Source organism: Meriones unguiculatus, chromosome 1 (assembly GCF_030254825.1).
Source record: "Meriones unguiculatus strain TT.TT164.6M chromosome 1, Bangor_MerUng_6.1, whole genome shotgun sequence".
Lineage (NCBI taxonomy): Eukaryota > Metazoa > Chordata > Mammalia > Rodentia > Muridae > Meriones > Meriones unguiculatus.
In genome coordinates, this window is record NC_083349.1 from 109,818,767 (window position 1) to 109,928,968 (window position 110,202).

Genomic DNA, 110,202 nt, shown 5'->3' on the forward strand with positions numbered 1-110,202 from the left:
AAGTTCAGCCAGGCATGGTGACACAAGCCTGTGATTTCAGCACTAGGGGAGGCAGAGGCAGGCAGCTCTCTGTGAGTTTGAGGTCAGCCTGGTCTATAAATCGAGTCCAGGGCAGCCAAGATTACACACGTAAAAACAGTCTTAAAAAAAACAAAAAAAAAAAAAAAAAAAAAAAAAGGTCAGGTCTACTATTTAGGTCCAGACTGTATCTCCCCTCTATGTAAAAATCTATAAGTATTTATTTGGCGGTAGAAATATAGTTCAGTTTAGAGTATTTACCTAGTATGAGCAAGGCCCTCCAACAAATTAACATAAACAGCATAAATAAATAAATTTGAGAAATGTAACTGGCCTCTGAGTATTGTGATTATGAAGAGCATTTAAGACAACTTGAGAGTGAACAGTCAGATTTCTCAGGGGTGGTGGGCTGCGAGATGCTGAGGACATCTGGCTAGACAAAGGCCATGCTAACTAAGGAGTCACACAGCTGGCCTGTTCCCAGATACCTCTGGCTGGCCTCCAGTTCCTCTGCCTTCCTTCCTGTTTCCTCTTGGCCCACAGCATTTAGCCACCTGCAAGCCAGTCTGTTTGAAGTCATTGCTCCAGTTTCTTAGCATGCTCCTCAGACTAGTTCATCCTTATATATAGGCAATCAATAAAAAAACACGTGTGGTAGTGAGACCTTGTCAGCACAACCAAAATCAACAATAGCAACAATGAGAGCAGACAAAAAAAAAAAAAAAGATCTGTTTCCAGCGGGACAGCTCAGCAGGTGAAGGTGCTTGTTGCTGATGACTTGAGTTTGATCTCTGGGACCCACATGACAAAAGAGCTACCCCCTTAAAGATGTCCTCTGACTGCCATTGGTGCTGTTGCATGCAAGCATACACGTACAGAACAAATAAAAATGGAATAAAGGATGTAACTAAAGCCAAACCATTTCTTTACATGGCGCTGCAAATGTAGTAATGAACATGCAGACATGTCCCTGTTCCCTTCCAGTGTCAGCATTTAATCCACAGTTGAGAATAACTCTAAAACTTGTTATGTAGCCCAGGCTATCTAGAAGTTAACCATCCTCCTGCCTCAGCTTCCTGTTGCGTCAAGGTTGTATTTCAACAGACCATCTATCTTCTTTGCTCTAAGCTCCTGCTGGTCACAGCCCTTCAGAAGCTAAATCTTGTTGCACTTAGGAGTGAAGAGGTAAAAGCAACAGAAGGGAAAAAGAGTAGGGATTTTGCCCTATTTGACAATAAGGTATAAACAAATACAATAGTTCACATTCATTGATGTGCCAGATACTTTTATGTGTTCTTTTAACCAGAAACCCCTCTTCCACTCTCACTCCCACCCAACCCAGTCACATGCCCTAGCAGAGAAAACTCAGCTTTGAAAAGGTGAAGTAGCATGTCCAAGTTCCCACATGTAATACACTCAGATGGGAATGCTGGCCAAGACCGTCTAGTTTGCCCCAAACAGCCACTTGCTATAGAGTATATTCCTTCCAATTGCAATATTCCCTCCAAATTGAAACATTTGCTCCAGGAGGGAAAAGGAAGCTCAGGAGAAGGTCACATGCCCAAAGAGGAAAAACAAAACAAAACAAAAAAACTGAAGCACCCCCTCTCCCCGTTGGCCCCAACTCAAACCAAACCAAACCAAACAAACAAACAAAAAACAAAAACAAAAAACCCAACAAAAAACAAACCTTGAAAGATCCTTGAGGGTGCCTACTAATAGTATAAATGGGGTTAAGACTCTGTTTAGGGGCTGGGCCCAGTTGCACAGTCTGTAATACTAACACTCAGGGAGGCAGACACAGAGGCAGGTGGATTTCTGTGAGTTCAAGGCCAGCCTGGTCTACAAAGTGAGTCCAAGACAACCAAGGATACATAAAGAAACCCTGTCTTGAAAAAAAAATCAACAAACAAACAAACAAAAAATAATGGGGGCTGGAGAGATGGCTCAGAGGTTAAGAGCACTGGCTGTTCCAAAGGTCCTGAGTTCAATTCCCAGCAACTACACGGTGGCTCATAACCATCTATAATAAGATCTGATGCCCTCTTCTGGTGTGCAGGCACACATGCAGGCAAAAATACTGTATAAGTAATAAATCTTTAAAAAATAAAAAAGACTGATTAGGGAAACCACTGAAAAAGAAAGAGATCTGTCAAGCTAGAAAGAGAGCTCCAGGGATGTAGTTTTTCAAGCTGGCACCCATGTTGGGGTGGGCTTTCTGGTGAACAGCTCCTTTTGTCAGTTCTCCATGTTCCTTGTAAGTAGCCACTCATCCACACTTGTTGGTAGCCCCGACACAAAACTCATTGGTTCATCAAATTGGACATTGGTGCGGTCCTTACTGTGGTCTGTTACAGGCTCTCTTCCTCGAGTGAGGAGTATGTTATGTCTGTGTCTCCCCAGGAAAATTCTGTCATGCAACACCACTGCTATTGCTCCACACAGGGTCAGAGGCACGGACTTTGCGCAGGACCAGTCTATAGCCTGTTCCAGATCGCACCCTGACTTTAGGCAAGTTTGGGATGGCAAACTGGTCAAGCCGGTGGTAGGGCCTCAAGCTCTTAGCAATCTTCTTGCTTCAGCTTGAGTTGGGCTCCTTGAACTGTCTAAAGATACAGGCTTTGTACTGAGGTGCTGTGCACCATGAACCTTATCTATAGTGCTGTGAGTTATTAAAGGAACTGCTGAAAACATGTATCAGTATCAATTGCCAGAGCCCTGTGATCCGCAGCTGATGGTCTCTCAAACTTACTAACGTTTTTTCTTTTTGGCTAACACCTGTTTTGAACTGAGGGATAAAGACATAAGCTCAGTGGTTGAGCACTTGCCTATATGCTGAAGTCCTGGATTCCTAGTACAAATAAATACATGTAAACATGGAGGAAAGCTCAGCAATCTTTTTCTCGGTGGGGTGGGAAGAGTCCACTTGAAGGCTGGGTGTGGCGACACGTTTTAAATTCCAACATTCAGAAGGCAGAGGCAGGTGATCTCTGTGAGTTCAAGTCCAGTCTTAGTCTACATACAAAGTTCCAAGACAGCCAGGGCTACAAAATTTTCAAAAGGAAATCCACATTGATCTCACACAGCAAGTTCAAAGTCTGCCTAAGCTACAGAATGAATTCAAGAACAGTCTGGATAACTTAGAGAGACTCTGTCTCAAAGTGAAAAAAAAAAAAAATCCTAAATGGCTGGGAGTACAGCTGGATAGGAGGTTTTTTCTAGGATGCAGGTTCAATCCCCGTACCCATTCCAAGGCAGGGAATTTTTCTTTTTTGCATTGAGCTACATCCCTATCCCCTATGCATTCATTCTACGTTGTTTACAAGAAAAGGTAACCTAAGGTAAAATGCTCTGTTCTGGATTTTTCGGGAGGGAGTTACTGACATGAATAGTGAACAGTTCTTGACTAGACATAGCTGAATCATCCAACAAATATTTAACTGCTGCCTGATACATACAAAGCACTGTGCCATGGCTTGAATTCACTGAGATAAAACACATTTCTTTGATGACAACAATCTCGTGTTAAAAACGCAAATGTGGTTTCTAATGGCCTGAAGAAAGTCTCTCTAGTTTCAGAGGCAAACAACCTGGTTTTTGGTCTCTTCACGTTCTATATTCGAGTTTGGTAAATCAATCTAATCTATTTCATCTATTAAACTGAGATTAATAATAGATGAGAACTGCTTGCTGCACGTCTTCAAAAAGATAAGCTTTGTGAAAATGAACTTAAAGGCATGGTGGTGCATGCCTGTAACGCCTAGTAACAGGGAAACAAAGGATTCGGAGTTTAAGGCCTGCCTTACCTACACAAGCCACCACAAAATAAAACATGAAGTTCATGGGAATGGTAGCTGGCATGCTTACTCGAGCTTCGGGCTCTTTAAGTCCCCGAAGTCGATCCTCGCACACACGCGGCCAGCCGCCGCTCAATCAGTCTTCCCCGGAAGACGCTGAGTCCGTTTCCGCCGGCAGGTCTTCGCGGTAGGTGTGACCACCAGCCGTCCGACCCACACACTGTGGGCCGTCCTCCGCCAGGCGCATGCGCCGGAGGCGACCGGGGACCGGAAGTCCGGGGGCGTTGCGAACGGCCCCAGACAGCCGGCTCTCGCGCTGAGGCTGGGGGCGCGCGCAAGTGCGCGCTCGTCCCCGCGGCCGGCTGCGTACAGTAGTGACGGCCGCGCGGGAGCGGTCACATGACCACAGCGGCTGCCTGTACAGTAAGAACCCAATATGGCAGCGGCGGCAGCAGTGGCAACGGCAGCAGGACTGGCCGCCCTGTAGACCCCCCCGCGCTGCGCGCCTCCGCGGCCGCCTCCTCGCCGAGTTGCTGCTCCGGTCCGACTTCTCCTTTCTCCCCACCTTCCCCGGCACCGCGGGAAAAGCAGTGCAGGGCGCAGCAGGCAAGGGAACGCAGCCGGAGCCGGGGCACGGAAGCCTCCCCGTCAGTTCAAGACCCGACATGAGGGAAAAGGGCCGGAGGAAGAAGGGCAGGACCTGGGCGGAGGCCGCCAAGACGGTGAGGAGGAGGGAGCAGAGGGGAAGGCCGGCGGGAGTTGGTTTTCTCGCCGGCTGCCCGGCGCGGGGAAAGGGAGGTCACTCGGCCCCGCGGCCGGGTTGAGGGGCACGAAAGCGCGCGCGGAGGGCGGCGGTTAGGGTCGCGCCGGCGAGCCCCGAGGAGCGCGAGGCGTCGGCGCGGGGGGTCGGCCGCGCGGCCGCCGCGTCTCGCGGGGGGCTGCGGCCGGACCCCTCGGCGTTGTGCGGCTGCCCGTCGGGCTGCTGTCGCGGTCGCCCCCACGCTGCTCGCCCTCGTCTCGGCGGCAGCGCGTGTGGTGGCTGCCCAGTAACCGGTTCTTCTCCCCTGTGCGCCGCGGAGAGCCCCGATTGGATGCAGGCAGGAGGAGGCTCGGGTGTGCGGCCAGCCCCGGAAAGGAGAGGGGAGCGCTGGAGCTCCGTGGCGTTCTCCCGCCGAGGCAGAAGTGCCGCCAGACTCGGGGGCCCCCCTTGGCTTAGCTGGCTCTGGGAGCCAGCGTGAGGTCACGAGGCTTTTGTGTTTGCCGTCGGAGCTGAAAGTGCAGGAGGTGTTTAGAAACGAAGTAACAGGTGGGACTTGGAGAATTTTTTTTTTTTTCTGTTTCCGTAGAGACCTACTCTGAATAAGGCAGCAATGCATGGTGGGACGTGTAGTTTACCCGGCTTTCAATGTTTTTTTTTTTTTTAAGCCAGAGTGAAGGTGGACCGAGGAAATTATGACAAGTGCCCCCCCCCTCCGTTTTGGTATACGAATTTAGAAGTCATTTAAGAATGAGTAACCTTGTTTTGAAAAGTTTTAAAACGCGTTACTTATGAAGAAACGGAACCTTAAGGAGAAATTGAAGTTCCATTGTTGAATGAGTAACAAAAATAACGTTAAGCATTAGTAGCATTTCAACCTCTGTAATAGTGGACAACATAGTGTTTCCTAATAAGTGGACCCTTATAGGTTTTAAGATTTATTTTCTTCTTAAGGGATGACTGCGTGCATGTGTTCGTATGTATGTATGTATGCATGTATGTATTAGGGGTGGGCTGTGTATGTGGACATGGAGCACACCTAAGGGGTGATAGGAAACTTGTAGGAGTTGGTGTAGGTTCTCAGGATAGAACTCAGATTATCATCAGGCTTGGTAGTCAGCACTTTTACCCACCTGAGTAATCTTTCTGGTCCTGGATTGTTTATTAATTTATTTTCTGGTTTTCTGAGATCAGGTTTCTCTTTGTAGCCTTGACTGTCCTCGAACTCACTGTGTAGACCAGGCTGGCTTTGAACTCAGAGATCCCTCTGCCTCTGCCTCCCAAGCCCTGGGATTAAAGATGCGCACCACCACTACCAGGTTCTGATTTATTTTTTTAAATGAGACTTTAAAAAAAATCAAAAGTAATGTTCATCATGGGGAAATTTAGAAAGTATGTAGAAAATAAAATAACCCCATCAATTCACACTTCTATTGTCTAGTCTTGTTTCTCCAGATCTGAATTATATTGTTTATTCATTCTGTATTTTGTTTTTATAAGTCATGTACATTTGTTTGTTGAACGTTTTCCCCATATCCATTTATTTATTTTGAGGATAGCATCTCACCTAAATGAGTGCCTAAAATTTGCAGCAACCCTCCTGCCTTTGCCCTTTGAGTGCTGGGAAGCACCGCTGTGTCCAGTTGTATGGGATAGAACTGAGGGCAGTGTGAGTTCTAGGCAGATGCTTTACCACTTGAGTCAAACCCACAGTCCACTTAGAGTCTGTCTTTGTGACTAGACTGATAGTTTCCTCTAAAAGACAACTCTAGAAATAATTCTTTTGGTGGTGAGGAGTTTTTCTTCTGCAGAAGTTTACTTTCTACTCAGTACTGCTTTCTGTTAATAAAAGAGAAGGTGTCATTTTAGTTAAGTATACAAACCCCAAAATCAATTATGTGAATTAATTTTAAGTGTCTGTGACGTATTTATTTACATATTTCTTAGGCTTTATATCTTTGAGACCAGGTTTCACTTTATAGTCCAGGCAGGCCTTAGCATTCAAAGTGGTAAGATTATAGGCATCTCAACAGTCTCTATACCTTTGTTTTTGAGATGGACTCTTTGAGCCTGTTGTATAGTCCAGGCTGGCCTTAAACCAGAGAGCTGGGATCATAGGCATATACTACCATGCCCGATTCAGTCTCTGCAGTACCTTGTGAATTAGGATCTTTCTAGGTTGAGTAGTTTAGTGATTAGGAGATTGTGATATATAGGAAGAATAATTTTGCACCTGTTTGGTTTCTTGCAATAATAAATTAGAACATTTGCTCATTTTATGTTCCAGCTATTTATGTGAAAAATAATTAAAAGAAAGTAGGTTGGGGAGATGGCTCAGTGGTTAAGAGCACTTATACACAAAGGCACCTTTACACAGCTATCTCACCAAACCCTTTTTTCCTCATTTAAAAAAAAATTGTTTTCTGCTTCTTTTTGTAGGAAGGTACGTCTATGTGTGTATCTGGATGTGTATTTGGAGCTAGAGGATGACATCGGGTGCTTTTTTCAGTTGCTCTCCATTTTAGTTACCGAGGCAAGGTCTCGGAAACTTGCCAGATGGTCTGCATGTGTAGCTGGCCAGCTCACCCTCGTCTCCACTTTCCAAGCGCTGGTGCTATGAGATGGGGCCTCCATGTACACCTGGGTGTAGCATTTTAAAAGGCTGTGTTATGTGTATGGGTATTCTGTCAGCATGCGTGTCTTTGTACCACCTCGTACCGGAGGTCAGAAGAGGGCACCTGTTCCCCTGGAATTGCAGGTAAACATGCTTGTGAGCTGAGTTGTGGTCTTCTGGAAGAGTGCTAATCTTTGTAACCCCCACACCCTGAATTTTTTCTCTCTTCTGAGAACTGAACTTTGGGCGTTAAAGCTTGTTCTGTAAATGCTTTATCAACACTGAGCCATCTTCCCACTCTTCTGTCCTGTCTTTATATTTCTGTCCTGAAAGCCCACGTACCTCCTTTCTTGTTGAAAGCAAAAGAGAAAATAAAATAGGGGAGGCAGAGGCAGGCATATCTCTGAGGTCAAGACCAGCCTGGTCTACAGAGTGAATTTCAGGATGGCCATGGCTACGCAGAGAAACCTTGGGTGGGGGTATGTATTTCGGATATTTGAGTTAGAAATTTCTAGAGAGCTGTGCTGGGGCAGGGTTCTAAGCCAATGTCTTGTGGGCAGAGTCAGGAATATCTTGATATCAAGACCAGTTTGCTCTAGGAGCCAGGCCCTCTTTCCAAAAAAAAAAAAAATATTAAGAAAATACTGTTTGCTATAAAAGGACCTACTGCTGTTATCTCTTGGATTATGAAAAATTGAGAAAATAATCTCAAATTTGTTTCTCTTGCAGAGGACCCAGGTTCATTTCCTACCACCGAGAGGTGGTTTACACAACCACTATAGTTCCAGGGGATTTGATGTCCTCTGCTGACCTTGGGTACTGGCCACACAGGAGATATACATGCACATATACACTCAGGCAAAACCCTCCTACATATAAAATACAATAAAATAATTTTTAAAAATTCTACTTAAGATAGCTATGATTGACATTTTGCTAAATAAACAAGCAGGTGGAGGTATATTACATAAAGTTCTATAATTTGCTTTCTTTATGAATATCATGGATGTCTTTTCATGTCAATAAATAAATCGGTGTCCCTTCCCCTGTTTTGAGACAGTGTTTCATGGTGGCAGGGAAGACTGTAAGTGCTAGAAGCCAGTGCGCAGGCGCAAAGAAACAAACGGGGACAGGTATATGTGCCCTCTCTGAAGACTTCCTTTTTTGTTGTTTAGTTTTTCTTTTGAGACAGGCTTTCTCTGAGTAGCTCTGGCTGTCCTGAAACTTGCCTTGTAGACCAAGCTGGCCTCCTCAGAGATCCACTTTCCTCTACCTCTTTGGTGCTGGGATTAAAGGCATGTGGGCCACCGAAGACTGCCTAGCACATATTCTTACAACCAGGTCCTACTTAAACATTTCTACTACCTTACAATAAAGCTGTCAGACTGCAGATCCGTCAATGACTTCATCCTTTAAGTCTTAGCTCCATGATCCATTCACTTTCCTGAATCCCCCTGTCTCATTAGGAACAAATCTTTCGACACTTGAACCTTTCAGGGAGATACTTACGTCAGAATATGATGATATCTGTGTTGTTATGTGCTGAAAATATACACCACATAGCCATTGAGCACCAGAAATGGCTAGTGTGATTAAGATATGCAATTTATTTAATCTTAACTACTTGTAAAGAGCGGTATATGGCTAGTGGCTATTATTGGACAATACAGCTCTTCCTCCTCACCCCTAAAGTTTTTCAAGACAGGGTTTCTCTGTGTAACAGAGCCCTGGTTGTCCTGGACTCAGTTTATAGACCAGGCTGGCCTCAAACTCACAAAGGTTAACCTGCCTCTGCCTTCCAATTGCTGGCATTAAAGGCTTGCACCACCACCCCTGGCTCTATTGGACAATATAGAGCTAAAGTAATTTCCCAGGTATATTGACTATTGCTGTTGGGATCAGATGAGGACCTTATGTTTGCTAAGCAAGTGCTACATCCATGTGCATTTATAATGTCCTGTCCCCCCCATCCCATTTTAATTTTTGAGACAGTCTCACTAAGTTGTCCACGCTTGACTTGAACTTACTGTGTAGCCAGGCTGGCCTCCCATCAGTGTACTGAGTAGCTGGGGTTGCAGATGTACACCAACATTCCTGGCTACTTGTATTTGTTGCTAGTAAACTTGGCTATTCAGATCCTATCCTTTGTCTTTTTTTTATTTTTCTACCTTATTTCCTGGTCTTTTAATTTTTAAGTTTTATTTATATGTTTGTGTTTGTCTCTGTGTGTATGCAATGTGAGTGTGCAGGTACCTGCAGAGTCTAGAAGATACCCTGGAGCTGGAATTAGAGCAGTTGTGAGCTGCCTGACATGGGTGCTGGGAACTGAACTTGGGTCCTGGAAGAACAAAACATTCTTAACCACCAATCTTAATCTCTTCAGCCCCCATTTCCTGTTTATTTGGCCTGTCGGTTTGTCTCTTTTTAAGACATTTACCTTCCCAGTGTTGGAATTTCCTTCAAGTCAATTTCTAAGTGTTTTATATATAATGGTAATTAGCCCTTTGTTATGGTACAGATCTGTTTCTCTATTTTGTCTTTTAAATGGGTTCATAGAGATTTTTTTCCTTCCAGTACAAATATTTTTAATTTGTGTTTGGTGTGTGTATGCTGTGACTTGCATATGAAGGTCAGAGGACAACTTTTTCCCCCCCCAGAGGACAACTTTTATGAGTTGGTTCTCTCCTCGTGGGTTCTGTAGCTCAAACTCAGGCTATCAGGCTTATTCGGCAAAGACATTTGTCTGCACTTACCCATCTTTCTGGCCTCTGTCCTGTGCATGTGCTGAAGTGTGCACCTCAATATATATTTATATATATATATTTATTATTAAGATTTACTATTCGTGTGTGTGTGTGTGTGTATTTGTGTGTGTGTCTATTAGTGTATATTGTGTGTGCAGATGTCCACAGAGGCCAGAAGAGGGCATTTGACCCCATGTTTTGTAGTTACAGGTGGTTGTGAACCTGTGACTTTGGGTGCTGGGAACTGAACTTGGTTCCTCTGCAAGTACTCTTAACTGCTGAGCCATCTATCTACCCCCCTGTACATAGATATTTAATGTTAATGTGGATAAAGTTGATCAGTCTTTACCTTTTCTTCTCTGTAAGTTTTGGGGTCTTATGAAATATTTTTTTACATTAAGAGATTATAAATTGTGGTCTGGGATATAGCTCAGACTGAAGAGTGCTTGCCTAACATGAATGACTTGGTTCTGTCCCCAGCATATCAATACATACCAGAACATATAGACTCCTGGCACAAACTGGGTTTTTTGGCATACTCTTGTAATCAAAGGATTTAAGAGGTGGAGATAGGAGAATCAAGGGTTCAAAGTTATTCTCGTCTGGGCTTGAGTCTGGGGAGGAGGTGTGTGTAAGGGCTGGAGGATTAAGTGATTTATTTATTTAGATTTTGAGAAAGGATCTCATGTAGCCTCCACTGCCCTGAAACTTGCTATATGAGGATAACCTTGAACTCTTGACCCCCCCGAGTGCTGGGATTTCAGGTGGGTGCCACAGTGACGGGGTTTATAATAGTGCTGGGATACATGCAGTGCTGAGAATGAAATCCAGGCTTTGTGCATGCCAGGCAAGCAATGTACCAGCTGAACCACATCCCCAAACCTCCATCTGGAGTCTTAACTCATTGATATTTGAATTATTCAATAGCTGGTTTACTGATACTCAATTTCAAATAAATTGTTCCTTGGATGGTGTTAGTGTTTTTCCTTCCCTCTCTTCTTAATTTTGTTTTTGTTTTGAGATAAGTTCTTTGCAACCAGGTTTTATTGTATATTCCAGGTTGGTCTCCAATCCAAGAGTGAGTATGAACCACCAACCTGACTCAAATGAAATATATTAATATGCTATCAAGTTTTCTTTATTGTATGTATTTTGTATCTTTATGTAAAAAGAGACTGGTAAAATAGAGAAAAAGTTTTTACCTTAGTGGGTGTGGGGTTAAAACTAGATAAGAGGAGGCGGGTGTGCCCGGAGTTTGGGGCCAACAACATGTACATAGTAGGTTTTGGCCGGACGGTGAAACCTTGAGACCTTGTCTGTGAGACCTTGTCTCAAAAACCAAACAACAGAAGAAGCAAAATGGCCGTGTTGTGAGCTGTGCATGAAAGAGGACAGGTTGCAAGGAATGACAGGCAGCCTTTAGGAGTTGAGGATTAGCTAAGTGTTAACAGAGACTAGACCGTGACTGTGGAATGAGGACCACAACGCTCAGAAGAGTTTGTACTCTCAAGTGCACTTTGGTTTTCACAGCTTGGTCCAATTTGGTTTTTCAAGACAGGGATTCTTTGTGTAGCCCGGACTGTCCTGGAACTCACTCTGTAGACCAGACTGGCCTCAAACTCAGAGATCCACCTGCCTTTGCCTCCCAAGTGCTGGGATTAAAGGCCCCTTGGTCTGATTTTAAGAGGACCAGTTAATCTGCTCGGAATCCTGACACACAGAAATTGTGAGATAACTGTATATTGTTATATATACAGTGTGAACAGTAAACGTATATGACTTTAACCTGAATTTGATAATAAAATGTATAGTTATGAATAAGAATAAATACGTTGTTGAAGCTGTGTAGTGTTAAATTAATAAAATTTGAGTTTTCAAGGAACAAGGTCAAATAGACCTCAGTGTTTAAAAATGATGGGAAAGAGTTGGAGAGATGGCTCAATGGCTAAGAACATGAAATGCTCTCGTGGAGGATCCAGATTTAATTCCCAGCACATGTAAGTTTAGTTACAGGGGGATCCAACTCCCTGAGACATCTGCATGCACATACACATAACATACACATAATGCATGCACACCTACACGTAAAAATAAAGTAAAAATCTTAAAGATGAGGGGTAAAAGGCTTAAAGGTGAGTAATATATGTAAGATTGTTGCAAACAAGGCACAAGCTGAGAAGAAAGACCAAAAAAAAGCTTTTTTGGTTTATTTTATTTTTTGTTTTTTCAAGACAGGGTTTCTCTGTGTACCCTTGGCTGTCCTAAACTTGTTTTGTAGATCAGGCTGGCCTTGAACTCACAGAGGTTCACCCTCTATGCCTCCTTGAGTGCTGGGATTACAGGCATGCGCCACCATGCCTGGCCAAAAAAAAGTTAGATATTGCTACTTTACCTTTTAGTATTGTGAAATATACTTAAAGAAAAAGGCTGAAAAGGTGGAGGGTTGAAGAAATTGATCTGATACATGTTTTTATTCCAGGAACTGTTAATTTTTATGCAGGAGGTAATAATCTGTTTTAGGTCGGTTGGGTCACGTGTGGGATTTATTATAGAAGTCTAGAAAGTCCAGTGTGACTGGCTGTTTCTTTCTGTGGCCTACACATTGTTTCCACCTTATAGTTTTATCTATGTGTATTACACAACAAGGTCTCAAGTTCTTATGGTCTCCTGAAGCATAAGGAGGCTTAGTGAAGCTCTTTCATGCAATGAAATTGTTCCATTTCTTTATTACTATTATTTGGTTTTATTTGTTTGGTGAGGTGGAGTCATTCAAGATAGCCATTCTGGCCTGGCAATTATGAAGTAGTTCAGGTTGGCCTTGAGTGCTGGGTTTTTAGTTGTATGCCACCATGCTTGGCTTTTATTTATACATAGTAACTATACATATAATGGGTTTCATTACAGTATTTTCATACATGTACATAATGAATTTTTATCATTTAAAAATAATTTATTAAATTTTTTTTTGGTTTGTTTTTATGTGCATTGGTGTTTTGCCTACATGTATGTCTGTGTGAGGGTATTAGATCTTGGAGTTATAGACAGTTGTGAACCTCCATGCAGGTGCTGGTTGAACCCAGGTCCTTTGGAAGAGCAGTCAAAGGATCACTGAGCCACCTCCCCAGTCCCCAATTTTTATCATTTTTATCCTTCATTATCTTGTCTTGTCCCTTTTATTCCTGATGATCACCTTCCTCTTCCCAGCTAGTTCCCCTTTTACTTTCTTTGTTAACAGTTTGGTGGCCCTGTGAATTGAACGCAGGTCCTTTGGAAGAGCAGACAGTGCTCTTAAACACTGAGCCATCTCTCCAGCCCCACACTTTCTTCTTACGTTGTTTCACTGTGTTTGTTGTCCTCCCCATTACTCTAGAGAAAACAGTATATACCTACTTCTTCTTATGAGTATATTTAGAATCACTATTTTACTTATCAGTATATAGTTAGTTGCCTTTACTATGAGTAAATTGTCATTGTCTTACGACACTACAAATTGGAAAGCCCATGAAATTATAATTTTAGCATTTCATCGTGGAAAATAATTTTAAAGTACATAAGAATAGCCTATTATGTTATGCTGCTTACCATATATTTGCTCTTTATTATTTTTAAAATTTATTATTTTATGTGTATGTTTTGCCTTTATGTATGCTTGTGTACACTGTGCATGTCTGGTGTCCTTGGAGGTCAAAGAGGGCATTGAACTCCCTGTAACTGGAGTTACAGGCAGTTGTGAGCTGCTGTGTGGGTGCTGGGCATTGAACCAGAGTCTTCTGGAAGAGCTGCCAGTGCTCTTAACCTCTGAGACATCTTTTCTGCCCCCCCCCTTTATGTTATTTTCATAATTTTTTTGTTTTGTTTTTCGAGAAGGGTTTCTCTTTGTAGCCCTGGCTGTCTTGGACTCACTTTGTAGACCAGGCAGAGATCCGTCTGCTTCCCTGAGTGCTGGGATTACAGGCATACGTCACTGTGTATGCCCCCCCTCTCTATATATACGTACACATTTATATACACATATATATACATATATACACATATAAATAAATATCTACGTATATATCTGCATGTATGTATGCATGTACATTTATTTATTCATCCATTTATTTATTCATTCATTCATTCATTTATTTATTTATGGAGGCAGGCTCTCATGTAGCCCATATTGGCCTGGAATTCGCTATGCAGTCAAGGATGACTTTGAACTTGTGATCGTCCTGCCTCTGCCTTTTAAGTGCTGGAGTGGGTCACTGTGCCTGGCTTGTGCTTTCATTATTTATTGTTCAGATTGTTTCTGATAGTACTTCTTTTCTGTCTTGAAAACTTTCACCCATTCTTTTTGAGCATTGTCTCTTAGCAACAAGACTCTTAATGCCTTTTTGTGGGAGAGATCCTGATAGCTACCTCCAGGTTTGGTGAGTCTGTAAAACACATGGGGCTCAGCTTTTAGTCATACTAATACTGTCATTTATTATGGCAAAAAATTCAGTTAAAAATTGAGTATGGTAGAAGCAAGACATGGTACATGGGTTTATAATCTCAATACTTGGGGGATATGGAAGCAGGATTTCAAGTTTAAGGCACTTTAGGCTACGCGAGACTTTGTTTCAAAAACAAAGCAAAACAAAATAAATCTGTGAAGATTTTTCAGTTGGTCAAGTGCTTACTACTCAGGTAAAAGGACCTGAGTTTGGACCCTCACACAGCCAGCCCAACCTAACTGGTGAACCCCAGGCCCAAGTCAGAGAGTGTCTCAAAAAGGAAGGTGGAGGGCTGCTAAAGGAAATATATTTGAGGTTGACCTCTAACCTCCACCCACAGGCACACAAATATGAATGTGTATGTACACACAAAAAATTAAAATGAAGTGAGCAAATGGGAAAGATGCTAGAGGTGAAATTTCGAAGGTTTCAAGAGTTTTCTGAGTAATATCACACTGTACTTAGTTCCTCCAGGAATGAATTATGATAGGGAGGAAAATGTCAAGAAACAAAAAGTTTTTATTGAGAACAGGTTAGCATTTACCTTGATTCCCAACTTGCGGAAGGAAAGCAGATGTTTATATAAACCACATGGTTTATACAGGAACATTTCTCTTCAAATCCAAGTTCCCATATACCAGTCAATGGCCAGTTCTTGGAGGTAGTACAAAATAAGGATAATAGTTACACATTTGCTCTGTTCTTTTCCTTTTTGCATATTCCGTATAAGAATAACTATTGCTAGGTGGTGGTAGCAGCGCATGACTTTTATCCGAGCACTAGGGAGACAGAGGCAGGCAGATTGAGGCCAGCCTGGTTTGCAGAGTGAGTTCCAGGACAGCCAGGGCTATACAAAGAAATCCTGTCTTGATTCCCCCCGGCCCAAGGAAAAAAATAATAACTTCCTTCCTTCATTTATTATTCATTGGTTTTTCAAGATAGGGTTTCTCTGTGTACTTCTAGCTTTCCTGGAACTTGTTCTGTGGACCACTCTGTAGAGGTCCATCTGCCTCCTAAGTGCTAGGAAAAAAGGCGTGTACCACCACTTCTTGCATGTGTGAGGTCAGAGACATTGTTTCCCCCTGGAGCTAGAGTTATGGGCAATTGTCTGACACGGGTACTGGAAAATGAACTTGGTCCTTCATTTCCACAAGAAGTGCAGGAGCAGTTTGTGCTTCTTGTACTGAGGCATTTACCAGTCCTGGAGAAAAACTTCATCTTTCCTTCATTCTGGAAGGATGTTTTGGATACGGTCTAACCCAAACTGGCTTTTCTTGCCTCAGTCTCTTCAGTGCTGGAATTCTAGACATGTGCTACCATACCTGGTTGGATATTTTTGTTGGGTACAAATTTGAAGGTTGGGGACTGGAGAGATGGCTTGGTGGTTTAGAGCACTGGCTGCTCTTAGAGGACCCAGGTTCAATTCCCAGAACCCACATGGCAGCTCACAACTGTCTTAACTGCAGGCTTAGGAGCTCTGTCACTTTCACATAGACATGTGTGCAGGCAGAACACCAATGCACATAAAATAAAAAATAAAAATAAAAAACTTGAAGGATGGTAGTGTACATAGCGAGCTCTAGGACAACCAGATTACATAGAGAAGACCTTGTCTCAAAACGACAACAACAAAATGCTATTTGTATCTAACCTAGCATTGGAATTTAGCCTTACTCTCTGGGAATGATTTGAATTGCATCTACTTATAATTTTCTTCTTTAAAAGATTTTTTAGATATGTTTACTTTGTGCATATGAGTTCTTTTTCTTATGTAAGTGTGTGCACCATCCTGGTACCTGAGGATGTTGGCATTAAATTTCTAGAGTTAGAAGTAGTAAATCACCATGTGTGTGTTGGGAATTGAATGAAGGAGCTGTGTAATGGAAGTTTTGATTTCTTTGTAAACAGTTATGTAAATATGTTTTTGTTTTAATCCCAACTGTGGGATTTTAGTTGGGCTATCGTTTGTCCGCACCTTTTAATTGTCTTGAGCGGGGCGTGGCTTTTGCCAGCTGGTAATGGCCTTCCATGTGCTTGTGGCATGGAGAGGGGTGTTCTCTAGGACGCTGAGGTTATAAATATAGGAGCTGGGAGAGTATGGCATGTGGCATGTAGCAATTTGGAGATACAGGAGCAGACAGACAGACTCATCGGGGCACATCGTCTTGAAGGAGACTGCTGTCTGTTTTTTGTTAAGGGAGATTGGTATAGCCCTAAAAGAACCCTTTGACCCTAAACAGCCAGGAGAAGTAAGGCGGCCTTGTCTCTCCACTAATCTCTCTCCTACTAGGATTGGGAAGTTGCAAGGGAGGTTGAGGCCTAAACACCCCAAATAGTTTTAAAAACAAGTATTACAGCGCTGCCAGTGCCTTAACTGCTGAGCTACTATGCAGCTGTTGATGTGCTTCTTGGATACATTGCTGTAGTTAAGGCTTTCACCAGTTGTAACTACTGGCAGTGCATGAAATCACAGCTTTTGCCATAGACACTTTGTCAGGCTAATAGTGCAAATTAAAAAAAAATTATTTAGAAGATATGGGAGCTTTGATGTTCAGTTATGATTAAATATTACCATACATAGTTAGAAAAGTTTACACTATAAACATCGAAGTGTTTCTTATGAAATTCTAATTATTTTGTGTTTCTAATTGTGTTTGATTTATTAACACTTCTTCCTTTTATTAGTTTTCTTCTAAATATTAGGGGTGTGTTGCTTGTTTTTGAAATACTCTTTGCCAAATAGTGCAGGCTGGCCTGGAACTCAAGACTCTTCTACCCCAACATGCAATCCTGAGTCCATTCTTTTTTCCAGTGCTTTAGTTTTTCTAGACACTGTATCTCTTTGTGATTCTGGCTGCCCTGGATTCACTTTCTAGACCAGGCTGGACTCTAACTCACAGAGATCTGCCTGCCTCTGCCTCCTGAGTGCTGGGATCAAGTATTTTAATAAGTATTTCTCATTGATTTTTTTCTTAGGCAATTTTGTGTATGATAATATTTTTCAGTTTTCCTCCTGGCTCTTTTTTAGACTATGTTTTTTAATTCGTGCATCTTACTTCACATAGTATCAGCTTTATCACTTTTATGTCGTATTTGCAAATACTGTATTTCATATGTCCTTTGGAAAATAGACTTAAAAAAGGTGGAATTCATCAAAGGGAATATTTGCTAACATAAAGCAGAAAGTTCTAGGTTAAAGTAAAACTTGTACATAATAGGAAACACAGAAAGGACAGTCAAGGAGAAAACCTTTTAATCTTCCCACTCAAGGTAATGTAGCATAACCTTGTTTTGTTTGTGACATCATGCCTATGTAATATAGTCACTGACCTTGAAGAAATAATACTGGCTACTTTGGAGGAATTAGTGCTACTTACGTTTTAGGGGTGAAATCTAGCATAGTTCCCTAGATCCAGGAAGGGTGTGGCTTGTTCAAGATAGGGTTTCTCTGTATAGAACTCACTTTCCTGGATTGTATACCAGGTTGGCCTTGAACACAGATCCTATTGCCTTTGCCTCCTGGGAGCTGGGAGCTGGAAGCTGGGGTTAAAGGCATGGGCCACCACACCTGACTGAAATTTGACTTTCTGAGGGCATAAAAATGTTCTTGTTTTTCTTCCAGTTTCACTAGCCAACTGTTAGTCTGTTTGATAGTTTCTTCTTCACTGCTTTTTCGGTTTCTTGTGTAGCACAGACTCTCTAACTCGTCTCACTTTGCGTGTGTCTTAGGTGATCTCAATGGCCACAGAAGTATTAGTTAACACTATTTAAGGCTTTTGGGCTAATAAATACTTTTTGGTTTTGTTTTTCAAGGTAGAGTTCCTTTGTGTAACAGACCTGGCTGGCTGGAACTCACTTTGTAGACCAGGCTGGCCTTGAACTCAAAGAGATCCCACTCCTCTAAGTGCTGGGATTAAAGTTGTATGTTACTAACATTTAAATGTAAAATGAAATAATGTAGGTTATTCAAAATTCAGACTCTTCATCTTTGCACTTCTGGAATAAGTGTATGATAATTTGATTATGTAATAATAATTTGGTATAATAATTATGATAATTTAAATACTGCTTTTTGCTTTGTTTTGTTTTGTTTGAAGACAGTGTTTTATTGTGTAGCCCTAGCCTACTTGGCTCTTGCTATGTAGACCAGGCTGGCCTGTAACTCACAGAGATCCAGTGCCTGCCTCTGCCTTTTGAGTGAGATCTAAAGCCTACACTGCTACTTCTGGTTAAGGAGTAGATTAGTAAGTACTTTAAGAACCTTGTCTATTGCCCTTGATTCCTTTATACTGTTGATTTTCAACTTTTTTTCTGTTTAATCATATTGTCATAAGAATAGTATGTAAGCCAGGTGGTGGTGGTGGTGGTGGTGGTGGTGGTGGCACACACCTTTGATCTCACACTCAGGAGGCAGAGGCAGGTAGATCTCTGAGTTTGAGGCCAGCCTGGTCTACAGAGTGAGTTCCAGGACAACCAAGGCTACCTAGAGAAACCTGTTTCAGGAAAAGTTAAAAAAAAAAAAAAAGTGTTTTGTTTAAACAGTTTCAGTAGAATTTTTTTTTGTGAGACAAACACTGCCCTCCTGTGGCTAGAGTAAGGTAACTGTTCACATTAAACTTGTGGTAAAAGAATATAATATGCCTACCTTGGGATCTTTCCCACATTCAAGCGTTTTCCTTTCTTTCCTTTACTTGCTTTATTTTTTAAAAATGTAATAGTTTAATGTACTATTTTTGCTCAAGAAATATTTTGAGATTTTTTTTCTTCTCTAGATTTCTCTAGTGTATGCATATTTTTCTCATGCTTCTGTATATTTTTTAGGGGAATTAAGATAATTAAATATAAACAGAAATTAAGTTATTGAAAGGAGAAATTGTCCCTTTTTGTTATTACTATTTATTTGTGAGTGCATGTGCACATAGCTCAGAAAACATCTTGCAAGAGCCACTTTTCTCCTTGCCCACGTGGGTCTTGCAGATTGAACTCAAGAAGTGGTGTCACACTCCTTTAATCCTAGCATTCTGGGAGGCAGAGGTAAGCAGATCTCTGAGTTTGAGGCTAGCCTGTCTATATGGCTCCAGGACAGTGAGGACTACACAGAGAAACCTTGTTAGACCCCCAAAAATTAAAAATAAAAATAAATGAGAAGAAAGAACAGGACCTGGGACAGTGGGATGGATCCACAGGTAATGGCACTTGGCACCAAGCCTGATAGCCTGAGTTATTAGTCTGTAACCCGAGTCCTAGCACTGGGGAGGTGGCAACAGGAGGATCAGAAATTCAAGGGTGTTCTTGGCTATGTAGGGAGTTGTGGGCCTGGGCTGGAGAATTTGTCCTCAAACCAAACAAAAACAAACTATCAAATGCTTGTTTAAATCCTATGGGGAAATTTGTTTTTGAGACAGGGTCTACTATGTAGCCTTAACTGACCTTGAACTAACAGAGATCTGTCACCTCTACCTCCACTGCCGGGATTAAAGGAATGTGCCACCATGTGTGGCATCAGTTCTAGCACCAATGGTTCTGCCAATTTTTTATGTACTAAAATTCAGAAGGTCTTAAGTTTTAGAACTTTTGCAGCTATCTGCATCTGTTTTACATTTATATCAGCTAGTGGCTAGTTTCAAAGTGTGACACTGGTCTACAGCTACTGCCATGTTGCCTGGGTAGGTGTAGAAAGAGAGGAACAGGAAGGCAACATACCACAAAGCCTAAAAACAACTTGGGAGAATTCCCTTTTTCTGTGACATTAATTAGGAAGGGTTCCCTTTACTTCAGACAAAAATGACAAGATTCTTCTCGGAACACTTTCTGTCTCTGTCAGTGTGCTCTTTGGTTTCAGGTCGCTGTTGAGTCTGAGCCAGGAGGTTATAGAGAAAACAAAACCAGGAAACCCACTTCTGACTATACAGTGTTTTTTCTAATTGTGGTTTTCATCTTTGAAGTCCTCAAACAACTGTTTCATCCATTCTGCCCAGACTTTTACGTTTAATAGGGAAGACAGAACAAACTACACTTAACTATCTTTATTGTATCCAAAACACTGTTGTTTTTTTTTTAAAGAAGCATGGATTTAATTTAACTAACAGTTGATTATAGTAGAGAACACTTAAAGAGAGGTGTGAGGTCTTCTTATATTTGCAGTCTGAAAGCAGAGAGAGGTAAGTGAGGCCTGGGGAGATGGCTCAGCAGATAAGAGCACTGGCCGCTCTTCCAGAGGTCCTGAGTTCAATTCCCAGCAACCACATGGTGGCTCACAACCATCTGTAATGGGATCTGATGCTCTGTTCTGTCACACACATGTACATGCAACTAAAGCTCTCATATACATAAATAAATAAAAAAGAGAGAGTAAGTGTTCCATAGATACAATTTTAATAGTTATAGACGTATGTTCATTTATTTTATTTTATGTTCCTGTAGTAGTAGTTTTTGATAGAAATAACTGTAAGTACAGGTGATCTCCTCCCCACAACACACACCTCTAGACAGCGTTTCTCTTCGCTTTCTAGACCACCCTGGCCTCAGACTCACAGAGATCCACCTGCCTCTGCCTCCCAAGTGCTGGGATTACAGGCATGTGCCACTGTGCCTGGCTCAGTCTTTTTTTTTTTTTTTTTCTTTTTCTTGTGAGACAGGATTTCTCTGTGTCACCCACTCTGTAGACCAGGCTAGCCTTGAATTCAGGGATCCACTGGTCTCTGCCTCCTGAGTCCTGGGATTAAAGGTTTGTGCCATCACATGCCGTTAAAATAGATAATCTTAAAATGTGTACAATGGTAGACCACAGGTAGGGATATGATATAGGAATGGAGACTAAAAGTAAACAGTGTTATATTCATTAATATGAGTAATTCAGGTGTTAATTTTAGCCTTTTTGATACATTTGTACTTTAGAATTTGACTGTGATTGAGAGAAAAGATCTGAAGTCTCTAGATATTTATGTTTTAGATCTCATTATTGACATAGGTTTTTTAAAATTTTTTTATTATTATTAATTATACTTTATTCATTTTGTATCCCCCCATAAGCCCCTCCCTCCTCCCCTCCCGATCCCACCCTTCCTACCCTTTCTGACATAGTTTTAATAATAGACAATTATAAGAGTGAGAACTTAAAATAAGAATTAATTTATTGTTATTTCCTTGTTTCTCAGGTCTTAGAAAAGTATCCCAATACACCCATGAGTCATAAAGAAATTCTACAAGTTATCCAGAGGGAAGGACTAAAAGAAATCAGGCGAGTTATTCAAATATTCTAGTAATAATTGTGTTTGGTTAGAGTATTTGGTAATACTTAGTGTATATTGGTATTCTTTGTCCTTAACATGATTGGTTAGTGTGATATACTTTATGAACCTTGGATTTATTCGTCTGTCAGTCTTTGGAGTTTTAAAGTCATAGTATTTATAAAATTAAAAATAAGTAAAGCAATTTTTTAAAAAAATTATTTAATTTTATTTTATGTGCATTACTGTGAAGGTGTCAGATCCCTTGGAATTGGGGTTACAGACAATTGTGAGTTGCCATGTGGGTGCTGGGAATTGAACCTGGGTCCTTTGGAAGAGCAGACAGTGCTCTTAACCGCTGAGCTATCTCTCCAGCCCAAGTAAATTTTTTATGAGCGGGTAAGTAGCTATCTTTCAAAAGCTCATGTGCTTTAATTCTTCAGAAGGTCTAGAGTCATCTTTAAGCCTTCACCTATCCCTTTGTACTTTTGATATACTGAGCTTGGTAATTATTGGATAAAAATTACTGTATGTCAACTTTAGAAGTAGGCAGTGTGAAAAGAAATAAGATTTGTTAAAAAGAATGAAATGTAAATGTTTAATCTTCAGATGCAGTGGGATGTGTTAATATGGTCAAATATACATTTCAATTTCTTACTGTCTTGTTGTATTAGTATATAATGATCATTGCATAATTAAGACTTTGTCATTAAGAAATGTTAAAATTATGTTATTCATTCTGTATATTGAAACAAATTTGGCTATTTTTATTTTTATTGGGGATATTTCATAAAGATAAGAAATTTGAACCAAAAAATGTTAGGTATGGTGAAGCATATTTTTAGCTTCAGTGTTCAGGAAGCTGAGACAAGTGCTATAAGTTTGAGGTCAACTTCAGTTACATATTAAATACCAGGCTGACAGGACTACTCAGCAAAACCCTGTGTATTATTTGCTTTTCCTGTTGCTGGGATAAAAGTTCATGACTGAGGCAACTTGTTTTTAATTGTGCTTACAGTTACAGAGGGTGCTAGAATAGCACTTGAGCTTACATCTTGAGTCACAAGTGTGAGCTAACTGGGAATTAGGTGGGTTTTTAAAACCTCAGCTCACTCTCAGTGATACCCTCTTCCTAGAAGACCATACCTCCTAATCCTTCCCAAATGGTTCCAACAGTGGGAAACAAGCATTCAAGTATATGAGGCTATGAGGACCATTCTCATTTAAATTACCACACCCTGTTTCACAAAGACCAAATCAAAATAAAGATATAATATCTGTGGTGCTTTTATGGAAATAAGAGTTTATTGTCATTACTTTATGGCAGGAATCATTATCTCTGCAAAGTAGAGTTTTTTTTTTTAAACCTATTTACCAAGCTAAATTGCCCCAAAGTAAAATGACTCACAGGTAAAAGCTTTTGTTCATTATACATACCTAAGTTTAACCTCTGAGTTGCATAGTGGAAAGAGTGGAAGGGGAGAATCAACTCCCAAAAGTCACAGTCCCCCCCTTTTTTTTTTTTAAATTAAGTTAGTATGTTTTTCTGAGCTTCCGTTTTTGTGGTTAAGCCTCTCTTCTTATCTACCAGTTGTAGTCTGTTGTCAAGCCTGCAGACTTGGTAGGATTGTTAAGAAGAAGAATTTATAAACCCTTAGGTATTGATAGAAAAGTTTTTGTTTTCTTCTTTTTTCCTCTTTTTTTGTGGGGTAGGGGATGGGGGAATCAAGAGGTAGGTAGGATCTAATAATACCCAGGATGGCCTGGATGTTGTACCTGTTAAATAGTAAGATTACAGGTGCTTACCGCCTTTCCCAGCTTGCTGTTTTGTTGTTTTTGTCTTGAGCCAGGATTTACTAAATAGCCTATGTTGGCCTCTCATAAATCTGAGAGTACAAGCTTCTGCCTCTACACCCAGCAGCAGCAACAATATAATCTTATCTGTTGTTTAAATTAGTATCAAATTCCACTTAGATCAAAGAGAAGCAGATAACCCTCATCAACCCATAGTTGATGGCTTTGTGATGACTCCTTGTAGTGAAAATGCATGGGAAAAGAATGCTATTACAAAATTCACACTAAGCTGCTCTAATAGTTAACACTTTTTCATAGAATTCAGGTATTTTACTTTTTTCTAAAGTAGCTTAGACTGTAGCTGAATTTATTTAAATGTGCAGTTTTAGACATTGATATTTTGAACTAATTTGTGCATTTAAAAAATTTAATGTTTTATGTAGCAAAATGGGAGTTGTTACTAATTTGAAGTTTGTTAGTATTGCTGGAAAATGAAGGTATAAATTATTTGGGGGAGCTTATTACTTGTAAAGAAAAATTAAAATCTTTTTTTTTCCCTCCTCTTGTTTTCTTGGGGTGCATTCCAACTCCAGAAGGTAAGATGTATTACTTTATTCTAAAGGAGTATTAAACAGTTATAAAAAACTTACAGGTTTTATCGAAGGTGACTTTGTGTACATGGTTGGCTTACATGTAAAGTAAGAGTAATAATATATAAATGTTATTTAGTACTACATGTTCTTTTTCTGTTGTTTATTTTTTTTATAGTTTGTAACCATTACATGGCCATAATTTTAGAAGTTGTTGACATTAAGGGTTATCAAAATTGTCATTTGTCTTATACTACTGAAGTACAATTTAGCATGCTAATGAAAATACAAGATAGAGATGTGCCTGTTGCCTATGAGACTGAAAATATATTTGCTTGGCTGATACAGAGAAAATATTGGTAAATTGTTCACCCAAATGATACTTACTTTAAACCAGGCAGAACAGATTAAAATTCATAGTTTGAATTCTTTATTGAATTTTTTTGTCTGTATTTGCATGTCGCTGTAAATAACCTTTGGCTATGGGAATTCCCTTGTCTATAGTATAGTTTTTTTGTTTTTGTCAGCTATGTGACTTTTCAAGTAAAGCTTGAGAACAGGGAACTATATCCGTGTTTTTATGTCATGGACAAACCATGTTTGCTTATAGCTTGAAATTAATCTGTCCAGTTAGTACTCTGTTAAGTTCATTTGTCTTACCCATTTTTAAGGAACATCATGAATGAAGCTTGAATAAGAGTTAAATTTTTAAATTATTTTTTGTGTGCATGGTTTGTGAGTGTGGTTCCGTGTGCATTGTGATGGTCTGTGGCAGGATATTTGATTTGGTCTGTTGGATACTTTGTAGGTGGTTGTGGCAGTCTTTGAGGACAGAATGAGTTAGGCTGGGCTGCTTATTTTTGGTCTGATTTTGCTTTTGTTTTGAGCAGGATCTTCCTAAAAACTGTCTATAAAATGCTGGGCTTAGAAATGTGTGCCACCATGCCCAACGTTCTTGTGGTTTTACCCCACATGCCTGATACCACCTAATAATTCCCTCCTATTTTAATATTTGTTTTTTTTTAACAACCATTTTTTTTAAGATTTATTTTTTTATGTATATGAATGCTCTGTTTTCACACACACCAGAAGAGAAAATCAGATTCCATTACAGATGGTCATGAGCCACCATGTGGTTGCTGGGAATTGAACTCAGGACCTCTAGAAGATCAGTCAGTGCTCTTAACTGCTGAGCCATCTCTCCAGCCCCTTAATATTTGTTTTTTGAGGCTTGAAGTCAAAGCTATTTAGTATAGTCTAAGATTTACCATAACTCTAAGTTACTTCTCTGAGAAAGAATTCCTGATAGAAAATATTAGATATTCTTTAAATGGTTGTGTCAGACAACGGCTTAAAAACTCAGAATTTCAGCATCTACTTCCATATTTGACATAGCTCTGACACAAAAGTAGAAAGCAAAGCCAGGCTGGAGATAAAGCTCAGCAGTTTAAGAGTACTTGCTACTTTTCCAGAGGACCCAGTTCATTTTCCATAAAGTATTTTTTTTAAAGAAGCAGAAAACAATTATAGTAGTACTAGCTATTAAGATACAACAATACATTGCTAAACAAACAGTAACTGTGCAATAGGACATTGACATATAAAATTTTATCTTATGGAGCTGGAGAGCTAGCTAAGTGGTTCAGAGTACTGAGTGCTCTTCCACAGGTCCTAAGTTCAATTCCTAGCACCCGCATGGTGGCTCACAGCCATCTATAATGAGATCTAATTCCCTCTTCTGGGTATGTATGAAGACAGATCACTCATGCATAAAAATAAATAAGTCTATATTTTTTTATTTCTGTGTTCTCATTGTCTCTAGCTCAGTTCTTATATAATTATATCCACAATTCATTTTCTTCACAAAGATTCTGAGTTTCAATTTCTGTCTTCACATTGACACTCCTTTTACCTGGAATCATAAGATCTCATATGTAACCTTTTGTACCTCTTATTTTTGAGGCAAGCACTGAGTTTGAAACTAGGTCCCAACTGTTAAGAATTTTAAGCATGCCGTCTAGGATGGTCAAGGTGGCGGTAGCACACCCCTTTGATCCCAGCACTTTGGAGGTAGAAGCAGGTGGATCTCTACCAGCCTGGTTTACAGAATGAGTTTCAGGACAACCAGGGATACACAGAGAAAATCTGCCTCAAAACAAAAGCAAAACAACAACAAAAAGCTCTAAGCATCCTAATCGTCTCTAGGTAGGTAGTATCCTTATTACAGGAATGGAGAAGCATTCTTTTCTCAAAGCTACCTTTTATTTTTAAAGATTTATTTATTATTTATATCACTGTTCTGCCTGCTTAATATGCCTGTAGGCCAGAAGAAGGCACCAGATCTCACTATAGATGGTTATGAGCTACCATGTGGTTGCTGGGAATTGAACTCAGGACCTTTGGAAGAATAGCCAAGGTTAAGAACTCTTAACCTCTGAGCCATCTCTCGTTATTTTTATTACCTGTTTATCATAAGATTAAAAAATTACATGTGTAGTGAACCTAATGAATTAGTATTTAAAATGACCTTGGCTAAGATGGGAGTTAGGTATTTCATGTGTATTATGTTTATATAAACTCTTAGACATGTTTGTCTCATAAAGACGTTGAAACAGGAAAGAATTGTATAGCTAGTTAGCACTTAAACCTTTGTTGTCTCACTTTTGTATAAAAGGTGGGTGATTATCTGGGCAAGGATCTTACTTGGCCTCCGTGGTAATGGGGGTTGAACCCAAGACCCTCACACGGCATGGTAGTTAAGTGTTCTGCCAACCCTTGGAGAAGGAGGTGTTTTGTGTGTGTGTGTGTGGTTTTTGTTGTTGCTTTGGTTTGTTTGTTTTTTGTTTTTGTTTTGCCTGTTTTATTTTTTAACAGTTTCAGGCGGGCTTCTTGGTACATGCCTTTAATCCTAGCATTGTTTGTGTTGTGGCCTTCTCCCTGGGTTTTGATATACCACATTATCATAGTTCAGAAAAAGAATGGCCATATCCGCATTAGAGACACCCAAGATATTTCACAGACTTTTTGTTTATTGTATGTGATTTATTTTATTTTATTAATTCTTTGGTTGTGGTAGTATGTACATATTTTATGTGGGTGCAAGATGTGGGTGTGGTGGTCACAGGTAGACAGCAAGTGTTTTCTGTCTTCCACCTCCCTCCTAACTTTTATGTTCAGCTAGGCTGGCTGGCCAGTGAGCTCCAGTGATCTGCCTTCTTGGATTGTTTTTTTTAAAACAGGGTTTTTTGTGTAACAGTCCTGGACTCACTCTGTACACTAGGCTGTCCTCAAACTCTCAAGAGATTCACCTACCTCTGCCTCCCAAGTGCTGAGATTAAAGATGTGCATGCTACCACATCTGGCTAAAATAATTCATTTATTTTTTATACTTTGGTGTTTGGTCTGTATATGTAGGGGAGTCAGATGCCCTGGAACAGCAATCAGACAGTTGTGAGCTACCATGTGGGTGGTGGGAATTGAACCAAGGTCCTCTGGCAGAGCAGTCAGTTCTCTTACCCACTGGGCATCTCTCCAGCCCCTTGTGATCTGATCTGCCTTTCTTAATGTCAGTTCCTCCAGTTCTGTCCCTGTTCCTATGACCTCTCAAAGACTTGTTTTGAGTTTTTTGAGTGGCACTATCAGAAAGCTGAGAAGGTGATGAGAATGTGTATTTAGTTTTGTCTATCAGTAATTGTAAGAAACTAAAAAAAAAAAACCAAAACAAAAAACTAAACAAAACAAGAACAGCAAAAACTGTTTAAGGAGTCAGATTCCAGACCATTCCCTGATTCTGTATGCTTTTTTTTTTTCCATATGAATTTTCTTTCTTGCTTTTTTTTTTTTTTTTTTTTTCCCCCCCAGACAGGATTTCTTTGTGTACCCCTGGCTGTCCTGGAACCAGCTTTGTAGACCAGCTGGCCTGGGATTAAAGGCATGTGCCACAACTGCCTGGCTTCCATACAAACTTTCAATGTGTTTTCTCACTATATCTGCTTTCCTAAGATATGTGAATATATTGTTTAAGTATTGCAGCACCAAAAGCCAGGCATGTTATTTCATACCTGTAATTCTAGTGCTCGAGAGACCAAAGTAGGAAGATTGCCTTGAGTTTGAGGCCAGCCTGGGCTACATCTAGAGTTCCAAGCAAATTCATAACCTGTGCTACAAAATGAATTCTGTCTCAAAACACAAAAACAAAAAACTTACCAGTCAGGGCTGGAGAGATGGCTCAGAGGTTAAGAGCACTGGATGTTCTTCTCTACGAAGGTCCTGAGTTCAATTCCCAGCAACCACATGGTGGCTTGTAACCATCTATAATGATAATTGTTGCCCTCTTCTGGCCTGTAGGCACATACACAGGCAGAATACTGTAAAAATAATAAATAAATAAATCTCGAAAAAATGTTAAAAAAAACAAAACAAAAAAAACTTACCAGTCATACAAAAGATTATTAGTGTATTTTCTTTATTACTTAGATTTGATTTTTTAGTAATATTTCTACCACATTTTATTTTCTGTATTTTAATATTCTTAATTTGAATTTTTTATTTTAATCTATTTGTTGGTCTTTTCCTGTTGCATAAAGTCTATAGGCCTAATCATCTTACATAAATTTTATTCATTTTTGGTAGTCTATAATTTGGTTTTCAAAAGGTTTAAAAAATTTTTAAAGTTTTTAAAAAGTTTTATTTATTTACTTAGTGTTATGAGTGCTCTATCTGCATGTACACCTGCATGCTAGAAGAGGGCATCATCTAGATGTAGCCCAGGCTGGCCTCAAACTCAGAGATACACCATTATAGATGGCTATAAGCAACCCATGTGGCCGCTGGGAATTGAACTTAGGACCTCTGAAAGAGCAGACATGCTCTTAACCTCTAAGCTATCTCTCCAGCCCAATTTAGAAAAGAATTTATGTTTATGGGTTTGTTTGTATCTTTTTTGTTGTTTGTTTTTGAGGCAGGGTTTCACATTGTAGCCCTGGTTGGCCTGGTATTCATTATGTAGACTGGGTCGGCCTCAAACTCAGAGATACACCTGCCTTTCCCTCTGAGTGCTGAGATTAAACGCATAGGTTGCCTTGCCTGTATCAGTATTTGGCTTGTGTGTATGGGGGTTGTATATGTGTACCCAGGCCTTTTGTTTGCAGAGGTTAGAAGGAGGCATTGGATCCCCTGGAACAGGAGTTATAGATGGCTGTGAGCCACCATGTGGGTGATGGGAATTCAACTTAGGCCCTCTGTACAAGTAGTAGGTGTTCTGAGCCATCTTTCTAGCCTCTACAACTTGATATTTTATAACGTCTTTTGTTTTGTTTTTCCTTTTTTTTTTCTTTTTGGCAGGTCTTTACTCTGTAGCCCAGGCTAACATAGAACATTCTTATCTTTCTGCCTCAACCTCTAGAGCCATGGTTCTGAAACTGTGGGTTGAAAAACCCTTGACAGGGTTCTGGGGGACAGTTCAAACAATCCTTTGTCAGGGGGCCCTAAGACTATAGGAAAACACAGATATTTACATTATGGTTCATAATAACAGCAAATTTTCAGGTATGAAGTAGCAATGAAATACTTTTATGGTTGGGGTCATCATGGTATGAGGCTATTAAAGGGTTGCATCATTAAGAATGTTGAGAACCACTGCTTTAGAGGCTTGAATATTTTTTTTTATGTGAGTCACCATGCCTAGGGATCCTCTTTAATGCATGTGGGTTTATGTTTAAAAGTGCATTGCTTATCTCCCTCCCTCCCTCCCTCCCTCCCTCCCTCCCTCCCTCCCTCCCTTCCTTCCTTCCTTCCTTCCTCCCTTTTTTTTCCCTTTTTGGTTTTTGAGACAAGGTTTCTCTGTCTGTCCTGAAACTTGCTGTATAAACCAGGCTGGCTTTATACTCAGAGATCTGCCTATATTTGTCTTCCAAGTGTAGGGATTAAAAGCATGCACCACTGCACCTAGCCTTCCTATTTATTTTTGAGACAGGGTTTCTCTTTGTAGACTTGGTTGTCCTGGGCTCATTGTGTAGACCAAGCTGGTCTCGAACTCAAAGAGATCCAATTGCCTCTGCCTCCCCGAGAAGCCTTGTTTCTTCTCTTTCTTTCTGTCTTTCTAATTTTTTTAGGTTTGTTTGTTTAATATATATGAGTGCTCTACTGCATGTACACCTGCATGCCAGAAGAGAGCATCAGATTACATTATAGATGGTTGTAAGCCACCATGTAGTTGCTGGGAATTGAATTTAGGACCTTTGGAAGAACAGACTGTGCTCTTAACTGCTGAGCCATCTCTCCAGCTCCTGCCTTCTTGTTTCTTAATATATAAGTACTTAAGAAGCCAGCATTAGACTTACGGTAAAACATTAGTCTCATTTTCTTTTTTTTTTTTTTTTTCTTTATTGTTTTTGTTTTTTAAGATAGGATTTCTCTTGTAGTCCTGGCTGACCTGGACTCGCTTTGTAGACCAGGCTGACCTTGAACTCACAGAGATCCGCCTGCCTCTGCCTCCCAAGTGCTGGATTAAAGACATGCAAGACCACATTCATCTTTAGTTCCCCCCCCCTTTTTTTTTTAATGCAATGACAATCAAGATAAAGGATGCTTGTTAGTGAATTTTATTGACTTTTCTTTTTTTTTTTAGAACTGCAGTATGGTCTATTGACAGTTGGAAATTATTTTTCCCCCATAGATGTTTGCTTTATAGTAGAGGGTGGCATTGAACTTGTGATCTTTTTGCCTCAGTGTCCTAAATTGTGGAATTATAGTTGTGTGCTATCATGCCCCACCCAGAAAATATTTTTTGCTTACTACTTAATAAATTATTATGTAGTTAAAATTTTAGAAAATGGGAAAGAAAGTTACTACCTGCAATATAAGAAGTCTACTAAATACCATTTTTTCCCTCAAATTTAATTCACTTTATTTTTCTTGTATAAAAACCCTTAGGTGAAAACAAACAAAAAAACCCTTAGGTGGTAGCCACAGCTGGAGTGTGGGTCCTCTGAACAGAGACTCTGATGTGGGTTTTCACAAGATGATCAGTGAATTCCTGATAAGGAGACTTGGTGAACACAGTCTCTTTCCAGAGGTCATCAGGGGTCAGGTACCTGTAGGTCTTAGAGATGGCATTAAAGGTGGCCTTGGCAAAGTTGCCCAGGGTGGCAGTGCAGCCTCTGGCTGATGTGTAGCAGTCATCAATACTGGCCATCAGCAGTAGCTTCTTGGGCATAGGAGCAGAGACAATGCCAGTGCCTCTGAGGGCAGGGATGAGATGCACCAAAACAGAGCCACAGTGGCCTGTCACCTTTTGCAGAATGGTGTGGGGTTTGCCAGTCTTGTTGCCCCAATAGCCTCTTTGCACAGGGACGATGGAAAGCTTGGCCAAGATGATGGCTCTTTGGATGGCAGTGGCTACCTCCTTGGAACACTTAACACCAAGACCAACGTGACCATTGTAGCCCCCAATAGCGACAAAAGCCTTGAACCTGATCCACTGGCCATCTGTGACTGCTTCTGCACCGGCATGATTTTTAGAACCTCATCCTTAGGGATGCACCCAGGGAAAAGTCGATAATCTCAGATTCCTTAATGGGCAGGGAAAACAGGTAAATTTCATCCAAGGACTTTATCTTCATGTCCTTAACCAGGTGGCCCAGCTTGGTGACAGGGATCCACTCCTTAGGCTTTACCTCCAGGAGCCCCACTGCCTTGGCCACGCCCACCCCCGCCAATCCTCGTTGTGGAAGTCGGCCTCCTAACCCCCTACACCAGCATCATCCGCCATTTGGTGTATTCCCAAAGAAGAAGAGAAAGAATACCTTTTTTTTTTTGGTTACAGTTTTTTTTACTTTGTACCCCTTCGTCATTCCCTCCCAATCCTACCCTCCCTCATCTCCTCCCTGCCCCTCTCTAAGTCCACTGATAGGGGCTTATCAGGTCTCTTCAGGACTGGCTGCAATGTCCTCCTCTGTGGCTAAATGCCTTTTAAAGTGATCTTCAGATAGGTTTAAATACAAGAAACCATAGCAGTTTAGTTTTATAGATCAGATTTAGTTTAGTGTAGCAGCATACAAAAGGATAAGGTTTTTAATTTTAATTTTATTTAAGACAGTGTTTCTCTGTGTATCCTTGGCTGTCCTGGACTCATTTTGTGTAGGTGTGTGCCTGGTGATAAATCTTGAATCTGTGCGTGTATGTGTGCGCACCCATGGGCGCTCAATCCATGTGTGCATGCTTTCTACCTTTATGTACACTTGTAAAGTTTCGTGTATAAATTGATTTGCAACATAAATTTGATATTGCTATATGTGGATTTTTTTATTTTGCTTCTGCATAAGTTTTAGGTTAAGAATTTTTCCCCTTTAAATACTCAAGGATGAATTTTCCATTCATTTTCTTCATGGAAATCTCTTTCTATATTGATATACTTTATAGTTAGTAGAAAAGTAAAGAAAGGAATATTTATCAATTAAAATTTTGAGTTAGATTACAAAGACGATTCAGAGATAAGCTGATCACTATGTTCTCCGCCTTCTTTGCTTTGTAGTGGGACATCTCCTCTTGCATGCTTAAATGCAATGCTGCACACAAACTCCCGAGGTGAAGAGGGCATCTTCTATAAAGTCCCAGGTAGAATGGGAGTGTATACTTTGAAGGTAAGTTGTTGGGGAGACAACAAATAGTAAGTGACAACATATCATAATTGAGTCATAGAGACAGAATTCTGCGCTTGAGGAACTTATTTCTAGGAAATAATTATTTCCAGTCCTAAAGTAAGTAAATAAGTTTTGGGGAGAAGAAGATCTTCTGGGAGTTGAACTCAGGATCATATGAACATTAATAAGGCACCCTTTGTATATATTCTTACTTAAAATGTTTTTTTGAGATTTATTTTATGTGTGTGTGTGTTTTGCCTGCCTGTATGTGCAGCACATACATTCAGTACTCATGGATGCCAGAAGGAAGGTATTAGATCCTCTGGAACTAGAGTTTCAGTTGGTTGTTGGCTTCTTTTTAGGTATTGAGAATTGAACCTGGGTCCTCTGGAGGAAGGAGCAGCAGTCAGTGCTCTTAACTGCTGAGCTCCTTCTCCAGCCCTACTTTTTTTCCCCAAGAAATTTATTTATTTATTATTTATGCACTATTCTGCTTACATGCCAGAAGAGGGAACCAGATCTCATTTTAGATGGTTATGAGCCACCACATGGGTGCTGGGAATTGAACTCAGGGCCTTTGAAAGAACATCCAATGCTGTTAACCTCTGAGCCATCTCTCCAGCATCTAGCCCTTACCTTATTTTAAAGAACCTCAAAATATTTAAATTACAAATTGGGTATAACTTTGAAACATACTGCCTACAGCCATATATGCTTTGCTTTACTCATGGACTTCCCCACTAAAACTTACAGTTTTGGTTATTAGTCCTATTTTTATAATGGAGAAAACTGAAATTTAAAAGATGTGATTTCTTTACCTGTGTTGGCTATATGGTATCAGAATAAGAATAGGAACTCTGATAAGACTTAATGCCCATATTTCTTCCATAGCAAGCTGGCTAATGTCTAGTTTGTACATGAAAATGGTGGTCTTTTCTTAACAATATCCTTTCACTTACAAGTAGGAAAGCAAACCTAAGTGAGCTTAGTAAGAAGGCTAGGGAGTTTATTAACTCATGCAGCTAAACATTCCTGGGAAATCCAGGCTGGATCCCGCTGATCAAAAAGATGTCATTTGGTCGTGGTCTCTCTTCTTTCTTTTAGCTTTATTCTCAGTCAGCCTCTTCTCATCGTATATGAATTCATTCTGCATCTCCATTCTGCAAACTGTAAGTCTAGAGAGACAAGACTCCAGTAACTAGAGCAAGAGACTCTCACCTCATTCAGATTTAACTTTCTTAGTTTGGCCCAGCCCATGTGACACTGTACATGAATTATGGCTATTGTCAAATGTGTAGAATCGCTATCACCCTGATGTAAGGTTGAGATTAAGCTTGTGACAGCCTGATAATTAAGGAGAGTAGTTGTTTCTCAAAGGAAGTTTATCAGCAAGCCAGAATGAATGTTGGGCAAAGTTACACCCAAAGTGACATATCCATAGGTACCTCTGACCCGTTATGTCTTATCTCTGAGCTACTCATCGCAATGCTCAGTGGTAGTGTGCCATCCACTAATGTTAAAAACATCTCACCTGGGGTCCTGAGGTGGATCGGCATGTAAAGGCACCAACAACCTGTTTTTGATATCCTGGGTACATATATATGAATGTAAGAACCAATTTCCACAAGTTGTTCTCTAACTTCCATATGGTGCCTGTGCTTACACATTAGTGTAAAACAAACAAAACAAATGAACATCTTCCAGGTGTGGTGGCCATGCGTGCCTTTAATCCCAGTACTCAGGAGGCAGATGTAGGTATCCATGAGTTTTAGCCAGGCAAACCTGTGATGGACTGTGGGATCTTGTCTCAGACAAAACACAAGAGGAGCACAACCCCACTTCTAGCATCTGAAAGTGGTGGTTTATGCTTATCAATCATAGAACTCAGGAGACCAAGGCAAAAGGATCATGTCCAGTTCTGGACCACCCTGAGCTTTTAATGAGTTCGGTGCCAATCTGCACAATATATAAAATCCCGTCTTGCTTTTCAATCTTAATTTTCTTTGACTCTGTTTGCAGTGTTTAGCATTTGTGAGTTATGAGACTTGAATTCCAAATAAGCTTTCACTCTTTTGGTATTTTAGCTATTCTAAGATCTTCTTTGATTTTAATTGCATTCATTAAGTGCTTACTGGGTTGTAGAGACAGGAGGGAACCCCTCAAAATGTATTTTCTATTCCTAATACCACGTAGGACAGTTCTCTGATACCAGGTGTTTGTGGGTTTCTCCTATACATCAAGTAATTCTCCCACTGAAATCAGGTAGGTACCCTTTAATTTAACTCAGTTTTTACACTGTCGGGCTAAGGGCCCCATACCACTGATTACCCTTCAGTTTTAAGTCTTTGGTTATGACCTCTAACCCCTGATAAACCAGCTCTACTTGAAGTTTCCATGTCATTCTTGTGTTTGATTAACTTTCTAGGACTCTTTGCAGAAGATGCCAGAGAAAAACTTTGTTTTCTAGTAATTTCAATTGAGATAGAAGGCATTCATAAAGTGAGGTGTGGTCATTGAGTAGGAAGCTGTCATGGCACATCAGCCTCCAAGTGCAAACATGATCTTAGCCATATGCAAGCTCATCCAAAGCCCTATTATGGAAAATGTGTGATATGAACATGATTCTGTCAGTTGGCCATCAACCGAGTCTTCATCCTCTAGAGCTAGGCTAAAGGTTCCAACTTTCTAATCACACAATTTTATCTCTTAGTAGTCTGCCCCACTCTGATGCAGGCCATTCAGGAGCCCACAAAGAGTCATCAAAACAGATGGTCCATTCCGGAGGTGCTAAGGCATGTAGGTTCCTATTTCAGGAACTAGAGTCAAAGACCAAATAACAGAACAATAGATTCTCCTAATCCTGCCATTGATCAGAAAAGTACAGGATTCTTAGTACTCTGCATCAAGAGTTCAGCTTTTAAAGCTGGAGAGAAGGCTCAGCAGTTAAAGAGTATTTGCTGATATTGCAGAGGAGTGGGGTTCACTTTCTAGCCTGATGCCCTCTTCTGGCTTCCACTAGCACTGCACACACACGGTACACATATGCACGCATGCAAAACAATATACAATAAATATACAATAACTCTTTAAAGAAAAAAGAATTTAGAGTTTAAATAATGTACGTTTTGTAACTCATTGTCAAGTCTATGCCAGAGTAAAAGAGACTAAGATGGATGAACTACAGTTATTGTTCTCTCTAGTGCTCACATTTTTGGTATTAAAATGTTTCATATTTGGAGCAAAATACTTATTTTGAATAAAAGTATCTAGAAAGTTTGTGCTATTTACTGGTAAGATTTAAGCTGAACTTGAACATAAACATATAAGAGGAGTGAAGGCCTTCGGGGATATGAGCAGCCTAAATGAAGGGACAGGTGAAATTCTGAATGGATTTGAAAATAGAAAAAAATAGATTAAGTGATAATCATTCGATAAACATTAGTTAACAATTAAGTTTGACCCTGACTGAGTTCTGTGTGTTTGGGTGGGGTGTTTAGTAAGTAGATGGCAGAGGTTTTCAGGGACAACCATGTGATCAAGTCTGTTTTTTAAGAAGATTTTCATGTAAAGGTGATTACACTTTGAAGGAAGTACTCAAGAGTAGTAAAACAGGTAGACCCAAGAGACATTAGAGAAATAGAACACATTGCATTTGGGATGCGTAAGACAGTGGGTGAGAAAAGATTCTAAGATTTGGGGCATGAGCCGTTGATCCCAGAGGGATCACAAGTTTTTTGCAAAAAGAAGATAATTATATTTGTATTTCAGATACTTGTTGAACCTACAGGTCAAGATGTCTGGCTGGCAACTAACTCTATAAAAGCTGTCCTGCATTTTGAAGGAAGGAATATAAAAATATGGGGTCTGTATTTTAAGAAAGTGTGTAACATAAAAGATGGATTAGAGAGAAATTTAAGTGGAAAATAACTGTTCTTACTCAGTTGGACTTAGTGATCTTGGGAATATGTCATGTGGTACCAGTTAGATGTAGGATCATTTTTTTTGTGTCAGTTCATTTTTTAATGTGAATACAAAAAATATGTGGGACTATACAGTGTACTGATGGAGAGAAAATCCATAAGAGAAATAACATTCACTAATTCATTTATTTGTATGTTTTTGTACTATGTAAATACATAGTAACTAATAATGAGTTCCTGTAAAGGCACTATTCTAAACATCTAATATTAACTAGCTCATTTAATTTCTATGTGACCTTTTAAGGTAGGTACTGTTACCCCACCTTAGAGACTAAAATTAAGGCATTAGAGATTAATTTAGACTAAGGCTGTGTAGTTGGGAGAAGATAAAGGCAGAAAGCCATTCTTCCCTAGCCTTTCATATGCAACTAAATGAGCCTAGTTATTCTTTCTATTTAACATTCTCATTATTCAGAGTTGACACTAAAGAGATTGATGTGATTCTTAAAACAACAACAAAAACAAATAGTGCTCCTTTTTCTTTGCTGCTACTCATTAACTTATATGATGAACCAGTTAGATGAAAATAATATGATGATCTTTTTTTCCTGACTTTAATTTAATTCAGAATACATAGGGTACTACCCTATACTCACAAAAATATGTCTAACAATATTATTATTAGCGTTTAAACTTTTTACCTGAATTTATATCTACCAGTTTTGGTGTAATTTAAACATATGTTATGCCTGCATATGAATGTTGTATATAATTTTTATCTTTAGGTATAGATGGAAAATTAAGTTATTTGTCCCCAAAAAGGGAAGTATCAGGACTTCAGCAAATATTGGTGGTTTTACTATTCTATAATACTAAAAATTAATCAGTTAATTATTTATTGCATTACATATTAGAAATTTAGTTTCAATATGCTAAAATGGTAACAATCCTAACAGGATGCCTACATTTTCAGAAAGATGTGCCAGATGGAGTGAAAGAGCTGTCAGAAGGTTCAGAAGAAAGCAGTGATGGTCAGTCAGATTCTCAGAGCTCTGAGAACAGCAGCAGCAGTGATGGTGGCAGCAACAAAGAGGGGAGAAAGAGCAGGTGGAAAAGGAAAGGTAATCTCCGACTGCTGCAGGCAGCGCCTTCCCACTCTTCTCAGGCCATCAGCTTCTTCCTTCCCTGATAGGCTAGTGCTCTGCAGTAGTTCCTGAGGGGTTCTAGCATTTGTATTGAACCTGTCAGACATAGGGCAGCAGCTACTAGTCTCGTGGATCTCTCTGACCCTGTGACTGAGGAATTTTTTAAAATATACTTTTCTGTTAGGGACTGGGAGATTGCTGTGTAAGCATAAAGATTTAGGTTTGGATCCCAGCACCTATGTATATATATCAACAGTAATGGGGATGGGGGGGGCATGCATTTCTTGGTTTACTGACCATGCAGCCTAGCCAACACTGTGAACTCCAGGGGCGATGAGAGACCCTTTCTCATTGTGTGTGTGTGTGTGTGTGTGTGTGTGTGTGTGTGTGTGTGTGTGTTTGTATGCGGGCCTGCGCATACACGCATGCATGAGTGAGAGTTGGGGGGAGGGAAAGGAGAGAGGATTTTGGATTATGAAAAGCAAAGCCAAAAATCATGACGTTCAAAGAGGGTTATATTGTGGGGTGTATGAGGGGAGCTGTAATAGAGTTTCAGCATAAGGACCACAGTTCAGATCCCCAGAATGTAAAAGTTGGGCGGGCCTTGACAGTTGCCTATAATCTCAGCCGTCACTTAAGTAAAGACAGGGTTACTGGTTAGCTAGACTAGCTCAACTGTGACAAGCTTGGGGTTCAGCAAGAGATCAACCTCTGCACACATAACAAGCACACTGCACATACATCCGCAAAGGAAAAAAAAAAACCCATGGAGAATATCAGGGAAGACCCTCAGTGTGAACTCTGGTCTCTTTACCTGCACACGTGAGCATAGCCTGCACACAATGCACACTCAAATACACCCACCAACATATAAAATGTCCTTTTGGTCCTTTTCTTTTAGGTTCAGATTGAGTGGAAAGTACAGTATTTCCATTTGCTTTCTACTCTAACATGCACAGACTTGCTGACATTGGGTTTTGTTTGTGCTTTTTTGTGTACATATTTTTCTTGGCTTTTTGGGACAAGGTCTCGCCATGTAGCACTGGTTTACACTAGATATATATAGACCAGGATGGCATTCAATTGGCTAATCATCCTGCCTCTTGAGTGCTCAAATTACATGTTTTGGTACTTGTTGTATTTTAGCAGTCATGATTGTCCCATGTCCCTTCTTTCTTTCATTTGTTCTACATTTGTTAGTTGTACTTTGGTAATATATACTGGCATATTTTTGTCATGCAGATTTTTGTTGTTCACATTGGAATTTGTTCTTGGTAGTGTACCTTCTTAGATTTGGGACAGCTGCATAATTTAGAAAGACATGTATACATATGAGTCTTATTCAGAATAGCCTTACTGCCCCAAGTATCCCCTCTGACCTGTCTTCTGATCTTTTCTATTGTCTTCATAGCTTCGCCTTTTTAAGACTGTTGTAAAGTTGGTATCTTTTCAGATGGGCATTGTTTTTTAAAATTATATTAAGTTTGTTTTTGTTTTTGTTTTTTTTTTTCCTCCTGTGGCTGGTTGGTGGTGTGCACACCTTTATCCCAGGATTTGGTATACAGAGGCAGGTGGATCTCTGTGAGCTTGAGGCCAGCTTGGTCTGCCGAGCTGCAGTTTTATAGGACAGCCAAGGCTACACAGTAAAATTTTGTCTCGAAAAACTTTTAAAAATTGTGTGTGTGCACACACATATATATGCACACTGGTCCATGTGCATGTACACACCTGTACTCACATGTGTAATAGTACCATGACATTTATATAGGGGTCAAAGGACAACTTAGAGGAATTGATTTTCTCCTGCCTGTGTGGGTCCTGGCCTTCCAACTCATGTGGTCAAGCTTGATGGTAGGGTCTTTACCCAACAAACCACCTTACTGGCTCCCGAATGGCAGTTTTCATTTAGTGCTATGTATTAGAGATTTCTCCATGTGTTTTCATGGTGTATGGTACATTTTCCTGTAAAGCCAAATAGTATTCCATATTTGCAAATAGCCATTCACCAACTAAAAGATGTTTTTGTTACTTCATGTTTTGGCAATTGTAAGTGAAAACTATTATGACCTTTGTGTGGAAGTTTTTCTGTGGGCATATGTTGTCTCTATAAATTCACAGAAGTGTGGCTGCTGCATTATGAGGAGAATATGTTAAATTTTGTAAGAAGCTGACACACTGCTGCAGTGACTGCTACTCTGTTTCCGCCAGCAGAGAATAGTGGCTCTGTTGCTTTATATCCTTACCAGCATTGTGTGTTATCTATAGTCTTCTGGATTTTGGCCGTTCTAATAGGGGCATATCAGTATGTCATTGTTGTATTTTCATGATTGTCTGTGATATAGAAGTCTTTCTGCATCTTATTTTTCATTTGAATATGTTCTTTGTTCAGAAGTGTGCCCAGGTCTTTGGCCCATTTTTGTTAAGGTTAGGATGTTAATTTTTATTGTTGGCTTTGATGAGCTTCTTGTTCATTTTGAATAGCAGTCCTTTTATTTTTTTAATTTATTTTTATTTTATGTGTAAGTTTTGCCTGCATGTATGTCTGTATCATGTGCGTACCTGGTGCCCACAGATGCCAGAAGAGGGCATTGGAATCCCTGGGACTGGAGTTATGGATGGTTATGAGCCCCCATGTGGGTGCTGGGAATTGAATCTGGGTCCTCTGCAGGAGTAGCCAGTTCTCTTAACTGCTGAGCCAGCTCTCTAGCCTTGGATTATAGTCTTTTATTCGAGCCAGCTCTCTAGCCTTGGATTATAGTCTTTTATTCGGTAAGTTTTTTTCTATGTATTTTCTCCAAAACTATAGGTGTGGGTTTTTTGGGGTGTGTATGTGTGTATATGTGTGCTTGTTTGTTTGCCTAGTTTTGTTTTGTTTTTAATTCTTGTGGCAGTTTTTCCCCGCCAAATGTGTGTTTGTATATATAAATATATATGAATATGCGTACAGACTCACATGTTGCATCCGTAGTGTGGGTTGGTTCAGGGGTTGGTTCTCGCCACTTATACCTTGTTTTGAGTCAGACTCTGATTTCTGCCACTAGTCTTAAGCTTCTGGGCAGATTCTCCCATTTGGCCTTAGAAAAACTGGGATTGCAGATACTTGCTTCCGGATCTGACTTTTTATGAGTTTCAGAGATCTTAGCTCACATTGTCAGGTTTTTGTCAAGGGCTTGTACCCACTGAGCCATCTCTTCAGTCCTGGCTCTGGCAGTTTCTTTTTACAAAGCACAAGTTTTAAAATTGAATGTAGTCCAGTTTATCAGTTCTTTGTTTTGTGGATTTGAGCCTTTGGTATTGCATCTAAAAGTCATGACCAAATCAAAGCTCACCTTTAATCTTAAGTTTTGTGTTTAAGTCAGTGATTAGTTTTAATTGTGTGTGTGTGTGTGTGTGTGTGTTGAGGGGGACACAGACAGACACTGGCTGGTATGGGGACTATACCATGGTGTACATGTGTAGGTCATTGGACAGCTTTGTGCAGTTTCCACCTTTATGTAGGGAGGCAGATGCAGACAGATAGGAATTCAAGACCAGTCAGGACTACATAAGGAGATCTTACCTCAAAAAAGAAAAAAGTGTGCAATTTTTTTTGTTTATTTGTTTTGTTTTTTTTTTTTTTTTTTTAATTTAGTGAAATGTGTTGGACAACATTCTAAATTATACCTTGGTTTATTCTCAACTATTTATATCATAGAAGATGCTTACAGTTACTTATTTGCAACTCTTCTAATTTTCTCTTCCAAACTTGGAGCACTTACTGTTCTCAGCTCTCTCTGTACTAGGAATAGAATGCTCATTACTACTAGCAAACACCAGATGCAGACTGCTTGTCTTTGCTCTTATACCTTTTTTTTTTTTAATATGCTCTCATGCCTTTTGATAACCTGTTTTATAGCTAATGCAAGACGCTTAAGGAATAATGGATACATTGCAGCCCTTTCCCTGGAAGGGATTTTCCTATTATGGATAACATTTTGTCATCTGTTTGTACTAGTTATTCTGTAACTTTTTTTTGTTAGCTTCTATTTGAAGAGGGAAATTTATTTTTTTAAGTCCTCATATTTAAATAAGCTATATGTGGCGATAGAAATTTGGGGCTACTGAGTACCTTACGGAGGTATTGATGTTCCTGGATAAAGTAGACAAAGTTTTCTCCAGCTTGAATATCTTCTAAATTTGAGTGGTAGTAAACTACCTTAGACCTTAAGATATGCTTCCCATAATAAAAGACTTGTTAGTTTTTACTGCCTTGGGAACCGTTGATGTATTGTATCAGAAAAAAATAGCTTTTCTTTTTCCCCCATCGCCAGTGGTAATGATTGTGCTACTCTTTGGGAGCATAGAGCAAATTCATCAATGCATTTATGTTTTCTGGTATAGCTACTACCCATACAGTTCAAGAAAACTAATCAGACAATCTTAGTGGTAAGTTTACAAGCTCATTGGAGAGGCACACAAACTTCAGTTTTCAGATACAAATGGGATGAAAACAAAATGAAGTAGGACTTTCTGTTGCAAATCCTTGATGAATGATTACAGAATAATCCCTGATAATGATGAATAGCAGCTGTGACCCAGGGTCTTCTATTCTGCAGACTTTTTAAAGCAGCTGGTTTGGGAAGGATAAAGTGAAAGGGGCTTTGTCTTTTTTTCCCCCCACTCTCTCCAGCTTAGATTTTTTTGTTTTTGTTTTTTCTGTAGGTTTGAAAATTGTAGATCTTAGTTTAGGATCAAAGTCAAGGCATCAAGCAAAGAAAGGCAGCAAGATTCATGTTTTCTACAAGGCATCCTAAGCGAAGAGGTCAACATTAAATGTGGCCAGACTAAACTGAACAAAAATCAATCTCTTGGAATATATTGGAGCATTTTTCTTTGGGGGATGAAATGCTCACAGGATCTCATGTAGTCTGGAGCTGACTGGCTCTACCCTCCAAGTCCTGAAGTAACAAGCATGTTACCACATCTGTCTTTGTTTTTGGAGACTGGGGCTCATTGTGTATCCTGGGCTGGCCTGGAACCTCACACATAGAAACCCACATGCCTCATCTCCACCATTCGAGAGCCACCCATGTTGGGGCTAAGGAGATGGCTCAGCATTTAAGAACACTTGTTCTTGCAGAGGATCCAGGTTTCTTTTCCGGCATCCATATAGCAACTCATAACCATCTGTAAGTTCAGTAGGGAATCCATCCTCTTTTCTGGCCTTTGTGGGTACTAGATAGCACACATTATGCATGTGTACATGTCATAAAATAAAGATGTGGGGTTTGTTTGTTTTTAGTTAAAAAAAAAAAAGAAAAAAAGCTACATATGCTACAGCAGCCTTTCCAGTAGTAGCTAGTGCCAGTGCTTGATTGCTGGTGCTTTTTTGCTCAGAAATAATGTTAGTAGTCATGTCAAAGAATTTTGAGTAAATGCATTGTGATACAGAAATATCTTAAGTAATAATTGTAAAATTCCTTGTCCATAGCTCTATTGGTAAGTTTGAATAGTATAACCTTGCTCTATATTGCACATAATAATAGAAGACTTGAACAACTAGGTTAGGGGGCTGGAGAGATGGCTCAGAGGTTAAGAGCACTGTCTGCTCTTCCAGAGGTCCTGAGTTCAACTCCCAGCAACCACATGGTGGCTCACAACCATCTATACTGGGATCTGACGTCATCTTCTGGCATGCAGGTGTACATGTAGATAGAGCACTCATATGCGTATAAATAAATAAAAAAACAAGCCTTAAAAAAAAACCAACTAGGTAATAACATTCAACATTGCTTTTGATCTGTCTTTAATTGATTTCTCTTGTAGAAATAGTACAGTATCAGCTATTTTCTCCTTGAATAATACCATGGTAAGATATTCTGAAGTAATTGTAGATAGCCTATAAATCTGGGAGGAGAATAGTTTGGACAGTGGAGTGGGAGGGGTACATGCAGCTCACGTATGCTTGAGCAGCTCTGATATTTTTAAGACAAGACAAACGATGGATAATTACTGAGCCAGCAGTAATAAAGAATAACTTAGTCTGTCTTATAATTTAAAATTAATATTTTTGAATCATTCCTGGTATAGTATCCTATCAAATGTTAGATATGGATTATGTATTTATGAATTTTTATATTCCTGTGGAAATAAATGTGGCAAGCCTGTAGCCAAATAGGAATAGCTGCTTCATTTAACAAGGCATTTTTTACTTTGGTTGAGGCAGAGAGAAAGAGTTGTAATCCATCCCAGGCTACTATATATAACCCTGTCTCAAGGAAGAAAAGAAAAGAAACAAAAACAAAAACAAAGGGATTGGAGAAATGGCTTAGCAGTGCACTGAGGCTAAGCCTCATGACCTGAGCCGGAACCTTGGAACCTACATGGTGGAAAGAGAGTGCTGACTCCTGACAGCTGGCCTCTGACTTCCATATACATGCTTCTATACAACAGAATTTTTAAGCTCATTGGGTTGGCGTACATCTAAAATTCTAGCATTTGGCAAAGTGGAAACAGGAACACTGCAAAATCAGTCTGGTATACAAAGTGAGTTCTAGGCCAGCCAGGGCTACACAGTTAAGACACTGAAGAGATTTCAACAAGCAAAACACTAAAAAGACAGTTCTAATTACCAATACAGCAAACTAATTGTGACTGTTCATTTTTCTTATTTAGGGCTTTACTCTTAGTTTGACATCACTATTTCGGATAAGACAGGAAGAACAATGAGATAGTATCAAAACCCACTTCCTTTTTATGTGCAAAAATAAAGAGCTCTGACAGCAAAACTGATACTTTTAGTTGAAATTTGATAGAAACTCTTGATATATGTATAACCTTTCAGCGAAGTAGGAACAGACTAGAATTCAGAAACTCATTACAATGTTGCGTTTAGCTTATTGATTTCTTTGTAAAGTAGAGAAAATTATTAGTTTGTAGTTTTGGTTCTTAGCTTTCAGACAGGAAGTATGTTCAAAGAAGAGCTTTATGGAATTTCAAGTCAAGGTAAGGTGGAATAATGTCAGAAAAACTTATTAGTAAAATCAGTTATCTCGTATTGTTTTGTGGTCATAACTAAGGGAAGTCTCTGTCTTTTCCCCAAAATATGTTGTAAATAATATGACAGCTGCATGGATACTCCTACTCCCCTCCCCCCCAAAACAGGACCTCTTTAGTGTTGGCTGTTCTGGAACTCATTATGTAGACCAGGCTGGCTTTGAACTCACAGAGATCCTCTTGACTGTGCCGTCCAAGTGCTGTGATTAAAGACGTTGCATAGATGGTGTTTTATTTTGTTGTAAAGAAAAGTTGTGAGATTTCATTGTTTTTTGTTGTTAAGAAAAACATGAGTTATGTGAAATACTCCTGTTAATTGTTAAGGGATCCCTGTCTCCCGTAGCACATTACTATTAACACGTGCTCAGATTATTTTTATCGGGAGTTTGGTATTTGAATTACCTCTGGAATTAGAAAGTACTGTAAATCCACCAGCCCTAAGTTACTATACTGTGTATATTCTCTCTTATTTTTGTGTCAAATAGCTACCTAGCAGCACATAGTTTATTTATTTTGAAGCTTCATGGTCTTAGCCAGTGAATACCAATTTGCTATAAATGTTTTCAGGTCAAGTATTAAAAAAGAAGAAATTAGGCAACATGCATTCTTCAGGACTCATCAGTAGGTTGTTCCTCTCTCAAACTTGAATTTCCTTGCTCTTACATGAGATGTCTGAATCAACAATGTCCATCTTTCTCCTTACCTACCATAAAAGGTATTTATTGGACTTGGAGAAGACATGGTTTTGGTTCCCAGCATGCACATTAGGCAGCTCACAGTGCCTGTAACTTCCACACCAGAAGGTCTGACGCTGTCCTTTAGCCCTGTGGGCACTGCCCTCAGATGTATGCGTACATACACACACATTAAGTGGAGCTGGATCGATGGCTCAATAGAGTACTGGCTGCTCTTCCAGGGACCCAGATTTGACTCCCAAAACCTCATGGCACCTCACAACTCTCTGTATCCTCATTCCAGGGGATGTCACAACCTCTTCTGGTCTCTATGTTCACCAGGAATTGCAAATGATACACAGACATGCAAAACACCAACATGTATAAAGTAAAAATGAAATTTAAAATGTACTTATATATAGTGTTAAACTTTATAGAACATAAAGGCAGGCCCACCATGACCTCTGTGTAGTTAATCTCAGGCTCTATATGACAGAGAATAATGAAGTCAGTGTTGGTTGTTTCCAGCAAAGAAATCTACAGAAATCTCTGTTGAACTTAAAAGCCTAAAAAATGTCCATGAGGGAGGGTTAAAACAGTGGTAGAATTTTGAAGTGGAGATGGCCTTATTATTATTTTTTTTTTAATTAAACTTACTCATGACTTTCTACCATGTTGTGTTGTCATTGTCCACCTTCAAGTTTACCTTAGGAACACAGATACTACACAGATCCTTAGGACCTTATTCTAAGTTCTAATTTGGTAATGTGGGTTTATACCTGACTTCCTGCTTGCTTAATCACTTCTAATATATTAAACAATGAGAAGTAATATATACTAATACTCGCCCCTTCCCCGTCCTATCATCCTACACTAGAACTTTCTGAGGAAATAAACTGAAAAGGGAGACTGTTTGCAGTACAACTCCAAAAAGAAGATCCTTCCCTAAAGTGTTTGGTCACAGTTCTTAACAGGTAGCAGCATATGACCTGGGGAAGGAATGGTGCTTGATATCAACTCTGATAACATAATTTTTCCTTGTCAATTTTTCCCTAGTATCATCTAGACTGTCGCAGCCATCCTCTCCCCAGTCAGGCTGCCCATCACCCACCATTCCAGCAAGTAAAGTAATTTCTCCATCACAGAAGCATAGCAAAAAGGCATTAAAGCAGGTAAGCATTGAGTCTGTGTTTATCAGAAGAATAATCTCTCCAATTAAAAATAATTATGAGAGCCTCCTGTTTCATGCTTTTAGTTCTTTTGTGTAATGGACAATAAAATTTTAAGACCCTATTTCAATAAAACACTGCATCAATTCTTCTTTTACTGAAATTTCTTGAAAGCTTTTTGATTTGTGTCTTTACAAGGTAAATGTCAGCAGCCTGCTAATTTGCCACTAGTAATTTGTGTGCAGTGTGTAGAACACTCATTGTAGGGTTTTGGTAAATCCTTTTTAACATGTTTTTGAAAACCCAGTTGTTTTGCTAGTTTGCTGAGGTGTCCGTGCATGTGCTGAATTATGAATTGGTGTTTAAATTTTCAAGGCATTTTTATGCTTCTCACACTGAGCCACATTCCCAATCCTCAGACTTGTTTTCTTTGTAACTTATTGTAATAATCAGGTAGGTTTTTTTTTTGTTTGTTTTGCCTTTTTTTTTTTTTAACTCTATTGTATAGACTCACATTCATAGATTTTCTAATATTACACTAAATCTAAGTGTGGAATAGTCCCCATATGCTCATTCTTTACATACTTTGTACAATTTTTTTTAATTATAGTTTTTATCCAGTTATTATAGCACATACTTGTAATCCTATCACTTCGAAAGCTGAGGTAAGGAGAGAAGACTTTGAAGCCAGCTGGACCTATACATTAGCACCCTGTCTGTTATTTTATTTTTAGTTCAGATCTTGCAGTGTTCTATTTGGTGCAGTTTTGAAATGAAGAAATTTCTGCCATTATAACATTAACTGTGTAGTTGTTTATTTTATTCTATATTTGGTAAGAAAATTGTAGAAATTATCTTTACTATCTAGGTTGAAAAAATAGTACTTAAAAATAATTTTTCTTGTATTATATTGTTCTTTGCTAGTATAATAGTCCGTTGATTTTTCTCCTTTTGAATCAGTTTTGGAGATTTTTCCTAGAAATCTTCACTGGTTCATTTCTGGACCAGTGAGATTGCTTAGCAGATAAAGGTACTTCCTGTCAAACCTGAAAACCTGTATTGATTCCTGGAACCCACACAGTAGGAAAGAAAACTGGAGTTGTTCCTGACCTCCACATTCATGCCTCCTCAACTCTGTAATCTATACAAAAAAATGAATAAATGTTTAAAAAGAAGTAAACTGTTCCTTTAACTTAATTATTGTATTTGCTGCTGTAAAGTTATACAGTGTTCTCTTGTTTGTCTTTTACTCGTGTTCATTTATTTGTTTGGATTGGCTCAGTATATATTCAGGCTGTTTTTTTTGTTGTTTTTTTTTTTTTGGTTTGGTTTAGTCTTCCCCCTTTTATTCTTTCTTTCTTGAAATACTTTGGTTTCACAGTCATATAATCCAAGTACTAAGGAGGCTGAGGCAGGACCATCCGAATTTCAAGGCAGCCTGGGTTATGTAGAAAGACATTGTCTAGGAACCCTCTCGAAGAAAAAGCAAATGATCAGTAAATACAAACTGACAAGTGTAGGGCTGGAGAGATGGCTCAGTGGTTAAGTGTACTGATTGTGCTTCCAAAGAACCCAGACTTAATTTCCAGCATCCACATGGCAGCTCACAATTGTTTGTAACACCAGTTCCAGAGGATCCAACACTCTTACACAGATAAAACACCACCATACATAAAATTAAGAACAAATAATTATTTTTAAAACTGACAATTAATTAGAAAAACATTGGATAGCATCATTTGTATCATTTGTATTCTCATAGCTTGTTATAAACTAGAAGTTTTATTGTATCAAGAATTAACAAGTAGGGTGAAGTTGATTATTGATATACTGACACAGTGTAATAAAAACCTCTTAATCATTTTAAGTACAAATGATTGAACATAGGATCCCTGTACATTGCCATTGAACTATATCCCCAGCCACTATAGCTTTCCTGGAGAGAAATTTTATATTACCTATTAAATTTTAAATATACATGCATCATGAGCATGGAAATAAACATTTAGCACTTATGTTCAAGATAGATGCATAGAAAAATATTTGTACAAAAGTTTGTTAGCAGTAAGAAGTCGCCAATGGCCTTACATATAAAAAAATTTATCATATATTATTTGTGTATGTTGGACATATATATTATTAATATGTGCCTAAGATAAATCAAGACATGATATAAACATTCATATTTATAAGATGGACAGTTATATAGAAGATTAGAAGTTTATGCTGTAAAAGTTTGTGCTAAGTAGTTTAGATATGGAAAAATCACCAAAAAGATGTTGCTCTCACAAAAAACTCAATTGCAGTTCCCAGCCCCCACATTGGGCTAACAATTGCTTGTAACGTTAGCTCCAGGGAATTCATCACTCTCTTTTGATCTTCACAGCTGCTGTGGTCACATGTGCAAACACATATATTACCTCTAACTAAAAATAAAAATAAAGGGATAGAGCTACAGCTCATGATGAAGAGTGCTGTCTCCTTTTACAGAAGACCTGGGTTTGGTTTCCAGCACCTCTATCAGAACACTCAGTTTAGCTCCAGTGCCAGAGCTCTGATACCCTTCTGCTTCTGCAGACACCTGTACACACATTGTACACATACGGAATTAAATAACTAAGACTTAAGATCATTGAGGGTCTAGAGAGATGGCCCAGGGGTTAAGAGCATGGGGTTAAGATCTTCTCATTTATAAAAATAATGGTATCTCACAATGGTCTGTAACTTCAGTCCCAGGGGATTCAGTGCCTTCTGCTGGCACCCTTGGGCACTGCATGCACATGGTACACAGACATGCAGACAAAACACATACACATAAAAATAAATAGATAAGTCAGTAAGTAAATAAAGAAATAAAATCTTTTAAAAGAAGGACTCTTGGTAGAAGCTTCACAGTTGGCCCAGTAGGTCAGGTACTTTATGTAAGCAAGCATGAAGGCCTGAGTTTGGATCACAGGACTCATGCTAAGAGTCAGACATGCCATATTATATTATAGCTGTAATCACAGGGTTGGGGGTAGAGAATTGGTGATAGCCTTGTGACTTGCAGGTCAGCTGTTCTAAATGGATAATGAGCTCTAGGTTTAATGAGAGAACATACCTAAAAAAAGGTAGGAGTCTTATTCAGAAGATACTGATGTCAGTGTCTGTTCTCCATAAGGAAAAATAAACCATACAAACAGAAAAGGCCCCTGCTGCAGAGTTGACATGTTGGCCCCAGATTTTCTTTAAACCATACTACCATAGTATCTAGAAACTATACATGGAAGCCTAGCCAGAAAAATACTTTGACACTATAGGGAAGAACTTTGAGTCAGAAACCTGTTCACTGTTGACCAACATGGAATGATACCTAATTCGAGCCAACTCTTCAGGGAGCACAGCCACAAGACTCTTAAAAGTGGATTGTCCAGAGGCAGAGCCAACATTTGCAGCCAGGCTTCTGAACGGTTTCCCCAGAGGTGTAACCAAGTTTGTGACCCAGCCTGTGGAAGACCACTTACTCACTAGACAGGCATGTGTGACCAATCCTCACAAATACTGGTGCAAATATCTGGGATCCCAAGAAAAAAATGTTGTAAGACAGACCAGAATGTACATAGACTTTATATTTCATCCAGCTCTGTTCTTTACAGTTACTCCTCTTCAAGACCCATTGTCAGTTTCGCATCTCAGTTCTGTCTTGCTTTGTTTTCTTGTCTTACTTCTTACCCGCTTGTTTATTCTCCTCTTTACCTTTTGGCAGGCTTTTCCAAGCACAGCCAAAACTGAATTGTATAGGACAGTGGTCCTAAAGTGGGATCTCAGGGCCAGCAACCCTGTGTGTGTCTGAGATTGTCCACAGTGTACACTTTTGGGGGCTTGAGAGATGGTTTGCCAGTTAACAGCACTTGTTGCTCTTTCTGAGGACCCCTTGATTTCTAGCACCCATGTCAGATACCATCCAATTGTGTGTTCAGCTTTGGGATACCTGACCTTCTAGCCTCCAACTGTACCTGTACAAAGTGGCATATTCCCATATGGGGACATACGCATATAGAAATAAATCTTTAAAACAAAATTCTGGAGAAGTAAAACAGGACACAAACAAACCCTTGGATGAATACCAAGAGAACATAAACTGAATGAAATTAGTTAATATAGGTATCAGTGAAACTCAAAAGAAATACTGAAAGAATTTTTAAAAGCCAAATAAAATTCTGGAAATGAAAAATTAAATATTGGGTCTGGAGAGACCACTCAGCAGTTAAGAGCACTAACTGTTCTTCCAGGGGACCAGGGTTCAATTCTCAGTGCCCAAATTATGGCTCATAGCCATCTATATAACTTTACAGGCATCTGATGTCCTTTTCTCTGTGGGCAACAAGCATCATGTGGTGTATAGACAGACGTAAAGACAAAATAGCCATACACATAAAATAATGTTTATGGATGTTTATATATATATGTCTGTGTCACATGTGTGCCTGGTACAGAAGCCAGAAAAGGGTGTGGTCCTTTAGAACTTAAGCTACAGGTGGTTATGAACCATAATGTGGATGTTGGGAATTGAACCCAGGTTTTTTGGAAGAACAGATAGTGCTCTTGACCACTGATTTATCTCTCCAGCCTCCATAAAATAATTTTTAAGAAATTCTTAATTTTCATTAAGAAATGAAAACCTCGATGTCAAATAAAAGCTCTATTGAAAGCCAATAGAATGTATCAAAGGTGGGGCCAGAATATTGAGACTTGAACATAGAGTCAGGCAATTAGAAAATTCAGGCACTGGCCAGAATAAAGTAATAAGAAACTACAGATCAGTGAACCATGTGCACAGAAGAATTTCATGATAAAGGCATAAAAATTATCTCCAGGAAAATCATAATAAAAGTAATCTGGAAAGAGATGTCACTCAGATACAGGCAGCATTTAGAACGATAAAGAACTTGCCATGTCATATCAACTGTCAAATCATTAGACATATAGAACAAAGAAAGGCTATTGAAAGTTGCAGGGAAAAACGCCAGTTTGCATGTACAGATCCATCATTGCTTGAGTACTATAAACAGACACAGAAAGACCACACACGGGTACACAGAGAAGGATGTGAAGGGGCGATATACTAGTCTTGCTGATGAGCGTATGCAGACATTCACAATAAAATACCTGCAAGCTGTATTTGAACACAGCAAGGGCTGTAGATGTAACTCAGCAGAGTGCTTACCTAATACGTTTGCACTCCAGTATAGAAATGAAGCAGTCACCTCAATGTTTGTAGAAAGGACTTCTGAGAAAATTTCAAGTATTTCCACTAAAATCAGATACGAGTATGTTTACCATCTCTACTTTTATTTCGTATAGTACTTAAACTGCTAAAACAGCAACAAAATGTAAAACTTATACATTGAAAAATTTTAAACATGTAAGAAAGAAATCTAAGAAATCTGCATTTAAAAGGAGGGTTAAAGATGCTAGAAAATGAATAGATATCTGTTGTGAAAATGACTATACTACCAACTATACTACCAAGTGAAGTATATAAGTTCAATATAATCTTCATTAAAATTTCTTATGTATTCTTTACAGAACTAAAAAAAAAACAACCTTGAATTTTACGTGGAAACATAAGTCCTTGTGGAATTGCTAAAGCAGTTCTAGGCAGTAAGAATGTTGGGATTGCAGCTGGGCGTGGTGGTTCATACCTGTAATTCCAGCACTCAGGAGGCAGAGACAGGCAGATCTCTGTAAGTTCCAGGCCTGCCTGGTCTACACAGTAAGTTCCAGGACAGGCAGGGCTGTTACACAGAGCAACCCTGTCTGAAAAGACAAAACAAAACTAGGAGCATTACTGTCTTGATTTCAAGTTATATCACAGTACCATAAGAAAAAAAAATGTACTGATATACAAGATCAGTGAGACTGAATAGAGGACATACAGTATAAACCCACACAGCTGTAACTCTCTGACTTTTGAGAAAGCATTTTGACAAAAATATATGTGGAAGAAAAGCTGGTTCTAAGAAAATGAGGTATCCATGTATAGGAGAATGAAACTGGATCCCTTTCAGAAATGCTAGCTCCTGAAGATGGACAGACCTGAAACATTCAGAGAAAGTAAGAGAAACAGGCAGAACTTTGTGAAATGAGTAGAGGGGCTAGAGAGAAGACTCAGCAGCTAAGAACATTGGCTACTCTTGCAGAGTCCTGAGATTTGATTCCTAGCACCCACACCGGCTGACAGCCACCTGTCACTTCAGTTCTAGAGGGATCTGATGCATTCTCTGGCGTCCATTTGTACATGGTTCATAGACACACATACAGACAAAACACCATACACACAGAATAAAAATAAATATTAAAAGGAAAAGTAAAAATAGATTTATCATATAACCTACCTAAGACGTTTGGTATTATCTCTCTACTTGCTGTGGTGGCACACAATCCCAGCACTGGGCAGCAGTGGCAGGCGGATCTCTGAGTTTGAGGTCATCTTGGTTATCCAGGACAGCCAGGGCTGTTATACACACAGAAACACTGTCTCAGGCAGTGGGGGATATGGAGGAGTTATCGAAAACATCTCAAGTAAGGAAGAGTTTATTTTGGTTCACATTTTACAAGTGGTGCATCTGGCTTGATGCCAAAGACATGATAGTTTCTACTACTTACATTTGTGGTGGGTCTTCTTACATTAGTGAACCCACATCTAGAGATTCTCACAGACTTGTCCAAGGTTTGTCTCCTGAAGGAATCTAGATCTTTTCAACCTGACAATAACAATCATCACAAACCCTGGAGTATTTAGCCCCGGGACTCCAGGTTTGATACAGAAATACCTGCACATCAGTGTTCATTGCCACAGCACTCACAGTTACGGACTAAGTTACGGAATCAGCCCAGCCATGGAGTACCAGATAAACAATGTGAGAATACGGTGTAAGTTTTCCCCAACTGTATAAAGAACAAAGTTAGACCATTTGCAGGGAAAAAAAAAAAAAAAGAATGCATCTGGAATAAAAAGTATTTGAAGTTAGTCCTTGAAAAGAAAATACTATCTTTTCTCATTTTTGATTCCTAGGCTGTATCATAGACATAAAACCAAGGTCGTAGATATAATATGTAAACAGACAAAAAAGTTTCCAAGGAGTTAGCAGTCAGGAGGCAAATGGAGTGAAATAGTTTTTCCACAGTCCATGTATGAAAATGTCCTTATGTAACATACTTTTGTGTATAATGAATACACAAATGATTCTTAAATCCTAAGGGCCAATGAGATGACTCGCTGGATAACAGTCACTTAGTGCCACCCAGCGACCTGAGTCCTGTCTTTGGGACCCATGTGATAAGTAGGGCACCAGCTTCAGTAAGTTAACTTACCTCTGACCTTGTATAGTACTTAACCTTGTACATGAATACTCAATAAGTTTCACCACACTATGTAGGTTGCTGTTTACAAAATGTACAGTAGTTTTAATATAATTAGTAGAAATGTGAATGTGTAAAAATGAATTAGAAAGTTTAATAAGAAAAGTAAATTGACCATAGTTTTCCTTGAGGATTGTATCACCAAAACTTGAGTAATGTTAAAAAAAAAGTTCAATTAAATTGAGTTCAATTTAATTTTTAAAATGTATGTTTTGTTTTTGCTTATAATTAGAACCCATAATTTTAATTTTTTGAAGCTGGGTCTTAACTATGTGGTACTGGCTGGCCTGAAACTTAGAGATCCTCTCAGTTCTGCTTTCTGAAAACCATGGTAAAAGGTGTGTGTCACTGCTCCTGACCTAGAGCCCATAAACATTTTAAATTGTGTGAGTTTTAAAGTATTTAAACTAGAAGTTGTTTATAGGACCAGGCATGGTGGTCTCTCTCTCTCTCTCTCTCTCTCTCTCACACACACATAGTTGTGAGCTTCTGTGGGGGTGTTGGGAGTTAAACCTTTGTCTTCTTAACTGCTGAACCATCTCCCAAGCCCCTTTTTGTTTGTGCATGAGTGTATGCGTGTGTTTGTCTATGTAGGTATGTTTGTGTATGCATGCAGTAATGCTTTCATGTCTGTGGGCACACAAAGTGAGTACATGTTCATGTCTCCACACTTTATATCCTGAAAATCTGATAATTTAATCAAAGCCATAAATTTCTAAGCTTGAGATTAGGAGAGGGGATTTTTTTTTTTTTTATTGAACTCTTTGATTTTGTGTGCGTGTGTGTGTGTGTGTAATTGCACACACATGGAGGTTAGAGAACAACTTTTGGGAGTCATTTCTCTTCCGCTGTGTGGGTTCTAGGGATCAAACTCTGGTATCTACATTTGAAGGTGAGTGCCTTTACTCACTGAGCCATCTCACAGGCCTTTAAAAAAAAATGTATTCTAAGTAATATCAAGATATCTCTATTAACTAAGAACCTTTTAGAAATAAAAATGACCTAAAATATTTACAAGGAACTAACTGCTGTTATTAGAACCTACATTGCATAATGTCCCTTCCTTTCTCTTTACTGAATTGCTATAAGTTATTGGGACTTGATTATTTGGACACATCTCAGTGCTCTTACCCATGGTAATTTAGCCTCTGAAGCATAATACAAATAGTTGCCTTTTTTTCATACAATCAATGCAAATTGAGATCTTACTGGTTTATGGCTTAGAATTCTAGTTTTAGAAATGACAAAAGTGTGTGTGTAGTTCTCCAATTAGAAGACTGTAAATTCAGGGCTGGAGAGAGGGCTTAGAGGTTAAGAGCACTGGCCACTCTTCCAAAGGTATTGAGTTCAATTCTCAGCAACCACATGGTGGCTCATAACCACTGATAATGAGATCTGGTGCCTTCTTCTGGCATGCAGGCAGAATAATGTAAACATAATAAATAAATCTTAAAGAAAAAGAATTGTAAATTCCTTGCTGTACTGCTGATCTTTAATTTCTGGAAAAAAAAATTGTTTTTGTTTGTTTTGAGACAGGGTTTGTCCATGTAACAGAGCCCTGGCTGCCTGTCCTGGACTTTCTAGACCAGGCTAGCTTCGAACTTGCAGAGATCCGCCTGCCTTCCGAGTGCTGGGATTAAAGGGATGCCACCATGCCTGGCCTTCTGACGAAATTCCATTGATTTTAAGCTTTTATTTACATTGAGTAGATTACAGAGTAATTACCATTTAAATTATGTCACTTAGTTGCTGAAAACCAGTTTGCTTGTTTCTTACTGTCAGTTGTTTTTGTTTTGTTTTGTTATTTTCGTTTTAGGCCCTGAAGCAGCAACAACAGAAGAAGCAGCAGCAGCAGCAGCAATGCAGGCCAAGCATGTCCATCTCCAATCAACACCTCTCTCTCAAGACTGTCAAAGGCAGTGACTCAGCACCAACCAAACCTGGTAGGTTGTCTGACCATTTTCCCTTTCCAGTGGAATTTTCTTTTTCTCAGCATATTTATCCTTTTGGTAGTATAAATTTTTATGCTGAGTAAAATATTTATTTTTAAATTACCATGTTTATTTGTATAATCTCTCTGCTGCCACGGGTATAAATCCTAGGATTTATATTAGGTTTTTTTTTTGTTTTGGTTTTGTTTTGTTTTTTGTTTGTTTGGTTTTGGTTTTTGGTTTTTCGAGACAGGGTTTCTCTGTGAAGCCTTGGCTGTCCTGGACTCACTTTGTAGGCCAGGCTGCCCTCAGACTCATGGAGATCCACCTGCCTCTGCCTCTGCCTCTCTAAGTGCTGGGATTACAGGTGTGCACCACCACTCCCAGCTATAGAAAATATTTTAATATAAAATTATCACATAATTAAAAGTACCATAGTGAAATTTGTATGTAAGAAGGAAATGAACAAGAAATCTTTTGTATATCAGCCCTAGTAACATTTGGAAGCTTAAATTCATTAACCTTATTAAATCTGTTGTATTCAAGGTCCAAGTGAACTCTTCTTCTAGATGTAGGCGGGTGTAGGTAGTGTGTATGTGCAGACTGAGGTCAGAGAACATTCCCCTGTACCATTTATCTTCTGGTAGTTTTGTTTTTTTTGTATTATTTGATGGGGTCTCTCACTGGCTTGGAACTTGTGGTTTAGGCCAAACTGGCTGACTAGTGAACCTCAGGAATCCTCCTGTCTCCTCTTCACAGTACTAGGATTACAAGTGTTCAGTACTATGACTCTTATGTGGTTTCTGAGGATCAAACCTAGAACCTTATGCAACAAGCACTTGTTGGACTTAGCCATCTGTGCAGCTCCAAAGTGACCTCTTTATCAACACTCTCATTCAATATAGGAAGATGGGGCTGGAGAAATAGCTCAGTCATTAAGAATATGAACTGTTGCTTCAGGCCTGGTGTTGCATGACTTCAATCCCAGCAGAGGCGGGAGGTTCTCTGTGAGTTCGAGACCAGCCTGGTTTACAGAGCCAGTTCTAGGACAGCCAGGGTTACACAGAGAAACCTTGTCTCAGGGAAGAAAAAAACAAAAAGTCAAAAAAACCAAACAAACAAAAAGAATATGTACTGTTTTTGCAGAGGACTTGACTTCGGTGCTCAGTACCCATATAATGGCTCACAACTACCTGTAACTCTAGTTCCAGGGGATCTGATTTTGTCTTCTTATATCTGTGGACACTGGGCTTACAGGTGGGGCAATAATATACATGCAGACAAAATGCTCATACATATAAAATCAAAATAAATTAAAAATTGTAAAGTGAAAATTTAGCTATGTAGGCTTTTGAAAAATATCTACCTTTACTTTCCATTGTTTTCAAAGTCCTTGTGTTTTATGGACTTTGAGTGTTTATTGCTTGATTTGTTTTTAACTTTAATTGTTTTGCGATACATAGACTTTGTTTAGCATTATGTAATTTAATTGAACTCATAAGCTGACTCTATGAACTGCCATAAAAATCAAAGGTCTGAGTCTTAAAAAACTTTTCATTTTTGTTAGAAGAGATACTTAGAGATGCAGGTAAATCATGTGAGAAGATGTAAGGGGTTTATTTTACAAATCATTCAAGAGGCCTACATTTCTTCATTCATGATTCCTGTAGTTACCATGGAATATAGTGGTGTGACTGATTTTTCTGTTTTAATTGTTAGATTTATGGAGGTCTGGGGAGCAAATGCATGTAGAAGTGTGAGGCTGACTCATGAGAGTCCTGCTCTCCTTGTACCATGGGGGCCCAGAGATAACTCAGGTTGTCGGGGTTGGTAGCAGCTGTCTTCCTGGCCCCTTGGTGGGCTTTGTGTATGAACCTCAGTGTCAGCAGTCTTCACATATTCTTTTCCCTAGCCCTGTGGGAAGGAAAGCAGTCTGATGGACAGTCAAGCAGTCCGCAGAACTCAAACTCCAGCTTTTCTTCTTCAGTGAAAGTGGAAAGTTCTCTGCTAGGCTTGGGGAAGAAATCTTTCCAGAGATCTGACAGACTCCACACAAGTAAGTTAGTTTACAGACTTGTTTTCAGTACAACAATGTTTCTGCAGTGTGTTTGAAATCATCAGCCACTGGCTTGAGTTTAATGTGTAATTTGAATTTTATTTTAAAATGTCAGACATGATTTTGGTTTTGTTTTTTTTTTTCTTGTCTTTTTTTGCATTTGTTAGTTTGTTTGTTTCAAAACAGGGTCTCACTGTATAGCCCTGGCTGTCCTGGAACTCACTCTGTAGACCAGGCTGGCTTTGCCTCCTTAAAATGTGTGCTGCTATACCTGGCTACACTTTTTTTTGACATTTTTGACACTTGGGTCTTTTATAAAAATGTTTTTGATACAAAATTACCTTGGGTTTTTATTTTGTTTTGTTGGTTTGCTTCATACTGAGCATTAATAACTCACAATATTGAGTGTGTTAGGGAATTGCTTCACCCCTGAGTTACAAATCTTTAATCCCTAGTTTATCATATTATTTGTTGTCCCCTTTTTTAAATTTCAAAGATAGTATCTCACTAATATAGTCTAATTAAGATATCCTGGAACTGGTCTTTAACCTGTAATCTCCCTGCTTCAGCCTCAAAATTGATGGTATTATAGAAAACAGCATCACTTTCAGATTTGACAATTGCTTTTTAAATTTTTTTATTTTTTAATATATATTTTTTAATTTAATTTTATTTATTACAGTGTATTCACTTTGTATCCCTACTGAAGTCCCTTCCTGTGTCTCCTCCCAGTCCACCCACGCTCCCTCTTCTCCCCCTATGCCCTTTCCCTGGTCCCCTTATAGGGGAGGACCTCCTCCCCTTCTTTATGACCTTAGCTTGTCAGGTCTCATCAAGGCTGGCTGCATCATCTTCCTCTGTGGCCTGGCAAGGCTTCACCCCTGAGGGGAAGGTGATCAAAGAGCCTGCCACTGGGTTCATGTTCGAGACAGCCCTTGTACCCCTTACTAGGGAACCCACTTAGAAACTAAACAGCCAATGGGCTTCGTTTAGACAGGGGTTCTAGGTCTTCTCCATGCATGGTCCTTGGTTGGAGTATCGGCCTCTAAAGGGCCCAGGTATTTTGGCTCTGTTGTTCTCCTTGTAGAGTTCCTGTTCCCTCCAGGTCTTTCTATCCCCCCTCTTCTTCCATAAAGATTCCGGCACTCTGCTCAAAGTTTGGCTATGAATCTCAGTATCTCCTTCGATACCCTAGTGGGTAGAGACTATGTTTATCCTATAATATATGGCTAATTTCTACTTATAAGTGAATATATGGCATTTGTGTCTTTCTGCTTCTGGGATACCTCACTCAGGATGATCTTTTTTAGTTCCCACCATTTGCCTGCAAATTTCATGATATCTTTGTTTTTAATTGCTGAGTAGTATTCTATCCTGTAAATGTACCACAATTTCTGTATCCATTCCTCCAATGAGGGACGTTAAGTTGTTTCCAGATTCTGGCTATTACGAATAGAGCTGCTACGAATATGGTTGAGCAAATGTCCCTATTGTATGGTAGGACATCTTTTGGGTATATGCCTAGGAGTGGTATAGGTGGTACTATTCCTAATTTTCTGAGGAAGCGCCAGATTGATTTCCAAAGTGGTTGTACAAGGTTACATTACCACGAGCAATGGAGGAGTGGTCCCCTTTCTCACATCCTCTTTAGCATGCATCATCCCTTGAGTTTTTGATCTTAGCCATTCTGATGGGTGTAAGGTAGAATCTCAGGGTTGTTTTGATATGCATTTCCCTAATGACTAAAGTATTTCTTTTAAGTGTTTCCCTGGCATTGGATATTCCTCTGTTGAGAATTCTCTATTTAGCTCTGTACCCCATTTTTTAATTGGATTACTTCTTTTGTTGCTTTTTAATTACTTCAGTTTTTTCTGTATTTTGGATATTAGCCTACAATTGCTTTTAAAAGATGGGTAGACTTGATTTAATTGCTTTTAAGAGATGGGTAGAATTGACTTAATGCCCTTTACCTTTATTCATTTCATCTTTTTATCTTTGAACTCTTAATTGCCTTTATATTCTTCTATTCATCCCTCATCAGACTGTTTCACAGAGAGATCTGTTATCAGTCATTTTGTGGTTTATTTCTCTTTGTACCAATAAGTTCTACATCATTTTTCACTTCTATAGATAAAAAGATAAAAGGGCTTATAATTAAATATTATAAACTGAACTCCCTTGGAAATCTCACTAAAATGAGAATATGGACAAAATGATTTAATCAGTGTGAGTGAAGGAAACAGCCTAATGGGCAGGTGTCAGCAAAGATTGAAAAGTGGAAATTGGATGAAGGTGAAAAGGAATTGTCATTAATAAAGTCAACTATGGCTACAGACCATGAAAAGGGCTCAAGAACTGGAAAGATGGATGACAGAACAGAAAGGTGAGGCATAGGGTTGAAAAAAAGAACCTTGTTTAAAAATGAAGGAGAAGCATTTTGGTGCTTAACTCTAAGTAGAAGACAGTTTATTATGTGGTGAAATTGAATGCAACTCCATCAAATTTAGGAATATCACATGAGAACTGCAGGCCAGTGATGAGGCACTGTGTAGTTTGTTGCAGTAACAAAATACACGACAGGAGCAACCTCAGGATGTTGGGAGGTTTATTTTGGTTCCTAGTCTGGAGGGAACAAGTAGAAAAAGCATAACAGTAGTACCAGTTCTTTTATGTGACAGGAGGAGCAGATGGTCGCTTGCTTATGGTCAAGGAAGGCAGATATCTCAAAGGACCGTCCCAGTAACCCACCTCTGCCTGCCCTGCCTCCTCCCCCAAAACGCCACTAGCAGTGGACCAGGGTGTCAGGAGCTTGTCGGGTTCACATTCATACCTTCCCAGGGACTATTCTGGAATTTCGGGAATTAAGTCAAATACAAATAAGTCTCTTGCTTGTCTTCCAGAATGCGTAATGGAGCATATTTCAACCACCACTACATCCTTCTCCTTCTGCTGTGTCCTAAATCAGTTGATCAGTATCTGAAGAAATAGGAAAGCTCAAGATAATTGTGCAGACACATTTACAAATTCCCAGAACTTTTGAAACTGTTAGATTCCTTTTATTGCACATGGTGGTGTATACCTGTGATCCTATCCCTTGGAGACTGAGGTAGAAGTATTGCATGTTGTATATACTATGCTACATTCTAAGGTCCCACTTAAAAGGATCTTTCTTCGTCCTTCCCTCTATTTTGACAATCTTTACCTCTTGGGTACTATTTATTATCATTTGGCTTGAAAAGATTTTTTTTTAATTTACTGTAATTTCCTTGTATGAGAAAGTATTTTGCAGTTATTTTTATTTCCATATATATATTATTATGTATCATTAGGCTATGATACCTGTACCTGTGTGGTGCAGTGATAAGCGACAGACTGAAACTGCTGTTTCTTGCTTCAGTTTGTGTTACATTGTAACTCAATCATGTAATTTGAGAATGTATTATTAGCAGTGGAATACTAATAATTACCCAGTTCTCTGTGCACAGCAGAATGTTCCTGTGAGAAGCTCTGTAGAAGTTTGAAGCCAGCTTAGGCAGAGTAATAAGATCTCGTTTTAGAAATTAATAGTAGTAACCATTATTTGCTTCACAGAGCTGTAAACGAAGTAAGCAAGTTAATATAAATAAATGTTCAGAATAGTGCATGGCCCCTAGTGACACTTAATAACTTTGCTGCTGGTATTACTGTGGTAATTATTACTATTGGTATTACTTGAAATACACGGAGACATGCACTTAATAGTATTTGGAATCTTACTTGTTCCATGAATTCTGAATTAGTGAATCAAGGTTATTAATCTAAAATAATGAAGCCTGTGGCTGGAGTGACAGCTGAGGATTTAAGAGTCTGTACTGCTCTTTCACAGTTTAGTTCTCAGCATATCTCAAGGCTTTCAGCCACCTGTAACTCCAGCACTTGGGGATCTATTTCTCTCCTGGCCTCCATTGCACTCAATTACACACACCCATACACAAACATACACATAATTTAAACATTTTTCATTAAAGTAATACATTGTTTTATGTACCTTTTTTTAAAGTAAGCTTGGCTAATGATTGTGCAAATATACTAAAATTTGTTTAGTATGGGGATTTGTCTAGTCATGACGCTGTCTCACACAAGCACATGATTTGTTTGGTAATAGCCATCATTCCAGCTACAGGATTCATTATTTTAGATTAATAACCTTGATTCAAAAAAATGAAAAATTCATGGAGCAAGTAGGGTCCTCCAGCCTCAGCATTTCAAATGCTCAGATTATAGATATATACCACTGTGCTTCGTCCTTTTAAGTATTTTAAAGCTATTTTGCTTTAGATGTTTTTATGTTTAAAATGGATCTATTGGCCAGTTACATTCAAGTTTAGCTTGAATTGTATAGCAGCAAGCCCTGATGTATATAGCAAGATCCTATCCACAAAAATAAACTAAGATCTTCCTGTTGAATTTCTAATCACTATTTACTTTACCAACCAGATATAAGTATCTTGTTGGATATTAATGAATGACACACAAGCTCGCCAGTAGTTAGATTTTTTCCTTTGCAGTAGATTGACTCCCAACTTTTCAGAGATGCTGCTACACTGATTTATATAGTGGCTGTATAAGTTTGCACTTCCACCAGCAATGGAGGAATGTTCATTCCCCTTGCTTCACATCCTGGTCAACTCAAGCTTTCACTTGTGTTTTTGTGTTGTTGTTTTATTTTTTTAAGATTGGTTTATTTATTATTTATACAGTATTCTGTCTGCATGTACACCTGCATGCCAGAAGAGGCCACCAGCTCTCACTATAGATAGTGATGAGCCACCATGTGATTGCTGGGAATTGAACTCAGAACCTTTGAAAAAGCAAGCCATGCTCTTAACCTCTGAGCTCTCTCATCAGCTAATCGCTTGTATTGTTAATCTTAGCCATTCTGACAGATCTAAAAAAGACTCTGAAAGTAGCTTTGATTTGCATTTCCCTGATGGCTAAGATGTTGAATATACAAGTGTTTCTCAGACATTTGCATTTTCTCTAATGAGGATTCTGTGTTTAGATCTGATTATTTGGTTTTTGCAATCAACTTTCTTAAGGATATTTTGGATATTAGTCCTCTATCAGATATATAGTTAGTAAAAAAATTTTTCTCTTTGGTAGGCTGCTGCTCTGTTCAAATGACAGTGCCCTGTGCCATGCAGAAGCTTTTAAGTTTGATGAAGTACTATTTCTTAATGATCTGTTAATGCCTGCCATATTGGTACTCTGCTCAGGAAGTCTCCTCCTGTGCTAATTGTTAGTTCAAGGCTATTCCCTACTTTCTCTTCTATCAGGTTCAGTGTGCCTGGTTTTATGTTGAGGTCTTTGATCCATTTGCGATTGAGTTTTGTGCAGAGTGATGGGTATGGATGTATTTATATTCTTCTACGTGCTGACATCCAGTTTGACCAGCAACATTTGTTGAAGGTGCTTGTTCTAGTATTTATTTCTGGCTTTTCTATAAAATATCAGGTGTCTCTGAAGTATGTAGATTTATGTCTGAGGCTTCAAGTTGATTCCATTGATTGTCTTAATCTGCTTTTATGCTGATACCATGCTGGTTTTATTACTGTAGCTTTATAGTATAGTTTGAGATCATGACCGGTGAGGCTTCCCACAGTTCTTTTATTGTTCAGGATTGTTTTAGCAATCGTGGGTTTTTGTGTTTCCATATGGAGTTGAGAATTGTTCTTTCAAGATCTGTGAAGAATTGTGATTGAATTTTGATGGGAATTGCATTGAGTCTGCACATTGCTTTGGTAGGATGGCCATCTTTACTAGGTTCATCTTACCAATCCATAGCATAGAAAAATTTTCCATCTTCTGGTCTCTTCTGTTTCTTTCCTCAAAGACTCTAAGTTTTTATCATACAAGTCTTTGACTTTCTATTTCATAATGGGTTACAAACACTTCTTCTTTAGATCTTTAAGTTTGTAGTTTTTATAGTCCGCCTTATTCTAAATTCTTTCATAGTTAAATTCACTGCCAAATTGTTTCTCTTCTCTGTATCTTTCAATAAGGTTTTGCTGTGTAGCCCCTGCTGCCTGTCTTCAAACCTCCCTATCCTCCTGCTTCAGATTGTTTGTAAACCCAATTGCTCCGGCTACAAAAGAACACCTCTGTGCCTGATACCCATTACTCTTTGTTGTTGCTGTCTTTTAATTTTTGTTTCCTTTCTTTCTTCCTTCCCTTTTTAAAAAAAATTATTTTTTATTAATTATCGTTTATTCACTTTGTTTTCCATCTGTAGCCCCCTCCTTAATCCCCTCCCAATCCCACCATCCCTCTCTCATCTCCTCCCATGCCCCTTCCCAAGTCCACTGATAGGGGATGTCCTCCTCCCCCTTCCATCTGACCCTAGCCTATCAGGGTTTTTTTTGTTTGTTTGTTTTTAAAGAAAGGATCTTAATATAGCTGAGGCTAACCTTAAATAGTCCTGAATCTCTCATCTGTCTACCTTTCAGTGTTAAGATTACAGTACTCTTTTGTTGTTCCTTTTTTGTATGAAATCTTTTCTGTCATTTTATGTTCATGGAAGCTATTATCTTTGTCTTTTTATGTGTTTGGAGCATGGGTGAGAACTCATGATCTCCCTGCCTCTGCCTCACTAGGATTTTAGGCATGCCCTCCTATTGTGGACCCCACTCTCACAGTGCTGGAAATAAAACGCAGAGCTTTGCACATGCTGAGCTACATCCCCAGCCCGTCATTGTCTTTGATAAATATTCCTCCCCCGACCTTAGGCTCTTCAAGACAGGGTTTCTCTTTGCAGCCCTGGCTGTCCTGCAACCCAGGCTGGCTTCAAATTCACAGAAATTCACTTCTCTCTGCTTCCTGAGTGCTGGGATTAAAGGCCACCACTGCCCACCTGATAAATATTCTTATAAATTTTGTTCACGAAAAGATTTCTTTTTCTAATTGTAATATATATTGTGTTTTTAATCCTACTGCTATTTTCATATTTCTAGTAATTTAAGAGAATGGAAAAGGAGCAACATTTAAAGAAGTTAGTTACACATTTATCAAAAGTTTATCTTCTGGACAACCGCCAGGCAGTTGGCTCAGCAGTTAAGAGTGCTGATTGCTCTTCCAGAGGACCCAAGTTCAATTCCTAGCACCCACATGGCACCTCACAACTGTCTATAACTCCAGTTCTAAGGGATCTGCCACCTTCACACAGACATGTAGGAAAAATACCATTGTACCTAAAAGTAAATAAATCTTTAAAACAAACCAACAAACCTGTAACTTCTTTAAATGTTGCACTTTCCCATTCTTAAATCTGTGTGTATGTGTATCTGTGTATGTGTGTTTTGTGTGTGGTGAGGGAGTAAGCATGGGGGTTATGCACCAGGCCATTTGTCTTCTAGCACCCTCTGTTTTAATCTTTTGAGACAGGGTAGTTTACCAAGTCTGGAGTTCACAGTTTTTCAGCTAGACTGGCTGACCAGCCAGACCCCTGGGAATTCTCCTGCCTCTCCTTCTCCAACCCAAAAATAATCTCTGGGGTTACATGGATGTCAGCACACCTGACTTTTTATGTGGATGCTATAGATCTGAACTTAGCCAGTGATCCATCTCTTCAGCCCCAAATTCTACTTCTTAATCTTTAGTTGGTCATATGTTAAACCTTCTCATTCTAGTCCCACCCCTACCACCACCACCTCTAAGCTTCTCAAAATAATTTAACTTCTTGTATTCTGGATAAATTTCTTGACTATATATTTTAAACTCTAATTCTCTTTAATAATATCATTTGTATGCAACTGTTTTTGTTTGTTTGTTTGTTTTTGAGACAGGGTTTTTCTCTGTATAGTCCTGACTGTCCTGGAACTCTGTCTATAGACCAGGCTGGCCTTGAACTAAGAGATCCATCTTCCTCTCCTCCCAAGGCTGGCTTTAAAGACATGTGCCAACACTGTCCAACATATGCAACTTTTTTGTTTTGTTTTGTTTTTTGAGACAGGGTTTTTTTATGTAGTTTTGGCTGTCCTGGTTTGTTAACCAGGTTGGCCTTGAACTCACAGAGATCTGCCTGCTGTTTCCTGAGTGCTGGGATTAAAGGCATGTGCCACCCTGCCCAGCTCATGTGTAACATTTTTAAGTCTGATGTTTTGTTTTTGCCTTGTTTTTAGGTATAATTTATTTTTTGAGAACTTCATAATTCATAAATGCCTCCTCCCAACTAATTTCCCTGGCAGTATTCTCCCCCACCTTCAGGTTGTAGCTTGTTAAAATATAACTCACTGAGTCCAAATAGTACTGCTCATGAATGTGTCTGTGTGGGAACATGGACTTGGGCATGGTCAACCTACTATAGACTACACTCCTAAGAGAAACTAGCTCTCTCTTTCTTAGCTGCCACTGTAGATAGCAAAACCAAAGCACCACAACATTTTAATTAACATTACTAATCTTTGTGAACTATTATCTGTATATCTTGTTACCTTTTTAAAGCAAAAATGCAGATCGTGCTAGCCTAGAACTCCCTGTATAGTCCCTGGTTGCCTTGAACTTCAAATCTTTCTGCCTCAGCCTCCTAAAAGCTGGGATTACAAGCATGTACCACCACATCTGGTGTGGATTTTCATTTAAAAATCTTTAGCTGTGTGTTTGTGTGTGTGATTGTGTTTGTACATGTGTGTGGCCATGTTTGAGTTATAGTGCTTTCATGGAGGTCAGAGGATTGTTTTAAATGTTGGTCCTTGTTTTCTACATTGCTTAATGCAGAGCACCCTCCCCCTTACTTATTCATTTGAAAATTTCGTATATAAATACAACTTTCCCTTGATTTAATACTTCTCCCTCTCAACTTTATTCCAGCTTTTTTTTTTTTAATTAGACGTGGTGGATTATAGATTTAAAAAGGGAAAGAGAGTTATCATGAAGTTATAAGGTCTCTGACATGCTGCCGAAAAGACCGGGTTAGCTGGCCCGTGAGCTTTCTGTCTTTACTGCCCATCTTGCTACAGGAGCCATGGGCTTATAGACACAGGCTACCACATCCAGTTTTTAAATAGGTTCTGGAGATTCTGACTCAGATCCTTATACTTGCATGTCAAGTGTTTTACCCACTCTACCATCTCCTTAGCCAGAGTTTCATTTCAAAAGAATGTTTTAGTGTGTATATGTGTGCTTATGTGGGTTTATGTGCACCAGTTGCATTCTGGTTCCTGCAGAGACCAGAGGCCTCAGTTCCCCAGGAGCTGGATTTGTAGGCAGTTGTGAGCCACATGATGCTGGTAATCAAACCTGGATCCTCTGTAGGAGCAGGTAATGCTCCTAACCACTGAACCATCTCTCCAGCTCCAACTATCTACTTAAAAAAATAGCAATTAAAAAAATGTGCTATTTGTCATTTCTCATAAACTTGCTTAATTAGGGAGAAATATCTGTTAGGTATGATGTACAATTTTTACCATTAGAGAGCTATTTTATAAATTTTTTTGTTTATTATAAATGATCAGAATTTATTTTCTTTGCCTTAGAAGACATTTCTAAGATTTTTAAGTTATTTTTTTTTTACAATGTATTTAATTTTGATTTTTTCTTTCATGTTTACTCTCAGTACTACATGGCAAGCTACAGTTGGTAACAAAACTGTGAAAGGGGATCCAAGTGTTAAATTATTATTTTCTACATTCTGTAGGACAAATGAAAAGGACTAAATGTGCTGATATTGACGTTGAGACACCCGACTCCATTCTAGTTAATACTAATCTTCGAGCACTGATCAACAAGCACACCTTTTCAGTTCTTCCTGGAGATTGCCAGCAGCGCCTGCTCTTACTGCTTCCAGAGGTGGATCGACAGGTGTGTCATATCAAGCATAAACAATTCTCTAACTGCATGAGGTTCTCATTATTATCATTATCTCATATTGTCTAGGCTGTTCTTAAATTTATGTAGCTGAGGATGTCTTATACTCTTAGGTTTACTTCCTGAGGTTCAGATTGCAGAGATGTGTCAGCATACTGAGTATATGTACTGCTAGGGTACAATCCAGGGCTTTATGTGTGCTAGGCAAGCACTCAATTAACTGAGTTACATGCCCAGTTCTCAAGACTTTTAGAATATCTTTTTATGGCCAGGCAGTGGTGTCATGTGCCATTAAACTCAGCAGAGGTAGAGGTCTTCCTTACCTACAGTGCCAGTTCCAGGCTAGTCAGAGCTACACAGAGAAACGCTGTTTAAACAAAAACGAAAAGAGAAGAAACCAGGTGGTAGTACTTGACTATAATCCCTGTGCTTGGGGCAGAATGGAGACAGATGGACAGACTGACAGAGGCAGACAAATCTTTTGAGTTTGAGGCCAGCCTGATCTAAAAAGTGAGTTCCAGGACAGCCAGGGCTACACAGAGAAACCCTGTACAAAAAAAGGAAACAAATAAAAAAAATATTTTTATGTATGCCTATAAAAATGTGATATTAATGCTGTTGTGTAACTTTCCTTGGAAAGGTATGAACAAACATACCAGAGATGGTACCAGCAAAAGAAATGGTACCACCCAAGTTTAGCTTAGTCAACCAGTGAGTTTATTGGCATTACTTTACAGGACCATGGATTACTCAGTTAGAGCAGGATTATAAGAAAGTCTCCCCTGACATTGGTGATTACTCAGAACCTGCATCTCTAGAGCTCTTCATCCAGTAAACAGTTGGCCTGCCCAGCTGGAGAGTTTATGGCTTCACATATGGGCTTCAGTCCAGTAACCTTCCTAATGCCGTGACCCTTTAATTTAGTTCCTCAAGTTGTGGTGACCATAAAATTATTCTTGTTACCACTTCATAGCTATGATTTTGTTCCTCTATGGAGATTTGCCAAAGGGGCAACCCACTGCTCTGGAGTCTTGTCTCCTTTGCTTCTGAAGTGTCCTTCAGTCCTTGAGTAGGGAATGTCTCTGTTCAAAGGCAGTGCTACACAACTAAGTTAAAATAAGTCTTAGCAGGTGAATTTTATAATACAAGCCTTATCATAGGGAGATGGTTGCATTCCCTTACTTGAAATTGAAGATTAGAAAATAGGGTTGGAGATAACAGGTGGTGGTAAAATGCATGTCTAGAAAGCAAGAGTTCAAGCTTCATCCCTAGTGCCAAAATGAAAGAGAAAGAAAGGGAGGGAATTAAGAATGTAAAGAAAAATCACCAGGGTAGGGGAAATAAAGGTGAAGGGAGGGAGGTAAGGGGGAAAAGAAAGATAGTTGATTGGTTTTCTGTTTGAGATACAGGCATCAGTAGAATCTAGTTCAAGAGTTCAGTTGTCTTGTTCCATTATCAACAGGATATTGCCTCAGTGAAAGGGAAATGTTTATGCTCAAGCCAAAGATGTGAATTCAGGAAACCATACACAAGAAGTATATAGAACGTAGACTGTTAGTGATAGTTAGGTATGTTCCTTTTTTATAGAAAAATCTTTTTTAAATAGGCATTGTTTTTGTTTTTGTTTGTTTGTTTTTTAATAATAAAGAACTTAAGACCTAATACAAGTTTTTAAAGAAAGAAAACTAAGAAGAGTAAATACCAAAGGTTTGAGAACTGCCAAAATAGTAATTAGAAAGATGTTGGTTTGTCCTAGCTATAAAGTAAAAAGTCTGAAAATGCTTTCATCAAAGAAAATGGCTAGTACGTTTTACTTCTCTGTGAACAAGAGATGGGATCATTATGCTTTTTCTAAGCTTGTTCTCATGGATTTTTAAATTTTATTTTTATATCTTTGTATGTGTATCTGAGTACATGTATACTGTTTGCGAGTGCCCACAGGGGCCAGATAGGGGTGACAAGAGTCCGAAAAGCTGCAGACAAGTATTTTGGACAACTTAATGTGGGTGCTTGGAACCAGACTCGGGTCTTTCGGAACAGCTCTTGACTGCTGAGCCATCTCTTCCAGGCTTGGTGGTAAGGCCCGTAATCTCATCTAAGTGGAATAACAAGATAAAAGAATTCAAGTTTAAGGCCTCTTCCTACCACATTGCAAGTTCCAAGGAGCTTGAAAATTTAGCAAGATCCCTTCTCAAAATTAAAATAAATAAATAAATAAATTGAGTGGGCTAATCATACCTCCCAGTACTTGGAGATGAAGGCAAAAGGATTAGGATTTCAAGACCTGAGCTTCATGGGACCCTGTCTCAAAACAAACCAGTAACAACAACAAAAAGACATGGGAGGACATGAGTAGAGGACTCACTCAATAAGCTCGTTGTCATGCAAGCTTTAGGACCGTAGTTCAGATCCACAGCACGCACTTAAAAGCCTCCTGTAATCTCAGTACTGGGCAGGACAAACTGAGGAACTCAGGCTTCGTGAGAAAGCCCATCTTAAAGTGGAGAGTGATAAAAAAAAAATGTGGAGAGTGATTGAGGTAGACATAACACCCCTCCCCAGCATACACATGCACCATACACATGGGCATACACAAATGTAGCAGACAAAAAGACAGTGGACAAGTTCACTGCCTAGCACGTGTAACCTCAGAGGTTCAGGCCGGGCATGCTTCACACCTTTAATCCCAGCACTAAGGAGACAGAGACAGCAGATCTCCATGGGTTCAAGCCTGGCCTGTTGTCTTGAACCTCCACCCCCAAAAAAGGCAACATGACAGGGAGGCATTTTCTCTAGTTTGTAACAACACACTGTATTCCCTAGTTTATAATAAGGGAAAGCTGTACAAATCATTATAGCTGACTGACTACGAAGTCAAAGTGAAGTGTTTCTTGTTTTCAAATTTTTTTGTTTGTTTGTTTTTTGTTTTTGTTTTTTTTTTGAGTTAAGGTTTCTTTGTGTAGCCTTGGCTGTCCTTGAACTTGCTATATAGATCTGGGTGGCCTGGAACACAGAGATCTGCCTGCCTCTGCCTTAGCCTCTGCCTCTGCCTCAACTGTGAACTTAAAAGTGTATACCACCATTTCCAGCTTGAGGTCTGTTTTCTATAAGACTTACTTTGATGCCAGTTTCTTCGTGCTATAATTAGCATGTGTTAAATTTGTTAAATCTGAACTTAAATGTGTTAAGTTCAGAGTCCTTTGGCTAATTCTGCTAATCAGATAGTCTTCCAGCAGTATGGCCTAAAGAAGATCTGTTCCTAGTGACTCATTCCTTACCTTCTCTTTTCAAAAAAGTTACTTTGGAGGATACTCATCAAGTTAATTGGTTTGTTGCTGTTGTTTTGGTTTGGTTTTTGTTTTTGTTTTTTTTTTTTTTTTTTTTTTTTTTTCAAGACAAGTTTCTCTTGTAGCCTTGGCTGTCCTGGAATTCACTCTATAGACCAGGCTGGCCTGGAACTCAGAGAGATCCACCAGCCTCTGCCTCCCTGAGTGCTGCAATTAAAGGCGTGCACTACCACTGTCCATCTTCATCTAGTTAATTCTTGATAGGAGTAAAGGAGATTGAAGTTTCAGCATGGTTTTTAAGGGACCTGGTTGACTTTGTGGGGTGTTTTTGTGTTCCTGTGTCCTGTGTTTTGTATTATTCCTACCCGCAAGTACAAATGTTGGTGGTTAATAGGCTAGAAGTAATGTATTAAGCGTAACTAATGGCCTCTTTGTGGAAGTCTGATGACATTCTCTCAGAAGCACTCATGACCTCTTCTGATAGAAGATTGCTACGTGTAGTTTGTTGTGATGGTGGTGTTAAAGATTTTTTTTTTTAATGTGTATGAGTGTTTTGCTTGCATATATGTATAGGTGCAATACATGTATGCCTGGTGCCTTAGGTGGCCAGAAGAACTATAATTATGACAGCTTTAAGTTGTCATGTAGGTGCTGGGAACCAAACCTGGGTCCTCTGTAAGAGCGAAAAGTTCTGTTAAACCACTAGCCGTCTCTGTCTATCTCCTGCCATGTGTAGTTTTAATAAAGGGGATCTTAGGCGTTTTCTAGTTCAACTTCCAACAGGTGGCACTCCTACAGGGTTGTGTTGTTGTTGTTTGTTAGTTTGTTTTTTCAATGGGAAATTAGTTGACCAGTATTCGGATAAAGTAAGCAAAGTGTGTGATACTGAGAAGACACAGTTTCAATTAAATAAACTTGTAGGTTAGGTTACTGTATGTGTCAATGTTGATAATGTTTACATTGAAAATATTGTAAACAAAGTATTTTTTGTACGTTATTTGAATGAAAACTTTTTCCATACTATTTTAAATAAGACTTAATGTTTTTTAAAAACCAAGGGAGAAATTCAGATTCTAGATGTATAGGTTTTTTGGTTTGTTTGTTTTTTAATTTAAACTTTTCTCATGTCCTGTGGCATGGTTTATTGGGTAAAGGGATTTGCAGTCAAGCCTGACAACCCAAGTTCAATCCTAGGACTCAACATGGGGAAAGGAGAGAGCTAACGCCTGTAAGTTGTCTTCTGACCTCCACACAGATGTCACTGCTCCACACAGATGTCATTGCACATGGTAGATAAACACACACACAAACAAGTATAATAAAGTTGTGTCTTCTCCCCCTCCCCCCAATGCTTTGCACTCTGCACTCTATCCTGGAGCTACATCCCTAGGCCACAAGAAAAAGAGTCAAACTTTTTGGCAAAGCATCAGAAACAAACATAGTAGACACTTGGGTTCAAATATAAGATCTGGGACCATGCATTAGTTGTGATCATGCCTCACAATTTGATGGAAACAAGCAGCCTAATAGAAAACTAAGAAAGTAATAGGAACTGACACTTCACAAGACCACCAAAAAAAGACCTCCATGTTTAATAACCATGCAACAACAGCAAACAACACAAGAGTCAGGAAATCATGTATAATTTCAAACTCATCATGTTGAAAAAAATTAAATTACATGCTGATCTTGTTGGCAAGGAAAAAATATTGTATATTCATATAGTGCTTGACGTTTAGCATTTTTTAAAAATTCATTTATTTTATATTAATTAGTATTTTACTTGTGTTTATGTCTGTGTGAGGGTGGAGCAGGAGTTACAGACAGTTGTGACCTCTACCGTGTGGGTGCTGGGAATTGAACCTTGGTCCTCTGGAAGATGACTCTTAACCCCTGAGCCATTTTTCCAGCGTGGAGTTTTAGCATTTTAAGAAAGTAGTACAATATCTACCTACACACTAACTTTGTTTTGTTGTAGAAATTTGGTCCTTAGAAATAAAATTGGTAGTTCAGCTGGACAAGGTGGCACACTCCTTTAACCCAGCCCTTAAGAGGCAGATCTCTGACTCAAGACCATACACCCTGTTTCAAACAAACAAAACAAAAAAGCACTAGTACATTCATTTCTGCAAGGATATTTGTTTCAGCTTTATTAATTATGTAAAAACATTGGTAACAGACTACATGTTTACCATTAGGAAACTGGTAAATTAATTGAAACACATTCATACAATGAAATAATATGCAGCAGTTTCAAACAAGCTAACTATATGCCAATTGACTTGAATAGACTTTCACAATGTAGTCTGTGAGAAAACAAAGTTACAGTGTGTTATATATAACTTAGTACCAAATAATAAACTCTGCTCAGAAGTAAAAAAAAAAAAAATACGGGGGCTGGAGAGATGGCTCAGTGGTTAAGAGCACTGTCTGCTCTTCCAAAGCTCATGAGTTCAATTCCCAGCAACCACATGGTGGCTCACAACCATCTATAATGTGAACTGATTCCCTGTTCTGGCAGGTATAAATGCAAATAGAACACTCATATACATATAATAAATAAATCTTATTTATTTGTCAATCAATGCACAGTATTTTTCCAGCATTGTGGAATGGAGTTGAAAAGGGAGAAAGGAAAAGAGGTACATGGGAAAAGATTTGTCTCTTTTTTTAAGACAGGGTTTCTCTGTTTAGCCTTGGCTGTCCTGGACTTGCTTTGTAGACCAGACAGACTTCAAACTGAAGAGATCTACCTGGCTCTGCCTCCCCAGGACAGTTATCATGCCCAGCTAAGGAATTTTTTTTTTTTTTTAAGAGAAAAACAGTATTATGGAATAGTAAAAAGAAGGAGCCAGCCATGCTTCTGTAGGATGGGTTGTGAAGTGAATAAGTGAATATCATCTCACTTTTTCTTTGAACATTTTCCCTGGCTTGCTCTTTGATCTAGATTGGTCCTGATGGCTTGATGAAGTTGAATGGCTCAGCCCTTAACAATGAGTTCTTCACTTCTGCAGCCCAAGGCTGGAAGGAAAGGCTCTCAGAAGGTAAATGTTGTGCGCTGTGTCTCTCAGGATCTGTGTGTGCCTCACTACATGAGACTGGAACAAGTTTAGAAGGTGATCCTCTAGAGGCACAGAACTTAGAGAATGAAAACATACATACACCCCCACACACACTTGTCACAGCTCTAGTGGCAGTGGGACCTGGGACATTGGAGCCAATAAACGAGGTAGACTAAACTCTCATACAATAGACAACTTTATTCAGAGCATCAGACAATATAAATTCTGAAGGTTAAGGGGAGTCACATGGGTAAAGTGTCCAATTATAAGGGCATGTAAACAAAAACAATAACAGTTGTAATGAATAATAATCTGAGGTAAACTCACTCCTATCTGATGTACCCAGGAGGGGCAGGAAAGCACAATTCAAGAACAATTCTTTGTTTTTGAAGAGGCTGAGTTCACAAGACTCTTGTCTTGGTTCTAGGAGTTTCTCATAAGCACTTAGAAATTTCACACACCGCCATTCTTGGGACTGTGTCTTGGACTGTCCATTTATTAGTTTCACTCCATTGGGAAATAAATTAAAAATTTGATGGTAGAGGTTAAAAGAAATCTTCATGGCATATGGTGCTTGTAACTGGAGGAAGATACTTTGGAGAACACCCTGAGGACAAGTACTGTGGTTCTTAGCTGCATATTAAAAACTACAGATTTATGTGGCTCTGTAGCATTTCTGTCTACTTTCTTTCTCTCTTATTTGGGAAACTTGTTGCTTTGACAAGAAAGTATTCTGTATGGTATGAGTTGTGATTGGAATCTATGAATACTGCTTTTCTGTTTATATCATTCTGTTGATGCATTGCAGGTGAATTTACTCCTGAAATGCAGGTAAGAATTCGACAAGAGATTGAGAAGGAGAAGAAAGTAGAGCCCTGGAAGGAACAATTCTTTGAAAGCTACTATGGTCAGAGGTAAGCTAAAGCAGACTGTAATCCAGACACTAATTTCTACACATGTCATGTGATGCCTCCATGTTTTCACCTTATTAGAAAGTATAGTGCCTAGTTTTTTATAATTTTTATTACATGAATTCTTTTTCATTAAAAACAGCTTTAGCCAGGAGGTGGTGGCGGCGGCGGCACACACCTTTAATCCCAATTAGGGAGCAGAGGAAGGCTGGTCTCTGAGTTCAAGGCCAGTCTGGTCTACAGAATGGGTTCCAGGACAACCAGACTACATGGAGAAACCTTGTCTTGAACAAAAACAAAACAAAAAAGTAGGCTTTTATTTTGGTTTGGTTTTGCTTTTAAAGAATCATGACTGTACAGAATTGTATCATTCTTAGTCCTTGATCCTTAGATTACATTGTAGGTAGAATGGGTTCCTCTTGCTTGAAAAAATGGTTTGAAAGCTGGCAGGTGGTACATGCCTGAAATCCCAGTACTCAGGGAGGCAGAGGCAGGCTGATATCTGTGAGTTTGAGGCCAGCCTGTTCTACAGAGTGAGTCCAGGACAGCCAAGCCTACATAGAGAAACCCTGTCTTGGGAGAAAAAAAAAAGAAAGAAAAAAACATGGTATAAATTTTCTTCTTTTTTTTTTTTTTTAATCTTAAATTGCAAAAGACTGGCTTCTGTGCATTTTTATAGTGACTGTCCAAAATGTAAAATTCAAAACCAGTCAGGAATCCTAAGAATCATGTAATGTGGGCCATTATACCAAACATGTAATTAAAGTCCTTCTTCTGTGCCTGGGAGATGTGCGTCACTAAATCAAGACACACTCTTTTATTTTTAAAGGGCTACAGTCTGAAACAACTTTTTTTTTTTTTAATCTTTAGACTGAAAAAAACAAAACAAAAAACTCAATCAAATTTTATTGGAGACATTTAATGGATAATATAGATCTTTTTGGTTTGAATAGGATTACATATTCCAACTCCTGTTTTTTAGTCTTCTTTCTGCATAGCAGTAGAAGACTTCATCAACCACAGACTGAGAAATTAAGGGCTTTTTCTTAGCTCCAAGTGTAGTGTTTATTGATCCCCTTCAAAGTCACTTAAGATAGATTCTTACTGGAATTAAGAGCCTCAACTACTGATTTTTCTACATTAAGATATAAAATTGATGGTGAGTATATTATTATAAGTTACAGTAATTTTTGGGTACACATGCCACAGTGTCTTTTGGAAACCAGAAGACAGCTTTTGGGGGGTTGGTTTTCTTTAGCATGTGAGTTCCCTGGTTTGAACCGAGGTGGTCAGGGAGGTACCTTTTCTTGCAGAGCTATCTCACTGGCCCTAGACAGACTTTTTTATTACTAATTCTTTTAAGGTTCCAGGGAGGATTTATTGATTGTTGCTTGCTAAGTAATAATGTAAAACATTAAAGAGAGTCACTGATAACCATTAAAAACTAGCGTCACTGTTTGCCAGACTGCACTGTGCACATCCCAGATGAGTTCACCCTGAATACCTCAACAGCATAACAACCTCAGAACTTTACACCTAGACTAAGTGGAATTAAACAGGCTCTCTACAAACCCAGTTCTAATTCTTTTCTTTGTTTGGTTTTTGGTTGGTTGGTTGGTTGGTTTTGTTTTTGTATGTGAAAGCAAAGAGCATTTATTCTTCAGAGAGAACCAGCATGCAGGGGTCTGCCATTCATATAAAATGGTAACCTCAGTTCTAATTTTGAGCTTCTGGATGTTGGTATATTTTTTTATCTATTCTGTTTGTTTCTTATATCTTCCACCCTTCCAACCTACCAACACTGGGTAAGTGAAAAAGAAAGTTCAGGGGAAAAGGAGGCATAGACCTGTATAAGCTGCTTCCTGCTGATTTAGGGATGTAGAGTTTCATGAGGTAAGTCCAGTCTTCATTGTCAGGGTATCTCCAGCTTCTCGTCAAACCACCATAACAGCAATCGGGAACAGCAGTTGGAAGCAGCAGCCACCCCTGTCTGGGCTCTATTGTTTGTACACTATCAAGAGTCTGCAGTTGGCAAAAATCATGCCCCTGCTAGAGCACAAGACACACATGGTTAGCTGCTGTGGTTAGTCTGAAACAGCTTCATGTCCCACACCTGGGATTAAACAAAAACATAGTAACATATTGCGTTTTTAAAGAAAACAGAAAATTTCACTACATCTGAAAAACATTAACTGTCTTCTTGAGGTTTTTCTTAAGAAGTCTTGGGCCAACCTTTCTACAAATACTAGTAAACAGAGTTGATCACAGTTCTGATCTAAGTCTCAGGGTAAAAAGCACCTTGCCTTTCTTTAGGACCTTGTAGGTAGCCTGTGAGTCTCTAGACAATATGGCTCCTATATAAAAGTAACAATAACAGCTACCACTATTTTTATTGTGTTGCCAAGTGAGTGCTTCACATGGACTAATGTCACTATAACAGCACTGAAGCTGCTAATTCCAGTACGGTTAAGGAACTCTAAGGTGCAGCAGCCTAGTCAGTATCTACTTGGGTATTAGTATCAGAGCCAGAATTTGAATTTAATTACTTTGGCTCAAGAGTTCTAAATAAAAATAGTTATTATGTGTAAGGGGTTTCCTAATTATTGACATAGTCTACTTTTCTCATGTGTTCAGTAATGTGAACTGTTGCCCAACTAACAACTCCTTGTTTTTTAGTTCTGGCTTAAGCCTTGAAGATTCACAGAAATTGACGGCTTTCCCCACTGATTCCAAAGTCAAGAAAACCCCAGCTGAGCAACCAAAATCCATACTTCCTTCAGAGGCCTCTCCAGTCAGAATCATCCCAGTAGTTCCTCAGTCAGGGTGTAAAGAAGAAGTAGTGCAAATATCATCACCATTTAGAAAAGAAGAAAGCCAAGATGAGACATGGTCAAAATCTAGATCCCCAGAACCTGTCCTTGCATCAGCCAGCAATACAAACGAGCTTATCACATTGAAGCCTATCAAGTGCCCTAAAGATGAGGGTCTCTTAGAGCAGAAGCCAGTTGCCTGTGCTGAACAAGAGTCTGAGAAAGAAAATCATGTCACCACAACTTCTAATGATAACAAAAGTGAGAACCAAGAAGTGTTGGCTGTATCCCCAAGCAACTCTAAAAATGCAGGGTTAGAAAAAACCGTAACAAAGGCTGTTGCAGAAGCCTGTCCACTGGACCCTGAAACAAAGCTGCCTCCAGCAACTCTTACTGATCAGATCCCAGAAAGTCTCAAGAGGAAATCTTCTCTTGCCCAAGAAGAGGCCACTAGCAGCTGGGAGAAAAGACCACGAATCACTGAGAATCGCCAGCACCAGCAGCCATTTCAGGTCTCTTCACAGCCCTTTCTTAATAGAGGGGACAGGGTCCAAGTGCGAAAAGTCCCACCTCTCAAGGTGAGAAAATGCTTGTACCTGCTAAGTTTCATGACTCGTGGTGTTAACATAAAAGCAGTAGTGTACATTATCTAGTGTTACATAATTAAAATTAGTAATAATCAGGTTTTAGAACTGCTTTCATATAGTTCTTTCTTGATATTTGAGTAAGGAGCCTGAGTATCTAAACCACCCCAGCCCTTGACACTACTCACAGTCATTTTTTTGTTTGTTTGTTTTGTTTTGTTTTAATATTTATACAACCTCCTGTCTGCATGCACACCTGCAAGGCAGAAGAGAGCACCAGATCTCATTATAAATGGTTATGAACCAACCATGTGGTTGCTGGGAATTGAACTCAGCCAGTGCTCTTAACCTCTGAGCCATCTCTCTAGCCCTATTGCTGCTTCTTGAGTGCTGGAATTACTGACCAAAAACTTTTCACTAAATGTCAAATCAGAGATAAATTTTTGTCCTAGGAACTATATTCCATTTTAGTTTAATCTAGAGTGGTTCTACACTGGTGGCTTGAATCTACTCTGACCAGATTAATAGAATTTCTCCTTTCATAGGATTCAATGTCAGTTGTTTCAGTTACTCTTTATTTTACACCCAGTCTAGCTAACTTTCATAGACAGCTTAGTGTACATGCCTGTAATAACAGCACTGGAATGATAATGGAAGATTATGAATTGACTAAAACAGTGAGGGCTTGTCTCAAAACAAAGCAAAAATAACAAAAATTTTTAAACAATTTGAATTTTAGTATAAGTGTTATAACTTGATATATTTTGTTTGGTTTATGTTACAATTAAAAGTAACAGAATCTACCTGGGTTGTAGTGGTGCACACCTTTAATCCCAGCACTCAGGAGGCAGAGGCGGGCAGATCTCTATGAGTTCAAGGCCATCCTGGTCTACAGAATGAGTTCCAGAACAGCCAGGGCTACACAGAGAAACTCTCTCTGAAAAAAACAAAACAGACAAAAAAGTAAAAGACTCTACTGACTTTGCTCATTATGTGGCTATTCAGTAAGTTACATTGTTACTGTTTCCACCTTAGAATGGTTTACATTCAAATCATCTTGTATTGTGCTAGGTAGAGTGATGGCCTCAAGTAGTATTTTTATAAGCCTGGCATGGTATCACATACCTGTTATTCCTAGCATTTGGGAGGGTCACAAGTTTGAAAACAACCTTTATCTACATGATCATCCTCTTCATTCATGCACACCTCAAAAAAGACAATGTGTGCGTGTGTGTGTGTGTGTGTGTGTACTAGCACTAGAGGTTGGACCTGTGGCCTTGGATACTTGTGTTACTAGGCTTAGTTAGGAATAGTTTTAAATAAAGTTGTCTCCAAACAAATTTCTTGTCTTCTGTTCTCTAGTTTTATCTACTTTCTCCTATAGTCCCTTCTATATTAACAAGACTCAATAATTGCTTCATTCTTACCTGCACAGCTTTTAAACTTTTATATGCTGAATAAATAATGCTGTCTAAGCTTTTGGAACTAAGTATTAAACAAACATGAATTTTATGACAGTTGTTATAAAATACCACACTGATTTCTGAGGTATAGATAATTGATTTTTAATACTTCTGACTTTGAGTAATGAAAAATAGTGACTTCACAATTATTTTGTAATTGAAGAATTTACAGAAAGATTGCATGCTGTTCTTGGAATTTGATCACTTAATTAAATATTCTAGAATGTCAACAGTTTTTCGCTCCTTTAAACTCAGCCAGACTGAAAGTGCACCCTGTCTGAGTGCACTGTAGTTCGTTTCCTTAACTTCCAAAGTTTTATATAGGCCAGGAGTAAGATTTTTTTTTTGAAGATTTATTTATTTATTATTTATACAGTATATAGTATTCTGCCAGCATGTGTGTCTGTAAGCCCAAAAGAGGGCACCAGATCACAGTATAGATGGTTGTGAGCCACCATGTGGTTGCTGGGAATTGAACTCAGGACCTTTGGAAGAACAGCTAGTGCTCTTAACCTCTGAGCCATCTCTCCAGCCCAGATTCTTTTATGATAGAAAAAAAAATCAGTAGTTTCAGTCAGGTATAGTGACCTACACCCTTTACCTTTAATAATAGAGGCAAGGGGATCTCTTTGAGTTCAAAGTCAACCTGGTCTTCATAGAAAGACCCTGTCTCAAAAAAGAAAAATTTAATGGTTTCAAAGTTGAAAGCTTATCACAATTTTTTTTTCAGTGTAATACATGTTTTTCTAGCCATTCTGATTCATAAGTTGGGGAATAGGACTCACAAACCACATACATTTTTTTACAAGGTTATTGTGCAAGTAAGCACAGTATTCACCAGATGTGAAAATGACTGGCAGATACTATGTATATGATCCCTTATGTGGGTAGGCAGAGTAAAGTTAAACTCTAGACACTGTATATCTTCTTAGCCTTAGAGGAGCCATGTGTTTCATGGGTACATTGTGCTGTCCACTCTAGTCTTACTGCTGAAAATTGATCTTTGCCTTTTCCCATTCCTTACTTTTTTCAGATCCCGGTCTCCAGAATCTCCCCGATGCTGTTTTCTACATCGCAGGTCTCTCCCAGGGCTCGTTTTCCAATCTCCATCACTAGTCCTTACAGAACAGGAGCCAGAACTCTGGCAGACATCAAAGCAAAAGCCCAGCTGGTCAAAGCACAGAGGGCAGCAGCCGCAGCAGCTGCTGCAGCTGCTGCAGCCGCCTCAGTTGGAGGGACCATTCCAGGACCTGGCCCTGGGGGTGGACAAAGTCCAGGAGAGGGTGGTGAAAGGAAAACTGCTGGAGGGGGGAGTCCAGGCTCAGACAGAGTCAGTACAACTGGAAAGGGTCCCACACTGGAACTGGCAGGAACTGGAAGCAGGGGAGGTAAGGGAGAGCGTGTACCCTGTGGTCCCCAACCTGAGACCAATACACCAGGCCAAGCACAGCCTCCTTGTGTCTCTGGAGCACAACTACAGCAAACCTCCTCAGTGCCTGCAGCACTTGCCATCAGTGGATCATGCACAAGTGTCCCATTACCAGCCCACATAGAGATACTGAACAGTGAAAAACTGAACCCCCACAAGGCAGCAGCCATAGCGGCCTCTCCTTGCCACCCACAAGAACTTAGTAGTTGCAGACAGGAGAACACTCCTTCTCCAGCAGGGCCTGCCCTGATCTCCGGAGCCCCACCTGCTTGTTTTGTAGCTGATGGCACAGTTGAGCCCAAAGCAGGTTCTAATAAGAATGCACCAAAGCCTTCAGCCTTGACCAAGACATCTGCTTCTGCTCTACCGGATGTGACTTCCTCCCCTGTAATATCTTTATTGACAACAGCCAGTTTAGAAAAACTCCCTGTACCCCAGACGAGTGGAGCTGCAACGTCTGCTGGGTCAGCTCCATCCTCAAGCACTTTGCCAGTAGCTTCTAGCCTTAAAACTCCAGGAACTTCTGCAAATATGAATGGACCCATTTCAAGACCAACTTCTAGTATCCCTGCTAATAATCCTTTAGTTACTCAGCTCCTCCAGGGCAAAGATGTTCCCATGGAGCAAATTCTGCCTAAACCTCTCACCAAAGTTGAAATGAAAACAGTTCCACTGACTACAAAAGAGGAAAAGGGAATAGGAGCATTCCCTGGTACCAATGTAATGGAAAGTGGCACCAGAGAGGAAGTTAATGGCAGGCAGGCCCATCTGGCTATCCAGCAGCTGGGGAAACCCTTGCAGAGCAAGCAGCTTTCCCAGGGTCCAAGGCCAGTCTTCACAGCTAAGGAGCGGAGAGACTCTTGCATTGACTCTCAACAGTACCAAGAAGGACTAAGTAAGACAACGCAAGATCAGCTTTTTCAGACCCTCATCCAGAGGGCACAAAGACAGAGTGTGCTTTCATTTGGGCCCCCCTCTCAGTTCAGCTTTGCTCACTCAGGTTTCCCCTTGGAAGACATCTCCACAAGCCAGAAGTTCATGCTGGGTTTTGCTGGCAGAAGGACATCCAAGCCTGCAATGGCAGGTCACTATTTACTTAATATTTCCACCTATGGCCGGGGTTCAGAAAGCATTAGGAGGACCCATTCTGTAAATCCTGAGGAACGATTTTGTCTAAGTAGCCCCACCGAAGCCTCAAGAATGGGATACACAGATTGTAAAAACACAACTGGAGAAAGCAGCAGCAGCAAAGAAGATGAAACTGATGAAGAGAGTGTCGGTGAGGAGCAGGAGCCTGTGTCAGTGAAAGAGGAACCCTGGGTTTCTCAGAGTTGTGGCAAGCGTCCCCATGGTAGAGAGACTCCATCCACCAATGATTGTTTAGCTAGCAAGAGTGGTAAGACTGAGGCACCAGTGAGTGAGCAAACCACTTTAGGCAAGGAGAATTATATATTCTCTAGAGGCCAAACATTTGATGAAAAGACCCTAGCCAGAGATTTTATTCAGGCAGCACATAAACAAATGACTCCTTCTCTGAGAGGTAAGACAGTATGTAGTAGCCCTGAGCTTTTCAATTCTACCGCCCTTTCTCTCCCTGCAGACAGTCCCACGCATCAGCCTCTCCTTCCACCACTGCAAACCCCCAAATTGTATGGGAGCCCCACACAGATAGGGCCAAGCTATAGGGGCATGATCAATGTCTCCACCTCATCAGACATGGACCATAACTCTGCTGTACCAGGTAGCCAGGTATCTAGCAATGTAGGGGATGTCATGTCGTTTTCTGTGACTGTCACTACCATTCCTGCTAGCCAAGCTATGAATCCCAGCAGCCATGGCCAGACAATTCCTGTTCAGGCTTTTCCTGATGAGAATAGCATTGAGGACACTCCTTCAAAATGTTATTGCCGGTTGAAAGCCATGATCATGTGCAAAGGATGTGGAGCTTTCTGCCATGATGATTGCATTGGCCCCTCCAAACTGTGTGTCTCCTGCCTCGTCGTTCGGTAATAAAACTACAATATATGTAAAGAGGGAAGGGTAGGCTTAACAAGACGTGTTCTTGCACCCTTTTGAAATCACAGAAATAAAGTTTCAGTTGTCTCAAGAGACGTTAATCAGGAATATAGAGTGCAGGTCTTCACGTTTACAGGAAGAGCACCTTGTATAGTAAGTCTGAGTCGAATAGGACTATGAATTGGTGACAAGTTTGCACTTAAAAATCATGTAAATATGTCACGTTTTGTTTTAACATTTTTTTTCCACGTATTTAGATAATGATGTGTTAACTTTACATTCAGATTTATGTTCCATTTCTTTTGAATCTGAGAAAAGTTGAATGGTATGCATGGTGAAAGGAAGCTGTCTGCCTCTGACCCCGAGCTAGGAAAAGGAAGGAGTGGTCAGGAAGTGACCATCATGCTGATTATGTCTTCACAGACTGGCTGCAGGCTCTTCACAGAGAAGATGGCCTTTGTGGAATTTAGATTCAAGGGTTTACTCAGCCCTTTATTTTAGGTGAAACCATTTTCAGTGGAATTTTTAGAAAGGTATTAACATCCCAGACAATGTGTTTGACCCTGACAGTCTTGGCTTAGCTTTTTGCTTTCATAAATCAGTACTATTGTCAAGCAGAGCTCTGCTGTTGCCCAGACAATGAATGTTATTTAAGAAGGGTCTGTCTGCCTCTGAAGGACTCCTATGTTAGTCTAGTATATACATGGCAATAGTTCCAGCAATAATAAGCAATATGTCCCAGTGCTGCATCTTTCATGGGCTCCCACAAACAGATCTGAAATACCAGTGAAAAGTAAAATGAGCAGCCACATTAGTTATTGGGGTGGGTGTGTATGTATGTATGTATGTGCTGTGTCTTGATGGAAACTGAAGAAACCGAAACTTCAAGAAATTTGGAAGAATGATTTTAACACTGGACACAAAATACTCTTCCTATTCTCTCAAACCATTTTAGATAGAAAAGGTCCTTAGTACTTCTGTTCTGCTTTGCCATCACAAGCATGAGAGATGGCTGCGGTGATCTCACTCCATCTTACACGTTTTACCCACACACAGTACAAGAAGACAGTTCACTATTTTAGTAGTGTGTTTTTTCTAGAATTTCTGCTCTCTGCATAGCCAGGATGCCTGAGGTAATTTTGCTGTTTTGGTTTGGTTTGGTTTGGTTTGGTTTGGTTCTTAAAATCCTTCTCCCAGCATTCCGGAGGCAGAAGCAGACCAATCTCTGAGTTCAAGGCTAGTCTAATCATTATGATGAGTTCTGGGACAGCCAGAGCTATCTAAAGAAACCCTCTCTCCAAAAATCTAAAGAAAGAGGTCTCTGTTAAAAACCAAAAAAACTAAGTTGGTGGAGATGGTGACACACTTTTAATCACAGCACTTAGGAAGGCAGAAACAGGTAGATCTCAGTAGTTCAAGGCCAGTATGGTTTACATAGCAAGTTCCAGGAAACACAGTAAGACACTGTCTTTTAAAACAAAAAGCTATCTGCAGATTTTAAGCAAATACTGTTCAAGTCACAGTTAAAGACAGTTTAAGAAAAATGTCAGTTTGATTTCAAGTCTCCTAATTTGAAGTGTGTGATGTATATTGCAACCCAGTACAGGTGTGTTTCAAAAGCTATTTATAAAACTCAGGACAATTTAACCCTGTTAATTGTATCACATTCCAGATCGGGGAAAGGAGACAGTATTGTGTTTTGCTCGCCTTGGGATACTCACCCTTGGCCATCCTACTTGCATGAAATACTCGGAGTGCCTCCTCAGTCCCTGCTCCAGACTAAGAAACTCACTTTTTATTTTTCTTTCCTGCTCTTTGGCCCTAAGTGATTACAGGCTTAAAATCTGTGTTAGTACCAGTCAAGACAGTTTGCTATCCTTCTATATTCCCTCTTTATTCCAGTAAATGCAAAGCTAAGAGAAAAGAAAGGCTGCAAGGATTCAGGGTTAATAAGTGTGTTTGTTCTGAAGTGAAGGACCAGTAGGGAATAGAAGCCAGGGTTCTCCCAAGCCTTCAGGATCGTGGGTAGTCCCCATGGGACCTTAAAAGACCTGTATCTGAGTAGTCTCCTTGTCTAGTCAGCTGGAAGAGGGTGAATGGTCCAGAATGGACTTCCTGCTGTCAGTGGCTAGTTTGTATTGGGGAAAGTTATTTTTCTGTGTTCCACCTTGCTTACTAAAAAGGTTCCATGGTTTCCTTAATCTGAGAATGGATGGACAGTGAAAAGGCATTTGGGTCCATTTAAAGAGGAAACCACATCGTTCCTCTTCTTGATCCAAACTCAGGCCTTATAGGTCCTAAGTATCACTCTTCACCAAATTCCACTAAGTACCACCAGCTAATTTGCACTCAAGAGTATTCCAGAATCAGAACTTACCAGCTAGGTACACTGCCTCAGGCTTGACAAGAAGAAATTTTTTTTCTTAGATTGAAAATATGTTAAATAAGAATCCATTTAATCTGTTTTAAAACATGGTTTTAGAAGAGGAGCATTCATCTTATAAATGAACAGCAAAACAAAACGATAGTCTGGTCCCTTAGTTGGGTTTGGCACTCCAGTACCAGTTGACACAATTATATTATAGCTTTTCAGTTATTTTGCCTTTAAATTCAAAAATGGTTCAAGAAGTACTAAGCTTACTCTTTGGGTTTTAGGTGGCAATTTTTAGTGAGGTTTTTAACATGATACACATGCCAGTGTGCCCCTCCACTTCTGCACATCAGCCCTGGGGGACATTCACAGTGTGTCATCTCAGTATGGTTAAGTGTTCTGAGTTGCCTACGTAGAACACTCCCTGAATCCAAGTTCTTTTTTTTTTTTTAATCACCATTCTTTATCCCATTAATTTAGCAGGGGGTGGGGCACAGATAACCTGAAGCTGTTTGCCCTACTTCGGTTCTTTAACCTCTGTGCTCAAGAGACTGAAGCTGTCTTTGGTGTTCAGTGACATTTCTTTAAGAGTGGAAGCTGGCAAATGAGGGAGCTTTTCTTGGGATGGGAAAGCTGTGCTTTCGTGGTTATAGATTTGGGGATATTTGAGACACTCTCAGATGTAAACTAATAGCTAAAGGAAGACTTCACTGCCTTCCAGGTTGAAAGTAGGAGGTCCCACATTGATAGGCCCATCAGTTACCATTCTAATTGCTCCGTACTGCTTTCCTCCACTTTAGAAAATCTTAATGAGCTCTTCGGTTAAATGGTTCATTAAGATGAGGGATTTCGTCATTATAGTTCTATTTATTTTAGAGCTCATTGTCAGCAGTGTCAGAATTGTTTTCTCTCTGACTTCACATCATAACAAGAAAGTTTCCCGTTGCATAACAACAATGCATACTAAGTGAAAAACTTGGCCATGGGCAGTTTGCAGCTCAATTTTTAGAACAGTCCAAAGAGACTTTGTGAAACGTGACAGGCAGGGACCTTTTCCTATGTGTTTCAATACCTACACACCTATTGAACAAAACAATAGGTAGACATTTCCTAAAGTTGAAGCAGTAGCTTCATAGAGTCTTGGTTACTTTATTTTTTTTAATGCTTTACATTTGATACAACTATTAAAGATCAATTTAAAAATAACTTTCCAGTAATATATTTTAAGTAATATATATTTTAATATCTATGTAAAAAGTGACAGTGGAAGACTGAATTTCTCATATGGTATGTTTAATGTAGGATCTCACTGTTAAGGCACAAATTATTTCAAAGGAATTACTCTAAAAACACTCGGATTATTTCCCACAAGAAAAGAAAATGCAATAATGGGAATGATTTGGGGCTTTTATTTTAAAAGAGAATTGACTTATTTACCACAAGCTATTTTTCCCTCTCTGATGATAAGGTTTGTACAGACTGGTTTGGTAAATGCTAAATTTTTGTGTCTTTTGCCTTTTTAAAGGAATTGTTAACATTGGAATTGAGGGTATGTACAGAGAAGTTGGTGTAGACACCATTTAATAAGTCATATTTTTTCACAAATAAGGAAAAATCATTTTAATAAGAATTTTAAGTATTTGCAATAAATATATGTATATAGATTGTATGTATTCATATATTATTTTTCATTTTATTATTAAGTAAAAGATAATTAAAAGTGAAATTTAAAACCTTGTAGTTTTTGATGAATCTTGAGGTCTGACATCTGAATGTGACGTGGGGAAGGGTCCTCAGATAGTTGCCTTACACAGTTATGGAAAGGTCCAGCACAGACTGGGAAAGAGTGCACTGAGGAACCTGGCCATAAGTCAGGGTCGTGTGTTTCAGAATGTATGTGAAATTATCAAAACTTCACAGCTTAGCTATTTCATGTTTCTGCCCTCATCTGTTCCTTCTCCTAACCACTGGGAGACACTGGGAGAGCAAGGAAAACAATAGTCTTCTGTAGTGTGCCTGTGGCATCCTCTAATACTAAGGAAGGTAAGGCGGTGTGTTAGGGGAACAGGCTTTTCTGGATAGTGGTTGATGTATACCAAGCCCTGGGGATGTTGAAGAACTAGCCTCTTAAAGATACAGAAGACTTGTTTTCTCTGGGGTGAGCTGCTTAGCCAAATTCATGTCCTACTTGACTGATCTAGGCAGATCAAAAGCTAGATCTGTGGCAGGAACACCTGTGCTTTGATTAAGTTGTGTTTCTGCATAATTGTAAAGATGGCTTGTGTTAAGAGCATTTAGGGAAAGGAGCAGTGGGCAGAATATTTGAAGTTAATTGTTTTTGGTCCCACACACAAATTACTGTTGAATCAAAGAAGACTCTTGCAGTTGTATAATAATCTTAGGATGTAATTGAACAGAGTATCTGGATAGGTAGTCTTAGAGATAAAGATAGGTCTTCTGTAAAATGAGTGATGAAGTTCAGTGATAGAAGTGTGTCCACCTGCTCTTCCTCAGGAGTGCTGAGATTAAAGGCATGTGCCACCAAGCTAGGCTACATATGGTTTTGTTTTGTTTTTTTAAGTATCTTGAAGTTTCCAATATCTTAATTATATGGAAACATTGAAGTTAATCCAGCCATCCAAGAGATTGTGTTACAGATCTCAGATGAAAGTACTAGTTCTGAAATAAAATTTTTGGGACCATGAAAGAGCTCAGTGTGTAAAAGCACTTGCTGCCCAAGCATGATAACCTGCTTACAGAACCCTGACATGCACCCATAGAAGGTGCATGTTTGTGGCATTTGCATGTAACACCAGCTGGGGGAGTTGGAGAAAGGCTGATCCTGGAGGTTTCCTAACCAGTTAAACTCCAGGTTCAGTGAGAATACCCTATCTCCGTAAAGTGGAGAATCACTGAGGAGAACATTCCAACATGGACCTTTGTCCTCTACATGTGCCTATGCAGGAAAGTGCACTTGAATTACATATTTGTGCACATGCAAAGGAAATTTATTATGGAACATCTACATCATAATTCATAATGATGGGAATGAAAGTGGAATGACCATTAAAATACTACCATTTATGTAATTGCACATATTTATCATTTAGCTCAGTCACTTCATGAACAAATCCATATTCACATGATAAGGGATTCTATTTCCAGAATCTTAGAAACTTATGTTTGTTGCTTTTTACACCACTTTATCTCAACTGATTTTTAGTCACAGTAAACATTTCTCGACTTTATACAAATTCTGATACTTAAGTATTTATTGGGTATTAACTGTGTTCAGCTGGTTTTGCAAGAAAAAACTCCCCTAAACAGTTCTTCCTAAAATTGCAACCATGCATCACTGGCTGTAGTTTTTTAATCAATGATGTGTTTCCCAAAGTACTAAGTATAAGTGAGTTGTAAAATGGACCTGGATGAAGCAGTGATGTGAAAGATACTGCCTGTGGATGAAAGCAGCTAATACAGACCTGAGGTGCCATGTTGGTAAGACGTGCCTTTTTGGAATCATTGAATGGCAAGCTAAACAGCTGAAGGGCAATCCACACTATACTGTCCGCTCATGTCCCTGCATGCCAGAAGAGGGCACCAGATGTCATTATAGATGGTTATGAGCCACCATGTGGTCGCTGGGAATTGAACTCACTACCTTTGGAAGAACAGCCAGTGCTCTCAATCTCTGAGCCATCTCTCCAGCCCCAGCTTTGGGAATTTTTAAACATTAAGTTTCACATTCTTGGCCAGAAACTGAGTCCCTTTATTTGAATTTCTACGTCCTTCGTTTTTTTTCCATAACAATGAAAAGGATCACCTTAGTAAATTCTTAGTTTTTTTGTTTGTTTGTTTGTTTGCTTTTAATCTTATGCCATTAAGTCACAGAATTAAAAAGTGCACTTCAGCCATTTTCCTTAGGCCCAAGTCCCAGTTCTTTAGGACTTTCTGGATAATATGAAGTCATGGTCAGCACATGCTCTTTAATTTTCCTTACCTCTTTAATCAGATGTTCAGGTTCATAACTTGCTTTCTCTATGCCAAAATGTGTGTATTTACACTTCAAAGAGCTGCTCAGTGGATTTCAAGTGATTTTTTTTTTTTTCAGCTCTGTTCAGGTCACTTTCTGTCCTTGTGACCTTTCACAGGTGATAGACTGTAGACAGAGGAATGAATACTTCTATATACAAAAGCATTCACTCTTATCCTAAGAATGGGACTTCGCAGAAGGCTCTCAACCACAGAGAGAGAATCTGAAAAACTCAGATGATCAGTGGGAGAGACCAGGTGTGACTAGGTGGGTTCTTCCCAAGTCTGAATTTTTTTTCCCCCGAAAAAGAGACTGAGGGACAGAAATAAAGGTCAAATCTTGGTTTTCATGTTAACTTCAAAACTTAAAGGATCCCTTGGGGAGAAGACGCAGCAGTTGTGGTTTTTAGTTTTTGTTTTTGTTCTTCCAGAACTGAGGACTGAACCCAGGGCCTTGCGCTTGCTAGGCAAGTGTGCTACCACTGAGCTAAATCCCCAACCCCAAGTTGTGGTTTTTAAATGGACATAAGTAGACTTTGAGTTGAGTGCCGTATTCTTTTTTAAAAGAACTCTTAAAAATTACAGATTCATTTAATATGAGTCACCATGAGTGTAACATGGAATTTGTTTTGAGACATATTGAAAAAACAGGTTTTTTTTTTTTTTGGTTTTTTTTTTTGTGAATTACAGCAGCTTTTGCTACAAGTTGGGGCTTGGGGCTGTGTACCTATATCCAAACTTGACTGACTTCATGAACACTATTATGCCAACCTGAGCCAAACTCAATTTCACTAAATTTAATCAAGATTCCTCACTATTGGGGGCTGGAGAGATGGCTCAGCGGTTAAGAGCACTGTCTGCTATTCTAAAGGACCCAGGTTCAATTCCTAGCACCCACATGGCAGCTTACAACTGTCTGTAATGCCCAGTCAAAGTGATCTGACACCTTTACCCTAATGCACATAAAATAAAGATAAATAAATATTTTTTAAAAATACTATTAAATGAGCCCAATAAGAAAGTGCATTCATTCATACAAAAATATCTGAAGATGTGTTAGAATTATTTTGCACATAGCCTAGTTCCTTTGTGTGAAATGGAATATAAAATTACTCTTAAAGCCAGAATCTAATGTTTTCAGATAACTTAGTTTCAAAATGAAATTGGAGCTTCACCCTCAAGTTAGTAGTACTTTTCCAGTTAGCTTAACATTGGAAAACTTAATAGTGACCCTGCTGCACTCTGTAGGCCATCCCTTAGCACATGTAAATTGAGTTCTTCCAGAGTCTCATTCAGCCACCCATGGTTAGAGGAGGAGAGACAGGTGTGGTCACATGCCTGAAGTTCCCAGCAATTGGCAAGTGAAGCCTGGAAGATAAGTTCAAGACCATCTTCAGCTATAGAAAATCCAAGATCAGACTGAGCTACATGAGACCCTGTTTCAAGAGTGAGGGGGTGTGCTAGGTGGAGAATATGATAGCTTAATCAAAGTTGTTCTTAGAAAAATACACAAGAGACCCAGTACATGGCAAATGAAGTGGAAAGCCTCAGTAGCCATAAGTACGTTGATGTGTTCTCAGGACTCCTAACTGAGGGAGCTCCCGCAGCACACCTTCCACAGCACCAAGAGAATCAGAATGAAAGCGATGACCTTAGCTCTAGTCTGACTGAAGTCTTTGTGTAAGTAAGCCGGAGCACTTGGCACATGTTAGTGCCTTTCAATTCCACACTACCCCTGTCACTTTCTACTCTTCTTTTGATTGGTACTATACAAGCTGTCTTAAAAGTTGACTGTATAATGGTTCTGTCTTAATGACTCATGTTGAATAAAGGCATACATTCAGTTTTGCTCTAGTTGTGCCTTTTCTTTTTAAGGAATGGAGCATGTGTGGCTTAACTGCTGCTTGTCTCTTTCCTGGTTCATCACTAAACTTCAGTGTTTCCTTAGGACACATTCAAAAGGATTTCAGGAACTTAATTTGAGCCCAAGTCGGTTTTTCAAAAACATTAAAAAAAAAACATTTACATTGGCTTATTTCATCACCGTTGGCTTATTTCACCACTGTTGGAACTAAGGTTTATTTTTTTTAATCTTTCAGGATTATACAGTGATTATACTGACTTGTAACAATATTTGGAAGCGTTAGCATACTGTCAAGGGATCTATCATAAATGCTTAGTTCAACCTTAACCCTGAGTCTTCAAATATCCAATGATAATAGTCCACCTAAAGATTATGCAGGCTCACAGCCAGAAATGTTAATAAAGCACCTTTACAACTTGACTCTCAACTCTAGTACCAATCTCCCTCCTTCTACCTAAAAGTTCACTTCAGGTTTGAGAAAGGAGGCCACAGGTAGCTTTGCATTGCTGGAGAACAGAGCTGCAGATGTTAACTATTGTGGAGATGTCCTGATTGAGGTATATCCTAAGATGCTAATGCCCTTGGCTTAAGACAATCAGGAGAGTCAGTCTTGAGTGAGTTCACAGTGAAGCAAGAAGGATGATAGCTATTCGTTTGTGCCTGCAGATATCTGTGGACCATGAGGTCCTTCAACTAGAATAGGGACTGATCACCATAAGGTTTTAGGTATAAAACCCTTGCACTGGTCATTTAGATGCAACAGATGGCAAAAGCTAGGATGGACTATACAAAAATGGCTTTGAATACCCAACATGTGGTGTGAGTGCTGACATTTCTAGCAGTTTGAGGGGGGAGTGAGCAGTTACATGGAATGTTTTCCTACTTTGATGCCAGTAATTGACAATCTGCATAGTTTTAATGTATATAGATATCCCAGTCAGTCTCAAGTACTCCCATGGGCTATATAAATATGGAATCTGTGATATTAAATAACAAACAAATAAGACAGTAACTTGAAGAAATATAAAGACAATGTTAGGTAGTTTTTGTCACAAATCAAGATGTACGTTTTTGTTTTTTTTTTTTTTTTGGTTTTCAGGTTTTTGCAGTTAAAGCAAATGTTTTTATTTTCAATAGCAAATGTGAGAGGGAAATGTCCTAGTTTGCGTTTCTGTTTCTGTGATAAAACATTAAATCAAAAGCAACTTGAGGGAGGGAATGGCTTATCTATACCCTACTGTTGGGAGAAGCCAAGGCACCAACTAAAGATAAGGGCTCGAAGCAGAAACCAATATAGAAATACTGCTTACTGGCTTGCTTTCCATCATTTGCCCAGCTTGCTTGATCATGCAACCATCTACCTAGGGCTGGCACTGCCCACAATGGGCTGGGCCTTCCCACATATAATAATAACATTAACAATAAATCTCCCCATAGACGTGCCCACAGGCCAATCTGATGGTGATACTCAATTGATTTTTCTTTCTGGGTGACTAGTTTGTGTCAAGTTAACAAAAAACTAGCCAACCTGGGTATTTGGAAGATAAAGGTAACAAGAAGCTGGGTGTGGTGGCACACACCTTTAATCTCAGCACTTGAGATGCAGAGGCAGGCCTATCTGAGTTCAAGGCCAACATGGTCTATCTACAGAGCAAGTTCCAGGACAACCAGAGCCACATAGAGAAACCCTGTCTTGAAAAACTGGAAGAAAAAAAAAAGGATAAAAGGAAATCTATACCACAAGCTACACTAATCAAAACTAATTTTGACAAAAGGACAGATACATCCAGTACAGTGAGCCAGAAGTAAACTTACATGTATAGGCAAATGATTTTCAACCTGTCAAGATCAATCAGTGGGATAAGGGCAGTTCTCAACAGAGGTGAAAACTATTAACTTGAAGTTCACATGCAAAATAATGAATTGGATTCTGACCTAACATTTAGAAATTAAGTCAATCAGACAAAAATGAGGTGCTTCATAATTGAATTTGGCAATTGTTTCCTGGATTTGAAATGCCAAAGAGCCGGGTGTGGTAGAGCATGCCTGTAATCTCAGCACTCTGGAGGCAGAAGCAGGAAGATCACTGTAAGTTCTAGGCCACCTTGATCTACAAAGTGAGTCCAGGACAACCAAGGCTACACAGAGAAAACCGGTCTTGAAAAACACCAATTAAAAAAAAAAACAACAAAAAAAAAAAAACAAAAGGCCAACAAATAAAAGAGTGGATTCAAACTGAGCTTAAGCTGGGCATGGTGGTACTGCCTTTGATACCAGCACTCTTGAGTACCAGGCTAACCTGGTCTACATAGGGAGTTCTCCCCTAGACAGTGCTACATAATGAGGCCTTTTCTCAAAAAATAAATGTTTAAAATTTAGAAAACAGACAGCTTAAAATTTTGTGCATCAAAGAACATTATTAATAAAATGACAACCTGGGTAATGGAGAATGGCAGAATATACTTGCAAATAGTATCCAATAAATTCTGAATATAGTAAGAAAAAATGTTGGGGGCTGTCTTAGTCACTGTTCCATTGCAGTGAAGAGACACTATGACCATGGCAACTGTTGTAAGAGAAAGCATTTAACTGGGGTCTTGCTTACGGTTTCAGAGGTTTAGTCCATTATCATCATGTTGGGGAGTGTGGCAGTGGGCATCATCCTGATCTACAGGCAGAAAGAGAGAAAGAGCCTTGGCCTACCACGGGCTTTTTTTTTCTTTTGAAATCTCAAAGCACAGTGCCAATGATAGACTGCCTCCAACAAAGACACATTACTCCAACACAGTCATAACTCCTAGTCCTTGTAATCCTTCTTAAATAGTGCTACTCGCTGATAGCTAAACATTCAAATACATGAGCCTTTGGGGGCAAATTTTTATTAAAACCACCAAAAGGCAAAGGACTTGGATAGATAGATAGATAGATAGATAGATAGATAGATAGATAGATAGAACCCCAAAGTCAATATACAATGTCTTGGAAAGGATGGAGAGAAAATTGAACGCTTATGCCTTGGTGGAAGAAATGTAAAAGATTAGACAGTGGGTTAACTGTTCGTGTTTCACCTTTGTGACAAACACTTGAAGGGAGGAAGCGTTTATCTGGCTCTAGATTCCAGCCCCTGGACAGCTGTCTGTTGCTTCTAGACAACAGTGGTGAGGCAGTGTTGTCATGCTCAAAGGGATTTGTAGGGCAAAGGTGAAAAGCAGAGGAAGGATAGAATGTGGAGGACAATGTTTGTCTTTCCAGCACATGACTCTTGGAAACTATTTGTTCCAACTAGGTCCTACCTACTAACACTTCCCCAGATAGCACTTCCACCAGCTAGAGACCAGTCTTCAACACATGAGCCTGAAGGACACATTTAACGTTCAAGCCATATTAACAGTATGGGAATCACTATATGATCCAACAGTTACTATTCTGGGAATAGTAATAATCAGAGAAATAAGCACAAAGGGACTTGGATTTCATTGTTGAAACAGTCATGTTTAAACACATTTATACTCCAATGTTTATGATACTACAATAGCCTGAATAGAAGGAACCCAGATATTCACCAACATGATTGGGGAAAAGGTGTTCTATAGATACAGTAGGACATTATTCATCCTTAAAGAGGTAAAAAAGTGATGCTTGGCAACATTTTTAACCTTGAAGACATGCCTAGTAAATAAGCCAGACACAAAGTGGAGACACTGCAGGGGTCCAGGATGTGAAACTCCCAGAGCAGTCAGAGTCACAGCCAGCAGTGAAAGGATGGAATAAAATGGGAATTGTGTTTAATGGGTTCAGAAGCTCTGAGAAATAGGAAGAATTTCAATGTAGTGGTATGATAGTTTTGATTGCCAAGTTGCCACGATGTAGGATTAACCAGGAAGAGAGGCTCAGTGAGGAACTATTTTAATGATGTTGGTCTGTATACCTGCCTATGATGGACTTTTTTAATTGAGTTGAGGTAGGAAGCCTCACCTTAAATGCGGGTGGCACCAATCCACCGGCATTATCTACTCACTGTTCCTAATCAAGCTTCTGCTGCTGTAACTTCCTTCCCCCTTCTAGGTTGCTTTTGTCAGGGTGCTTTATCATAGCAACAGGAAATAAAGCTAATACAGCTGTTTCACAACAGTGTAAATGTACATGATTCCTAAGTAATCCTTGCAACATTTGTGTGTGTGTGAGAGAGATACATGTATGACACTTGTGTGCCATATGTGCAAGTGTGTGCTCCTTGTATGTGCATGTAGAGGCCAGAGGAAGATGTTGGGTGTTCTGTTGTCGGTTTCTCTTCTCTCACTGAGCCTGGTGCTAGGATGGCAGCCAGCAAGCCCCAGTGATCTCCCTGTCTCTGTCCCCTCGTCACCAAAGTGGCGATATTTGTTGGATAGTTGGATATTTGTCATTATTACTTTTCATTTCATCATGCATTTCTTTTGGCCTTGGCTGTCTGTTGTTGTTTGTTTCTGTCCCCAGTGCTAGGTACTGAACCTTAAGTCCTGCCAGGCAAGTGTTCTACTGCTGAGGAGTATCTGGGTCTAGCCCCCTCTGCTCTGTTGTTTGACATTCGTCTATGTTGTCAAGTGCATGAAAAGCTGATTCCTCTTTATTGCTGGGCACTATTGTGTGGTTGTTCTATACTTTAGTCCGTGAGTGATTAAGTGGGTTTTAATGCCGTCCCACTTCTAATATAGTTGCTTTGTACAGATCTAATAGGCATATGATTTGATTTCTCTTGGATGAAAACCTTTGATTGAAAAGGCTGAATAAAGTGATGGCTACGTGGTTAACCCTCTGTGAAATGCTAAGTTGTTTTTCTAAATAACTGTACTAATCTACATTCCCACCAACAGTATGAAGATCCAGTTCCTCCAGGCCCTTGACAACATTTGGGTCAATGTTTTGGCCATTTTAACAGATGTGTGTTGGGGGTTGGTGTGGTGCTCTGTGTATTCAGGTGCTAAATTCTGGGCCCCAAGATCTAGTTGCAATCCAGACTTTGCTCCCCAATTACCTCTGATTGGTTAATTAAGGAGTTAGACAGCCTATGGCTGGGCAGAAGAGCTATCCTGTAGCTCAGGATAGTCTCAAACTTATTACAGTTTCCTGACTCAACCTCTTAAGTCTGGGGTTACAAATGTAACCCCAAGTTGAGAGTATATTTAAGGAATGCATTTGTTGGGGGAGAATATATGTTTTGCTTCACTATCGCTCTTATGTATGATTCTTTAGTTTCACCACCGCTAAGTTTCTGTGAATATGCCTGCTACATCTTTTGTCAGATTTACCCTAAATAATACTATAAGTAAAAAATCAATCCTAAGTGATATTGCAAATACAAATTAACACTATACATTACATATATAGCTCTGGTTATATATGGCTCTTACTGTGTAGACCAGGCTGGCTTCAAATTCAGAGATCCACCTGCTTCTGCTTCCCAAGTGCTGGTATTAAAGGCATGCACCACTATACTTGGCATAATTACTGTTCTTCCTCCTCCTTCCCCTCCTCCTCTTCATCGTCGTCCTCCTCCTTCTTTTTCTAAGACAAGTTATCTCTGGCTGTCCTAGAACTGTAGCCTTGAACTCACAAAGATCCTCGAGCCTCTACCTCAGGAGTGCACCACCACACCCAGCCTAATTTCAGTTTTAAAGCTCAGCATTTATGCTGGTATAATCTTAGCAAAGATAAGGGACCATAAAGAGATCATGTCTCCAAGTTAAAACCAAAGGGCTGACAGCTTAATAACCTCACTTCTGCCCCATAACACCCGCAGCAAAAGGAGACTCACCTCCTAAAAGATTTCCTGTACAGGATGACAGCATGTGCACACACACACACACACACACACACACACACACACGAATAATAATTTATAAATAATAATTTCTAGCCTGGCGGTAGTGGTGCATGACTTAATCCCAGCAGAGGCAGAGGCAGGTGGATCTTTGAGTTCAAGGTTCTACAGATCCAGTTCCAAAAGAGCCTGGGCTACACAGAGAAACCCTGTCTTGAAAAACCAAGGGCAGGGTGGTAGGACTTCATTTCTGACTTAATAGAAACATTGGGTTATTTTTTGTACTGGTTTTGCTTTCTCTGTGTTGCTAAACTCAACAGTTGTAGTGGCGTCTCTGTTCAGACCTTTGGATTTTCTGTCCAGACATCAATGTCCAGACATCCAAGAGAGTTGCACTGGCGTTGCAGCCCCCAATCCATTGAGTAGAAGTGGAGAGAATTACCTCGGGTCTGACCTTACAGAAAAGCAGCTGGTATTTCAGACCAAGGGTGATACTTGCCCTAAGGTCGCCACCGTGTCCAAGGGTGATACTTGCCCTAAGGTCTCCACCGTGTCCCGTGGGAGGCTCACAAAGCTCTGTTACATCACCTGCCAAGAGCACACTGAGCCCACTGCTGCTTCTAATCAGAAGGTGAGCTGCACTGTGTGATTTCTGTGGCTGTCCAGACACTTGACTTCCGTTGATGCTGAGCTGTCTTCAGAATTGCAAACCAGCTTTGAATTTGCTGGTCTTCTATTTTCTGTTTTTGATTTTTTTCTTGGATACTTGCTATGATAGCATATCTTCTGCTTAGCTTATTGGTTCTTGTATCATGTTGAACTTTGAGTGCTGATGTCATTAATTTGAGACAGTTTTATTTTTTTAAGGAGCATCTTGCTTTGTAGCCTAGACTGGTCTGGAAAGATTACAGGTGTATGCCAGCACACAGTGCTTTCTTTTTTTTTATAAAGTTTTTTTTTAAGGTTATTTGTTTATTTATTATTTATACAGTATTCTGCCTGCATGTGTGCCTGCAGGCCAGAAGAGGGAGCCTGATCTCATTATAGATGGTTACGAACCACCATGTGGTTGCTGGGATTTGAACTCAGGACCTTTGGAAGAACAGCCGGTGTTCTTAATCCTCTGAGCCATCTCTCCAGCCCTCTATTTGTAAAGTTTTCTTTTATTTTAATGTGCATTTATATGCACATACACATGAGGGGGTCTGCTGGATAAGGTTGAAGTCCATCTTTGGTTGTCTCTGGATAGCCATTTATTTGCACCGGGGCTATGATTATAGACTCCCTTTTCTCAGCGAGGTTCTAAAAGTCTCCCCTGATCTGGGTGACTCCAGGTATGGAGTGTCACATAGCCCTCAGGGCAGATTATAGGCTAGACTCTTCCCTGTTAAGGAAACTGCTCTAGCAAGCATCTAGGAATTCCTAAAATCACCCCACCCTGCTAAGGATCTCAGTCCAGCAGTGACCTCAAATTGCACTTGGAGATTCCTACCCCCTAGGATAATTAGCTACTGTATTTTCCTTCTGTGATTAGGATCAGTAAGTATCCCTGACCCCCTGACCCCAATGAATCAAACACATTCACCCTGGAAATCCCTCCTTCTGCCTAGGGCTTATATTGCCCTTGATTTCACATGAATAAAGGTACAAGATTTCTCACTTTAAGACTGTCTGAGAATGGTCATTTAGCCTCTGCCCGGCTTGGTCTTCCTGGACCTGCTCTCGGCCCTCTGGGTCTGGGCCTCACCAAGCTTGGGCCTCAGTGGCAAGCCAACCAGGCATGGACTTTGGCCTGCACCTCTGCCGTGCTCAGCACAACAGCTTGACCAAGAGCTCTAACACCTTGGTCTCACCATAGGCTTTGGACCGCTCCTGCTTCCATTGCCACCAGCAATTTTTTGCTAAAAGACCTAAACTGTAACACTGTGTAGAAAACCTTATCTACACAAATCCAAATAAAAATGATTTATTAGGGAATGCATATTTAAACTTTTTCTTACAGCTTCTGAGTACCTGTCATTTTATTATGTATAACAAAATGAGCTTACTCAGGAGACACTTTTGCTTGTTGCATTTTGTTTGCTAGCTGCAAGGCCCAGTAATTATTTTGGCAAAAATTATTTATGTGGCTGAACCATGAAATAAACCAGCCTTACATCATATAACACAGTTTAAGACAATGGTGAAATACAGTACTTAGATTTGGGTATTTCAAGAAAGGAACAATGTGAGCCTGTCACGTAAAACAATGGGTATTGTTTGTTTACAATGATGAAATTTGAACTTTTAAGTCAAATAATAACAAAAAATGTTTATTTGCCACCATGAACTTGGCAAATTTCTAACACTGAAATTTTTTTTGAGAAATGAAAGTTACAAAAGAAACACCCACGTGCCTTTGATGTTATATAATGAATTTGAAAGCCACGTTAGAATGCTCTTCCATCTCTTACCTCGTAGGGACACAGCAAGAAGGCCCACAACAGATGCCAGCTACTCAGTGACAGGGTGGGGACTGACCCCCATTTCCTGAGCTGTCCCGTGGAACTTGCCCTCTGAGCATGTCCTGCTGTGGCCAGCCAGACTCTTCTACATTGTTCCCGTTTGGCATCACTGTCTACTAGGGAGGAATCCAAGACTCCTCTGGGGAAGAAAGCTCTGCAATTAGACTAAATATAGCCCGGAGAGGCTGCATCTCATTTGGTCTAATTATCCTGTCACCCATCAGAAGAACAAAGAGCAAAGAATTTTCAAGCCTCATCATCTCCATTCCTTTCACTCACTTGGGCCTTTATGTAATGGGCCTGACCCTGGGGCCGGGAGACAAATGCTAACTTGATCAGAAATGCTGGCGGGCTGAGAGATAAATGCCTGGGCTGCTGAGGAAGACAATGGCAAAGTATTCCTTCCATCCTCAGCACGAGGACTACGTGAGAATTAGAGGGAGGCTGGGGTAACTTGAAATACATGGGTGACAGAACCAGGATATTCCAGTGAGCAACCTAGCCAACAGGCAGTCGCAGTAACTCACCAAAGTACAGGTGCCCACAGTAGCTCATTCTGCAGCCTGACAACACTGAGTCCCTGCTGTGCACACTCATACCAGCAGTGGATAGTCCACTGGGCAGTAAGGAAGCCCGGAGAAACTCACCGAGTCTCTAGGACTGGAGTCCAAAACTAAGATTTGAGAAACTCAAGAGTGGGAGAGGGTAAGCCATTAAGGATTGGGATAGCAAAGAATTTCATTTTTGAGTATTTTTGTTTTTGTTTTTTTTGTTTGTTTGTTTTGTTTTGACACATAGTCCTTCCTGGCTGTTCTGGAACTCGCACTTTTATAGACCAGGCTGGCCTCAAACTCACAGAGATCCGCCTACTCTGCCTCCCAGTGTGCTGGCATTACAGGTATGTGCCACTACACTCAGAATTTTTGTTTTTTGAGACAGGAGCTGTATAGCCTTGGTTTACCTAGAGCTCACTCTGTAGACCAGGCTGTCCTGGAACTACAGAGATTGGCCTGTTTTTGCCTGTTGAGTGCTGAAATCAAAGGTATATGCCACCACATCTAGCTAATGCTTTTTCGCCCCTCGGACTTAACTTATTTTTATTTTATGTCTACCACATGCATACCTGTTGCCCGAAAGTGCCAAAAGAGGGCATCAGATTCCTTGCAACTGGGTTTATTAGTGCTTTGAGCTACCTCGTGGGTCCTGGGAACCAAAGCCAGATCCTCTGCAAGAGCATCCATCTAGTGCACTTAATCACTGAGGGATCTCGTCAGCACCAAGTTTAATTCTTTTATTAGATTCTTACTTGTGCTGATGAAGCACTCTAGAACTCTTATAATCAGCCACAATAAAAGAATTAACAAAGCTGAGCGGTGATGGCACACATCTTTGATCCCAGCACTCATGAGGCAGAGGCAGGCATATCTCTGTGAGTTGGTGGCCAGCCTGGTCTACAAAGAGTTCCAGGACATCCAGGGCTATTACACAAAGAAACCCTGTCTCAAATAAATAAATAAATAAATAAATAATAATAAATCACACTTAACAAGAAAAAAAATGTTAGTTCCAAGATTACAAATGACTGGCTGGCTTCTCGCTTTCACTTTGTGGATCAGTGGATGCGCTCAGAATTTGTCATAGGTGAAACACATAGCAAAGGGACTGTATAGTTTAATGTCTGTAATAAATTTCAAATCTCAGCGCTAGCAAAAAAAGACTTCACTGTTTCTGCTAATGGGTCATACAACACAGAGTTTGCGGGATTCCCGCCACAATTTGAGTCATCAGCCAAGTGAAGGGTGGAGACTCGGCTCACGCAGCTTGTGTGTGGAAGCACCTGGGAAGTACTCCTGCTGCCTCTGGCAGGCGGCAGCAGCGGACAGTGCCTGCTGACCCCTGCCGCCACAGGGCCAGAATGGCTTCGCTTCCCTTCTGCAGGCATATTCCTTCAAGAAGGGACTCTGCCTCAGAAGCCAGTGAGAGAGCAGAGCTGCGCCCTCCACGAGAGGCCGGAAGACAGGGAAGCAGGCTGGAAAGGAGCTGGGGAAGTAGGGTGCGTGAGAGCATGAGCAGAGCTGGCCGGTCCATCCTGCGGGCCCTTCTGTGCTGGGTAGCTTCACTCCCCTCCTGCCACTAACTACCCCAACTCCGGCCTTATCTGCTTTAACCTCACTCTTTCCCATCCTCTGCTTCATCCAAATCTGCTTGTTTTGCTGAGCACCTGTGAGAAGAGAAGCAATTAAAACCAGTCACTCTGGAAACCTGGGCCACCCTAAAGACCCAAAAGACCAAACAGCATCAGTTCTGCTCCAGCAAGGGTCAGCACACTTTAAAATGAGAGAAAAACAAACAAATAAATGAAGTGAAAACTCGGATCCGGTGGCCTAGAGGTGATTTGGCTCATTTGCATATCTTGGTAGAGTTTTTCTAAGGATAACTTGGACATGGTCTTCCTCTGGAGCGCTGCGTTTGAATAACCTGTTAGTGTAAGCGACTTGACCGACCAGTTCCAAGTTCAAGACTCCGAGCTGGGTCTCCAGCGCTCCTCCTCCCTAGAGGGGATCAGGGTGTCAGGATAATGAGCACTCTGAAACAGCAGTCTTGTGGGCTGGAACTGTCAGGTGGCTTCTTCGGGACTTCTGAGAAGGTGGTTTTCCTTCGTCCTAGCCACTCCCTCCGCTGTTATGAAGAGGTATCATGGGATACAGAAGGCCCAGTTTTTCTAAGACTTGGGTAGAATGCGTTTCCTTCTGGGTGTAGCCTGGAACAAATGACTACACCCCGAAGTCTCCTTCTAGACCAGTGGTTCTCAGCCTTGGGAATCAAACATCCCTTTCGCAGGGGTCGCCTAAGACAGTTGGAGAGCAGAGATATTTACATTAAGATTCGTAACAGTAGCAAGATTACAGTTAGGAAGTATCAATAAAATAATTTTATGGCTGGGGTCACCACAGCATGAGGAACTGTATTAAAGGGTCCCAGCATTAGGAAGCTTGAGAACTGCGCTTCTAGACAATGGTCTCTGTGCCTGAGCACCGGTGAAATCTGGGGAGCTGTCTTGTGGCATTCTAGGATTCTTTGAGCCTCCCTGGCCTTAACCCAGTAGACACCAGCAGTGGATACACAGCTAAGATGACAACAAAAATGTCAAATGTCCCTTGAGGAACGGAACCAGCACCTGTGAAAATGACTGCTCTAGGGACAGGAGTGGAATACCACGCCTCAAAATCCACACATCTGATTGTGACTACTTTGAAGTGTTTGGGGAAAGGTGATTGCCACTGAAGGTGGGCTTCTGCCCGTGGGACTTCCGGGGACTATTGTGCCCAGGCTGGACGGAAAGGAATGAAACTCAGCCAGGTGGGTTACGCAGGATCTCAGTCCAACAGTGAGTGTGGGAGAAACAGCCTTTTCTACGATGGTTTTCAGTGAAACAGCTCTGTGTGTGTGTGTCTGTGTCTGTGTCTGTGTGTCTGTCTGTCTGTCTCGCTTTTCAAGAAATGGTTTCTCTGTGTAGCCTTGCTGGACTCGATTTGTAGGCCAGGCTGGCCTCGAACTCACAGAGATCCACCTGCCTCTGCCTCTCTGAGTGCTGGGATTACAGGCATGTGCTACCACACCTGGCTGAAACAGCTCTTATTAGGGGGACTAGGCCTCTTTAAACCTAGGGGAAGTGGGTAGGGTTTTTTGGGTGAGTGTACAACATTGGCTGGGGCTGAGTTTCTGTGAATGCTTCATTTGCACGGAGAGGAATTCCAGGGGCCAGCTGGACATGTCCTTTTAAGGAAATGAGAAGCTTTAACCTGAAATCTGGCCACAAAGGGTGTCTACCTCAAAGGGTGACTACCTCAAGGATGTCAGAGCAAGGCCAGGTTCACCGGGACATACAGGCCCAGAACCGGAATGGAGCAGTCCTAACTCCTGCCAGTCTCAAGATGACATTTTTGGGGTTTGGACACATCTTGACCTCACTCTTGCTCCTGGCTGGCTACCCCATCACACGGCTCCCCTGCCCCATAGGTGGTTCTTCCATTTCGGCTTCCCAAATTCTGAGATTGCATTATAAACCACCGTGCTGGCATCTCTTCTTTCAGATTCTTCGGAACGAACTAACGTGCCTACTGACCAAAGACTCAGTTTCTCTAGAAAAGTGGGGAGGTAGCCAGATACTCTAGATCAAAACAATGTAATAGGTACCAGAAAATCAGTTTTCTGGAATTATCGCTGCTGCTCTGGGCACTCTGTCCATCTGCAGGGCTCATGCTTGCTCCCATCAGTGTTTCAACATACCCAGGTGGCATTAAACCACATATGAGGCTGGCAAGAACTTGACTCACATAGGCAGACCCCCAGAAATCCAAGTCATCTTAATTTTTCCCTCCCTTTTCTTTTGAGACAGGTTTGTCTGTGTAGCCCTGGCTGGCCTCAAACTCAAGAGACCCACATGCCGATGCCTCTTGGGGGCTGGGACTAAAGATTTGTGCCACACCTGGCTCACATGTTAATTTTTCAGTAACACATCCTTACGTTTTTCAAGACTGACCTGCTGTGGTAGGGTTGTATGGTATCACCTCCCCATGCCCGGCACAAATAGAAAAAACTGAGGCCCGCCGACGTTCAAGCCACAAAGATGCCATGGAGACTCACTGTTGGATCATACAAGGTTGCTGACTCTTTGACATACAATTCCAGAGTGGAGCTAGGAGGACGGTTCCCAAGTTCCAAGTATTCTAGTTCCTGGAGGGTTTTGAGTAGCAAGATCACATTCACCATGGTGTGAAGGGGCAGAGGAACAGGACCAGGTGTGGCGCCAACAGCCCCTGAGCTATGCCAGGCAAATGTGGCAGCAGGAACACAGGATGAAGAGCAGGCAGGATGGGACTGGCCTGTTCGGGACAGGCGGAGGCAAAGCATTCAGCATTTATCACAGCGCTGAGCAAGATGAGGCAGAATCCGGGCCCGGGTGCCTGTCTCCATGTAGCTGCGGACAGGACAATGGAGTGCATTGCTCAGATTCTATCAGATAAGTCAGGGCACCTGGCAGGCTGCCCACCGGTGTTGGGGAGCGTGTGTGTTAAATTGCATGCCCACTCAAGCATGCAGCGGGTGGAGGTCAGGCATGGTAGAGAAGTCAGTATTCCCTCCAAATATTCTTGTATATTTTGTGGAACTCTTTCATTCTTTTTTTGCTTTTTTGTTTGTTTGTTTTTGTTTTTGTTTTTTGAGACAAGACAGGGTTTCTCCATGTAACCCTGGCTGTTCTGGACCTCTGTATGCCAGGCTGGACTCGAGATCTGCCTGCCTCTGCCTCCTGAGTGCTGGGATTAAAGGCGTGCACCACCATGGCCTGGCTGCTTCTTTCATTCTTAAAGTGATAGTACGCTTCTGAGCTGGCCATGGTGATGAGCTGGCCATGGTGATGTACCTGTATAACTATAGTCCTAGCTATTCTGGAGACTAAAGCAAGGATCGCTGGAGCCTTGCAGTCCCCACACACGACCGTACACACTCAGAAGGAGGAGGAGAAGCGGTGCTTTGGGCAGCTGTGTGCTTGCTAGTGGTTGCTGACGTGGGATCCACCACAAGTCCAGACAGTTAGGGAGGCCAGGCATGAAACTGCTTCCAGAAGAAATGGCTAGGGAGCTCAGGGGGCGGTGCCTCTACTTACCTTTCGAGTCAGGCTTTTTCTACATAGCCTTGGCTGTCCTGGGCTTACTTTGTAGACCAGCCTGGCCTTGAACTCACAGAAATCTGACTGCCTCTGCCTTCCAAAGTGCTGCGATTAGAGGTGTGTACCACTGAGCCCGGCTCTACTTACCTTTCTTAAGTAAGGATACCTTCCAGGAAGGTTTCCAGGTCACCCCTGAAAATGGAGACTAAAGCAGAGAAAAGTAGCCAGAAACAAAAGTCTAACAAGCAGGAGTTTTGGAACATTCCCAATGTGTCCCTGACTCACGGGCCTGGCCAGGGCCTGGGGAGACACTGCCCCTTTTATCTAGATAGCTTGGGAAGGGCACACTGGACTTCTAGGACACAAATCTATGCACTTACAGCCATCACATCAAATCATGCATTTCTTGGGGTGGGGGTGGGGCTCTGTGGGAGAAAGCATATCTAGTGTGTCAGGGCCGTGGATTCATTCCCAGCACCGCAAAAGCAGCTGCAAATTGCAGCCTCAGTTCTACAAGGAGGATAATAAATTGACACTTGAACCTATTATATCCTTTCCCCTCCTAATATAAACCCATGGTATATATTACACATAGGAAATGTTTTTATTATTTTATTAATAATAAAATTCTTGCCGGGTGGTGGCGAATGCCTTTAATCCCACCATTCAGGAGGTAGAGGCAGACCGATCTCTTAGTCTGAAGCCAGCCTGGTCTACAAAGTGATTCCAGGACAGCCAAGGCTACACAGAGAAACCCTGTCTCAAAAAAATAAATAAATCAAAATAATAAAATTCTGGGCTAAAGATACAGCGCAGTTGGCAGAGTGCTTGCCTAGAACGTATAAAAGCCTGATCTTGATTTCCAGAACTACATAAACCCGGTAGGAAACAGACATTTAAGATCATCTTCAGCTATATTGGGAATTGTATCATATTCAGCTATATGGGCTATCCCGGGCTACAGGAGACTGTGTCTCAAGAAATGCAGATATACAGGAACTCAAATGCTGGGTTCTTCATTCCCATGTCTTTTTTAACGAGTGAGAAAGTTAATAGTGGGTGTACGGGTGTACGTGTTCATATTCGTGTGTGTGTTTGTGCATGTGTGTCTATGTGGATGGGTATGTTCGTGGGTGTATTACACACACAGAGAATGTGAGTACTAGCTCCATCATGAAATTTGGTCAAGACACTGGAGACCCACGAGGAGCTTGCTCTTAAGGCAACTGGCAGTCCATCGAGGGAGGTGAGACGAGAAGGAAACAGGCGTGGCCTGTAATTTCAGACGGGAAGAATGTACTTCTAAGAGCCACACAGCGCCGTTCCCTGCTGCCTCCGAGTGGCCGCCTCTGTAAGCGGCAGCTCACGGTGAATGCTACTTGCTGGTCTCCCTGTGTTTTTGATGGAGAATTAGCCTAGATACGTCTAGCCCTCTCCTCTGAAGTAATGATGTTTTCAAGGGTCTGGTTTCCAGCAATGGTAACTGACATGCGCAGTCATAATCATCAGCTGTGCCGTGGATTCACCTCGTTATTAAGGCTAGGACTACCACGTCAGAGCTTCTTGAAGCGGGCAGCTTTTTGGTACAGGAAAAGGTTTCCATCGATGGCACAGGTGGTAAGCTAAACAATGGTCTCACCACGGAGGCACACGTCCTCACGCCTGGAGCCTGTCACACTTACCTCATACAAGAAGAGGGAACTTCTCAGATGTGCTTAAGCTAAATTAAGTCATGTGATACATACAATTTCCTGGGTTATCCTGCAGGTAAAAATGCAGTTACAAGAGTGGATGCAAGAGGGAGACAGGAGTGAAATGGGTGCCAGGTGATGTGCTGTTGGGAGCTCTCCTCTCGGAGCCTGTGTCCACCTTGACCTTTGCCCTCTAAAATGCCTTCTAAACTCTTTTTTAAAAAGATTTATTACTTATACAGTGTTCTGCCTGCATGTACAGATGCACTCCAGAAGAGGGCCCCAGATCTCATTATAGATGGTTGTGAGCCACCATGTGGTTGCTGGGAATTGAACTCAGGACCTCTGAGCCATCTCTCCAGCCCCAGCCTTCTAGACTCTTGATCTCCAGAACTTTTAGAGAATAACTTCATGTTAACTGAGCTTGTGGTGATTACAGCAGTTCTGGGAACTGGCATGTGTTTCCTTCCTTCCTTCTTTTTTCTTTCTTTTGAGACACAGTTTCTCTGTGTAGCCCTGGATGTCCTGGAATTCACTTGTAGACCAGGCTGGCCTTGAACTGTGACCCTTCCGGGTGTGCACATGTATGGGTGTGCTTACCCACAGCAGGAAGGAAAGCGAGTCCTTCTGCATCTGTCTCCAAGCCTCTACCTGATACAATGCAGGGGCACATGTGGGAAGCCAGAAACTGTATGGCAGTTATGCCGGGAGAGGTCATGTAGCCTCAGGGACCCCATCTCCCCTCATTCCACTGTTTCTCCTGTTGCTCAGGAGGCAAACACTGAGCCTACATCCATCTTTCTGTGTCACTGATGAACTGGAAATTGCCACCATGCTAGCCTGGCACGGGCAGATCTCACAAAGCGGTCCCAATATTTCTTCTCACACCATCAATAAGGAACAAATCAGCAAATGAGTACACAAGGCGTTCAGTGAGTCACTGAGCAACTACTGAGTGCCTATAGGTAGTTTGCTAAGCACTGCATGAGTACCAAGGGCCAAACACAATTAACATATCTGCTGCCTACGGGAAGGACAGAGGCTGGTGGCTAAGAGCTTGCTACATAGGTGTCCGGTGTAACGGAAGTTTTGGTTTCTTGGTGAGTGATGTAAACATACTTTTGTGTTAATCCCAAGTGTGGGCTTTAGTTGGGTTGTAGTTTGTCCACACCTGTTGTCACGTGCGGGGGTGATCTTTGCCAGCTGGTAGCGGCTTTCCCCGCACTGTGGTCTAGGGCTCTGAGAGTATAAATACAAGGCTGAGAAAGAGAGCAGGTGGCGTTCCGTGTGGTGGTTCGGGGTTGGCGCGTGGCGTGGAGCAGTTTGGAGATACCAGAGACCTGGGAAGGTGTGGTGGCTTGGAGCAGACAGATGGAGAGAAACGCTTTGGGGCGCAGCAGCGTGGAGGAGACTGCTAGCTGTGTCTGCGGTTGACAGAGACTGGTAGAGAGCCCTGAAAGAACCCGTTGGCCTTAACTAGCTGGGAGAAGTAAAGGGGTCAGGGCGCCTTCTACCCATGAACCTCTTCTCTTTCTTACTTAAGATTGGAGGGTTGGTAGAAGGGAATTAGAGGCCTAAACAGCCCAAATAGAGCAGAGTTACAAAAAGCCCACTACAGATGGCTTTTCGCCACAGTTCAGGTCACAGCACTCATGTGGAGAGCCAAGCCCGCCAGCCTGTGCCTGGCATCTCAGCACCCTCCAGGGATGTGGAGACTCGGGATCCCTGGAGCTCACATATTAGAGCCAGCATTAGGATCAGTGAGGTCCAGGTTCATTGAGAAATGATATCTCAAAAAATAAGATGGGCCTGAAGAGATGGCTCAGACATTAAGAGCATATATTTATCTTCCAGAAAGGTCCTAGGTCAATTCTCATGTCAGGCAGCTCTCAACTGCTGTCACTCCAGCTCCAGGGAATCCACTGCCTCTGGTTTCTGAAAGTACCCCCCCCACACACACACGTCCTACACACACACACACACACACACACACACACGGGTAACAGTGATTGAGGAGGACACTGAACACCAGCCTCTGGCCCCCATGTGCACACGCATGTATGTGCACTACACAAATTCCACAACAGGTGGGCCAAACACTCAGGAGGAGGTTCTGTCAGCACACAGTGTGTGGTCTGGGCTCTGAGGGAGGTGTGGCCACTCCACAGAGGAAGAGGGAGGCATCCTTCACGCGGAAGAGACATACAACCTTCTTAGCCCTCCCAGTGTCCTTTAAAAGACATCATTAACAGCTAGGCCTGTTACACAAAGAAACCTTGTCTGGAAAAACCAAGCAACCAAACATAGCAGTAAAAATCCCGGCGTGGTGGCGCACACCTTTAGTCCCAGCATTCAGGAGACTGAAGCCAGGTGGATCTCTGTGGGTTTGAGGCCAGCCTGGTCTACAAAGTGAGTCTATACAGAGAAACCTGATCTCAAAAAAAAAAAAAGACATCATTAAGTTTCATGGAGAAAGATTGTCATGTCTATGCAAACCAAAAAACAGCATTTTCCAAGGAAGGACCATTTTTCCTGTAAATATGGGATTGCATCCACAAATGAGCTACCCATTGGCCTTCATTTGTTCTTGGGAGTTCTTTCAAGCCACCCTCTGAGTCTGAGTCCCTGTTCATATGCAACCTGGTGGCACTTTGCCATTTATCTCTTTATATTTTAGGGAAAATTACTGAGTATTCTGAAATGCATTTTTAAAAATTAACAATACAAGGAGTTTTACAGGGGCGAAAAGGCATCTGAAAAATGTCTGTCCCGTAGGCGGTACCCAGCCTACTGGCTTTGTTAATGCACCTTTCACGGGACAGAAATGGGTTACAGTATGTCATGTGCTTTCTGCTGTCTTGCTGTTGAATGCT

At 40.3% G+C, this 110,202-nt stretch overlaps 1 protein-coding gene and 1 pseudogene across 2 annotated transcripts; one reads left to right on the forward strand and one right to left on the reverse strand.

Annotated features, from left to right (window-relative positions):
* The first annotated feature begins 4,406 nt into the window (after window positions 1-4,406).
* Asxl2 (ASXL transcriptional regulator 2) lies at window positions 4,407-91,649 on the forward strand. 2 transcript variants are annotated; one of them, XM_060365159.1, is made up of 12 exons: window positions 4,407-4,537; window positions 21,563-21,646; window positions 32,550-32,660; window positions 37,554-37,701; window positions 46,491-46,606; window positions 55,824-55,950; window positions 57,851-57,994; window positions 67,665-67,828; window positions 74,069-74,165; window positions 74,992-75,097; window positions 77,771-78,482; window positions 80,985-91,649. In XM_060365159.1, exons 1-12 carry the CDS (start codon window positions 4,481-4,483, stop codon window positions 83,388-83,390), a joined length of 4,272 nt encoding a protein of 1,423 aa, XP_060221142.1. In that variant the 5' UTR covers window positions 4,407-4,480; the 3' UTR covers window positions 83,391-91,649. The 2 variants fall into 2 exon arrangements, with proteins under 2 accessions (XP_060221142.1, XP_060221138.1); XM_060365155.1 differs by lacking the exons at window positions 4,407-4,537; window positions 21,563-21,646; window positions 37,554-37,701 and having other exon boundaries at window positions 32,531-32,660.
* On the reverse strand, window positions 30,974-31,655 carry LOC110557607 (small ribosomal subunit protein uS5-like; annotated as a pseudogene).
* Window positions 91,650-110,202: the final 18,553 nt, after the last annotated feature.

What these genes read in the sequence shown, in the direction of transcription:
- Asxl2 (XM_060365159.1), top strand. Translation starts at nt 4,481, where the DNA reads ATGAGGGAAAAGGGCCGGAGGAAGAAGGGCAGGACCTGGGCGGAGGCC. An exon ending in ATCTGACAGACTCCACACAA is followed by an intron (nt 57,995 to 67,664) that starts GTAAGTTAGTTT and finishes TACATTCTGTAG; the next exon opens with GACAAATGAAAAGGACTAAA. An exon ending in GAAGGAAAGGCTCTCAGAAG is followed by an intron (nt 74,166 to 74,991) that starts GTAAATGTTGTG and finishes GATGCATTGCAG; the next exon opens with GTGAATTTACTCCTGAAATG.